We start from the raw sequence: 133,905 nt of genomic DNA, 5'->3' as shown, positions 1-133,905 counted from the left end.
AACCAAATGTTCTAATATAAAAATAACTAGGTCAAAGTGGAAAACCTCCTGGAAAACTCATAACGCACACCATAGGAAATTTATTCTAAAATCTTTTTACAAAAAAATTATAATTTATGAAGGTTTTTTCCTTGCCTTGCTAACAGCTAATAAAGACTTTAAGACCCCCAGTGAACCCGATCCAAACCCAAAGGATTTCTAGATTCATTTCATTTTAAATGCTTTTCGTTTATGTGAAGAATTTTTGTTCTGGCAATTTTAATGGCTCAAATTTTTATGGCAGCCAGCAACGGTTATTAAATCAAGTTTTATGTCTGGCCAGCAATATGGCTGGAAAAGACCTCACTGAAGGGCGAAGGGAGAGAGAGGAGAAAACTTTACTAAGTTCAGCTGGAATATTCAAGGTTCTTTGGGAATTAATTTATACACTACATATATTGTGAAGCTCAGTTTCTGGCACATCAAATATGTAGAGAGCCAGCCTCTCCCCCTAAACCGCTGCACTATCTGGTCTTGAAGCTTTGTTGATGTTTGGCTAAAAACTATTCCAATTAACTTACTAAAAAAAAGTAAGGAACTGCGGAAAATAGAAAATGAAAGCTAAAAATATAAAATACCCGCTGGTCATTTTGTAGCTCTTTTGTATACCGACTTTTCCGACCATTTTCCACCCAGGCTTGGCTTGTTTGTTTTTTGTTTGATGTGTGTGTTACTGGCAACATTATGCTGGCTGTCTTGCTATCTCTTTCTCTATTTTTCTCTCTCTCCCTCTCTTGCTCTTTTTCCCCCAAAAGCCAAAGTTTTAAGCGTAATTTTCATTATTTAAAATGTGTTATAAGGGTTTGTCAATGTGTGTGTGGAGAACGTGCAACATCTAAAAAGAACAGCGAACTTAATTATTTTAAATTTAAAACATTCTAGAAATTCGCGAATATCTTTGTGAAAAGTACATTTTTCACTGCGTTTTTTGTTTAATTTTTTTATTTTAGGAGTATTTCTCTGTTAAAGTTTTTTAAACTTAGAAGAATTAATTCAAATTATAATATACTCCTTTTATATAAAAATGAAATTAAATACACTGATAAAAAGGTAAGGGTTTTGGTCATAACATCGTGACCATCACGAATGTAGTGTAATCCTATTTTGGGCTTATTTTAAATTTTTATTCTATTATATATTACAGTTTTATTTTTCTGCGTTTAAATAAAAGCCAAAAACTCTTAGTTCTAAAGTTGTTGTTCTTATGTTATCAAGATTTTATTTTAAGAATTCATCATCATCCTAGAACTAGAGTTTCATTATTATTTTATAGTTACTAAATTTTTATGTTGGTTAAAAACTGATAAGTACACTTGGAGTAAAACTCTTAGAGCCAGTTTATATTTTTTCTTACTGTTAAACTTCCTGTTATCTATCTGTCCTAAAAAGCTAAAAACTAAGTACACTTGTGACAAAAGAAAATCAATTTTAATTTTTAGTTTTCCACTATCCTAAAGACATTTTATATTTATATATCACTGTTAAAATTCCTGTTTTATTGAGTCGCAAATGAATTAACAGTAAGTAGGATTTACTGGTGATTATATTATATAAACACATCAAAAGTTAATACAATTTTCATTATGAGCAAAGTTGTACTCTACATTTGATAAAGTCAGTACACAAATTTATTTCTTCTGTTTCAAACAAATATTTTAAAATATTTAGAAATTATATTTTAAGTCCTTAGCATCATCTCTTAATTACAAGTCTCCTGAAGTATACCTTTTATCTAAACTAAACCTCTCTAAACCATTAGCCACGATTCTACCACCTGAGGAAAAATCTCCTCCTGCAGTTCACCCTGTATTTTAGACCCCCCCCCTATTCTTTCTAACTAAAATTCCCTCCCTCTCAACCACAACTTTCCGTAATGTCGGTTTGGAAGTGAATATACGTTTTTAATGTTTGCTTTTTATTACAAACTAAATGGGAAAAATGTGTTGGCCAAGAGAGTTTGGGGTGCCAGGCGATGGTGGGGAGGGGGAGCTGGGGCTGTAATGAAGGGGTCAGGGGGGTCTTTGCTTGACACTTGCTACCTTTTTATTATAAATGTTTTATAGCTGAGAATTTTACAAATTACTTTTTGTGCAGCTTCAGTCAGTCACACACACACACACACGCGTGGTTATAAAAACTTGATGACAGGTGTAGCAAATTAGGATTATTATTTTAAATACCAAAAACCAACACCAACTCCTTTCCGCAGTTATATTTTTTTAATGCTTATTAATGCATAAAGCAAACGTTAAATTTTTATGACAAATTTCAACATGATTTTTATTAAAGTTTGGTTATATTATGATAATTAAAAAGTTAAGCCGAATGGTAATGTGAAAGCAGTAGAATTTTCATGATTTTTTTGAAAGTACTTTTCAAATAAAACTAAAAGATTTATAGCCACTTTTAAACAACTTAATCCATTATCTTGTTAAATTATATTATTTAATTATTTAAAAATGCGAGTTCAGATACACCAAAATACTTGGTTATATTTTTAGGTCTTGTATAAATTTGAATTGTGTATATAAAATATATAAATTATATTGTAAATTGTCTTAAGGGACTTATTTAAAACATGAACTAATGTTTATTTATTATTTTATATATTTTTTTAACAAAAAAGAAAGCTGAAACTACAGATTCTGCGGTCGTTTCGTTTGATTTCGGATTTGTTCAATAATTTTAAAATTTTTTTGAAAAAGAATAGGACTTGGAATTGGATTTGGTTTGTTAAAACCAAATATTTAATAATTATGTCTAATTTTTTTCAATGTTTATTATACATTTTAAAAATAAACTTTTCCTTTTAATTTGTTACTCTAAAATGATTTCTGTGTTGACATTAAAAATTACATAAAATATGTGTATGTTTTGCTTACTTCTTTTTTTATAATTTACCTTTTTTCATTTAATTGTTTTCTGTTTTATTTTTTAGCCTATATATCTTCTTCCTTCATATGAAATGGCAATCTACCAACCCAAGACTGAATCCCATCAGCCAAGTATTTTCCATTTATCCATTCTTGAAAAAAAAACATTTCACTTTTGCAAAATGTCTTGCAATAATTTACTCTTAAATCAGGGCTTGAACACAAGCACTGGAATTTTCCTTCCGAGTAACCGCATCAATTAATTAATTGAGTCTAATGTATTTCGGCCTTGGTACCGTCTCCCAGCATGCACTTTTCGGCTCATTAAACTTGAAGTGTTAAATTTTCGTTGGCTAATATCAAGGGGGGTGAGGGGAGAGAGGAGACGTCCTAGCTCAGACTTTTGACTGCTCATAAAAGTCTAAAGTTATGGCAATAATAGCTACAGCAGCAGAAGGTACAACAATTTGTTTTTGCGCTGTCGTGTGGGTGGCAACACATTTATATGTTTTCCCACGGTTAACACGGCGTATGCGTAATTTATGTCGCTCAGTGGCACAGGTGCTCGGGTCACATACGCGCGGTTTTCATATTTCTAAAGTTCCGGCATCAAATTTGATGAATGTTTGCACTTTTTACGTTAATTTCATTCGAGTGGGACACTATAGAATGTGGCTCTTCAAGAAAGTGCATTTAGTAATAATCTTACTCAGTGAGCGAGATTTATAGAAAACTGATTTTGAAACAATTTTGAATTTTGTACTAAATAGTTTTTACATTGTCGTTAACATCCAAACTGTATTCATAGCTGAGTGGCTTCATTTGCAACTTTCTCTACAAACATAACAAAATAATAAATAAATTAATTGAATTAAGGGAATTAAAGAAAGCATCCAGCATGTAGAGGCGAGCCTCAAAGCTCTTTAATTAACAAATATAATATAATATAATATATTTATTCAATAAACAAGAATATTTTCTAAATGCAAGAAGCGCTACTCTTCAAAATGTTATAATTTTTATATCAGTAGAATTAAACAAAAAAATTTAAGCCAAGCTACCCATGCGCAAGTTTATTTTCAAGCTATTAAGATAAAACTCAAAGAGTGATTATAAGAAGAATTCAGAAGAATGATAATTACTTTATTTATAGGGCTTTTTCAAGTTGAGGACTTTTTTACTTTAAATGATTCCAGTCACTTATATAATTTCAAAAACTCCTGCGTTAACGGAAAATAAATTCAACTGTAATCACTGGCGCACTGCTTTCTTGGGCGGGCACTACTTGTTGCACTGCTTAAGCAATATGAAAGCACAGACGCGAACCAAGGTTTAAGAACGCGGTTTTGCTGATCCTGGTTTTTCACCCAGTTCACAGCGGAAATGTAATAAGTTTATTTAAATTCATTGATTAAGTTAATTATTTACAATAATACAGTATTTCCATAGCACCGTAAAATGTCTTATTAAAATTTATATTCTGCAATGTATTGTATTGTATTGTGCCTCATTAACATCTGAGAACACAATTTAGCTCTGTAGTATTTTGTTCTATCGTCTCTGTACAAAACTTGAACACAGGGCTAAATATATTTTTTTCTTTTCTCCTCTTCCTCTTACTGATTTAAAGCGCTTTTAAATTTGTTTACTAACCATAATTTATTGATAATAAATGCAATCAAAATTTCTTGGAAATCGAAAATACCAAATTTCGGCCATATGAGTTATTCTTGCCTCGTTTCGAAATATCGATGGTTTCGACAATTACATCTCATTTCAATATCGCATAGACAGACATGGTATATTTTGGAAGTTAATGACCATAACTAAACCATGACTAAAATTAATCCACTGCAGACATACAAATTACTAATTTAAATAAAAAATATACATGTATTTTTTAAAATAGCCAAAATAATAGGCTGCTGCTAAATTGGCTAAATATAGCCATAAAACAGCTAAGTTGACAACACTGTTTGAGAGAGGAGAGCACAATTACTCTCCCGCTCTCAGCTTCGGCTGGGTTCGGTTCTGAAGAAACCTATAAATACAAGTGCAAGCGAGCCATTCGAGAAAAAATTTCGCTCTGCCGCCGGGAAAGGGAAAAAAGCGTAAAAACTGAACAGGGATTAAAAATTAAATAAACGGATATAAAAAAGCCAGATTTCCCGCTGTTTAAAATATCTTTCCGCCACTTGACTCTGAAAGTAGCCAGATTGACGGGAACTGGCAGCACTGCATACAAAACTTCGGCGGACGTGTCGCGGACGTGAAATAGTTCTTGTGTGTTCCCAGCAAAAGCATAATAATAATACATAACTGCGGCGGTTGTTCTCTATTAGTGAATAAAACGGTTGGTTTTCAAGTACTCAACGCCTGCAACGCTAAGCAACGGAATTCGGTTTTAATACAACGCACACACCCGCGCACGCACAAGTGTGCGTGCGTGTGAAAAAAACTAATAAAATAACTGTGTGATTAAGTTAATCTTACATTTTGGACAAATATTGAATCAATAAAATCCGAAATAATAACAACAACAATCGAAAATCGAAACGAAAATGCGCGTGTGACAAGAAGAGGGGCAGTGGGTGGCAGAGAGAGGGGAAAAAGAGAGCAGCACACACACTCGCACGGTGACGTCGACGCGCAGTCTGTTTTGCTGGGCTCTGGAGAAGTGTTGCCAACCCGCAAAAAGTGCCCGAAAAAATCCAATTAAGTAATTGATGTTATCAAATCAGAATTGGAATATCTAAAGTGACATTTGCAAACCTTTGCATTTGCATACATATTTTACCAATTCGGCTTATTGGCATTGGCGCCCTGCTGCTGAGTTGGCAACACTGTCCCAAGAGCGCAAGGCAGGCAGCCAAAAAGAGCGGAGCAGAACGCAAGCGAGCTAGAGAGAGAGAGAGAGGCACATTCAGAGGCGCTCATTTCAATTTTCCTCAATGAATGAACACTTTTCACGGTTTTCGGTTCGTCGGTTCGCGTTTTCCACAGTCGTGCGTTGTTTTGCTCGTGGAAAAGTTGTAAAGCCCAGCCAAATACCAATACATAATATACAAAAAACATTTATTTGCAGTGCATGTGTGCAGAGCAGCGCGGGAGAGCCAGAACGCGAGAGAGCTGTTAAATAATTTTTAAAGTGTTTGTGTTTTTAACGTGTACAACAAATATTCTATGCTTTTTGCATAACAAAAACAAAGTAAACGAAAGAAAAACGCTCACGCACACACACACACACCCATATACGGACGGACTACGTCAATAAGCAAAAAAAAGGTAAGCGCAAATTCTTTTACCCCCATGTTGTGTGCTTGCTCGCCAATTGGAAATTTTCTTATTTCACCTCTCCCTCCCTCTCGTTCCCCTCTCCCTAACTCGCTCTTACACTTGCTTTTACGTTGTTGGCAAGCAGCGCTTCATTCATTTCCACAAACAGCCACACATACCAGCACACCCCTGCTCTGCTCTCTGACTCTCTCTCTCTCGCTCTGTCTCTCCCATTGGTAACTAGTGTGACCATATGCATTTGTTGTAGCTGGTCAGGCCACAAAGTGTTTTTTGTTATTTTTGTTTTTTTTTCGCCTAAGAATTCTTTTCTGCTTTTGTCAAGCTCTCTTTAAAGTTAAAACACAACAAAAAAACCTCTAGCAACAATGCTCATCAACATTTGCACATCATATTGTTCATAAATAACACAACAAAAAGGGGCAAAACAATGGCTCATAGAATTTTCAAAGGTGTGCTAGCTAGTGTGTGTGTTTGTGTGCATTCTTTATCATTGATATGTTAAATGTGAAATGTTGAAATTCAAATTAAATTTTGTGTGTTTTTGTAAACAATAGAGTGCGAAGCGGCTACTGAAATTTTGTTTAAAAAGATATAAAAGTTACTGGTTTTCAGTGGCTTTCATTAGGGAAACCATGAAGATGGTTGACATGTGAATTGGTTAACAACAAATGAGTTAATAAAATTTCACTACACTGTGAAAAATATTTGAATATTTGTTAACTATCTGAATTCTTATGGAAAAAGGCAAAGAAAATTTATAAAAAAAATAAAATTTATATAAAAAGGTATTAAGAGTATAGTCTCTTAATTATAGTATTTGAAATGTAGACTAAATTACTATATTAACTAATAACTTTATAACTTTTACCAATATTTTTGCAAAATATGTTTCATAAAACAGTTGTTTCTCCCATTTGTATCTATGAATCTTTAAAATCTTATGGTATTTGGTTTACCCAATTCTTTTTTCCGAGTGTATGGTCTGTTACCAACTGAGGCTTACCGCCCCCACACTCTCCCCCTCTCCTAGCACGCACTCACACATCTGCTTTTGCACTCTGACTGGCTGGTCATCGATGTATTGGTGTAATTAGCAACCAAACTCTCGCTGGCAACTGCATCTCATATGAGATTTGAGTGCTTCGTAGCTTTTGTTATTGTTTTAGAGCTCTCTCTCTCTCTCTCTCTGTCTCTTCTGTATTCTCTATCTCTTGGTGCCACAAACTCTACCACCCCACCCCACCCTTTCATAGTTCGCCTGACCAATTTACATTTGAATGTGCGTGAGCGCGCATTTGTTGATAATTATCAGCAAATTACTAGACGCACTTAGCGCAGCAACAACATCAATGTGAAAAGTAATGCATACATACAATAAGCAAGTACAGTGGTCACTATGGGTCAGGTTTTAGGACAAATTGAAACAACTAAATTATAGAAAACCAGTCATAAATATTTAATTTTTAAGTAAAATCTAAGCTAAGAGCAAATGAAAATATTTAAGGCCAGGCAGAGAAAGTTACTGACTTGCAATTTAGAATTTTAGGTAGCACTGCATTATAACCCCTAGATTATATTGTATTATATGTTTATATATTCATAAAAAACCACTGTCTCACTATATACTAGAGCTTATATAGTACAAAGGCGTGTTCAATTGACATTTACAATGTAGATTTCACTCTGTTTTTGCTGGCCTCAACAATTGTTTATTTTTTAGCATATATTTTCTATAATTATATTATTGTCATTCGCTCATACGGGTTGGTTATATTTCAGTATAATTAATCAACGGCAAGAACTCTTTTGTTGCTAATTGGCAAACAGTTCTGTGAATTAATCCAAACCCCAGTATAGAAATAAACCCGTTGCTATGTCTACGACTTTGGGCTGCAGGAGTATACATACATATATTGAATACTATATATAATGGCAATCCAACTTTGGTGGCAAAAACTTAGTAATTCAATCGGACACACACACAAACGGATAAAAACGCGCACGCCGATTGTTTATTAATTTATTTTATTTGTACAAATTTGGTTTATCGTTAGCGGCAAATGTTTCTTTTTTCATTATTATTATTAACTTCATTATTCGAGGCATGGCACGTTTTTTCTTTGCCTAGTTTATTTTTTTTGTATCGTATTTTATTGCAATGTTGGTGTTGTTGGTAGTTGGTGTGCGTGTGTGCGCCTTTTATGGCCAGGACAATGAGCCAATTTTGGTATTGAAGCTAGTTTCTCAATTAGGCCAATGCACTGAAAGAAGTTGCGGTGACTACGGGTGATAATTGTACTTAATTTTCAAAGTTTTTAAGGAAGTTGTGTCACGTGGAGATGGAGATACATATAATGTTTTGCATCATTTATTTTCCACATCTGCTTTAATTTATTTGTCATTAGTCTTTAGCCTAAAGCCTAAATTCAACAAAATCTTAAAAAGAACCTTGAAGAAATCATCTTCAACTGTGACTAGGAAAAATCCATTTACATGATATACATATGTATCTCAAGATCTTTTGTTTACATGACAAAAACAACAACCAAGGGAAGAACCATTAAAAAACTGAATTAAGCCACAAAAGCTGCAAGCAACAAACATCAGAAACTTCAATAACAATCCATCAAAATGTTGAAATTACCCAAAAATCCAAGACAAAACGAGATCATGTTGAGCATTAAAAATTACCAGACAGCAGGGCAGGCAGATACATACATATGCACATATGTACATAGATCCACAGGCAGATCGAAATATAAACACAAAATAAAGAGAAAAGCATTTGTAATGGATGGTCTTTAAGTTTTCTGTCTGTTGCTGATGATGGCTCCTAAAGGGCCCCCAATGAATTGGAGTCTTTATTCAGGCAGATGGTTATAGAATAAGTTCTTTTTGGATATAGAAACGAAATATCACTAGTGATGGGAAACCAGAAGTTAGAAGAGTACAACCTATAATATATTTAATATAAAAAAGGGTCTTATTATTTCAATATGTCTAATATTATACTTCAACAATACATTTTTTTCAAGATCAGCATTATTTGATTGCATAATATTCTGAAAACGAAAACATTATAGTTCCAAGAACTATTTTAAACAACCAAATTCTTATCAAAAATTAAACTTTTTGATGGTTTAGAACTTTTATTTGCTTATGTTAGTTTAGATTGCTTATTTTTGTATTTTGTACTTTAAGGTTTAGTTACATACTTCATATTTATAAAGGATCCAAATTGCAGATATTTATCATCACTCCCTTATCCAAAGTTTTTGATATTCCAGAACTTTAATCTTTAGCGACTGAATTCTTTATTATAAAGCTACTGCTGGGCGTACTACAAACATACATTGCACATATAAATATATCTGTTGCACTGGGGGGCTTCATCTTTAGTCTGCAGGCTGCACAGATGATGACGATCGTCTGCAAAACGGCTATATATATATACATATATACTATATATGAATGTCTGTACATATATACAGTGAGCATTAGCTGCAAAGAGTGTGGGGCAAAATATACGAGGAAAGAACTAAAGAAGAAAAAAAAAATGAACGATAAGGCAAGGCAGAGAAGACGACGTTGTGTTGTCAGCCAGACATGGCGTATACGCAGCGTTGTACGCGCTGATATATAGTATTTGGCATTTGTATGGGTGGGTTGTACTACAATGCACATGTGTGTGTGTGTGTGTGTACTACGGTTTAACACCAGTAGCTGTCTGACGGCTTGATATTTTCGTTGCTTTTGTTGTTGTTGTTGTTGTTTGTTTCTTCTCTCTTTATTTGTTTTATGCTGGGGTTTTTGTTCGATTTTCATCGTTGTACTTTTTGAAGTTCAAGAATATGAAAGAGAAGCTGAAGAAGGAGGTAGAATTGCGTCAGTGTGTGTTAGTGTGCTAGAGAGAAAGAGAGAGAGTCTCGTTTGGCGTCTGCTTCTCACTCAGCCTGTGTTGCCTATCTCTTTCTAGCCCCTTTGGCGGTTTTCTTGTTGTTGTTGTTATAATGTCTTCGTCTTCAGAAATATACACAGACACACGTGCGCTTAGGTGGAATATCTGTGTGTGGCAACACACATTTATGTGTAAGTTGTTGTTGTACGAACCGGTTTCCATGTTGCGTTGACTGTTGGTGTTGCTGTTGTTGTTGGTGTGTTGTCGTTGGTGTCTAATTGTTGTTGTTGTTGTTGTGTATCTTGTAGTACGTCTTGCAGACTCGCCCCTCAGCATTCTACAAATACAAATACTATAAACATCGAGTTGTAGTACAACTTCTTATGGCATCCAGTTGTGGAGTCTGCAAGCATATTTCTCGCCCGTTGGAGTTTCTTGCCTTTTTACACTGTGAACCGCAGCAAAAGAGTTCAGTGCGTCTAGTATGCTATATATACATATGTACATATTTTTGTACATACTAACAGTATATGTCTTATATTGATAACAACAAAAATTCCCTCAGTTGCAAAACAAAAAATATCCCAAGTGATTCAGCAAGTTAATTTGAATTAGTTAAGAGCTTTCTCAAAGAATATAAATGATTCAATGAGTTTAATCTTTAATATATTAATATATAAATTCTTTAAACAAATTTAAAGTTTTGCATTATATATTGAAAACTGTTTATGCTTAATGCTTATCATAAATGGATTTGAAATAATTTCGGATACAAAAATACATTCTTAGCTTGGGAGGTTAATTCTTAAATGTATCTAAGATCCTTGTATTTACTAGAAAATCGGTTTTTCTGGTTTTAAATATAGATCTGTCTTAAAATATTTATTATTTTATAATAAAATATTATTAATCTCTTTAAATTTACAACAAAAAAACAATGTATTAAACATAATTCTCTCTTATAAATTGTATTGTTTTATATTACCTGAAAATCTTAAGCAAGTTCAGTTTTTATATTATATTTATTACCATATTTAGTACAAGTTCTTTATAATGGAAAAAAAACTTCATTATATAGCATACATTCTATTTTAAAAATTAACAATAAATACATATATTTTTTTGTTTGAAATACGATGACTAAATCGATGATAAATTTCCATTTCACTTCCCAACCTTAAATCCACTATTGATTTGCCTTTCGACTCACTCAATCTCGGGCTCCTCCGTCCGACCGTCTGACCTTAATCCGCACCTGTATTCCACTTTTGGTATTTCATCTGCCAACCGGGCAAAGAGGAAAAAAATAAAAATAAAAAATCGAGGAAAAAAGGTCCAAAAAAACATGCGTTTGTGCCCCTTCGTGGGTTTATGGCTGCTGTTGCTGGTGTGGTTTGCCGTCGTCAACGTTTTCGGGATCATTAATTACGTCTGCTGGGTCTCCGTCTCCGCCTCCTAGCCCCTTTTGTGGATTCTGTCGAAGAACCGGAATGTTCAAGAAGGAAACAAGAAGTTGTCTTTGAAACTCTCCGATTTGTATTTGCTTCGGTTCACTCGCACCGAATCGAGCTTTTAGCTTCAAACTTCTTTTTCTGATCCATCTAACGTTCATGTTTCATATTAGAATTTCGTATTGTGTGTGCGAGATAATAATGGGTTTAAATATGAATGGAGAGAGAGAGAGAGAGGGAGGAGGGGGGATGTCAGCTTGAACTGGTTTTTATTAACTATAAATATAATACCTTCCGTTGATATACTGCTCGGATTTGCATTTTCCTCCCCGCCTTCAGTTCGTAGAAATTATTAAAGCTCCACCTCCTTCGACATCTTGGATGAGTAAGCCACCGTTTTGGCCCCATTAGTGTTTCTGGTATTACTCATCACATAATCCTTATTCGAAAATTATGTTCCCAGAAAAGAAGAGGAAAAAAAACCTATGACAAATCCAATTCAAATTCAATGTGATACCGCTTATCCTGTATTATAAAACAAGTTCCATATAAGCCGGCAAATGTTTGTTTGTTGGCCCCAACAATGGCACAACATAAATTGTGGTATTTACTACCAAAAAAAAAAAATAATATTCCCAAAACCAGTTCCACAAATCTATGCTGTAATAAAAAAAACCACAAACAAACCGGAAAAAATTTTGTTGATTCTCTGTGCACCGCTCTAAATGCTGCCTGTCTCGGTGGCTACCGTTCCAGTCTCGATTTTCAGAACCGGCCTATGAAGCTGCTGAATCAAGATCAAACCAGATATTATATAGTTTGTAGCTTTTACTTTTCTGCAAACAAATATATTCATTATTTTTCATTATTATACCACAGAAGGGTTTTATAATCTAAGTTGGAAGTTTGCAATGCAGTGAAGGAGTCATTTAGGATCCTATAAAGTATATAGATACATATGTACATATATTCTTGACCAGTATCAACAGCCATATTAATCTAGCAATGTCCGTTTTTCAGTTTCTACGCAAACTACTCTGAAACATTTTTAAGAAAATTAACTAATGTTAGTGTAAATTTGTCAAATTAATGAAAGTAATGAAAGTACTTTGTTCTTTTCAACATTAACAAAATTATTAAAGCTTCAATTCGAAAGGGTATACACACTTTAACTTCTCAAAGTTAGCTTCCTTTCTTGTTCATTATTAAAAATGTTTGCGAATGAAAAGTATTTTTAATTGTGTTGAATGCAAACGAATAAATTATTATTATGTTTTTATGCTTAAATAAAAGCTTGAAAAATTAATTGACTCGCTAGATTTTTGTAAAATAAAGAATATTAATATAAATATATTGAAATGTATTTATAAAATGCAAAATCGTTGACGAGGTAAACATGGGCATGCTTATCAACCCATACAAACTCACCGAAACCCAGCCATAATCAAAATGAAGAGGTGAAAAGAAGCAGAGAGAAAAGCGAAAAAAAAGGAATCAGAGACATACACACACCACTCGCACAATGCTGATAAGTCAATATGTAATTTAAATTTTTGTATTTTAATAATGATAAGCCGGCAAAGTCCCAAAGAAACATATATATATATTCTACTATATACATATATACACGTGTATGGGGCATTTTATTGATACCCATCAGTCAGTCAGTTTGTCAGTTTGTCAGTTGGTCAAACAGTCGCCTTGCCAACGGAAAACGTTATCAGTTTTGTGAGGCATTAATACTTTTATATTGATACCGACTTTTTGGAGTATGTTTGTCACTACAAAAGTCTTATTTGCTTCGTGCTTCCCATTGAATATCCATCGGGAGAGCAGATGCAGATGTTAGGGGATACAGATACAATTGCGACCACACGGATACACGTAATATTTCCATGTCATTTTAATAATATAAATTATTTCATTTTGTTGAACACGTATCCACAGTTTTCCTCAGAATTTGTTTATTTTTTCTCTGCCTCTCTCTACGAATATCTAAAAGTAATGCATCATATATAGGTTAGACACATTTGTACATATATCTACATATATATAGACATTTCAGATAGACGGACATTCTCCAACTAAGCAAACAACAAAACAGGCAAGCGATGAATTCATTCTTAATGAAAAATACACACTCTAACACACACATGTGTGTATTTGTTAACAACAAAAGCAAAGAGAGGAAAAAATACAAATAAAACAAATTTTTATCTGCTTTTGTGGCGAAATGAATGAAAAGGCAATTTCGCTATAAAATTTATTACTTTCTGGATGTTTTTGGATAGTTTCTATTTGAATACATGTTTAAAGTGTTTCTGTTTGTTTGGCATCTGCTGATGATGATTGAAATGATCAAACAGCTGTAATAAATTATACTTTGGCAACTTTATTTCCCTAATTTTATGTGAATGAATGAAGGGATTTCAATGCTACATATATATAAATAAATGAATTAAATGTAATATGTTTTCAGGTGAAAATGAATGATTTTAGCTTTATTTTATTAGCAATATATCTCATTACCAAGCTCTTTTTCTCCCATTACTCTTTTTACTTGATTTTCGAGCGTCGTATTTCTGGTAATATTCTGACAAAATCTGGTTTAAATATATGCATCATTGGAATGTTCTTCGCCGCAAAAAAATGTAATCTTTACTGAATTATGAAATCTCTAGCAGACCCCCATTTCAGTGTGTGTTCTTCATTTTTGTTTAATTGTTATTGTTCCGGTGATCATCATCAGCTATGCGTTTTTTTCTGCACGTTAAAAGTTAATTCTTTTTAATCTCGTTTCCTTGACAGACTTGTGCGTGCTGCCCCCGTCTTTGGAAAATAAAAAAACAACAACCTTTTTTGCGTAAACTCTTTACGTTCACGTTTTCTAGACTGCGTGAAGTTAAGGGGGTCTAGATAATCTATATAGTTATAACTCACGGCACGTCACAACAAATACATATAAATAAAATGCCAACAAAAAAGTAACATATAGAAAAGCTCTCTTGAATGCGAAACTAAAACTAAATTTGATATTAAGATATATTAAAAAGCCAAAAGAAACCCTTGCTTGATTATAACAGATTACAGAAGTCCGTATAATATACATTTCTTTATATACATATATTATACTGTTTACTCGTAAACTTGTTGACAGTAACTTTTGTATGGCAGTGCTTGTAGTTCTTTTTTTTTGGTGCTTGCGATCGGCTGATATTCTATATATATATATAAATATATATATATATATAAATATATATATATATATATATTTATATATATATATGTATATTCCTATAGGTGTGTAGGCTGACGGAGGCTTGGTGTTGGGGTTGTAATTTGTATTCAGCGTTTTACTCTTTTTTTTTTGTTGTTCGCCGTTTGCTGATATGGCATTATAACCATTATATTGTGTCGACTCTTTACCCATATCACACACTATTAAAAACAAACTTATAAATACATATAAGCATATACGAGTACAGTGCGTTTCATAAGTGTTCTATAAAAAAAGCTATGACAGTGGGTTAAACTCATTTATTCATATATTTTTTTTTACAAACGAATAGGTTTTTGTATATTTTTTATGTCGTAAAATTATCAATAATAAATTAAGTTCCTAAACTTGAAAAATTGGGAGAAATTTTGATTAAACAACATTTTTAAAAGTATTTTAAATATGGTTTTATGGCAGACTTAAGCCACTTTTTATAGATCTTATAACTTTATAGATCTTACAATAATATATAAAAACGCAAATGTTTGTAATAATTTTTTGTTATTTGTAATATTGTAAGAGTATCAGTAATATACAACGTTTGTAAACTACTGATGTGTGTAGAAAAGTCTTATATAAAATATGAATATATAAACTTTTAAAAATGTATTTTATGTAATTCGGTTTTGTGAATCTTATAACTATTGGCTGAGACTCTTAATTCTTACTTTAATAGAAAAGGTTTAAGTACATCTGATTTAAGTGTAATCTTACCTGCTGCACTCATATTTACCTTGAGTGATTTAAACTTTTGGTAGGCACTGTTTCGCTATATAGTCTCGGGGTCTCTGATTAATCTTAACTCGTCTGGCGGTCGGTTGCTGCGACGCTCCGATCGTTCATTCGCTGCTTGATTGGTTGCTCTGTCCGTCAACTAGACAGTATGCCAGGCGGTCAGTCAGTCAGTTTGTCATTCATTCAGTCAGTCAGTCAGTCAGTTAGTCCAGTGAGTGCGGCAGTTAGTCAGTTTGCACGCAGTCATGTCATTCATTTGCCATTTCAAGTGCTATACACACTCATGATTGTGTTATACGAACTGCGAATATATCTTTGTATATATAAGAGAGCGCTCAGTGTAGTTGCCGGCTGTTTTTGTCTGTCTGTCTATGTGCACACTTATTTGTACGAGTGTATTCCGTAATAAGCTTAAAAGTGTAGCTATTGCTGGCTGGCGGGGAGCGTTTGCTATTCATTAATGAGTTGTTTAGCTGTCAACTGTCGGTTGTCATGCTCAATCCATTTTGTGTATTACCGATTGTATGGTTATCTGGTACGGATACATGTGGCACTATAATGGATATCATTATTAATTTTCATTATACAAATGACTTATAACATTATTAGAGCTACGGGTACCAAAGCAGCTGAATTTAAATAATTTTTTAAGTATTATTAGGTATTCATTTTGTTCAAATTAGTAAGGGGAACATTGTACGATATATGTCGATATAGATTTCATCATTCTTTTACATAATTTGTCTCCATTTTTAGCTCAGTTCGGATACGTTTTTAAATACCCAATCTAAATATACATGATCCATGATCCATTATACACATTTGTTTGGGTTTCTGGCCGCCTGCTGATTTCAATTAATCTTAAAATTCGTAATCACAAGTGGGAGCAGGTGTGTGATATAGCTTGGATCGATTTCTCACACACTGTGGGTCATAAAATTATCGTACCACCACACTCGTACAGAACTTCATCAATCAAGTGGCCAATAAATTAAGTTATAAATTGTTCAATATCAAGACAAAATCATGTCAACTTAAACTCTGAAATATAAACAAAAGGAAGAGAGAAGAGTTATGACATTTACAGTATATAAGTATAGTTTATTTTGTTGCAGTTTTCTATTAAATCAATATTGATCTGTAATAGGTTTCCCTATGCGAGCTTTAATGGTGTTTTCCCATTACATTGTTTAATATTTATCATTAAAGAGTACACTTTAAATTGGGTTTAAAGATTTTTTGTTGTTAGATCAATGTTTTCGCTTAATGCCCTGTGATTCTCTTTAGGTTTAACCCATTCCCTCGATACATATATACATATATCTTTGGGCTACCTGTTAAATTGTAAGGTAAATAATCCACATGAGGCACACTTTTGAGTAAACTACCAAATTACACACACACTCTCCCCTCCCTCACCTTGCCGTCGATTTCCTGGGGTTTTACTCAAAAAGCAAATAAACTTGAGTGCCCTCTCCCTTTACTTAATTCGATTTTAGTGGTATTTGTGGTTCGTGCTGCCAATGTACGGTAGCACCACAAAATCGTATCGCAGTTTGTTTTTTATAGTTTAGGCCCTGAACTTATCATGAGAGTCTGTTTTAGTACCTCCATTTATGGTTTATTATATTGGAGGTTCAAGCATAGATTTTAACCTGCTGCATTCATAGGATATTATTTAAACAATTTCTGAATCATTTCAGTATGTTTAAACCTAAATATACTTGCTTAATTCGTAAATATAACGTATTTAATTAATAATTCATCGAAATTATGCAAAGTATCTTGTCAGAAAATTGTAAATTTTCCATATCTTAATGGGTATTTCATATTCGTATACTGATAATTCGTGTTAATACTCACCTGTTTATGTAATGCTCACGAAATTCACTTAAGTAAAAGCGTCAGTAAATACTAAAACAACAAAAAAAAGACGAAGAAAATATGTGAAATGAAGAACAAGTGTAGCATTTGTTTGATACTTTTCTCAACATTTCTTTCCACTTCTTTTCAAACGCTTGAAAATAATATTACTTCTTTTGTTTATTTTTTTTCACTTGGGTATTATTCAAGCTTTAATGGCCAACAGAGATACAGATACAGTGGCCATATGCGTGTGAGTGTGTTCCGGCCCGTGCCCGTCCGGCTGTATTTGTATCTCAAAGTTTGTTGTGTATCTATAGTAAACAAATGCGCGTAAAAGAAAAACATGCACGTAAGAGCTGTGGGCCAGCGAAAAATTGGCTCGAAAGAATGGACTCTGGTAGTGAAAAGGAACGAGAATGAGAACGAGAACATAATGGAATCGATGCCACAAAAGGGGCATCGGATGGAGGATGAGGATGAGTATGAGGACCTGGCAGAGACATCGTTAGCGTTGTTCGACCAATCCATTCCCATACCAGAAACCCGTCCAATCCAATCCAAAACAAACTGAAATGAACCCCGCTGTCAGCTGCCTATAGAGATGTGTACATGATGATGCTCCATGTGGTTGTGCGGGAAAGTGGGTGGTGCTGTGGTGTGGTGTGTATTATAAGGACTTTTCCGCCACACAAACACACACACCCACGGGTTTGCGTAAAAATTCCTTTGGTCTCGCGCGTAAATAGTAAAAAAATGAAAATCGAGAATGAATGCTGAGGGAATATACATATATATTTTGTTCTCTTCGCACACAAAATACAGCTGTGGTCAAAAATGTAAGACTTGTTATGAAAAGAAGACGAATTTCTTATAGGACTGAAGACAAAACCAACCTTAGGTCCTGCTTAGATTATTTTTAGACCTATAAAGATAGTTTTTGGATATATTTAATCACATTTTGGGTTGCGCTTCTTATTATTATTAGTTATTTGATATATTCGCAAAATTAAAATGTGACCGTTTCATTTTTTGCGTAAGTTGAGTTCGCCAAAATAGGCCGGTTGAAAAATTATCCTGATTTAGAGAAAAGTATGATATTCAGAATATTTAAAGGATTTCAAACAAATAACTTGCAAATCATAGAATGAATATAAAATCTTAGTGACTTAATATTTGTACCTTAAATGTACTTGTGTGTTTTATAACTCTAGTACATATATCTGCACATATATACAATTTGTTGCTAGTTCGCCCCACAAGGCGTATCGAAGAAGGCGACCGAGGGTTACGATTCTTGTCTGAATTTTATATTCATTTATGTGCAACTTTGTATAAATTTCGATGTGGGTTTTCGTTTATTTATATTGTGATTTTTCTCTCACTAAATTGATTTGTTTTGTGTACAAGGAGTTTTCCAAACCGGTTGCAAATGGCTATTTTGTTTTTTCAATGATTTGTTTACTTTTTTATTTTCCGAAGACCAACAGGACTTGTGGTGGGTGGACCGAAAGTGAAGGGTTTTCTCAGTAAGAGTTTATCAATAATGATTGCAATAAATTCCAGAAATTATTATGAAAGTACATTCATGGTATTTTTTATGTGGTAACCAATAAGTCAACATTTACTTTGATATGAATGCATTCATTGCATATTTGCTTGCAAACTTATTAATAAACATTTGTTATCTTGAAGGAATTTTTATTTTGCATTTAATACAATTCTTTATTGAATTGGGGCTTTATGCTGTTTATTTTAAAAGGAATTGCGATTTGATTTCAAGGCCATTTTTTTCGATTGATGCCATTTGTGGGTTTGAAAATTGCTTCCGAATGTGAGTTTTTATTTGAATCCATCCTCCCCAGTGAGACCTTTGCGGCAGAAATATAAGGGAATTCGAAAAAAATGGTTGCCAGTTTGACTAAAATGCCAATTAGATCACAAAAGAAATAACTATATAAATAATTACGTACATGTATATTCGATCAGTGTACACACTGTATAGAGGACGAGTACGTACGTGTGCACATTGCCAATCTATAAGTAGAAGATGAATATATAACGCCAACATACAACACGTTTTGTTCATTTTTAATTAATGAAACTTATTTCGAGCTGTTGACCGACGAGACACAGACAAAAATAAGGCATCAAAATTGTTCAAAACAAAATGAACTTTAAAAAAAACTAAGAAAAGAAGAAGGAAAACTAATTTCGGGAAGCCGAAGATTATATACCCTTGCAGCTTGCAAATTAATTATAGGATCGATTCCGATATATCTATCATAACTAAAATATTATCATTGTTCGATATTTTCAAATGACAATTTTTTTATTTTCATTCGGAAATGTAAGTTTTGTACAAGCTTAACAAATCAGCTTACTGAATTTAAAATGTAAAAAAAAATTAAATTTGCTTCCCCTCAAAAAATGTTGAAAAAATTGGTAGATCGAACCAGCTGTTAATGCTGATTAGGAATACATATACATATATTATTTATAGGATTGGACAATGACTCCTTCACAACGTTATAAGCTTTTGTGTAAAACTATAATGCCCTGCAAAAAAAAAATAATAAACGAAAACGAAAACGGAGAATGGATAAGCTCTTTGATTGGAAAATAACCTAGCACAGAGTTTTCCAATTGATAATAGCTTTTATTGATAATGATGAAAACATATTTGCTTCCAAGAAAGCTTTAATATATTCTCAGCTGTGGAAATTTATTACAGTTAAGTCACAACTCTATATGTTACGCAATGTAACAAGTCACAAGTTATATCAGTAGCTGAAATTATTATATTGAATTTATATAAATCATAATAAACTTAAATATATTGTAATTAATTGAAATATATATGTCATTTAACGTTAAATTTATTATAAAACCTGTAAATCAAAAAATATTATTTGACGTTAAATTTATTGAAACGTTTAAAGAAAAATAACCTTCGATTTAAATTAAATTAATAATATTAAACTTACATAATTGGAATTTTTATAAAATATACAATTTATCATTCTATTTAATACAATCCTTGTAAAGAAATATATCCAAGTCCTTCCTATAGTTGAAATGCTCTTCTTGTATACCCTTTGTCTATATTCACATTAGGACAAGTTGGTCTGTGTTTTGTCTGTCGTCTATTTCTATAGCTTCCCCATATGTACATACAAATATATATATATGTATATATATATATATACTTTTATTCTTCCGCATAACCATGCATATATGCACACACTCGCACACCAAATCGGGCATATCGGCTGATGTGTCTCCCTATACCTATGCCAACAATCAACCATATTTTATCTCTGCTCCAGTAAAGCAGACCGAAAATCAATTTTGTGGGCTTCCATTCTAACACCAAATCGAATAATCAGGTGTGATGTTATATATATATAAATATATACGAAGAGAGGCCTCGATAAGGCCCGAACAGGCGAGGAAAAAAAATAAAAATATTTAGCTACTCAAAGCCCGGCCAAAAGGCGTACAATTTTTTTCATTCATGCGCTAATCGCTCGTTTCTTATAAAAAGCTTTGACTGTGTGTTGTACCCGAACGTACTACGGGTTTTATATGGCCGATAAAAATATATATGTATATATTTACACACTTTGGTACGCTCCACACGCGTCAGTGCGGCGGCCACCTTCCCGCTGTCCCCCCAAAAAAAATAAAAAAGAAAACACACACATCGCCCATGCACCTGCCAGGCCGAAGCTCTCGAAAGGAAACATATAAATACTTTTGTATACGAATTTCATACGATTTAAACACACATTTTAATGCTGCGTAAATAAAGCAAACAATCTGAACCATCCACGTGCTTTCTTTCAACGATCCCACCCCTCCCAACCTCGGAAAACTATATTTACGGGTAGGAAAATGAATATTTTCATTATAGATCTATGTGTGTATTTGCATTTATTTTGGGGATTATATACATACATATTTGCGAATATTTTGACCATGCCGGAAAATAAAAAGAAAAATGAGTGTGTGTGTTTGGTTCTTGATGAGTACACATTTTGTTGGTTGCTTTTTATGTGATTAAAATTAGTGTTATGGTGGTTTAAGAAAGAATCCTATCGATCAAAACATTGTGCCAAATGCCAATTTGACGTAAATGCAAGAGAGAGTGTATAGCATATTCTATATATTGTACATGTATATCGGAATTATCATGGCATATGCAGCTATAAATCTATGTTTAGTAGATCGTTATTAATATATTAAATACTACTAATTGGCTATAACTTTGTTATTTTTGTTTGCATATTTATTTTTACGAGCATTTGCATATATGTTTGTACCTTTGATGTCAATTAAGAAAAGTAGAATTTGTATAGAATTTAATGTATAAATTAAATGAAAATAAAGTATAATAATAAAGTATACTATCTAGCTTTTATTTTGTAAATTCCTTTAAGTATTTCATGGCTTTATTTCCACTTTAAACAAAAAAAAACATACTTAAAGCCCATAAACTTTTCATCGATTTCTTGTGCGTGTGTATTTTGTTTACTTTCAATTTGCGTAGCGATTTTTGAGTTTAATTTGCAGAGGTAATTCTCACTCGGGCGACAAGCTGCAAACAGGCTGCCTGGCTGGGGGGCAAAAAAAAAAAAAATAAATAAAAACCCCCAAAAATTTGCAAACATTATAAACGATAGTTTTGCTGCGTCTCTACAAAAGTTATTAATTTCCTGGCGCCACTCAATCAGCCAAACCCCAAATGGCAAGAACAACACCAAAAGGCGTCGTGGTGTCGCCATCAGTCAAAGTTCTTGTTTGATTTACATGTTTATCTTTATCGGCTTTGACTGTACTGTGTGTGTGTGGTGTGTGGTGTGTGTTGTGGAATAAATTATACAACAAATGTTCCAACATTCATGCAATATCTCCCTCTATCTATCTGAACTTGGTTGGTTACCAATGCCGCCTTTTATATTTTTGGTCAAATTAAATTGTGTTAAGTTTCACACATAAACGATATGAGCAACAGCTGCTTTATATGCAAAAAAATAAAGTGACAAAAAAATACACTTTTGACCAAATACAAAACTCTTTTGCCCTGTAATTAAAAGCCACAAAAGGCAAAAAAGAAATAATATTATTATGTGAATTTCTTGGAAATCCGAACAGTATACACAGCGACCTTTAAAAGTATTTTTTATTTATATATTTTATTTATCAGTATACAACTGGCGCCGCCTGATTGCAAGGGAAGAATAACGATATTACTAGTCCTATGTAGGGTCTGTTTGTCCATTAGATTACCTAGAAGCACAGCTGCATATTTATAAATTAAGTAAACAACATTCTTTCCAAATATCCAAATGATTAATCTATATTATTTCTTGTTTACATTTCAGGTAAGGTTCGAATTACGCTTAAATTGGAGTTAACTGGAGTTTCTTTTGCAACAGAAATTTAAGGATAAATAGTACAGAGATCAACAAGTATATATTTAATATATTCCGATTTTTTTTACGGTATGAAGCTTATAAATTCTTATAATTGAACCCAGTTTTTAATATTTTCAAACAACTATACTTACATAAGCAAATGTTTGCTGGTTATTTTTACATTTGATTATAGATTATAAATATATTTATATTCTACACTCCAGACCCTAAGTTCATCTATATGATTTAATATAGCTACTGATATGATATGCCAACTCTTGATGAACTTCGACCATATTACACGGGCACGTTTCTTATATGCACACAACCTTGATTTTCCAAGCTCACTTTTTTTTTGTGTCGTTGGTCTTTTTTTAAGGTCTTGTCATCATTTTTCTGTTTTTTCACATGCATCAACAAAATGCACTTTATGTGGCATTTTATTTTGTTTCTTTCTTCTCTTTATGGTGTGTATAGTATTAATATTATTATTATTTATTTATTTTTTGCTGCCTGCCCAACCTAATCAGTTACAAAAGCAAGCTGCTTGCGACGTGCCTGGGTTTGTCGTGATTGCACTTTTAATTTACGACGTTCGTAGTAGTAGTAAAAAAGCATTTGCCCCCTGATTGCAATATACTCATATTGCACACACAAATCTGTGTATAATATATATACATATATGATAATATAAACCGGCCGGCCCACGCATGCAACATGGGTCGGTTGGTTGCCAAGTCGAGACTGGGTCTTGAGAGTCCGATCCTACACAGAAAAACGCTTGTTCTCTACTTTGACACGATTCCCGGCTATCGTCGCCTGCGTGGGTTGATATTGGGGGGAATTGAGGGGAGTGGCAGTGGGGTTGGGCTTAAATTCAATGAAATTAATTAATGAGTGGCTTTACCACCAAAAGCGTGGGTCGTTTTTCTTCTCTGTTTGGTTATTATTATTATGTAAACAGTGAAATCCCCAATTATTCAACTTTATGTAGAAGAAACACTGTATAAGTTGCAAGAATTTGTTATTTGCTTGTATTTCATTTAATAAACATACTATTTGGATTCTATAAACTATTTTCTGTGTATATTTATATATTTTAATCTGGTAAATATATAATTGAGTCAGAGCAAGAAGCTCAGTAACTCTATAAAAACCATATAGTAATATAAAAAAACAAGATTTTAAATAATAATATAAATATTTCTCAGTAATTTGTGGAACTAAATACCTTTTGCTCACTTAAATCTTAAATAATTGACATTGAAAATTATTTATTAATCTATAAGTTAACACTATATAATTATATATATATATATATATATATATATAACACTATATATAGATATATACTCATTTAAATAGTGTCAATATCGAGTATTCACTGTATGGTTTCAATTTTTCTTGGTGCCTACTAACAGAAGTTCATTGAGTTGTCGTGTAGGCGTATTTTTTGGGCTCAAGTTTATTGTTTTCACTTATCGTCTTGCGAAAAGGGTCTTAAAAAACTTTGATTGTAAAATACAACTAATTTAAACATGTCAAAACGATCAGTCAAAGAGATCCGGCATGATTATAAAATTTGATTATGAAATGTGTGCTAACATTTTGTAACATGTTATCGATGTGTAAATATAATACACATATTATTTAATTAGAAAGTTTACTTAGATAAAAACAACATATTTTGTTAGGTAATAAATCCCAAGTTTATCCACTTTTATTGAGTTCTATTAGGCGGAATAGATAGGAAATTCCATTTCACTTCTTGCAAGCAATAAATCCTACAATTCATTGCTTTATTTACCTTTCTTATCCCAATTTTCAATGAACAACCCACTCTAATATAATCAGATTTCTCCTTAAAAGCCCTTTACCAATATCAAATTAATTTTATTATCATGATGCCGACCCACACGCCTAAATCGATTTCCAATCACTTGAGTTTCCACTAATTGTGAAATCCGAAATAAGACAAAAGAAAACTGACCAAACACCGAGACGAAGAGGAGATTTCTTGGATATTGACTAAGCTTGAGAGAGTGAGGTGACCAGGGGCGCAGCCAAAGGGGGTCTGTTGAAATCCCCGCCTCAGGCGGAAAGTTGAGTTACACGCACCTGAATGAATGACTGACTCAGACACCTGTCGAACAAGTTGGCAGCAGTTTATGAAAATCAAAGCGTGCCATGAGTCAAGTCAAGTCGCCATACGGAAAGCGATACATAATGTCAGGAGCATTAAATTGCACAGAAAGAAAATCTATAATACAAAATATAATAATTAACTTTTTACCTGAGCACTTGGAAATAACCTACGACCTTTTCATTAAATGTTTCCCTGACATTATCCTTTTTGTTCGCACTCTCCTGTTTGCACAAAGTGTAAATAAACAGAACCCAAAAAGGGAACTGTCGAAAAAAAAACCTCAAAAATGTAACAGCTTTAAGGCATTGGTTCTCATATTTATTTAGGCCTTTTGGTCAATCAACGAAAAGGGAGGAAAAAACTGTTTAAATAAATAATTTTCAAGGTATATTTTTAGATCTATCTTGGGGCTCACACAAAAGGGCAGTAAGCCAATTACCACTTTGAGTGGACCTCGTGGCCATTTTGGGATTTCAAATTGAATGGAAGTTGAGGTTGAAGTTCAAATGCTAATAGTGGCTTCAAAAGTGTTTAAATTGATAGATTCTTTAAGAACTTTAGTATATGTATAAGGAAAAAAGTATTAAGCATTCGATAACTTTTTTCAACAAACTATATGTTATTTAAAAGGCAAAGAATTGAATTTCTCTGACACAATATAATGTATACATCAATATTGCACTCATTCCGTAGCGTCCTTGTAGATATTTAATTTCAGTTCAAATATTTTGTGAATTCCGTACTTTTCCAGCTTGGAAATATTTATTTTCAGTTACATTATTTACTGAAATTCATATTTTTTCCAGTTTATGCGAAAATATTTCATTTCACTTAAAATAATTAGTGAATTCTAAACCTTTACCAGCTTATGGCTCATTTAAATTTTGTTGAATTATTTTGTAAATTCCAGCTTTTAACTAACTTCAGCCGACTTTAATGTTGTACATTTTCATGGATCACATTTATTCATTATATTCTTTCAATGCCGCGTGGCTCCGATCTGAAATTTGAGATAAGCCACAAGCAATTAGCGGCTATATAAACACACAGGCAGCATCGTCTCCAACATTGTGGTCAAGTAAATAGAGTGACAAGCCCGCGAGTACAACTACAAGCAATCCGAAATGCCTTCAATTTTGGTTTATTTATTTATTTATTCACGTGTACATATTTCCTTGTCGTGCCTAAGCAAAAGGGTCTAACTAGAGTCTTACCTTCTAGGTAGAGATAACATGGCATAGAAATATATAAAAGGGAGTGAGAAATGGGTTTTGGGTTTAGGGTTTTGAAATTGAAAAACGAAAAAGAGACGCGATGCGACATATATCATACACGCATTTCGCTAAGTGGTGTCAAATATTTACATGATATTATATTTCGATTTTCTATTTACGTTTAAACGAGCACTTTTTTGACAGACAATTGTGCAGAACGTGTTCTTAAAGCCCTCGTATCGTTTAAAACATTATTGTAAATTAAACAACAAAGTTAGAAGATTATAAACAATTAAATTAAACACAAAGAAATATTATGCACCCCGGTTTTAAGCAAATAGAATTGTAAATTAGCTTCAGAGCAAAAGATACTCTATCTCTAAAGGAGGTTTCCAGTCTTTCTAGATATTTTTAACATAATATTTGATATATTATATGTGATAATTATATGTATTTTAGCTTCCTAGTTTACAATAAATATTAAAAACTAGGTTACTAAATAAAACGAATGAAAAAATCATATAATTTCTATTAATATCGTGGCTCTTGTTCTGCTGACCCAAGTTGATTTATCCAGGATCCACTTTCAGTGAAGGACATTTGCTTATTTTCCCTCTCGCTGACGGTTCATTATTTATATACCGAACGCTCTGTATTTATAGTTAATTAAGGTGTTTTAGATGGCGCCTGTTGAAGCCAATTACTTTGAGCCAAACTTGGCCAGATTAGCTGCTGCCGTTGACCAGCACTTCTGGCCAACGGGTTGAAAAAGGTGAGGCACATGGCGCAAAAGGGAATCTGTTGGGGGAAAATCGAGGAAAAGCCACTTAGCCAGCAGCAGCAGCTGACGCACATAAAACTCTTGCTCATCCTTGAGATTGCCCATGCTCATCGCCTTGCCAGCGCACGTTCCACGTTATGGGGAAAATCTTCCCTCGGCCAGTAGGCAAATGAAATTTCCTTTTCCTTGGATTTTCAGTCGGTTTGAGTAAATCAATTTGAGGCAGTTGGGTCCCCCCCCCTGTGTTATGTTAAGAAACGACTACAAAAGTGTTGTTCACAGTTCATTCCTCCCTCTCTCCCTCTTAACCCCCCCTTACATCCAATAAGGATGATGAGGATGAAGTCCTGGCCTGCCTTTGACACTTTTAACCATAATAGTTTTGCTCTGAAAAGCCGTTCCCCTAATCATTGCTCCTTGCATCCGTTGCCGCCTTTGCCTTCTTCTGCTTTTAGTTAGTCAAAGAAAAAGCTGAATTCTAAAGATTTTCTCCCCTATGTTATATTTTCTTCCCTTGATGGTTTTTGATATATGTACATTTGCGCAGGCAGGCTTTTCTAGGGGAAAAAAAAGGGTTAATAACAAAGCGTAGGGTAGGGTTTAAAAATGTGAAAAATAGGGACAGATTCTAGAGCAAGGAACTATTTCCATTCAATTGCTGGAAAATAATATAAAAAATTTATAAATGAACATAAAAATACTCAAGTTCTTAGTGAATCTTAGCATTTTTATTCGAAGCGGAAGCGGATATGAAAGCCAATGTGAAATATAAAAATCTATTAGGTCTAATCTGATGCCAATAAGCAGACCAATTTTCCCCACTCAATGGCCAAGTTTCGGTTTGCCAACAGTTTTACCAACAAACTTTTATCACTTTACTGAACTCGCCGCAACTTCTCTGGCCCAGAGACAGAGTTATCGAGACAAACTTTTTGCTTTAGCCTCATTAGCGTTGTTAGTTGGCCAAAAAGTTGATAAAAAAAAATAAGTAAAGTTTAACGCAAGCGTTACCTCGTTTTGCTAGACTTTTTTCTGATTGATTATCTATTTATTATATTTATAGAGTGTAACCATATATCTTTTAATATAGAAGATTTGTAACAATAGAGGAAGAGAGATCTCTTATCATTGTTGAGTTGTGTGTTTTGCTGTTTAAACTTAAGAACATTCCAAAGCTATCTTTAATGTCATGAATCAGAGATGGAAGCTAGTATAATTTTTATCATTAGAGAGAGGAGTATTACTACAGATCTAATTATAAACTCTTGATTCCATTTCTATAAATAACAGTTATAAAATTGGGTGCAATTTGAGACATATATGTATTTGTTTATATATATATATCTATCTATATATAGTCATATTCCAAATATATTTGCAATCTCACGCATTTATAACAATGAAATCACAATACTGAAAGGCACTCCAAACAGCAAACCAGAATTTGCATTTCGAGCTCAATCAAATGCATTTTTCATAGAACAAAAACAAATACAATCACACAGACACATGGAGCCTATGTATATATTTAAATTTTTTTATGCATTTTATCAATGTATTCCCACTGTTTTCTGCTTTCATAAATATTTGATACTGAAAATTGCATAAGAGTAGCAAAAATGCAGCTCTCTAAAAATGAACAAAAAATAAAATCGGAACGACAAATACATAGGGTCGCCATCTTGATTGACGTTTCGACAAAATATTTCCACAATCGGAAGCGTGAGACTTGTGTTGGAAAAATCAAGAATCAAGAATTATTAAGCACACTTTCTGCCACCATCGATTTCGAATTATGGCAATTATTATTAAAGGTTTTCCGAGCCACCACGGGATACCTGGGAACATTCTCAACTGACGTTTACTGCTTGTTGCCGGCCTTATTGTGGTTTTTCGCTCTCATTTGAATTTTAAATTCAATTTGTAATCAAGTCATTAAGTTGGGTGTGTTTGAGAATAAGTATTGTATCGGCAAGAATGCTTATTCGAAGGTGTTTTCTTGCAAGTGTCGGTAATTAATTCGATTACGATTACGATGAATATGAACCATTTATTTGAATACTTGTCGGTGTAATGTAGGTCATTGGTTTCTCTTACATCAATCGGTACGGTTTTGAAAAAACGATTCATAAACATTGTCAGTATGGCCAATATCTGATTCTTTTATTTTGAATACACTTTTTGCAACACATTTCAATGATGGTTTTAAAGGGTGTTTACTAAATCCCTGCATTTGGATTGATTTATTCATTTGTTATGGTTTTTGTTTGCTTTATATTTATACGTTTTTCATCGAATTTTGATATGGGTTTATGATTTCAAAGGAAACTTTTAGCGATCCCAAAAATTAAGCTTGAGCGGCAAAAATCAGCGGGCAACAATGTTGAAAGCAACATTATTGTGTGCTTCGTCCTAAGCCAAGAATCTTTTATTTTTGTTTCTTATCCACTCCCTAGGCAAAACACAAATAAACAAAATCCATAAACAAAAAGTTGGAAAAACAAATTCGGTTTGAGGCAGGCGTTGACTTAGGCACAGTTCCAATTCTTTGTGGGCAACCGAGAGCTATTGACACGAACGAAAGAGATGCCGCCAACGCCCGTAGCTTTTTCCTCATCTTTTCATACCCTTACAGGGTATTATAAGTTTAGTGTGAAGCTTGTAACGCTGTGTCGAAGTCATTTGCGGTTTTTGATTAGCACCAACAGCCGAGTCAATCTAGAGATTCAAAGCAGACAAATAAATTTTACAATTTCATGTTCAAAATTGTATAAGGGGTTAAATCGTTAAAATTGTCAAACTCATTATTTAAATTTTAAATTGAGTATGCAGATTTGATTATTTATTCAAATCTAAAATAAAAATGCTTTTAGAATCAAAAGTAATGCTACTTTAAATTAGTTGAGAATTTGTATACTTTTAATTTTTGAAACAATTTTTATATCGAAAATATCGATAAATTTCGGAATGTGAATATTTTAAGCTTAGTTATGATTTTCGATTCCATCCTATAATTTAATTAATTCGGCATACCGAAGTTAGTTTCTTTCTGTTTTCCCCTATTTTGTATTTTTTTTTTCATCCGCAATCCATCCTTAAACAGTAGTCGAGCATAAAGCACAGAGCTTTGGCTGTTTATTCTTTTTGAACACACTTTTTAGGTTTGTGTTTATTTTCATACTCATTTTTTTTTTTTATTTTTTTGCTAAAACTCTTTGCTCATGCGCCTCATCACCCCTACTTCTTAGCTCTACTTATCATTATCACTCAGAGAAAAGTATAGGTTAATTGTAGAGTTTCTGATGTAGGACTTAATTTAACAAATTAAAATTTATGCTCGATTATAATAACTACATATGTATATATGTAGATGGATTCGCTTGTATAAACAAACATTTCTGTTCTTGGAAGATTTTATACTTAACTTATTATTTAAATATGTATGCTTTTTTTAAGTATTCAAATTACCAATTTACTTAGTACTTTCTTTTTACTGTGCACCTTCATCCTCTTCGGCAGCGTCAGCGATGTCGGCATATTGCATTGAAATTTGCAACACATTCCACTTTGTTGGCTCTTTGGCTACCGTTTGGCGTTTGAGTTGAGATGGGGCTGAGGATAAAGGCTGATGCAGAGGGGGAGGAAGAATCAAGAGCCCCGCAAAAAAAAACCAAAATGATTTAATGCAAATTTTATGCGCCATACTTTTACTCCAAGAGACCTCTGCTGCTCACTGTCTCCGTTCCGCCGCGTCATATATAATCATGATCGTGATCATGATCATCATCAACGGTTGTCATTGTTTGTCAACCCAAAACGATGGCAACATTATAATACATTTTGCAATGGGGTTTCGAATTTCCCCCCTCTTTACTGATTATTTATATTGCAGTTGAGACCTCTTTTCTGTAATTGGAGTTGACTTCTGTTTACATTGAAAATATTTTTTTATTTAGTTAAATGTTTGAAACAATGTTGCAGCCCCTTGACTTGACTTTAATTGGATAAAAAGATTGTTGAGTTTGGGGATATGTGAAATTTGACAATAATTTATAGATAGAGTTTATACTCATTATCTTTATGACAACCTTTTTAATTTCTTGATTAAACTTATCTTATATAGGAAGTAAGTTTGTTCAAAAAGGTTACCACTTTGTAAGTGGCCCACACTTCATAAGCCAACATACTTCACTTAATGATAAGTTCACTGATCTTTCACACAGTACACACACACAACTACATAGCTGGCTTTCATATGAAGTGCAATGTATTTTAAGTACTAAATTGTTTCTTAACTGCAATTAGCTGGAAACACCAGACGACACAACGACCAACAGCAACTGCAGCTACAACAACAATTACAATTACAACATTACACACAACTACACCAACAACTTCAACAACAAATACAACTACAACTACTGCACTGCTGTTGATGTTGATGGCCAGGAAGAATTCTTGGGCTCAGTTCTCTGGCGCTTCTAGACTCAGCAACAATTTTAATTAGTCTGCAAGCCTACGGAAAACTTTACGCTACATTGGCAAAATTAATCGAAGAGCATTAAAGCCAATTAAAAGACAGCTTCTTAATGAGCAGGAAAAACGCTTTGCCATTCAGAAGGCGCAAAGATGTAGTTCTCATTGTTTGCTGGATACCATTAAAGTCGTAGCCCCAATCTTAGTTAATTATTTTTTAGTTTTTTATTGGACGTAAACTGAAAATGAAGAAATAGAGTTGTCGAGATTATTGCATTTATTTTGTAATAAAACTTTCGTAATTAAATGGTTTTATCACATGATATTACGAGACTATAAGGAAACAATTTAAATTATAAAATTAAATTTATTCATTGAACAATTGATTACATAGGGGGAAAATAAAAACATGTACCGACATTTCGACTTATTGAAAGTTGGACTGTCTGGTTTTCTGGCTCCTTGACTTTTTTTTTACAGAATTCGCCTCGTCATCTTATCGCGGGGCCTCCACTGCAATCAGTCGTCGCCGCCCGCATTGCTCCACATTTATTTCGAATCCAAAAAGGAAGAAAAAATAAAAGGGGGAAAAGTAAAAAATGGAAAATAGAAATACAAAAAAGAATTTTACTGCCTTGGCTGGCGTTCTTCTTCTGCTGTCGACATTTTCGCGCGTTTCGCGTTGCCAGGCGGCCGACTGCTTGGTATTGGTATTAGCATTGGTATTGGTAACGGGACAGGGCCTTCGTTGGGCAGGGAATCACTCATACAACTGCAGCAAACTCGTCGGTTGCACGTCGTCGCATTTACAACTCAACGAGCGAGGCAGCCAGCCAACGAAGCGAAGGAAGTCGACCCCCATCGCTTGGCCCTCGACAGCATCCATCCCAGTATTTAGCATTCAGCAGCATCCAACCTCCAGAGTCCCCAGCATCCCGCTTCAGCCTTTTCATTCTTCTTCACGGCATTCTTATTATTATTATTTTTTTTTTTTACATAGTGCATTGCAACAGCAACAACCGCATAAGCTCAAGCACAGCGCATACAAATAATTTACGCCATGCTAAGGCGAAAAGCTAAAAATGAGTAAACCCTGCAAATACTCTACACACACACAGTCTTGGACTGACAATGAGTAGAGGTCACAGGCGAGACCACAATTTTAGGACAATCATAATAAGAATGTAATTTAATTTATGTATTTTAAATTCCCCATTCGGAATTCTTATTATACTGAAAATAAATAGTGATATTTATTAGCTAGTTAATGTTTTGAAAGACAAACTTATTCATGATAAAGTAGACCAGTTGTATAATTACATTAGTAGAACGAACTATTGGACGGGTTGTTTTACATTTATTTTTATTGCTGCATACTTTTCAGGGTTAAAATCGTTTATTATTTGTTTGCCATTAGAATATTGGTTCGTTTTATTACCAACATAATGAAGTTCTAAATGGTACAGTTAAAATGAAATTATAAAATAATTCCAATTATGAATAGTATAGCTTAAATATATTTCTTAATTTAAAGGTAATAATTATATTATGCTAGCTCATCTGCCTTATATAAATGAACTTTGACTATTTTTGTGGCCTCTAGTGTTCCAGCACTGTTACACGCTCCAATCTAAAATCATCCTCCGCCGTTTTTGCTCTTGTAATTTTTTGTTTTTTTTTTTTTGCAGCGCATTGCATTGATGCGTGCCTGTGTGTGGGTACGCAAGCCCATGTGTGTGCCTGAGTGAGTGCTAAAGAGTGTGGTTCATGTGAGAGGAAGGGAAAAGGCAGGCGAAGAGTGCACGAGTTGTTTGCATTTACTACGCAAATGAGCGGCATTCGGCGTTTCTCGTTCTCAGATTTTCCTACCGAGAGGCCGAGAGAGTGGGCGGTGGGTGGCTGCGGGAGAAGAGGAGCATATCCCTGCGCACAACTCACTCTCACTTGATGCTGCTGCTGCAGCATTATTTTGTTGCTGCCAGCTTTGAATGACTAAGAGCGCTTGCTGTTCTTATTTTCTTCTCCACATTTTTTTTTTTTTTGTGTTGATTTGGAGAATGGGCGAAGGACTGTTGACGAGTTGGCAACAGCATAAAAATTCACAGAAAATCACAGCAAACAAATTCACAACGCTAACTGCACTCCCCCGTCCCCACCCTCACTCTCTCGCTCTTTTACTCGAGTGGGGTTACTGACATTGCAGCAGCCGAGTACCGACGTTGGCAGAGCAGCCGCTGCGTGTGTACCGTTGCTAAGTGCAATGAGTGAGCGAGAGATGGAGCGGGGGCGAGGGAGCCCCAATATCACATGGAGTGAGTAAAGGAAAGAGTGAGTGCGACATTAACTTTCTGCATGGCTTTTTCGTTTTTCTCTCTCTTCCTCTCCGGTTTGTTCTACACTTTTCGTTTCGTTTTCGATTTGGCGCCAAAACAAATGACCGTTAGGGTTCAAGGAACTCTCTTCTAATTACGATGCACTCTTCATACACATATATGTATGCATATCCATAACAAATGCACTATACTATAGCTCACTGGCTGTCCCGTTCGCACGCAGTTTTTGCATTCAATTTAGCACGACTGCATTGAGATCGATCGCGTTAGTGTGCGTATGTGTACACATGCAAAAAAAAGGAGTAAATAAGGTGAAGGGTTATTAAAACAAAGTGAAAAACAGAAGTGTGTTGCTTTAAAAATCTATTATTATTATCTCTTTTTCAATATTCAAAAAGCATTAATTAAAGGGAATATATGGACATTTCTCTGTGATTTCATTTAAGGAAAGAAAATAAAACGGAATATTATTTGTTCTTTGACTGATACCATAAATACAAAAGAGATTAGATGGAGCTAGGATTATACTCTCAACTCTTTACGGATTATCTGTCCCTTATTAACTTCTTTTTCGGTGTATCATAAAACTGAATATGCCAATTAACAACAGCAGTCTACGATAACTAACAACAATAACAATGCCAGGCTACAAAAGCAACAACCATAGCAACAGAGTGCAATGAGAGCACAAGAAATTGACATGCATGCCAAATGCAGTTGCTGAACCACATCATAAAAAGCAGCAACCATAGCAATAATAAAGACAATGCAGATGAAAATGATGGCAATTGAAACAGACACACACACACACACGAACACACCAACAAGCGCACACATGTGCCTAACCAAAAATTGTTGAAATTTTGGCAATGGAGTCTAAAATAAACAAAATAACTGTACTAATGCTTACATTGCACTACTATAAGATTTAAATAATTATTATGCCCATGTTTGCTCATTTGACAAAAGTTAATCATCAATGAAGGATTAAGAAGGTTTATTTTCCAAGTTTTAATCTGATTTAAATTTAAATGTGCAACATTGCGAAGGAATATTGCACACGTATCTCCAAAATTGATTAAATTTAGAATTATAAGAATTATTTTTGTAATTAAGTTAATATCTTTCATTTTTACGACAGTTCCATCTAATTTTACTGGCTTTTACAGAGCCCCGACAACTGTCAGAAGCTGTGAATAGGAAACACAAGTCGGCTTCCCGGCAATCCCAGATAAAGCTGGAACCGTTTGGATATGGCTAGATTTACTTAGGCACGCATCGGTGGCAACTTGCTCCCAGCACCTTGCCCCTCATGTGCTTTTTCCCTCTAGAACGCACGCTGCTCATGCTGCAACGCATGAACAAATATAAAAGATATGCAGTTATTTACATAAAAGCTTTATAAATATGTGCATAAGCTTGCCACTGTTGCCGCTGTGCTCTGTGTGTGTGTGCTGCGGGGGTGTAAATGGTGTGCGGTAATTGCTACACGAGCATGTGTCCAACTAATCGCAAAGCCTAATCCAGAGATTCCGCTTCATCTTCAGCTTACTGCCATTCTGTCGACGCACTTTCTTCATTCCGGAAAAAGCCGTCAATTACACTGAGAATAATTTTAATTACGACTTAATAATGTTTTTATATATCTTAATAAGATAATAATATAATAATAATCAGATAATCGAGTGTTTTTCTCCAATATAAAATAAAATTAACCACGATCATATTCTCAAGTCAGTTATTCTTGCTTATTGGATAACCGATGAATAAGTACCGATAAATATCTGTTAAATTTCTATCAATATTTTTAAAGATATTATCGGTATTTAAAAAATATTTTCCAACAGAATATAAAAAAAAGCAAGAAATTTCTGTATTATATTATATTATAACCCCTTGTTCATGATTAAATTCTTAAGATCTGAAAAATGTTTTTATAATTTCAAGCCGATATCATTACATTTTTTTAGATTACATATTTTGTACTGTGCATTCCGTAGCATTTTCCACGCTCGCCCCGAACAACTAACTAACTGTACCAGACGCCGTGTCTGCCACCTTTCAGCGTCGGCCCCCCTACCGCCTCTTGCCCCGCCCACGCCGCTTTTCAGCGCGGCCCTTGTGGACTTTTCCTAACAATTGCGACTTGCTGCTAGCATGCGGCAGCCTAGCAACCGAATCTGAAAACCCGACTGCAAAGTCCCGGCGGCCACAGTAATGAAAAGCAAAGTTGTAAAAAAAAAGAACCGAGCTAAAAGAAAATAGAAAAAAATTGTTAGCGGGAAAGGGGTGGAAGATAAAGCAATCATTGCACTTGTCCCTTGCACAGCGGCAGCAGTAGCAGTAGCAGTATGGCCAAGGCTGTAGCTTTTTTTTATTCGTTCCTTCGTGTGGGTGTATGTTTCTGTGTGCCTGTGTGGGTGTTGCTCGCCCACAAAGGGCGTGGCATTCATTTCCCGCAATTACGCCTACACACAGGGATAACGGAATAGGGATATAGAGATGTACACAGATGCAGTTGCAGAAGCAGATGATGGAAAGATGTTTGTCCCTTGTCTGATAAGCCGTACCAAGCGATGTGGCAACTCTGGCTACCAACAACCACTGTCACCCTTGACGTATACGTAACATGCCCAGAAGTATGCAACACCTTTGTATGCAATTCTGATGAAATGAAATGGAAGAGGATGATTTGGATGGATTTGATTGGGTTTGGAATAATGTTTGAACTTTTTTTATACCTTTTAGATCTTAATTTAAGTATACTTAACTTATTTCGGAAATTCTTTATATAAAGTATTTGAAAAATCATTATTTAATATGTTGTAATCGAAGCAACATCGTCTACATGGAAATGAATATGTAATAATATAATTAAGGTCTACTTGCTTTTGATTTCTAATTAAGATAAATGCATTTTCTTTAGAAATTAGTGCAGAGTGGTTAGCTAATTAGTGAGTAATAAGCTAACAAAGTGAAGAAAATTCTATGTTGCTCCAATGGCTCAATGAAATGCCGTAATGAGCTTAATACGTTTCTTTACAAATCCTCGTTGCCATGTGAATGGTTGAGCTTAGTCCCAACTTAAGCGTACGTTTCCTTGGTCCAACACGTTCATCCTTTATATTTCAGTGTGGTTGCCATGTGATTTTGACTTTTTGTTAAACTGTACGTCCGCCTGTCTGGGCTTGGCCCTGCCATAAAATGTATTTCGAGTGTCACTTGTATTGCATTTGTACTCTATTTTTTTTTTTTACCCTATCCCAGCTTTAAGCCAACCCAGACCACTGGACGTCTGTGCAAATTAAAATGTTTCCGTTGTCGTCATCTGGCCAACACATTCTCCCGAACCGAGCCTCCACTCTCTCCTGCTATCCTTGCAGTTGCCACAACGCAGACGGCGCTATAGTTGGGTGAGATTGAATTTTATTGCCGGCTAACGGCTGCCGCCGGCGCCTGCGGATCGGGGCAGGATGTCAGGGTTGTCAGGATGCGGATTACACTAATTATGAAATGACATCGACAACGGCGTCGTTGATTTTAATGGTTTTCTTTTGTCAACTTAATTAACGGATGTTTTCGCTACTCTCGGTTGCAGGAAGGATGCTGCTGATGTCACCGCCGTTGAGGCGCTGAAGGATACCCAGTTCCAGTCCCAATCCCAGCCCCAATCCTATCCAGGACAAGCCACACACATGTTGCTGCCACAACAAAGATGCTCAGTGCTGCGAATGCGACTGCAACACCGACCCATGCAGCAGCAGCAGCCGCGATTGCCGCAGCCGAGACTTATGTCATAACAAACAAACATCAGCAACACCCGCAACAACAGCAGCAGCAACAACAACAACAACAAGTCTTAGTTGTTGCCGCCAACAAAATGGTGATACCAGCAACGGGAGCAACAATCGCCGGTATACCAACAGCAACAACCACAGCAGCCGCCGAAACAACAGCTTCACAGCAGCAGCAGCAGCACCAGCAACAACAACAGAATCAGCAACAGCAGCAGCAGCATGTGTTGTTCCAGCCGCACCTACAAACAACAGCAACAGCAGCAACCAGCACACCTCAGCAACAGCAACCACCTCAGCCGCGTCAGCATCCCAAGAAGCGAAAATTCGATCCAGCCGAGCTGGACAAACCAGAGCAGCATCCCCAACAGCAGCAGCATCAGCAGCAGCAACTGAGTGTGCAGAAGCAGCAGAAACCCGCCGATACCAATGGCAATAGCGATGGCCTGGCCAACGGCAATGTTGCTGCTGTGCAGCAACATCAGCTGCATCGCATGATCGTGAGTTGCGGTGCAGGCGCCAGCAACAGCAATAGCAACAGCAGCGATAACAAGCAGCAGCAGCAGCAACAGCAACGTATTATCATTGCCTCCCCGCTGCAACATGCCAGCAGTAGTACTTACAAGCAACATGTTGCAGGCAGTAGTAGCAGCAGCAACAATAGTCACGCAGCCACAATCAATCATCAGCAACGCACACACACGCCCACAACTGCCGTCTACTACCAACAACAACAACAACAGCAGCAGCAGCATCAACAGCAATCACGTTTTAGCTTTAACTCACACAATCAGCAACATGCACAGGAACAACACCAGCAGCAACAGCAGCAGCAGCAGCAATCCCTGCTCGATCTCAGCGAGTGGAATAACACACGTGTCCTAGCCAAAATCCATAACCACTATGCCCCAGGGATTATCCGGCAAGTGCAGGAGGCCAGTCCCGATTCAATACTCGTGGAATTCGATTCCGCCGATTTGGGGCTGCTGCTATATCCGGATGTGCTGCACCAGGGCCGCAACCATGTGATACTCGATGCCAGCCCGCCCATGGCGGATGTAAGTAGAGCGACAAAAAAAAATAGCTTCTAGCGACATACTAATGGAGTTTCCCCTTCCTTTCCGCCAATTAGATTACTGTGGACGCCCGTGTCTGTGTGCGGCAACGGATGGAGGGGCGTGGCTCCGGCAGCTTCGTCTATGTAGAGGGCGTCATAACGGACATCAATCAGGCCACGAAGCAATACAGCGTGCAGTTGATCGGCGACGAATTGGTAAGGGGTTAACTTAGTTAATATTCTGGTATTTTTAGTTCTTCAAGATTCTATTGTTTAAAAACCTAGTTAAAATTAAAAGTATTTATGTATAAAATGTACATATTGGATTTTTATGACACAAATTGATAGCTCAAAAATTATCATCTTTCATTTTTATCCTATTAAGGCCACCACCAAGGTTGTGCGTCGTGCTGATCTGCGTCTCCTTCAGCCGCCCTGGTGGGATGAGCTCAACGAACTGACACCTTCGGGTGGAGCAACTGCCCCGTCATCTGGGGTTGGCAAACGGAAAGTGTCCGCAGGAGGAGCAGCTGTTGGCGAAGCGATGACCGTGCCCAGTGGCAACATTGTGTACCCCAAGGCGGCAACCGGAGCGCCTCTGACCTTCGTGGCTACGCGCTACGACGGTAAGCTGCCTACGGCACCACCCACGCCCACCCACCAGCAACCGCACCAGCAGAGCCTTGTGAAACAAGAAGAGTATTATCGGACCACGGCCACGTCGCCGTTCCAGACGCGTCCCCCAATGGCCGGCCAGGCGCATGGAGCTGAGCAGGCATCACAGTCGCAGTCGCAGTTGCTACCCCATCCTCAGCAGACCAATGGCCTGCCGGACATCGTGATCTCCCCGGGCAGCAATGGGCAGCATCTTAAGATGCAGCAGCAACAACAGCAGCAGCAGCAACAGCAGTCGTCGCGGGGCTACGACGACTACGACTCGGATGATGAGCTGAAGCGGGTCGGCATTGGCTACTCGCCAGCGACTGGCGACCTGGACACGGAGAAGATGAGCACCTGCAGCAAGCGGAGCAGCATGCAAAGCCGCGGCAGCACGTCCAGTCTACTCGACCAGAGGCTCACACCACGATCTCATCCAGCAACCCCAAGGTAAGTTGCCCTTACGGGATGTTCTAATGGAATAAGAAAAATTTGCCATATAGAAATCATACATATAGTTACTATATTTAACCAGCACTGTCATCCTTCACAGATCTCAGGCCACCACGCCGCATCGCTTCAAGAAGGGCGACATTGTGGAGTCGGAGTCCGGCGTGCGCAAAAAGTACAATGGGAAGCAGTGGCGCCGCCTGTGCATGCTCTGCTCCAAGGAATCTCAGCGGCGGGGCTTCTGCTCGCGACACCTTAACCAGAAGGGTAACAACAGTACCCTGCCCTCGTCCACGGGTCCGGGTCGTTTGCATAGGTAAGTTAATCATGTGATATTAATTATAAATAAATTAAATAAAAGCTCTGCATTCTAAGACAACTTTATATAAATATACTTGGTTAATTTTTATACAATAACTTATTTTTAGACCCTTGCAGAGAGTATTGTAATTTAATTCAGAAGTTTGCAACGCAGCGAAAAGAGTGCAGTGCATTAACAGCCGAGTGTATCTAGACATGTCCGTTTTTCCGATTATATGGAAACTAGTCTCAATTTTGAAGCTATCAATGAAACTTTGCATTTAGTCTTCTATATACTCTTACTAGTATAAGTCGGAGCAGGCCGAATGGAATGACTATTATATCATATAGCTGTTATAAAAAGTATCCTAATATTTGTAGAAAAAAATTATTACTTATCCAGTTTTCAATATATTTTTTTTTCAATATATGTAGTTGTTGTGTTTTCTTCTAGAAATTTAGTTTTAATTTTAGAAAATTAGAATACTATATAGGGCCTTCGAGAAATATTGTTAACAATAACTTATAATTTCTAACTTGATTTGTAAAGCTGTAAATATAATTCGCATAGGTAAATGTAATTAAAAAGGGCCTGACTACTTCTTTGATTTAAAACATAAATATATATAATTTATATTACATTAATTATTAATGTTCGAATTGCAATCTGTAAAGGTACACACACTTCGGCGTGCCGAATTTAGCTTCTTTTCTTGTTAAAGCTTTGACTTACCCACTAACCTGTGATTTTTTCCACCTGTATTGCATCTTTTAGTGACAGCCGATCGAGCAGTAAGACGCAGATAGACGAGGACACATCGCGTGACTCGGAGACGTCGCCCAACTACCGGGTCAAGGGTCGCTACGATCAGGAGGAGACCGATGCGGCCGTCATGCTGGGTAAGTAACCTTTCTATCACCTTCCAGCTCTCACACCTCTTGACTCTTTACGATCCCGTGGAGAGAGAGCATCATAAATGCATCTTCAGAAATTTATTCATAGTTTGCGGCAATTCATTTCAAGGCTGTTGTCCCTCTGACCGTCTCTTTCTGTCGTGTCCAGCGCCAGCTTAACTGTTAATCCCTCTTGGTTCGCACAATTAGAGGGACAAGGGCAAGCAGAGAGAGAGAGTATAGTGATCCGTTTTTCCATCGCTTCTCGGTGGCTTCTTTCACGGCGCTTCTGGAAATATTTCTTTGATTTTGGTTCGGTGCAGAAGAACCTTCTGGGCACCCTACCTCGCGTCGCCTCGCCCTTGCTCGTCATTCCCTTTGCTCAGTTCTTCCCCATAAAAGTATTCCTTTGGAATGCAGAAGAAACGAACTTCTTTCATTCAGAGTAGAACCGGATTTCTGGCGTACTGGAAAAACTGTTGTTAAAAGTCCAATAAAAGCCAGGCCTTAAATAAAGGGCCGCCTGATTGGCCTCCTGCTTTTCGACATTAAATTCGCATTAATTAAGGGCTTAGTTTCATGGTTTAAAAATTATATATAATTAACAATTCAAATTCAATTACAATTACAATTACAATTCAATTACATTTTAAAAGTTTTTTTTTTATATAATTAACAATTAAACTTAGCAAGTTTAAATTTTAAAAGTTTTTTTATTGCTTTCTGATAGAAAGATTTATGATCATTTTTAAATCATTAGGTACTCTTTATTTAATAATAATTGTAGGGTATGGATAGCTTGTAATGCCTAAGAAATCTTGTATAGAGGAATTTTTCCCAAATTCAAGTACCGCAGTCGGCTTAGTCGTGGCAACTCGAACCTTTCTATCGGCCCTTGTTTTCTGGTTCGATGCATTTCCAATTCACCATAAAATGCATATCATAAAGTTTTATTGTGGCTGCGCCGCGTCGTTCTTTCTATTTTTCTTCTCTGCCCGCTGCCCGATCCCTCTGTCCACCGTCGCCCGTCCATTTTTTACACACCTCAACAAAGGTCGTTTGTCCGTCTGTCCATCCGTCAGCCGCTTTTCTTGAAAGGTGTCGCTGCAGCGATCCCGAAAACGAATCAAGGGTTCCATTGTCTGCCTCTCTGCTTCTCCCACTAGCATCTCTCCCCCTCTCCCACTCACACTGTCGGCCACTTGAGAGTGTGACCGCAGCGTGATTTACACGCCAGACGCAGCGACGTCGACTGAGGCAGAGATAGCAACGGCATAGCAGCAGAGGCAGAAGGAGAGATGCTTGAGCAGAGACGTATTCTGCATTTTTTATGGGGGATTTTAAAAGTGGAGAAGGGTGAGAAAAATAGTTTGCTTTTCGTAATTCTTTGTATTACATAAATATGTTATAACCAGTTACCACTCTACAGTAAGATAAGAAAATATTAATTCGCAACAATATATTTCATTACTAAGTTCAAAAAGTTACTATGTAGCTGAAGGAACTTATCCGAATTCAATTAAAAATAATTTTGCAAATGAAATTAGGCATTTCCTAGTCTTAAAATTTACAAAGATCTAGTTTTAATAGGTAAGGATATGAGGGATTCTAGATTGTAGGAAATTATTGTTTAACGAAATCTGAAAAGGGGTATACCTTTAAGAGAAAATAATTAAAAAGAATTATACAGTTCTCAAAGAAAATTACAATAAATATTTTTCTGTATTTCCTTGAATACTTTTTTTTCATAAAAATAAAAAAAATGTATTTATTTTAAGGTTTTAACTGTAGGCAAGCTAAGAACAAGTGATCTTAGCCTTAAGGCTTTTAACGAGAAATTTAGTATATATGTAGCCTCAGTAAAAAATACTTGCTTTATAACTTAAAATATTAATTACATGGGAGGAGGTAATAGATGCAGTATGTGCAGCTGCTGATTTATTTCGTAAACAATAAATATCAAGTGCATTAATAGTTTATTGATGTGCAATTAATCCCCTTGCACCGTCACTGTGCTGTACGCATTCCTAAGCACCTGCAAAAGGTAAGAGACGCAATGATCGCTGTGACAGAGGCGTCGGCAGAGCCACTTGAAACGAAACAAAGCGAGAGCAGCGGCACCGGCAGAGGGCGAGGGCAGCGGCAGCGTGCGAAGCGCAACAGATTCTTTTCTTTTATTCTGCTCTTTTCTTGTTATTTGCCTTGCCCTGCCTTTGATTCGTTTTTACCTAAACAAAAATGCACTTGAGAGCGGCCACGCACGCACACTCGCACGCGCTCCCTGGCTCACCGACACGGCAGGTAAACAAACATGGCGAGCGGCCCAGAGAGCGAGGAGAGCGCCCGAGAGTGGGCGAGAGAGCGGCGGCGCTCGCTCGATTTATGCTGCTGACGTCGCTGCCCTTGGTCGAACGTCGTCGCTGGCTCATCGACGATTGCCGCATTTATGCTGAGAAGTGGGAATCAAGAGCACCGAGCGAAAGAACCAAAGAAACCGCACCAGAATCGAATAATCTGAAGAAAAGACCAAGCAAAGCAAAGCAAGGCAAAGCGAATGTGACAACGACGGCAGAAAAAGGCAGAGCAGAGCAGTGTGAGGGAGCGAGCGAGCGAGAGATTTCCGTGGAAATGCTCTAGAGGAGCCACGGACGTCATGAATGCGTTCCAGGACTTTGAGCTGGGTGCCAAACTTTACCTGCAGTGCTTATGTAATGCCAACGATCGAGAGAGCCCGAGAGGGAGAGCGAACGCTAGAGCTTTTAACCAGAGCAGGACAGGATTTAATGATTACCCTTTGTTTCTTCCCCTTTGCAGTGTCACTGAGCAGCTCCCGATCCGCCACGCCGTCGTACGCATCACCGGTGAACCACGCCGGAGCCTCTCCGTTGAACGCCATCGCCCATTCGCCGGTCAATGTGTCCGCCACTCATAGGCAGAACTTTTTCACGCCCATCGCCAACCAGTCGCAGCAATCCCAACAGCAGCAGCAGCAGCAGCAACCGGTGGGCACTGTTTCCCTGGAGGGCAAGTGGAAGGCGACACCCAGTCCGGTGCTCTATAATGCCAACAACAACGGCAGTGCCAGTAATAACAACAACAATGGCTGGGAGACGAGCAGCAGCAATACAGGAGGAGCAGGCGCAGGTGGTCCACCTGGACCGCAGCAGCCATTGCCGCCGCAAACGACGCCGGTGTCGCTGGTTATGCACGCTCCGCCGCCGCACCACCAAGTGCAGCAGCAGCACCAACACCAGCTCCACCAACCGCCGCCGCCGCCACCTGCCGCTCACCTCAACGCCAGCCTGCCAGCGCCATCAGCTCCGCATATCGGTAGCAGCAGCAGCATGGGTCATGCCACCAGCGTCATACGCATCTCCAGCAGTCAGCACCAGCATCAGCCACAGCAGCAGCAGCAACAGCCACAGCAGCAGCATCCCCATGTGGTAGTGTCCGGCGCACAGACGTTCCATCCCGTGATCGTGGATGCCTCGCAGCTGACGGTACAGCCCATGCCGCCCACCACGGTTTCATTTCATCAGCCCAACACGCCCACCACATCAGTAGCCGCGACAGTTGCACCCTTGGGTCAGGAGAAGGTGTTGCCAAAAAACGGTAAGCCACGTATATATGTATCTATAACTAAGCTGCGATCTGAACAATCGATCATACTTTAGCTATAGTTATAGTTTTCAAGTTTAAGTTACACTTACTTAATTAACCTCCGACTTTCAGGCTACAATGCGCCTAGCCATCCCTGGTACAAGCTGCTTCCCCAGATGCCGCCCATGACCAAGCCGCCGGCAGTGTCGGTTGCCCAAGCCTCGACCACTGCGGCCAGCAGCTACAGCGTTGTGATGATGCAGCAGCAACACCAACAGCAGCAGCAACAGCAGCAATCATCACCGCAGATGCCTCTGACCCACAATAATAACCATCTGACTGTGCCCGCTCCAATATGCTCACCGGGCAAGCCGCTCAACTGTTCCATGAACGATGCCAAGGCAGCGGCAGCAGCTGCCGCAGCAGCAGCAGCCAGTCATCATCATCTGCAGCAACAACAGCAGCAACAGGAGGAGCAGTTGGACGAACAGCTCGACGACGATGTGTTCGAGGCGACACCCACCAGCAGCAGCAACAAGAAGCCAACTGCAGCCATGCGACTGCCAACGTATAATAGCAACATTCGTAAGCTGGAGGAGTGCCATGACGCGAGCGATGGAGCAGCCGGTGCGCCAGTTACCTCGGCTGCCAAGCGCAGAAGCCAATCGCTGAGCGCCTTGCAGCAACAACAACAACAGCAGCAGCAGCAGCAGCAACAGCAGGCAGGAGCAGCGGCTGGACAACCGGCGAACAAGAAGATCCGTCGTCCAATGAACGCCTTCATGATATTCTCGAAGAAGCATCGCAAGATGGTGCACAAGAAGCACCCAAATCAGGATAACCGAACAGTTAGTAAGATTCTGGGTGAGTGGTGGTATGCCCTAAAGCCAGAGCAGAAGGCACAGTACCACGAATTGGCCAGCTCCGTGAAGGATGCACATTTTAAGCAGCACCCAGAGTGGAAATGGTGCTCCAAGGACCGTCGCAAATCATCAACTTCGACGGCTGCGACAGGAGGCAAGGCTGGTGGGGCAGCTGGATCGGGAGATGCCAAGCAGCGCCTGGTCTCGGTGGATGGTTCTGATTCCCTGGAGCACGACATGTGCCCCACGACACCCGGTGGCAGCGGTAGCTGCGGTGGCCAAGGCATTTCCTCTGATCTCCAAGGCGACATTATACCGCTAACAATCGATAACTATAACAGCACTTGTGATGAAGCGCCAACCACCATTTCGCTAAAGGGCAACGGAAAACTCCTGAAGAACGAGTTGCCCTCGGACGAGGATGAGCAGATGCTGGTGGTTGAGGAGGAGCCAGCACAGCATCAGCCCGCTAAGAAGATGGACCTGCATTGCCGGGAGCGAGTCAACGATTCGGACATGGACGAGGCGCCGTTCGACTACCGCAAGCAGCAGACAGACGCAGATCAGGTGGGAATGCATACATTTATATAAATTCATATATATTCATTCAAATATTCGTTTTAATTTCATTAAATAGCGTTCGGCTGAGGAGCCCAATACGTCCGGTGCCAACGGCCAGGCCATGAGTGCACCACTATCCAGCGGAAGTGGTGGAGAGCGTGAGATTACACTCAAACCGAAGGCCATCAAGGCCCATCCGGTGCTGGAGAGCACCATTCTGCCATACCCACAGATGTCCATTTACACGCAGTACACTAGTCCCAAGAATCCAATCGGTGTAACACCATTCCAACCCACAGGCGAGCACAACCACCGCTAATCATCATTCGAGACATCCCATACTAATCAATGAATTTGTTTCTTTAATTGTATGATCTTATAGGCGGCGCCTTTAAGTCAATGCCAATTAGCCCCAAGGGCAGCGGCAGCAAGCCAGAGGATGCTGCAGGCCTGCAGTCACATATCAAGCAGGAGGACATCAAGCAGGAGCCACCGTCGCCCTACAAGCTAAATGGCAGTGGATCTGCATCTGGCGGAGGAGGTGTGCTCAGCGCTCATCCGCCAAGTAGCGGCAGTGTCTTTAACTTTAATGTGCCAACAGCGACGGCTTTGAGTCAGAAGCAGTTCCACTACCATATGCATCATCCCCATCGCAGTCCCACTGACTTGAGGGGTGAGTGAATGCGAAGCCAGAAAAGAAAAGCAAAAAATTCGAAAAGGGAACGTTGTTGAACATTGAGATTGTTGTAAATAAATAAATAAAGGTTAAGATTACCTTTCACAAGAATGGAAACATAATTCAGTAAGCCTAAGGCTTGCAGTTGAATTATACGATTGAATCAGAAATTATTTGCTAACTATGTAACATATAACTTACAATATCCTGCAACGGTATAAAAAGAATAGAATAATTTTTACAACAGTCTTAATGTTCCAAAACAACTGAATTTTATTGAGTAATATCCCTATTCCTTTAAAAAGAATACTTCTTATTTTGGTATTAATTTATTTCACACGTAATAAGTATACAATTTTATTTCTTTACTTTAAGTTTATTTAGTATTGGCATTATTTCTACTATGATTTGTTGCTGTCGCAGTTTGGTTTTGTTTAGTTAGCGCCAGCCGCGAGCTCATAATTTGTTTGTTTTAATTTGAGTTGAAGCTAATCAACAAAATTGGGGAGAATCGGAAATTGGAACGTTTCTAGTACTTGCACCGCCCATCGCCCATCAACCCCAAGGTCCACACTTTATGCTTTTTTTTAGTCGCAACTTCATCAGCAAAGTTTTTCCCACGAAAGCTTTTTGCATATCATAACCATCTTTCTCTCTGTTTCTCTCACTCTCTCTTCTCACACTATTAACACCCACCACCACCTCACATGATCTTGATCTTCCTTTTTCGCGCTGTCATTTTCGTCACCTTACCATATTAACCCAACACACGAAAAACCAGAGTCACAAACGAATAAAGCAGGCAACGTAAAGACTATGCAGCATTCAGGGGAGGATACCAACGGAGGGGACACCGTTGGCCCGGAAGATGGAGCAGAAGTGGTCGATGAGGCTGGCAACGAGGAAGAAGACGAAGAGGAGGAAGATGAAGATGATGAGGACGAAGACGAGGACGATGAGCAGTTCATGCAAGAGCTGGCCAGTGTCAATGCCAGTGCCGGTTTCGATGACTTCTCCCCCTACGCCCCAGTGCCCAAGGTCGTGGTTACACCAACAGCTACGCCCACACCGCCACCCACAATGACGGCCACCATTGTGACGCCCATCAAGAGGAAGCAGTTCACCATTGTGCGATCTTTGACCCCACTGCAGCCGGCCAATTCCCCGCATCAGCAGCTAAAGCATCTGCACCAGCGACGCGTTGAGACCCCCCCGACAGTCATCACCCGCGTACCCACACCCACAATCAATCACTTCACCATCATACGAACGCAGCAGCAGCATCCACACTCACATCAACATCAACATCAACATCAACATCAACACAACACAACACTCCGCCACCATTGTTTTTTAAGCAGAAGAAGGTTCAGAGTGCACCAGTGATTGCCACGGTCGCATCCTCCACCACATCCACAGCATCAGTCCAAGCCAGTAACGATGTCCCTAATAAGTTTTCCAATTTTTCAATACACCAACACCAAAATCAACCGACAACAACATCAACAACAACCACAACGTCAATAACATGCAATACTAACAATAATGCCACGCCAATAATACGCAAATTACTTACGCTGCAAGATGGAGGCAAGAACAACAAGGGCACAGGACGAGCAGCTATTCTGTACGATGCCTTGGTGCTGGACACGTTGCATGGCCAGGACGAAGAGGGGAATGACGAAAACGATGAAGGGGATGGCGACCGGGATGATGAGCTCAAGATGACAACCAAAGATGATAGGCAGGTGGCAACCAGCCAACCGGCCACTATGCTCCTCATCACTGATGTTAACTCGTACAACCAGCAACATATCGCCGGCACCACAGCCACGACCGTGACATCGGGAGCTGCTACCCTTCGACCCGTGTCCTTTATTAGTATCAATGCCTGTAATAAGATCACATTGCCAGCCAATGCTCGCATCCTGACGGCAGCCACAGCGACGTCTACATCGGCGACAGCAGTCACAAGTCAGGCGGGAGCTACGCTCACGGTGCTAACCAAGGCGACCACAAATCATAGTAGTAGTAATGCCAACGAACTAACCATAACCGCCGCCAAAGCAGCTGCCCCTGTGGCCACCAGTGGTGGCAATAGCAGCGGCGGCGGCAGCAGCAACAGTGGCGATGCAACAATTGTCATGATCAACTCAGCAACAACACCCTCCTTATCATCCAATTCCAACTCTTGCTCCGCAGCTGCACATCAGGCGTGTGTGCCATCGTCGCCGGCTGGGATGGGACTGGGACATGCGGCTAACATTGCCACGCCCCCAGCATCAGCGCCGGCCCAGATCATGGCAGGGGGACCAGCGGCAGGCCAAAAGATGTTCTTCGCCATGAGCAGTCCGGTAAGTAAAAGAATTAGTAGCGAAAATAAACTTTAAAACTAACATTTTCATTTCAAGTATTCAATGATGCAGCGCCATACGCCTGGCACCCCCAGTCTGGAGCAACTCCAACTGGACGCCTTTCCGCCGGGCAGTTACATCTTCAAGAACCACAACGGCCTGGCCTCCCTGCCTCCGCCCGTTAGCGCTCAGCCCACGATGCTGTTGCATGGCTACACGCCCAGTCACAGCGCTGAGCCGCCGGCCAGCTCACCCTCGTACAAGTCGATGCCCTCCACACCCAAATCGGCCACGTATTTGATGAGTGCGCCGCCCCTGGAAAGAGGAGGCATGGAAGGAGGCGCAGGCATGGGAAATGCAGCAGCAACAAGTGGAGGCGATGAGAGCGATATGGATGCCGATGGTCAGCAGTTTATTTTAGCACCTACACCTGCTCAACTGGGACGAGCACCCTTACAGCGGCGCAAGAATCTATGTAAGTACCATCAAAACATATGGACTTTTTTATTTCTAACTGTCTTGTAAACTATTATTGTAGCCCAAAGCAAGTCGGAGAACAATGTGTCCTTTGGCTCTAATCTGGGGGCCAGCAATGGTCAGCACATCAGTCGTAAACTGCACTCGCCCACAATGATGGATGCGTCGTCGCCGATCATTGGGCATGTGAATAGCAGCAGTCTCAGCTCGGCACTGCCCACGCCCACCTCATCGACCACGACGCCGAATAGCGATGAGCAACTGCCTCTAACACCAACCACTAGCAACAGTAACAGCACGAACAACAATCACCAGCCCAAATCCCCGATGAAGGGTGCAGCAGGATCAGCAGCAGCGGCCGCCCTCAAAAAGAAAAACGATGAAATGAACGAGTAAGCAATTAAAATCAAATATTTTGTATGTTTCCATTTAATTGTAATGTATATACATCTCTTCAATAGCAGCGTGCTCAAGCAGGTGGACTTTGAGAAGAAATACAAGGCCCTGCCGCAATTCCAGCCGGAGGATTGTCAGTCACCCAGTGCCATTGCTGTGCCCTCTTCGCCGCGCGTTTATGGCACAAATTATCGCAAAAAGAACTCTGCAGCGCCGCCAGTACAGAAGCTATGTGAGTTTAGGATTTGAAATGCTTTCATATTGCCCAAACTAAAGCTTTCGATTTAAATTCAAATTGCAGTGAGTGAAGACGACTCTATTGACGAACCAGCTTCGGCACCGCCAACCACCACACAACGTTTCTTTGGCCCAGACTTTTCCAACGAGCTAAAAGGTAAGCCTACTCTTCGGAAATCAAACTTCTGTCTTACACAAACATGCATATTTGAGCTAAACTTGGTCGCCTTTTGAGCTATAAACAATATATTCGAGAAGAGATGTAAACTATAAAGGGTTTAAGTTTAATTCGTGTGTTCATGACAGAGAAGTTTGACTTGAAACATGTGCCTTAACTTTTACACATTCTTAATGAAGATGAACGCCTTGCAGAACTGGACAGTTCCGATCAAACAGGCCGCTCGCCCAGAACGCCAAAAACGCCACTACAGAGCGCTCGGTCGGATGCCAGCGAGAAGGGACATCGCAAAGTATTGGAGACGCGCCGTCATCTGGTTATGCAACTATTTGCGGTACATGGTAACTTCCCCAGTGCCCAGGCCACCATAGCCTTTCAGGTGAGTGTTCTTTAAATGTTTATAAAGCTTCAGAGGTTCAATTCCATTTCATTTTTACACAGACCAAGCACATTGCTGTCTTTCCTCGCAAGCAAGATCTGCAGCTAAAGATACGCGAGGTGCGCCAGAGGCTTCTGGGCACTCCACATTCGGCGGGGCCCAACACGCCGGCGGACTCCAACTCGTCGTCGACCACACTGAGTGCCAGTAGCACTGGACTGAATAATGTGCAGTCAGCCAATGCTCCTCCCAATGCGACAGGTAAACAAACAAAGAGGAGGCTTGACTAATTGAAAAGGCTTTAGTTTTCTTTCACATTTTAAGTTACCTTCTTAAATTAGCAATTTTAATTTAGTTTCGATTTCCCAATGAAAACATTTTTGTAGATGTTTTTCAATATTACTAAACGGCAGGTGGACACCAGCAACAACACCACTCGGAGCAGCTGCATTCTGATGCCAAGTACAAGTAAGGGATCATTGAGGAGGAGGAGCAAGCATGGGACAAGACAACAGATACAAATGATTAGCTGCAAGTGACCAAATTACTTAAGAATAGTAAGCGAATCGACAGGAACAACAATTGCAGCAACTCAACATCAACACACACACCACAAGCAACATGAAATGAGATACAAGCAAGAGCTCACACTTGGCTTCAGCTCATCATGCATCCGATGCATGGTTAACTAGTTTTTATTATTAATTGCAACATTAAATTAAAGTAGCGAGCAGCGAGAAAAGGGAGAAAGAAGATTACAAATTTTAAATTACAATAGGCATATACAATATATATATATACATGTAATTTGTGAGTATATAATGAGAAACTGATTACGAATGAATTTATTAAGCAGCTTAATAAATCAGGAGCAAACAACAAATGCAGAGCTGACAGGTAGAAACTTTGAAGAGAATTGGAACTTTTGAAGCACACATATGAAGTACAGTAAACAAAATAACAGAAACAGAAACAAAACTAAAAAAAGAAAACAAAACATGCATACATAATGGAAACATTGTATAATCCTCCGCGTAACGGCTTAGGTTTTAATTTACAGGCAAAAACTACAACTTACAAAATTGAAGAAAGCGCGACGGAAATAGAGGTTAAGCTTTAACTTAAATTGCACATTAATTTTGAAGTGTATTAAGCACAAGCAAAGAATTGTATAAAAAAAAAAAAAAAAACAGAAACAAAACAGTAAGAAACTTGAAATGAATACTGTGTAGTTGTATTGTATATTTAGTCATAACATTTTAAAAGTGAACAAATCCCTCAAAACACGCCCTACACCCCCCTTCCCCAACACACACCTTAATGCTTTTAAACTGTTTGCTTTTGTTCTCAAACTAACAAGTGAGAGAGAGAACGAAACCTTTTTAAATTGTATGTACATTTCCTTTAATTGGCTTTTTACACTGTTGTCTAATTGAATTATAATTTATATATATATATATTTTTATTATTGATATATCTTAGAATAGCCTGTTTTTAAATTGTACACACAAACACACACACACACACCGAAAAATAAACTTCGAATGAGAAATTAATTGGAAAACAATTTATTACAGATGAAGAAAAAATGATACAACTGTCTTCCACTGTTGCTGCAATGTACTATTTAATAATTTTTACTATTTCGGTTGAATTAAATTTAGTTACAAATGGTTTTAATATGTATGTGACTTTTATGCAAAATTGTTAATTATTTAGTGTTGTCTTTTAAGTATATATTTTTAAAATTTGTCTCTTTTTCTTTGTGTCCCATCCCGAAGAAGCAACAGTTGCAAACCGATACTTAGATGGATAATACGTAAACCGACATGCTCACATACAAGAATACACTCGTCACGAAAATAACCTAGTAAATCAACAAATAATAGATAAACAATATTCATATTCTAGTTATTACAATTATTTCAAAATACGCAATATTTACCATCATCATCATCATCGAAGGGGACATGTGAATTAAGTTGAATGCCGCTTCCATTCAGTTAAATTCATGCTGGACGCGCTGCAATCATAGAAATTAAATGGAACAATAAAGTAAAAAACAAAAAATAAATTTGTAAAATTTAAACTCAACTCACCTAGCCGTTTATAATTTGTTTTTTACATTTTGTGTTTAATATTAAATTTAATCATAGTTTCTGTACCATGTTTAGTTCTTAATTACCTACTAGTTATTTGTATTAATTAGTGAACAAACGAAATTTGATATGATAAAAGCAAAAGATCGTAATCTGTAGTGTGTTAATGTTAAAAAAAGGAAACGCTAATAAAAGCAGAAAAATAAAACCAAGTTTATAAGCAAAAATTTTAACCAATGTGTGAACTTAATTATAGTGGTTACAATCTCCCCCTCAATTTTTATTTCTGACACTCCCCCCAACTATTCCTACCCCCCTCTACCTAACAAGCTGACTTGTGCCAATAAAAAAGCTAATAGTATAATATTTAAATAGAGATCGAACTCAAGTAGAAATGCCCCGAGCAAAAATAATGCTAAGTAAAACACATACATATTTGTCAATTAGGTATTAATGTGCAGAAATAAAACATTCAACTTTTTGGCATGTACTATGTTTATCTGCAAGAACACAATGGCAACATTTTTGGCAAATCACATTTCGGACAATGAAAATTAAACACTAAAAATGGAAAAGAAACAGGAAACAGGAAACACTGAAACCAACAACTTTTGGCAATTACAAGAACGAGAAACAAAAAAAAGATAAAGGGAAACAAACTCAGAAAGAATACAAAAAAATACACAACCAAAATGGCGTTTCGGATACAAAATTCTAAAATTCAGGTAATACAAAAAGAAAACAAAATTACAGATAGTGTTGTATAATGTTAAAGACAATTTTTGAACAAAGTAAAAGTAAAAGATGAACAACTATTTAGCTATTTATACAAAAAAAAAACGACGAGGCCAGTGAGTAAAATTTGGGAGAACATGTAAAATTTATAAGGTGCTTTTATAAACAAAATATTTGATAGACGACAGACGGGAGAAGTGAAGATCAGCGAAAAGGGCCTACTCCTCCCACATTAATAAATATACACATATATACATATATCTATTTTTGTCAGAAGAAGGCATCAAACTGTATTTTAAAATGCTTTTAAAATGGAAGAGAATTTAGAAACGAAAACCCCACAGTGGGTACAAAACTCTCGAGATTTAGTTGTGAGCGATTCGCACATTTTGACGATAAAAGTAGAAGGCGGAAGGAGCAAGGAGCGTGTGTTTTCTATAGTTTTTAATCGAGGAGGGACATTTTTAAATCGTAGCTGAACCCTCCTCACAACATAGAGCTAAATATATATAAATGTATGTATATCGACATCTCTAGTGGCAATCCAAGTTACACAATGTTGTTTGCGGTTTGTTTAGTTAATTGTTAAAAGATAAACGGAAACCGAAGAACTACTCTTAAGTCCAATAATTGATTGCACAATTTGAAAAGTTATGGCGCGATACTTGAGTTTGTAGTGAAATTACCAAACTTATCGTTTGCGATTGACTTTTAAAGGCTTTGTAAAATAACAGAAAAACATACAAAACTTATGATATATATATATATATATAAGATATATATATATATACAAACTTATTTCTGAAGTTAACTAATAAGCCAGTTATTGTGAAACGTATTTTGTAAGCCACGGAACACTTAAGACAAATTACGAATATTACCATACAATATACAAAAATGCAAACATATACAGGATAGTGTAACAAATACAAATACAAATACAAGAACAAGATATCTTATTATTGAAATGTGCAAATCTCATCTGATCGTCAAAGGAAATGTCGGAGACAACAATGGCTTTCACTTAATTAACTATTTGCTTAATTAGTTGCTCCCCTCAGCGGACAAGGAAAGCCCTTGTCTCCGACCAAGACGACAAACGGTCCTCACCATCAATCCACAGAAAAACACAAACAAGAACACTTTAAAGACACCCATATAAATGTATAAATAAATATATACGATGATAAAAATTATTGAATAAAAGAAAAATATACATTCATAATCTTTGAAGTTAAGATCATTTATTTATTATGGGTCTAACATTACCGTTGAGATCGGGGTGGAACTTAATGCTTGGGTTTACAGAAGTATATATTTCGATCCGTCAAACCATTTAACTTTCTCTTCAAATGATAAAATTGTATATCTTTGTTTTAATGAAATATTTGGACCTCTAATAGTATTTCTTTCTTCCTGCAATCATATTACTCTTATTATAATTATAATTATTATAATTATGATCTATTCCTTCGTTGTTTTTAACATAAATATATATAATTATATATTGTATTGTTTACTAGAGATCGTCGTGCCGAGTTTAGCTTTTGTTTTTGTGATAATGTATGAAATCTAATGTTAGTTAATAAATTTCTCTTTTAGTATTTGCCGAATTTTAGTTTTTTTTTTAATCGAAATACTGCTATTTAAAGATTATTTAATTGATAAAAATAATTTTAATATATTATGTTCTTTGTATAATAAATGAATATTTAAATATTATAAAACTATAAATATTTTCGTTATATATGTATACATGTATGAATACGTATACGTAATATTAGCAGAGTTTTGAATTTAGTGCTTCAGGCTAATGCCTGTTTTAGTTCATTTCAAGTTGTAAAACTTCAAGAATTAACTTTATAATTTAAAAATAATATTATAAAACTAAAAACATTTTCTTTAGTATAGATAGATCTTTTTCGGACTTCGTACTTCTTACGTATACTTAATATTTGCCGAATCTTAGTTTTTAAAATCAAAATAATGCTATTTAAAGTTCATTTTAATGAAAACATTAATATTAATAAATTACCTTTATTGTTTAATAAATTAATATTTTTGTGTATAGATAAATCTTTAACGAACTTTGCACCACTACGTATACGCAATATTTTCCAAATTTGATTAATTTTGAGCTTATTTTGAGTCTCTCTCTCTTGCTCTCTCTCTTTCACTCTACGTCTACGTGTATCTCTAGAGATATCTCTTTTTCTCACGCTCTCTCTCATCTCTGCTCTTCTCTTTACTCGGAGACTATAAATACATGCACGGCTGCCTCACAGACCTCAGTCAGTCCGCGGCGGTGATAGTGGAAGTATTGGTGATATTGATTGCCCTTCGAGCCCAAAAATATTACCTGATCAATGTAATACCAAGATGGAGCTTAGTGCAATTATACCATGAAAAGTCTAATTGATATCACCAAGAATATAACTATAGATACTATAGGATATACCCAACACTATAGGTAACTACAAGGCTTCTCGAAGTTAGTTTCTTATCTTTGTTTTTTTTAATTAAATATATAAACATAAATAATTTATTGAGATTAAATACAGTTGTTCGTTTGGCCACCATAGATAGGAATCGTAGTGATATTCAAACTGTTCCCACCACCTCCACTGGCACCTCCTGGATAATACTCCTCGCCGAGGAGAGTACACTGATATCGGCACAGTTAACAAAGGTCTCCTGGGCACCGCAACCCATGGCCCCCGTGCCGTCCTCACAGACGCCCCAATTGTTGCCCGCCGTATATGTCCAACGGAGAACGCAGTGGATGCAATTGAGATCAGTGGGCAGTTGTACTGTCATCACAATGTCACCAGTGGCTGTGTTGATGTAATACTCCTGGCTGCCATCAGCAAAGTTCAAAAGATGCTGTTCGAAGCACTCCTCCGACTCACTTCCGTTTTCATCCAGATTGCATATGTGGAATCGGAAATAGCCCAAGTGATTGGCAGTGATCTTGACGGTTATTTCAGCTTCTTTAACGCCATTAAAGGACTTGACAATCACTCCACTGCCATATTTGCCGCCCAGCTCGTTGGGACGCGGTTGAGCCAAGCTCCAATCATCGCCACACAGACCGCAGCGACCACCGTTTTGGGTTTGTTTCTAGGAAGAGAAAAGAACTGTATGAAATGAAAATCTCAAAAGTATCTGCAGGATGTCTTACCCAGAAGCCACCGCAATACAATCCATTGTCATCGTAATTTGTGGGTGCCGAAGAATCGTAACGCCAGCGTGAAGATCTTCCCACAGGACTCAACATCATGCCATGGGCCTCCAGTTCTTGCATCAGACAGAAAATGCCCAAACTAATAATCAGAATCACCTCGAAGGATCTCATTTTGCTTTCACTTTCACTTTCACTTTGATCCATAGTGCCATGATGGAAGCCTTATATAGTTCCATATTCCCATTCCTTATCAGTTGCCAGGGGGTGGCTTTATGTTTCTTTTTGATTTTTCGTCAAATAACTGTGAATTGTTCTTATCATAAATATAATCTTGACTCTGTTTATGGTTATTAGTAGTTGAAATTTTGGGGAATTGGTAGTATCTGACCAGGGAATTGGGCAAAACACCTTAGTATGACACATATAAACAATTGCTCTAATTGTTGGTAATTGAATCATTCTAAGCCCATAGACTTGTTTATGTTTAACCCATCAATGCCATTTTGATAAGAGTTCATTCCTTAGGAATAATTTCAATTTCAAGTGAATATTGTTAACCAAGGTTGCAATGTTTCAAGGGCATAGTAAAAAAAGGTAAAGGTTATCCTTAACTTTTTGAAACCCAACTTATTGCATTACAGTGAGGAAATAAAGGTAAATGGAAAATCTTTATGGTTTTTATATATTTACAAAAATATTTGGCCAGATGGGATTAAATAATAAAATAAATTAAAAAAGAAATAAAAGGTTATAAAATGATAAAAGATTAAACTAGATAAAGTATATATATACAAGAAAACATTCAAACAAATAATTCAAAACGCGCGCGCTAAAGACACAAGACACCAAACTGATCGGTCATTCTGAACTTTATCTTATCTGCCAAATTTTCGAGGCTCTAAAACTGTCCAAAGATCAAGCCTTTTTAAACGTAGCCTAACCCCAGGCGACATCATTTTTCATGGGAAGAAAGGCAACTTTCTCCAGAAGGCTTTTGTCTTTCCACAGTATTTTTTAATTATTATTATTATTATAAAGAAATTATTATAAATTATAAATTAAATTATAAACTATAATTATAATTTTATAAAAATACAGATCACATTCACAGAGCTCCACGCTATTGGAATAAGTAAACAATGTTGTTGTTGTCCTTCATAATTGAATTATTATTTAAGAATAAATACAATTTTTGGTGATCAAAGAACAGGGTTTAATTATAAAAAAATATATAAATATTCCGTTTAGTTACTGATAAAAATAATTAGACTGGTTAAGGAAATTTGTAAAAGATTTACAACTTTTTTCCTCTAACTTGCATGAAAAGTGCAAACCACCTACAGTACACAAAGTAGTCACAGAGATTAAATTCTCCTCTGGTCTTGATGACTCATTAATAATCATAATTAAAACCAAAACAGTTTGTTATTATTTTTAATGTTCTGAGTTTTATTTAACTTTGGTTGACGACTGACTATAATTTGGCTTTAAGTACATTTCAGTCTTAAAAGGCAGTTTTTTTTTAATTACAGTCTGGTTTCTTAGACCACCTCGATGGGAGCCACGGGCTCACCGCCAGCGACCAACTCCTTGACCAGGTTGCGACCCCACTGGATCCTCACATCGGCGCAGTTCTTGAAGGTTTCCTGTGGGCCACAGCCCAAAGCTCCGTTGCCGGAGTTGTCGCAGATACCCCAGTTGTTGGCTGCGAAATTGCGAAAACAACTCAATTAATTTCCGACAAACCACAACCATGTTCAATACTTACCACCCACATAGGTCCAGCGGAGGACGCAGTGCTCGCAGGTGACTCCATCAGGCAGAATGACGGTCACATCAAACTCATCCCTCTGGGTGCCAATGTTCAGGGACTCGCTGCCATCGGCGAAACGAAGACGATGCTGGTTGAAGCATTCCTCCGACTCTCCGCCAAAGGCGTCCAGGTTGCACAGATGGAACTCAAAGTGTCCCAAGTGATTGGTGGTGATCTTAACGCCAACGGTAATGGCATTGCCAGCCGAGTAGCTCCTGGTCACAACGCCGGCACCACCGATGCTGCCTCCAATCTCGTTGGCACGGGGCTGGCCATCCGAAAAGTTGTCGCCGCACAGACCACAACGTCCTCCGTTGTTAGATTGGGTCTGGGGATGTACGTTTTTAAGAATTAAGATGGATTTCAAGAAAAACTTTGAATAGAATCTGGTTACAAAGTTGATTTCCGATTTAGATTTTCTTTTTGTCTTTAAATTTCCTCCCTATTTTCTATGTGAGGTAATAAAACCCTTCGAAGATACATTTCCTTCACTCACATACAATCCACCGCAGAAGAGTTCATTGTCGTTCCAATTCTGGGGAGCAGAGCCATCGTAACGCCAGCGGGAGGACCGACTGGGTGGGGACAGCATCATTCCATGGGCATCGATCTGCTGGAGGCCAATGGCCAACAGGAGAGTCACGCTGAGCAGGTACTTCATGGCGGAGGTATCGGTTTCGCTTTCACTTTCACAATGCCTCTTGTACGGTCGCCATTGGATTTATATTTGCTCCTGTACGACTTATCATCGCGTTTCGAATTGGATTCGTTTCAAGTGTTTTACAACAGCTCTCAGTGTGATAACGCACTGTGATAATGCTCTATATAAATAATATGAATTGCACTCCCGGTCCTGGTCGAAATCCGCACAATCAACACTCTAGATAACCCCCCCGGATAAGCATCTTCGATTAGCCTAATGAAATATTCATAAAAGTGTCGAGCTTGAAGAATGCCACATACAAGAACCTTAAATAGATATGTATTGTTAACTTTCTAATCATACTCGAATAATCTTAAGTCCGTTTATTAAATTAACTGATCTCAAGTATTTCCCATCGAGTATTTGTTTTGGGTTGTCGGCTTATCAAAATCCGATTCCATTTACGGCTTTATACATTTTCAGTAAATTGTTTCAGTTCATTGAAGAATTCATGAAAAGTATAAGTAGAAGAATTTAATCAGAGAAATAATAAAAGTATTTATTGGATAGTATTCTTATATCATGATAACTATACGTCATATAGTTTTATTTATATATAATATTTAGAGTATATGTAATGTATTACTATTATGTTTAATCGTCTAATTATTAATTTAATTTACTTTTTCATTAATTGGTTTCGATCTTCAGAACTTTGCCTTTTCTTCTACATTTATAAATTTATTTATATGGCAACGATATGGTACAGTTAAATAAATAAATAAAATGGCCACATCTCAGAGTAGACGAAAATCGTTTAAAACACATGGAAGTTATGAATTTTGTCTATTAATTTCTCAGATTTTTTCAATAGAAAATATATATTATATAGTTTTCCTATTTTATAGTTCCAACCTAAATACCAATGAGAACACAAAGAAACTTCGTTTTTTTTAAAGGCCAAATGCGCTGATTCTGATCAAGAATGTATATACTTTATAGTAGCAAAACAAAAAAAAAAAACAATACAACATTAATTCATATACAGTGACAAAATTACTACATATTTGGGCAGAGCAGTGAACATGAAGCGCTCCCATTAAGACGAAATTATCTCACAATAAAATGGTGGATATTTTGGTCTGACTTAATAGGAAACATTTAAAAAAGAGCCGAAACATTGTATACTTTTAGGCCATAGGAACGAACTGATAATGTATAAGAATATCTAAAGGTGTAAATATAAAATATAAAGTCTAATTTCCAGTACTTATATTTCAAAAAGTGTTTAGAATTTTATCAAAAGTAACTTTTTATTTCTTAGATGTCATAGAAGCGCTAGATAATCATAATACATATATATGTATTTAAAAAAATCAGAAAAAATTTGGCATTTTTACGAACTTGCAAAATGAATTTATATTTTTAATTAATTAATTTTTTTATAATACATATTTAATATTAAATATAATACATATTAATATTTCCATTGGAAAATTAAAGTTTTTTCTGAGTACCCTATTATTTATTAATTTCCTAATCAACTGATTTCGATCTTCCGAAGCATGACCATAAATATTTCAGTAGAAAAACAACAAAATAAATAATTCCAATCACTATAAAATAAAAGCCGTAAACAGTAAACTGTTGAAAAATATCCAGATTCAAATTGGCATTTTCCGAAACAACCACAAACGTCATGATGACCTGCAGGATGAGTCCCACAAATGTGTTGAATCCGAAAACCAAGGCGAAGCTGTCCTCCAGCAAACTGCTGGCCAATTCAGAACTGCAATTTCAAAAAGTTACAGATACTTTCCGCATCGATTAAAATGCATTTAAAGACCAACCTGGCCACTGTTATGGTAAAGGCAAACAAGGCACCATAGAGCACATAGCCCAAGTAGGAAAGGTATATGCTGGAGGTCCAGCAGGCCAAAAGAACACAACCTCCTTCCAGGATGGTCAGCAGAGCCATTGAGAGCATGCTGGTACTGGTGCTCAGACGACCGGCATGGAAATATCCAGCTAGAAGGGCAAAGACAGCACTCAAAAGGGTCAGAGCAGCGTCTACAGCCCCGTTCCAAAGAATCTGTAAAAGAGACCTCCAGGGTAAACAATCTTTCTTAAGAATAAAAAATCATTTTTAACTTACTGTTGGCTCGTTCTCAAAAGATTTCCAAACCACCTGCATGTAGGTGGAGATTTGGAGAAAGCCCGCCAAACTCATGGCATACCACAGGCTCCACTGCACCACCAATGCATTTGTGTAGGCGTTTTGGAAATGTGACCAGAGGAGCTGCAATGCTTGGACACTCTTATTCGGAGTGGGTGTCACCTTAGCTTCCGTGACCTCTGCATTAGCCTGCTCAGGACCCTTCTCAAGGCCACCAGAATCGGGTTTAATCTCATCTTTATTAGCTTCGGATCGATTGTGGAAGTACACGCTTTTGTCCACCTTGGGCAGGAAAAAAGCCCACACTAGTGCCACGACCTGTGCTGCGGATCGGTCAAAGGGTATAAGTGAACCAACTATAAGATAAATATTCTATAAGCAACCTACAGCTGACGGTGATGTAGAATAGTTCCTTGTAGTTCATCCAATCCAAGCCAATTATCAATTGCGACAAGATTCCGGCCACCAGTTTTCCCACGAACATGGCCGCTCTGGTGTGTGAGGTGACCCTGGGGTAGTATTGCTTGTCCACCTGGGCATAGATGTACGAGTAGTAGGCAACTTCGGCCGCTTGATAGAAGCCATATAAAACTTCCACTGCTTGTAATCCTGGCAGAGTGGTAGTCCAGATCAGTGTGCCCCAAATAAAGACCCCAGTCAGGGCATTGGCAATAATCACAGGCTTGTATCTGTTCAAAAATTATAATTAAATTATGATTACGATGCAGCTGATTACGAATAATGCGCCTACCTTAGCAAATCGGTTATCAGAAAAACGAATATGAGGAGCGCAAGGTAGGAGTAGGTTCCCACGGGGTACACGGAGCGATTTACCTCATCCTGGGTAACGTGATACCACTCGCCCATCAGGATCTCCGCATGATACGGCTCCGAGGGTCGTATTTCCCGAAGGAATCCAAAAAGGCAAAGCAGACACGATACCTTCAACCAAGACTCCATCCCGCTTCGACTGCCGTTTAAAATCTAATCGCGATTTTTACAATAACCGAGCGATAGTGTCTGGACTAGCTATGTCTGGCGGCATGTGGAGAGCTTCGTTCGGTCAGCTATTAAAATAATTGTGCATTCTTCCGAGGGCTTACCAGGGTTAGCCCCCGAGTATAGAGATTTAGCTCCGACGCTTGTAATCAGCGCAACGCTATACGCTATATCACTATTTACGAGCTCAGAGAGATCTTTAATGGGTGTGCTTGGAAGGCGGGAGAAGCGGGAAGTTTCCGCTTACTTGGATTGGGCATGGTCACGATCTTGATTGAATTGCTCTCGACTGACGCGGTTCCCACTCCATCAAGTTGGCCATACAATTTATACCCTAATTAGACTATTATCTTAGTAATTAAGTGGATATGTAGGAAAATTCTCAGCGGGTCTTAAGAAGCTGACTGGTTTATACCAGACCTATTAATGGAACATAAATATCTTCTCAAATTAGGTAAGAATATGTTAGTAGTAAAGGAATACAGGGTATCCAATCGCAGGAGTTCGATTTTCCTGAGCACGCCAATGGGATCAAGTACGATAATTATTCTCCCCGAAAAACCATAAAAAAGCTTCATTTTTATAAGCTCGATTAGCAAATCTAAACGGAATAGTTCGCGATTGTCAGCAAAACAAACAGCATTGTATTATCTTAACATATGTGTGGTTGTCAGCGTCCTTATCCGTCTCAGCCATAGCATTTATTAAGTAATGAAGTGTTGTGATTTAGAAGATTTGATAATTAAACACAATGAGTACTAAAAATAATTGGTATCTTTATTCCGAGCACTTGAGACTGATTGTGCGTTTTATAAATGGAAATCAGCACGGTTTACTTAGAAGTCTGAATCAGATTGCAGATAATAAGGTGAGATAACTCTTCTGGGAATATAATCAACCATCGCATGAATACTATATCAGAGTATTCCAACGCAGGAACATGTGTTCTCTTAAGTCACAAACCGGCAACTTTAAGTACTGTCTAAATGCATCTAAAATTACTCCAAAGAGTTTTCCAGCGTTTCGCTCTCGGGGGCAGGGCACCAAAGCCACTCCACCAGCACGGATGTCAAATACAGAACGCCAACACCAATGAAATAGAAAGCGTATGCCGCATACTGACCCACAGGATCAAGTTGAAAGCCTGTGATGAAGATCAAGGTCAAGAGCGACTGAAAGATAAGGGCAACAAACGTATTAAAGCCAAAGACAAGCCCGAAGATATCGTCCTCTAAATGCCTGGCCACCTCAGCACTGTAAAGACATCAAAGGAATAAGTAATGGAAAAGTAATTGGTTTGAAATACCAATCTGCTTACCTGGCCAAGGTGATAGTGAAACCGTAAAGACCACCGAATACAATGAATCCTGCATACGACCAATAAATGTCATTCGTCCAACAGCAGATAAGTACACAGCCGCCTTCCAAGGCGGACAAGAAAACCATGATCAGGAGGGATGTGCGCGGTTTGAGGCGCCCGGTGTGCAGATATCCTGCGGCCAAGGCGCTGAGAGCCGCCAGAGCAGTTAAGATGGCATCAACGGCTCCATTCCAGGCGATTTCCGGCTCCGGCTCGATTACTTTCCACAAAACCTGCATGTAATAGGTGACCTGGAGGTAACCAGCCAGCCCAATTGCATACCAAAGACTCCACTGTACAACGCGGGGATTGGTGTAGGCAGTGCGGGTATGCTCCCATATTAAAAGCAGAGCTCGTGGCTTCTTGGGAGTAGCTTTCGGATGGGGTACCGCTACATCCAGGTTGTCCTCTCCCGGCAGCTGCGTTTGCTGGTCTATATCAGTGTTAATCTTCTCCCGATGGAAATACAAGCTTTTGTGCACTTTGGGTAGACCAAAAGCCCACAGCATGGCAATTATTTGAGCTAAAATAGTGCTAGTTTTAGTAAAGATATTGTTGCAGATTGTATAATCCATACTTACTGCCTAGAGTTATGTAGTTTAACTGCTTGTAGTTCATTAAGTCTAGATAAAGCATCAACTGGGATGTGATCCCGGAAACCAGTTTGCCAGCAAACATGGCTGCACGAGTATGCGATGTGACCCTGGGATAGTACTTCTTGTCCACTTTGGCATAGATATAGGTAAAGTAGGCCACCTCGGCGGCCATGTAGGTACCGTAGAAAAACTCTAGAATTTGTAGCGACAGCAAACTAGTGGTCCAGATGAGCATGCTCCAGATTATCACTCCTGTGGCTCCAATGGTAATGATCAGGGGTTTGTATCTGTTAATTAGATAATTGATATTGTAATTAATCATTATATTTCATATATCGAAAAAGGGAAGGATATTCTAAAATATTCTTTAAAAAGAAATCCCATACTCAGTTTACATTAACAAATCTTCAGATTTCTTTTTACTTAGCAGTACAGAACACCTGGTGAACCAGAAAACATACTTTTATATTAGGTTACCTTAGGAAATCAGTTATCAGGAATACAAAAACCAACTGCACCATGTACGAATAAGTGCCCACCGGATAGACATATTGCACGAGCTGCATTTAACGAAATTGAACATTATTTTAAATAAATAAATAAAGGCAATTGTTAACACTCACCTGTTCGTCTGTGATGTTACGCCAAGGACCTAGGAGGTACTCTGTGACGTACGGCTCCGATGGCCGGATCTCGCGAACGAATCCGAAGATGCATAGCAGACACGAGATCTTTAGCCATTCCTTCATCTTGCGGATTGTGTAACGGTCAAGCGGTCCCTAACGTAATGCTATCACGTAACGATGGAACCAAAAGCTAGCTCTAGCTTAGCGTAAGGGGGATTGCCAATATCGGTTGCCGGTAGCTGGTGTTCTGCATCCACATTTGGACGGGGGTAACCTGAATATATCGCTGGCGGGGTAGCCTGGATTCACGGACAATCTGGTGTATCAGGCCATGGTCGTCGGGTGCTCAATCTAATCTTTGCACTCCGCGGATTCAAAATTATCACTTCGGAGCGAGCGCGTCGTTATATTTACACAGAAATCGCTGTTCCAATGATTGTTAGATAATTGTGAATTTATAATACGGCTATTGCAGACACAACCGGCCTGCGACGCTCGCAATTGCCTTTTGAATGTCACTCAACTCATGGAACATAAACGCAAGTGTGCGGAATTACTCTCCCACAGGTGGATCGGGGCTCTTGGTTCTCCAAACACCCTACACGTGCTCTAGCGCGTACACAAATGACTTTGTAATTCCACTGCCAATGGCTATGTTATCGATTTGTCGCGAGCACAGAACACTTTTCGCGACTAATAAAAAATTGTTTACCTAATGCGGCAGCCGCAATTAAAATCAATTGATTTCCGAGCCATAAATAAATTTGATTTCGTGTATTGCCGGCTGTTACGTCACAACAACAACAACTGCGACGCAGCATCTGTTCGTACGAAAACAATCGAGATGGTTGGCAACGCGGCTCAGCTGTTCTCACCTGACTGTCACTTGCGCACATTTCGAAACGACAAATTTAACAGAGTTTCCACGCTGAATAAGAAACGCCTAGAAACACCTTGGCAGAAACAGGCACTTTGTTATTGTAAAAATACACGTTTATTTAGCGCGCTCAGTTTAAAATTAGTAATGTTTTGAATGTGGTATACAGAGTATTGTTTTGTATGCATATAACAAATAGATTTAGAGGCGAAACGTTGGCTATTTACACAAACAGAAGGCACGCGGAAAAACTTTCGCTTTTCCCTTACGTAGAATTTGACGGAGACTGACTGACTGACTGACTATGAGCTAAAATTGGCCACATTTGCGGAAAGTTAGAAAGTACATGTAAAAACTCTTAACAGCAACATTGAGGTTAGACTCTCTCCGCTCTCTCCCCGTGTCATATGGGTGTCCTTCGGCTCTCTCACTGCTGGGCAATGGGTGTGGCCACGGGCGGGGCTGCGGAGGCGTTGTTCGTGGGATCATCCGCTACCGTTACAAATTCAATAGAGGCGGAATTGATGCAGTAGCGCTTGCGCGTGGGCTTCGGTCCATCCTCGAAGACGTGACCCATGTGGGCGGAGCAGCGGGCGCAACGGACCTCGGTGCGTATACGTTCTGGATGTGCGATTAGTAGTAGAATATTACCCCCTTTTTATTTGCATTTTGCGATTTTGTGGGATTAGATTTGCATACGTTTCGGTTTTTTGTTGTTTGTTTGTTGTAGCGCAGTTTTGTTTCACATTTTTTACAATATTTTTGTATTTTTTTTTTCGTTTTGCAAGGGTTAATTCAACGTTTTTGTTGTAAACAAATTACAAGAAAATATATTGCAAAATGGATGAAAATGAAAAGCGTAGGAGATTGTAAAGAGTGTAAAGACAGGGGGCAGAGCGAAGAAATAACGGCAAATAAATGTGAGTGCAGCGAAAGGGGGGAGAACGAGGCGACGAATGGCGGAAGAAAGAAAGAGAAAGTGCAGAGAGTGCAACGGAGAGCGAGCGAAAGAATAAAGAATGGACGGCGGCGGTTGACAAATGAAATGAAATCACGTAAATCGAGCGAAAACACATGACGAATCAGAATTCAAAATGGATTCAGTGATTTTGAGTTGCATTTCCACATAAGGTTGTAGTACATAATATTTTGGTTAATTAAGCATTTTATGCATATAGTGTTGTGTTTCATGTTACAATTTAAATTTGATGAGTTCGTGTGAGTGTATATATTGATGTGTTTTTTGTTGTTAGCAAAACAAACCCCCAAAGAACGTTTACAGGCGTACATTTAGTGTTTTTTTTTTTTGGAAGCGAGTTAAAAAAAGAGAAATAGAAAATATACGAAAATACACATTATTCAGTTTGCTTAAGACACTCTAAATAGTATATGGACATAATGGATTCGGTAGTAATCGGGTTATGTTATTGGCAAAATCATTGAGCATGAGTAGGAAGCAACGAAAGCAAAAGTGTAAGCGAAATAATAAAAATAACCAAATTACAACACCAGCAAATAAAAATGAAATGTATAAATAAATAATCGAACAAGCTACACACAACATACAAACATATGAACACACACGCACACACACACACGTAATAATGGCCCTGGCCCCAAAAATAAATCCAAAAGACCTTGGATCGATAGTGATCGAAATGGGAAATATGAAATAAGCTCATATGGGTGCCGAAAATGGATTCAAAACCAAAAAAAGAGAGAAGATTGATGACAGTATGACAGTTAACCGAAAATCATAGGAAAACCAAATAAAGGAAACTCTTACGCAGATCACTTTGTCCTCTTAAATTATTTCTTTCCTTGCGTAAGCTTAATTTATCTATATTCAACCAGGTAAACTCCTACTAATTGTGTAAATCGTTGTTAAGATACATTACTTTCTAATACATTTCGATGGGAATGCCAAGTGAGCAGTTCAAAAGAAAAGAATAACCAAAAAATCAAATCAAGAAGTAGTTATTTTCTTTCCATAAAGTCTTACAAAATGCCTAAACAGGTAACAACAGTATAATAAGAATTTCAAAGGTCCCACAGAAATCATAATGGATTTTAAAGCCTTAACTTAAATTGTCTTTTGGTAATTTAATATAAAATTTTACATTGAATTTAAAATATTCCAGCTTAGCTACTGTTTTTAAAAGACTTAAAAATCCAAGGCGATTTCTGTGACACCCCTAATTATGAAGGTTTGAAACCGAAAGAGTAGATTGGGGTGAAAGTTGCTAACATAAAGTAGATACATATATAAATATCATTTGATCTTAGACCGATCTACAACAATAATCTCTCACTCCTCGTTCCGTAATACATTTTCAAGCATCGTTCTTGTGCAAGCTTAGTTTTTTGTTTTCGCATAATAAACTCCTATAAAATATCTAATATATTTTTCTCGCGTCATGACAAAAGTAAACGTGTCTTTGTATAGAAATCTAACTGCTCTGAGAATATCTCTGTCTAATGTGGTACTTCCTCCAGGTATCTTTATAGGGCTCATTGTGGGCACAATTCCCATCCAGCTGCAATGTCCTCCCTGGGGGCTAGCAGGCAGATCGGTTATTATTTTTTTGATGACACCGCCGGCGGATCCGCCTTCGATGGCGCCGGAGCACTCTTCACAAAGTCGATCGACGCAGAGTTGATGCAGAAGCGGCGGTGCTTGGGCGGCGGTCCGTCGTCGAAGACGTGGCCCATGTGGGCGGAGCACCGGGAGCAGCGCACCTCAGTGCGCACCATGCCTAGCGTTTTCGAAATGACTACTGTTGATTTAATCGGGTTAACAGTGTGATATTTGTGTGCGGATGGATATTGGTTTTTGGGGCAACAGTCGGAATGAGATTCGTATTTCGTATTTTTAGATTATATTTTTTTTTTTGGAAAAAGAGAAAAGTTTCGAGAAAGTCAGGCGGGATAGAAGAGGTGGATAAGAGAACACAATACTCGGTTAGGAATTAATTTTAGTCGCTTCTTTTCGCTTAGTTGCACATTCAGGTGCTGCCACAGCAGCGGGAAACACTCACAAGACTAGACGGTAATGGCACAAAACGGCAACAACAGCAAGGCCAACGGCACAACTACAGTGAACTCTGGGCAACGCGCACCACATATACCATGGAACAAGTTTGGGCTCAAGTTCACGTTCAATTCATTAAAGTTCAAGACAAACAAAGCAAAAAACAAAACGAAATAACATAACAAGGCAACACAATTAGCACAAAACATATATGAGATATTACTGCAATATAAAGATTTTTCTACATAATGTCTACTACGTTGAAATATGCCTTAATTGCTAAACTATTTAATCATTTACAGCGTTTAAGCCCTGACTGATAAATTTATCTGACTGACCTTTTAGTCTATACATATCAAGACAGCAAAACTTAACCAATTCTTTGCATATCTAATCATACAAATGCATATTGAATTTGCCCTCATTGACTATCTATTTTGTATTAAAAATTCGTAAGTATTTACTGCTAATACTAATTAAATTATGAATTGCATTAAGGCTTTATAAACGTAGTAGATATCAGCTCCTTAAAGTCTACTGCTATTATTTTATTACTGCACATATGTACATATGAAACAACTACGCATGATTTCCTTTCGTCTTAACATGATTTTAGTCTCTCCTCAGATTGAGTTACAACTTTATCCCTAACTTTTAAATACGGTGCGGCAACGAAACAGCAACTCAAATAAAACAGAACTTAAAACGTTTTGCAACTAACAACAACTACGAGTGCCGAACGAACTCTAGACTCTAGAGCCTAGGACCATCTGGGATATGTGCCGCGTGGGCGTTACGCACCTGGAATGCTGGCGTCACGGTGCAGCGTAACCTTGCCCTTGTCGAGGACATCATTGAAGGCCGGCCAACCGCAGCCGGAGTCGTATTTGGTATCCGAGCTGAACAGGTCCTGGTGGCACACGATGCACTGGTACACGCCCTTCTCGTAGTGCTTGTTGTAACAGCCTGTGGTGGTTGGAAAACATAATACGTTATTCGCCTTTCACCTAAATAAGTATGTTTAAGGTATTTTCGTGTGAGGGGGAGGCATACCTGTGAATGGCCGCTCGGTGCCAGCCTCCTGTGTAACCTGATACTGCAGCGGTGTCAGGCGCTTGCGCAGCTCCTCCTTGTTCACCGTAACCTTTTCGCTTTTATTCTCCATGCTTGCTTTTCCGGTGAAATCCCTTTTAGCCGGGTTGTCGTTGATGTGACGTGAATCTGAAATGTAATACTTTAGTGTTTAGTTTGTGGTTTGGTTATGTGGATTTTTCTGTAACCACCACAGCGTACCACTAGTTAGGTAATGGAATTTGAGTAATTATGGCAGTGAAGAGGTATTGTCGCCAAGCTTCTGTAAGATTCGGCTTCCCTAATCTTAAACTTATCAGTGGGACTATCAACTAAACCTTGGGCAATCATAATTTGTTAATTTAAATGCCATCTCTTAGCCTACGAATAAGATAAGAAATAGGTGCTACAGGCTATCAGCAATGAGTTGCAAAAAATATATTTTCAAAACCACAAAATCATCTTATTTTGGTAAATATGCGATTAAAGTCGTAAACTCAGATGAAAATAACTGTTCTTAATCACTTTAAACAATAAAACAGTAGCAATTGGTATTTGATGGATTATAGAAAAACCAAATTCAATTTCAGCATATAAATTTCCAATTTCAGAATATAAACAAACATATATACATACATAGATGCACCATTTCGTCTTAGATTCTTTGTCCCATTTTCCAAGGTATACCCCTCGGAAAACAACCGAATTGCCAAAGTTATGCTTATACAAAACACTGGAGCTAATTGGCCAAGGTGTAAACAGATTGGTTAAGTGCAGGCAAAGAAGCACAAGCAACAAATCGAGTGGAGAAACGCATCGGGCTAAAAATAAATTAACTATGCCCGCTGCCAGCAATAAAACAAAGTGGCGCTTAAAGTAAACACACAAAATTTGGGGGGATTGCGTCTGAAAGGGGGCCTCCGAGCAGATGGGGGGAGGAATAGTGATCAGGGGAGGGGAAGCACCTTTTATTTTCGGTGCAATAATAGAAAACCACCGAAGTGTGTCGCGGACAATTAATTAAAGACAAATGAATTAATTTCGAGCAAAAGGCGAAAATAAAATCGAATTGATGAAAATAGAGGTGGAAAATTGCGTTCATAAGGAATGCAAACGAGGCAGCAATTTGAACTAGAAATTGTGGCTAAAATTAGAAGATTGCCAATCGATTGGATGGGAAACTCAACAAATGGGATCAAAAGGCAAGTCCATTGTTTAGAATGAATGCGGGGCCACACCCGCAGGTAGAGCGTTGCCCCTTTGGCTAAATCAACAAATGAATTATTCTCTATAAAGGGGTATGGTCAGTTCTATATTACTTTGATTTGAAATGTAAGGGAACTGACTCTGAAAATAACCGGGGGACATCTATAGCTTTAGCAGTCGTTGTGAATAATATTTTTGTTAAATTGTAAGTTTTATTTTTATATTTTTTCGTTTGTTTTAATGAAATTATAGTTCGATGAGCAAGAGTCAAAGTTGTCTATCGATTTTGCATAACTTTGTTTGTTTATTTGTTGGTAATAACTGAACTAAAGGAAATGAAATTGTAGGGACTGCAGTATGACCTATACCTTAGTTAGTTTGAAAAGGGTATACCAATGTCGGCTATCTGTCTTCTGTCGATTTCACCTGTCACTCACCTGCATAGCAGCGGCTAGATGGAAAAGCGGCGGCGGCAAGTGCGAAATTTCGAGTACGCCGCAGTGCGTGGCGAGAAAGTGAAAACATTTTTCAAGTCCCCCTTGGTTTTCGGCTAATGCAAGGTGACAACTGCACTTGGCACTGCCAATTCGCCACTAGCTTGTTATTCAATCAAACGGCGGGAGCGTGGAAACCGAGGAAAGCGCTGAGAAGCACGGGGCAAGCGGCGGAAAGTCAACCCACGCGAACTAATATTTATGCAATGCCCGTCCTGTTGTCACTTCCGTCTTTATTTCTATTATTTCGTTCTATTTTCGTTTAGCTTGTTGTGCTTATGCGCTTGGCTTGCCCGACTGTGTGAGTGAGTGTGTGTGTGGTTGGGTTGCAGGGAGAAAGCGCATTAGAGAGAAAGCCGTGGATGCTCAATTGCACGCTCATTAAAAGAAAATTGTCTGGCGCTCGCTCAGTTTCCCAAGTTCTTGGCTCCAATGTCAGCCGAACAACACACACACACACAAAATACACAAACTAAAGCACACACAAAACACACATTTTCCCACACTAAGCGCGGTGGCGTGTCCTTGGGTTTCCCTGGAAGCCTCTCACCTGCTGAAAACTGCCCGAAATGGTGCTGCGCCTGTTTTGCTTCTATTTTTGGCCTTTTGTTTATGAATTGAAGCGTGCTCTCAGTCTAATAACAAGCGCGCGTCGCAATGTTACGCAGCGGGTGGAAAATCACAAACTAATACAATACAAAAAACCTGACAAACAGCTGACCATGAAAAGTATTCTTCTCCCCAGCTGTAGAGCTGAAAAACTATCGATAGTGAAACTATCGAGTTGGAAATAGTTGTTTCCACTGGGACAACTGAAAACTATTCTATGAAATGAACAAACCATACCTGATCTTTTGAACAATTTTTAAATATATCAAGTTATTTATTTGGTTCCTATATTTATCATGCCAGCGGGTCAACATCTTGGGCTTTTCGGAAACGATAGTCCTCTATGACTCTAATTTATCGATTACAAACAGCTGATGGCCCGCGTTGCCAACTACTGGCGAAGTAGGCGACTGAAGTCTGGCAACGCGGTGTGACTTTGTTGTTCTCACAAATTTCGAGCTCTGTGAAATTGTTTATCAGTATTAAAAAGCGAACTAGACACAGGAAAGAACTGAGTCACCTGTGTCGCACAACAGGATTCAAAGGCCAATTGCACTGCCCAAATACGCATAATGCGCTGAAACGCCCAGGAAGCGCCAATTAAGAGCACAACCGACCACACACAGAGAGGGCGTCAACTATAAGTAGTGGGGGTGGAACCTAGCAAAGAAAACAACGGAAAAAGGCCAGAAAAGCAACCTATATCCAAATAATTCGCAAATTGACGGCCTCAAGCAGCATGAGCAACCACAGATACCATCACGGGGGTAATTACATGCACCCACGCATGTCCTACCCCCCACATCACTTCACCTACGTCTCCTCCTGCGTCAAATACATGATCTTCCTGCTGAATTTCATCTTCTGGCTCTTCGGGGGCCTGCTCCTGGCCATCGGCGTGTACGCCTTCATGGACAAGCTGAAGGATGGCAACGGCTGGGTGCGCCTGGACACGGTTTACGACGTGATATTTAACATTTCGCTGGTGATGATTATAGCAGGCATCGTGGTGTTTGTGGTTAGCTTTGCCGGCTGCTTGGGCGCCCTGCGCGAGAATACCTGCCTGCTGAAGTTTTACTCGATGTGCCTGCTCATGTTCTTCATCATGGAGATGACGCTGGCCATTATCTGCTTCGTGTTCCCACAGTACATGAATTCTTTCCTGGAGTACCAATTCACGGACAAGATTATCCACTCTTACCGTGACGACTCTGACCTTCAGAACTTCATCGACTTTGCCCAGCAGGAGTTTAAGTGCTGTGGCCTGAGCAACGCCGGCTACCAGGACTGGAGTGAGTATCAGTGGTATTCGGTTTAAGCCAGAATATGATTATTTAAATTCATCCTTTGAGCAGGCAAGAACGAGTACTTTAACTGCTCCTCACCGTCGGTGGAGAGGTGCGGCGTACCCTACAGCTGCTGCATCAACGCCACCGACATCAGCTCCGGCCTGGTGAACATAATGTGCGGCTATGGCGTACAGGAGCATTCAGTGGCCGCCGCCAGCAAGCGCATCTGGACCAGCGGCTGTATCGAGATCGTTCGCGTTTGGGTGGAGCGCAACCTCTATGTGATTGCGGGCGTGGCTCTTGGCATCGCCCTGCTTCAGCTTTTCGTCATATATCTGGCCAAGACCCTGGAGGGCCAGATCGACTTGCAGAAGTCGCGCTGGTCGTGAGTGCCATGCCACCATCCGTACTTGTACGGATACCCACCCTGCGAAGACGACCCCTACTACAACTCGCGGATGTGAGGCGGGCGAGCTGTGCTGGTCCTGGCCGTGCTCAAATAGTTCCCAATCGAATTCCCATACTCCTAGATCAATCCATAGCTCTCCAGTACCCTATTGTTCTCTCTTGTTTTCCGGAACGTCTTCAGTTCCCTTGCCCCAAAAAAGTCTTACAATCGTATAGATACTCTCTAGGCTAAGTAACAATATTTATACTCGTACATATGTGTAACCGCATGTCGCAACAGCTCTGTATGTTTTTAACGTCAGCGTGTGATGCTTAGTCACAAGTAAAATCGAACAAATTTAAAGTTTTACCCAAGTAAATGTATGCAATATCGTACTATTTAAAAGACAATTGTATATAAGCTAGCGAGTTCCATAAGAAATATGCATTTAAAATGAGATTTATATTTAAACGCGAAACCAAAACTGCATGCACGTTTGTTAAACACAACAAAATAACTAGACTTATTAGCAATTTTAAGTATCTGTGTACGAATCTTGTTGTATTGCGTATTCAAATACAGACATTCTATACGTGTACGCATTAATTTCCATTCATTGATAAGTGAGATTAAGGGATACACATCGAGAGGTATAATTTGATGTATGGCCCTAAATATTTAGTTTTTACTATTATAACTTTTAGACCTAAACGATAGAGCTCGTCTCTCTAAACCTGACGTACATATCTTGGTCTAATTAGTTAAAGTAAAAAACGTGTTCTGTTCTCCTAACGAATACATCACGATTGCATAGTATTCGGAACATGTATGCAAATGTCGATGCTGTGAAGGATGTCCGGTTCATTTTTGCCCTTGGCCTTTGGATAACCTGCTTATACAATTATTTATATTGCGAAATAGTATATTAAACGTCACAATCTAGAACAATTCATTGAACTTTGAGTCTGATAACCTAAATATGCCAGGGTAGATAAGCAAGTCTAAGAAATAATGAACACGAGTAGCTAAACACATACTTATATGTGTCTTGAGCGGATTTGGACCCCCTAAAGAGATAGTATTACATATACAAACATTGTTTATTATTCTACGCAATCGTACGAAATACAATCTTCTTCTTTAGTACTTGATAATGGAGCGAATGCTCTCGCCCTTGTGCATCAAGTCAAAGGCCTCGTTGATCTTGGACAAAGGCAATTCGTGGGTAATGAACTCATCAACCAGCAAATCCTTGTTCAGATAGTCTTCCACCAGTTTGGGCACATCCGAAACGGAACGCCAACCGCCGAAGGCAGATCCCTTCCAAACACGACCAACGACCAGCTGGAAGGGACGCGTAGAGATCTCCTGACCAGCGCCGGCCACACCAATAACAACAGAGGTGCCCCAACCCTTGTGGGTAGCCTCCAAAGCTGCACGCATGGTGTTTACATTGCCAATGCACTCGAAGGTGTAATCGAATCCTCCGTCGGTCAAGTCAATCAAGTAATTCTGAATAGCTCCCTTGTCGGCCACATCCTTGGGGTTAACAAAATCGGTGAAGCCGAATTTCTTGGCCAACTCGAACTTATCGGGATTGATGTCGATACCGTAGACCTTTGCGGCGCCGGCCTTTTTGCAGCCCAAGCCAACGGCCAGGCCCACAGCTCCCAGTCCCCAAACAGCGCAGGTACTGCCAGGTGTGACCTTAAAAAAACATAAATTAAATAATTTCTAGGTTTCTGAGAATTACGTAAAAGAATATTAACTACACAAATTGTGCAAAATATATTATAAGTTTAAAGGTAATTTATGGACTCTCCAAGAGAATCCTTATCAAGCTTACCTTGGCTGTGTTCAGTGCAGCTCCATAGCCCGTAGAGATGCCGCAACCCAGCAGGCAAACCTTCTCCAGGGGCGCCTTCTCGTTGACCTTGGTTAGAGAAATATCCGCCACTACAGTGTACTCCGCGAAAGTGGAGGTTCCCATGAAGTGGAAAAGCTGCTGGCCCTTGCAGGAGAGACGGGAAGTGCCCTCGGGCATGACACCCGCCCCCTGGGTTAGTCGGATCTTCTGACAGAGATTCGTCTTGCCGCTCTTGCAGAACTTACACTCATCGCACTGCGGAATGTACAAGGCAATAACGTGGTCGCCGGCCTTGAACTTGGTCACTCCCTCCCCGACGCTTTCCACAATGCCGGCTCCCTCATGGCCCAGGACCACGGGGAACAAGCCCTCGGGATCGGCACCGCTCAAGGTGAAAGCATCCGTGTGGCAGACGCCCGTGGCTGTGATCTTGATGCGCACCTGTGGAACATTTTTATAATTAATAACCTAATCGTAACCCAGTACCCAGGGTGAACCACTCTACTAACCTCATGTGCCTTGGGCGGCGCCACCTCAATGTCTTCGATGACCAGTGGCTTCTTGGCCTCCCAAGCGACAGCCGCCTTGCATGTGATAACCTGCAATTAAGGTGTGTTTTGTTGTATTTTAGTGCATTAGTGTGCCTTCTAATTAGTATTCCTCCAGGTGAACTTACCTTGCCTTCTGTAGCCGACATCTTGCAATATAATTGTAGTGGAAAAGTTTCGTGACAAGATCAAGTGGCAAATAAAGAATGGAGAGCGATAACGAAGAGGAGGCGGGAAAAGGCCGGGTAGCAGTGTGGCCAGAACGCGATCGGTAATGTATGCCAAAAAGCTTAGCCAGATTTTAAATTTAGCTTGAGCCCTACATTTTAAAAGAATGTAAATCAATTGAAAATTGCAAGGCTTCCCAAAGTTATCCACCTTCCATGTTTATTATCCTTTATCATTTTATTTTTTTTTCAGCTTGAGGAATTGGATATTTTGTTCTTGGTTCAAGCGGTAATACTTTATTCAATTTAAAATGTAGCTTGTTTTATAACTACTTCACCAAACTTGAATAAATAAAATGGAACTCTAACATAAAAACTCAAATTTAAAATAATTGATAGTATGTAGATAATTTTCAAAAATTTTTACATAAATGCAAGTTTTTACACTACGTAAACAAGAAGCGCAGACAACTTCACTCTATCGAAGTCAGCTGTTTTTCTACTGGAAATACAGTTATTCCTTAAAGTTTAAAAAGTGCTTAATCTAGGAGAAACAATACCAATTTAACTAACAAGAAAACGCTTTCTATTAAACAAAATAATGTTATACAAAACGTAAATGTACCTGCACATCAACTGTTGTTGTGACCACAATTACTGCATTTAAAAAGCTAAACATGGCCAAGGCGCAGGCGTCAAATTTCTTGTAAACATTGCCCGCCCAACCCAAAATGCAACAAAAAGCGCCAATGAACGCAAAATCGGCACAAGGACATGCCAACACAAGCTAGGAAAAATCAATAACAACACAGCCGCAAAGCGACAGAGGCCGGAAGTGCACTTTTTTTTTGCATTACTGCGCGTTAAGTAACTCCGGGAAGGCAGTAAAAAATTGAATTTCAGCAGGAAAGTGATGTAGGTTTCTCGGCTAAAGCCCTTTGAAAAAAAGAAAAAACCTTAAAATGGTGGGTAAAGGATCCAGCGGTCTGGGCGTGGACACAAACACGGGTAGCAAGGAACGCCCAGTTTTTATTCCGCCCCGGAAACGTCAACAAACCAAATCAGAAGCCAAGAAGCAGAATTATGTGGACCATATTGTCAGTGTGCAGGTTGGTAAAAACATTGTAATATAAATATAAACAGTTTTCACCTTTCTACTTACTGTTGTGCAGCAAAACCGACCCAAGTTGTCGCCCTCGAATCCGGGCCTCGAGGAGGAGCTCCGCAAGTCAAAGCTCATTATTAAGAACAAACAGCCGCTGCCGCAACTTCCGGGGGAATTGGGCGTTCCCAGCACCCAGGACACCTTGGCCAGCACTCACTCGGCCAGCTCCACACAGCACAGCCAGAAGTCGGCCCGGTCGGCCGGTAATCTCAACGAGCTCCAGAACTTTGAGTCTATCTCACAAGGCACCAAGTCCACATCGCAGAGGCATGAGAGTAGCACCGTAACGCCGAGCAGCTGCTGCTACTCGGAGAGCAGCCTGGACGCCAAGTTGAGCAAGTCACAGGATTGCCTGAGCAACCGCTCTTCCTCCAAGAAGCGGGTGAACATTCGAACTTCGGATCTGCCTGGGCAGGGACGCAATCAGCGCTCATCGCCGGAGATCGCCAACTACGAGGACCTAGAGTCCGGGGAAACGAGTGTGCTAAACACCTACGACCAGAGCCTGGAGCGAGGCTACCAAGCGCGAAAGGATGGCGGCGGCAACTACCTGACCATGACGGGCACCATTAAGCGGGGCCGCAAGAAGGGTCAGTCCGTGGATCTGCAGATCAACATAAGCCGCGAGGAGCTGGAACAGCTGAATGCCCATGCAATGGCCAGTGATTCACAGAAGGGCGGCAGCTTGTGCTGCACCTGCAGCTGTGGCACCGGACTCCACATCCTGCTCATTTCGCTGCTGTGCCTGCCCTTCGTGACGGTCATCTCGGCGGTGTATTCCTTTTACATCGGCACCCTCACCTGGTACAACATGTTTAACTACTACTGCGAGGAACGGACCTATCTCCACAAGATCCTGGTAACGCCGCTCCTGTTCGTGGCCTATCCACTGGCCATTGTGCTGTGCACCTTCGGGCTGGGCATCTACTCGGGAGTGCGCCAATTGAGCCTGCAGTACAGCAGCTGGGTGAACGACATTACGGACATCGAGAAGGGCTTCTACGGCTGGCTGTGTGGCTTCCTGCACATGCCCGACTGTAGTCCCTATGAGGTGGTGATCCTTACTGACATATGTGTGGCGCCACAGGATCCGCAGCGGTTGCACATTAACAAGCCACGTCAGGAGCTTTCAATGTAGGATGTGTATGGCCTCAATTTCGTTAGCGGCCCCGGATTTTCGACCATAAGTGTGATATAAAAACGTAATTGCATTTGCAATATGCAATGCTGGCAGGAGTAAGATCAACACAATAAGTTTCCTTTGGCCAAATTTGTTCCTTTTACATTGACATAATCGTATGTCTGCAATTGCAGCTTTAGAGAACGGAAATATACTATATATATCGAAGCCACAAACATAATCCAAACCCTAGAGAGACTAGCATTTAAGTTGACAGAAATCTAACACTCGCACAGCGCCTAAAATAGAGAATATAGAATTCGGCTAACCGAATCCTAATATAACCTTGCAAATGTCATGGAATTATCTGTCAATAAGCAGCAAAAAATTAATTGCTCAAAAGTCACAGATTTGATAGAAAAGTGTAATTAAATTTTTTGTCTGAAAGCCACATTACTACATCCTCATAATAATCTGATAGGAATTAATTTTCCAAATCACTAAATAATTTATTCAGTAATCCCATAAATTGTTGTTGACATTGCTATCTTTGATTTAACAAAGATATTTCGATCCATTTGCCAGGTTTATATATAAAAACAGTTAACTGTTGTAGTTGGGCATTAGCCTGCCATTTGAAACTCTGCTTTCCTTTCGATCTTAAAGCCAAATTTAATAAATAAGAAACGTAAATATCGAACTCAAATCGCATTTACAGATTTTGCATTTATCTTCAGAGTGAAACCAAAAGAGCAGCCAACATAAATGCGTAGTTGTCGTGATGGAAAATTTTTCTTAGTTTTAAGCAAACAATTTTTATTTCTACGTCAATAATAAATAAATGAAGAAAAAACAGCAGCAAAGCCACACATCTATATACAAACATACTTATATAAGCAAACGTTTTTAAAATAGAAATTCTATATGTTAAGAAAATTAAGAACCCGAATATCAAACTCTTATTGAAATGAATATATTAGCCGGAGAAATAAAGCCAATAAAACTATATAGCAAACACAAACAAACCTGTTATTCTTATTGCGTTCTTATAATCAATCTATTACTTGTTCTTTTATTTGCATAAATATTTGTTTATATTTTTCAATTAACCCCAAGCGGCGTCAAACTCGTAAATCAAGCGATAACGTAATGGATGGACACATGAATACACTGCAGTTCAGTTAAAGTATGGAAAGGAATTTAAATAATTTTTTAATAATGAAATTTCATTGTCAATCACCTTTAAACTACAGAAGAAACCCCTAATATTAAACCACAATTTTTATAATAATTTGTATTTATAATAATAACATTTAAAAGTCTGAGTTCCCGCAATATATGGGATTCCCAGGAAAAAGCTTAGTATTTTACGTAAATTTTTTAATTAATTTAGATAATAAATTTAGTAAATATTGCAGAAAAGTCATATTTTTGGTGATTTTGAAGTACATTTTTTATCACTATTTCTTAAAAAGATGTTTCTAAAAGTACACAACTTTAATTTATTAGGGAAACTTTCCAGTGTATGTAAATAGAAAGAGAAAAAGACTTTCAAAGAGCGAGAGGCAAAGAGCTCTTTTACCTCACTCTTGTTTTTGCCGGCATAAACGCCTACTACAAATCTATAAGTAAACAAGCATTTAGCAGTAAATAAAAACCAGCTGTTTGGGGGTTCTTTTAACACACAAGAGAGAGCAGCAACAAATTACAGGAGAGAGTGAATATAAAGAACAGGAAGGGGCTCGCCTCTCGCGATGAATACCATCATTAGGCACCCAAAACCCAAATCTCTAGGTAATAATTTTCTGTAAAATTAAAATAACAAGTACGCATAATTTTGGCACTCTTCAGGAGTCTCGATTAACCAATTATAACTGTACTCAAAACACGAACATAGATTCGTATAGAAAAAATTTAAATATATACATACGGACACTACTATAATTACCAACTTGCCAGCGCAGCAATCAAACGATTCGGATACTGAACTCAGTTCAAAATCAGCTTTTATAGTGAACAGACGTGTGCTACTGCAAGGAATATTTAATTTATATTTAATACCGGGTAAACATGGCAACGGACAACCTAACAGCTGTGCTCCATGGCATCGAGGACCTGCGTCTGGTGAGTCCCCCAGAACCGGAAATACATTAGGAAACTGTTTGACTATCATAAATTAACTTCCTGCAGGAGCAACGTCCGATTCCGGAAATCGCCGACGATGGTAAGCTAATGTCTTTACGGATAGAAATTTTTTATCGTCTCTTGTGCTATAATAAATATAAATATAATAAATAAATAAACCCTTAAAATAATATAAAAAACAAAGACTAATAATAACTTATTTTATCAGGCACTTTAAGTTACTAAGCTTTCGCCATTAATATTATTTGAATACATTAATTTAACTAGTTATTTTGCTCTGATAGAGCCTGACAACTGATTAAATTTGATTTTTTGAGTTAAATGGCAAAGCTTTGAAAGAAAAAATGTACGGATTAAAGCCTTTATCGTATTAATAATTAAATATATCATATATTATATATTACATATATTTCTTCTACTAATAAAATAAAAGAAACCTTCAGTTAGAACCAAAATTATCCAATAAAGTTTAGGGAACTACTGAACCATACAAATATATTGATTTGAATCTTCAGAATAGTTTTTTTTTATGAAATGTAGAAAGTATCATTTTAAATTTTAAAAATCGTTGCCGTTTTTTGAAATCCTAATTTGATTTTTTTTATAATTTCACAAAGAAACCTTCAAATGTAAACTAAACCAATGTTATTAAAATGCTTAAATGCGTCGAATAATATTGCATTTGTTTTTTATATTACACAAATTATACTTAAATTGTAGGAAGTATTACAATGGAATTTTGTAATAATTTATTCAGGTTTTGTTCTGAGTGTATTTCAGATAACGCTCAATGAATATACATATCATAATCTATTGAATTAAGCTGTTAGATAGTAATACTTGCAGGTACATATTGCACATTTGTTTCAGAAATTCCATACGTTTCAATTTACATATATCCAATTTTCCAAAAAACATGCAAGAAAATATAACACACTTAACGATTTTCTATTCAAGAAATTTTCTAATTATAAATTGTTGTCCGATTTTTCTAGAGGTGCTGCTGGCCATGGACAGCGTGGGCATCTGTGGATCTGATGTGCACTACCTCGCCCATGGTCGCATTGGAGACTTTGTGCTGACCAAGCCAATGATCATTGGCCACGAGGCAGCTGGTGTTGTGGCCAAACTGGGCAAGAAGGTGACCCACCTGAAGGTGGGTGACCGTGTGGCCATCGAGCCGGGAGTGCCATGCCGCTACTGCGATCACTGCAAGGGTGGTCAGTACAACCTCTGCGCCGACATGGTCTTCTGTGCCACTCCACCTTATGATGGAAATCTGACAAGGTACTACAAGCATGCGGCGGACTTCTGCTTCAAGCTCCCCGATCACGTGTCCATGGAGGAGGGTGCTCTCTTGGAGCCACTTTCAGTGGGAGTGCACGCCTGCCGCCGCGCCGGAGTCGGCTTGGGCTCCAAGGTGCTCATTCTGGGTGCCGGACCTATTGGCCTGGTCACCCTACTGGTAAGAGAAGAGCCGTATTCTGTTAGCTGGGTTTTTATTGACCGAGTTTCTCCATTTAGGCCGCTCAGTCCATGGGAGCTTCGGAGATTCTGATCACTGACCTGGTGCAGCAGCGTCTGGATGTGGCCAAGGAGCTAGGAGCCACGCACACGTTGCTTTTACAGCGGGATCAGCCTGCCGAGGAGACCGTTAAAGTAGTTCATCAGACGATGAGCGGAGTTCCGGACAAAGCCATCGATTGCTGTGGAGCTGAGAGCAGCGCCAGACTGGCCATCTTTGTAAGAAACCTGAAGAAACCCGAGATCTAGCGACTTACTCATATTTTTTGCAGGCCACACGCTCCGGCGGAGTGGTGGTGGTGGTGGGCATGGGAGCTCCAGAGGTGAAGCTGCCACTGATCAATGCCTTGGCCCGTGAGATTGACATCCGAGGAGTTTTCCGTTACTGCAATGAGTGAGTGTTTAAACTGGACTCGAGACTCAAATGCTGATTATTTTATGTTCCCAGCTATTCCGCCGCCTTGGCCTTGGTGGCCTCCGGCAAGGTGAACGTGAAGCGTCTGGTGACGCACCACTTCGACATCACAGAGACGGCCGAGGCGTTCGAGACTTCGCGCCTCGGCAAAGGAGGGGCCATCAAGGTCATGATCCATGTCCAGCCACGGGATGCCAACAATCCAATAAAATTCTAAATATATAAAATCTTATCTTTAAACCTAGCTGTGCGTAATTCGATTTTGATATTTTTCGGACAAACATGGCTTGACATTGGGGACAGTTCACCCATCGAAGTCATTAAACATATTATAAATAAGTCTCAACAATTATCAACTTAGTCTAATACAAATACTTAATGAAGTCCAAAGCCTCCACTGGTCCCCTTAGCTCGCCCTTGGCATCATAGTTCTTTAACTCTGGTTTTCTGTTACCAGCTATGTGGCGCAGGTATTGCCGGGTAGTCTCCATCAAAATATTCAGTCTGATGTCCCAGCCATCTCGACTTGGTGACGAGAAAATGGTGGAACTGTGGCAGTAGATGAGCTGTTGCCAATTGGCATTGAAGCCCACGCCGAGGTAATTGTTTGCCTTGTCCACAACCACAATGGGCAGATCCTCGCCGGCCAGCAGGCGGACCAGTTTTCGTAGCTTTCGTTCCTGAAAGGTCCAGTAGTAGCTGGCGGGATCGTACAGCATAACCAGCATGTCACCACTCCTCTGCTCACACAGCTCAAAGTAGTTCCTTGGCGATGAGTCCTGTTTGGTAGAAGGGCCCAAGATCACTGCCCGGAAGAGCTGATCATGCAGGAGTTGCTCGCAAAACTCCTTCAAGTACTTGTGGCTGACCAACTTGTGCATTTCGTAGACACGGCCCTGGGAGTCCTTGCCATAGATCCGCGGTGGCAATCCTTTCCGATAGCTGCCAAAGTCCTCGGCATTTAGGTTCTCGTTGAATTCCCCTATGGTGGACATTTCTTGCAGACTGAATCGAATCCTTCCGGCGTACTCCTGAGCAAGCTGATCGAGCACCTTCAACCATGTGGGATTTGAATTGAGAAGATCTTGGCCGTGTTTGGTGAGGAAATGGAAGGCTACCACTTGTGGTCCATCGAAGGTGAGCTTGTTATCCGGTAAGTCTTCGCCTTCAGCCTTATCCTTTTTCGGAGGTCGCCACAGCAGCCAGGGAACTGAGTTCTTATCCATAATATAGGTCTTTTCCAGAGCCATTTCTCTTAGGAAACTAAAAAATTGCTCAACTATTTTTATTAACCGGTCAATTTCACAACACAAAATAAAAGCTTAAATGTTAAAGCTTTCGTTAACATTGTTTACGTTTGGGTTTCACCTGTTAGTTTAACAGCATTCGCCGCAATCTTTAAATACCTGGGAAGATAAATATGAATGAATGAGTAATGTAATTTGAATTTCAATTAACAAAGACAATAGTTTATAGTAACTAATCAAACTATGTGTGATGTAGTCAAGTTTTATTAAAGTCCCTGAATGCTTAAATTTAATAAAAATAATTAAACAACAAAACCATCCTTGTTCTGCAGAATCAACAGAAGGTAAATAATTATTAAAATATTGATTTCATGTATTATTGAAGCCATGTTCGGCTTTTTTCGGCTAAATTTCTACAAACTAAACATATATTTAAACTTAACTGATGAGCTAAGTGTGTTTTGTGCTGTGATAAGGCGCTGGCCAAGTCAATTGGTCTAAGATAAACAGAACCCCGTTTGCATAACCGAAAACTAATCAACAGTTAGCCTATGCCTTAATATTATTCATTTATATATAAATAGATATATATAAAAATAGAAAATACAGTGTAGATTCTGTCTGGTAGCACCCACTGGGCTGGGATGTAGGCGCACATAATGGCCCGGCTTCGAGTGCGACCTAGAAGCGCACCTGCTTGAGCTTGTCGTAAATGCTGAAGTACAGGGCCGTCGTCATGCTTGACTTGAGGAGTGTGGGGGCCACGCCCTTGTACAAGCCCCTCACGCCCTCCTGCCGCACGGTGAGTTGCATGCAATCCCAGACTCCGCGGCATTGCAGCGTCTGGCCGAAGGTCTGACGGTTCGACTCGAAGCCCTGTATCTGCAGCCTTTTCTTGATCAAATCGAAGGGGTACACTATCGTCTTGGACAGCATGCCCGAGGAGGCACCCAGTCCCAGCAGCGTCCATGTGGGCAGTTGACTGCGGTCACCCACCTCCATGAAAGCGCACGCCCAGTCGCTGAACAGGCGGTAGGCCATAAAATTGGTTCCCATCAGCGGCGTGATCTGCAGCAGGGCGGAGGACAGGCCGCGGTACATGCCCCGCGGTCCCTCCTGTCGCACAATCGCTGACACAGCCCGCGTTGCGTTCCGGTATCCTTTACTCTTGTCTTGGGCAATCAGTCGGGTGCGAATCACGTCCAGGGGAGTGGAAATGATCACCGCCGCTCCACCGGCAGCAGCGCCGCATAAAAAGTTGGACAAATGTTGATGATCGGCCAGGTGCTTCGTCTGCTTAGCCAACAAGCTTAACTGTTCGTAAGTCCAAAACTGGCAGATACCGTACATGATGCTCAGCACCTGGGCGGGATTGTGACCTTTCCAGAAGGCCAGCAGTCCCTCCTCACGGTAGATTGTCTTCACCGCCTGTCCGATTGATGTGTATTTAGAGGTTAGGGCTCCTGCTGCTCCGGCTGCCTCCTTGCCACGGAACTTGCCCAGGGGCTCCACTTGCAACTGAAAGCGGATCTTGAGCACGTCCAGCGGCTGGCAGGTGGAACGTGTGATGGCAGCCGATAGACCGCCGGCCAACATTTGGTGAAGCTGCTCCCGGGTGCTGTGCTTGCGTCGCGGAACGGGAGTAGTGGCGGTGGTACTGCTGCTGGTAGCAGTGGCTTTGCTGCTAGAGCCTGTGGTTGCCGCCATGTCTGTGTCGGAACTGCTTTGGTTTCGCTTTCGGTGTGCGTATATTTGCTCGTGCGGATTTCACTTTTATTGCTGCGACTGCCAACTCTTTAATGGCATTTCTGTAAAAATTAAGAAAACCAAACAGGCCGGGGAGGCAACGTTATTACAGTCGAAATTCAATAATTGAAACCACTAACTGACATTTTGTAAGCTTCAATTTACTTATTGAATGTAAGTAAAAGAGGTACTCGGTATTTGAATTTGTTTATCAACAAAATTAACATCTATTTTAAATTTTCATAAATAATGTAGGGCCATTATTTAGGATTTCTTTCAATTTAAGGAAGTTCTTGTAAATCACTAACTTAAATTTGATTTACAATAAGGCTAGAAACTGTATTCAAACAAAGTAAGTCTAATAAATACAATAATCTTGACTTATGTGGATTTTCTTATGAAATTCATTGACGAAATTGTGAAACTAAAAATTAGGTACTATGTGTAAGTCGAAAAATATTAATTTCTGTATTAAATTCAAGGTAAAATTGGGAAAGAAATTAAAATGTTAGTATATCGTTAAAGGAAAAATAGTTAACTAATAGTTGAAAGCAAATGTCAAGCGATTTCCAATTACTTTCAATATCTTTTAGTTTGAAATATTTTCGAAACGTTTGGCTTCTATGCAAATTTTGTGGGAGCTGTCAAAAAGTTTAGCATTTAGAGGCTTGACTGTAGCTTTCATTCAAGGTGTTTTAGAGGTGCGGCCGGGCGCAAACTCCGAATTGTTTACGCATTCATCATCTTGATGGCCAAATTGATGTGTAAAAAAATGCGTAGACAACGGGCAAAGGAGAAGATGGTGGAGCTAGTGGTAGAGTGCAATGAGGAGACGAGACTTACGAGTGTCATGCTCGACGGAGCGTGAGGATGTCGCCGCGATTACTTCACTATTATCTCTGCTTCGCCCAAGTGAGCGCAAATTCGCCAAGATTCCGAAATAGATTCCAGGTTCAGAGCCAGGCCATTCATTGATTGACTTACTGACAAAAAAGTCTGGGGGGTATTCGGGTTTATCAGCGATTTCACTTTTTTCCCGCTGCCAATGGCCGCTTTTGTTGTCCGATGCTCCGTTGTTCGCCGACCGTTGTCCACTTCCAGTTCGAATTCCACTTCCAATTCCAATTTCGATGCTGTGGGGCAGATAAAAGAGACAAAGCCGTCCATGACATATACTTGAGATAATGATCGGAGCAATCCCTACGGCGGGAACGTGCTGGAGCGGGAACTTACCTGGAGCAAATGCGTCCGTACGCGGGCAGAGTGCAGCAGTTACTGCGGCGGCGACGCTTCTTCATTACAGGCAGAGGCCGCGGATTGCGTCAAAACTTTCTTTTCGCCAGGCATCCGCTGTCTCTGTTCCGCCAACCGTGTCTGCGTATTTGGCTTGTAATAGTAGTTGGTGAGATGCCGTTGCAGTTATGTTGGCCACTTCCACTTCCACAAACTGGTTTTCCCGCAGCGATCGTTCCACAGCAGCAACAGCAACAACAACAAAACAAACAAAAATTACGTCGCCAAGTGCACGCGGCCAGCTGTTCGAGCCGCTGGAGGTGAGCTTTCAAACAAGCGATGCCCGCTATCGACTATCGGTATCAGTTATCGATAATAGCTATAAAAAAGCTATATGTCGATTGAGCCATACATAGGAGCTAAAAGTAAATTTAAATTAAATAAATTAAAATTTAATAATTCTACATTTGTTAAATTGCGCTATATTTCTCAAGATTTACAAGGTAGTTAAATAACGGAAATGGTGGGATTTCATATAGATATATATCAAAATTCTCTTAAAAAATGATTAAGAGTTGTAGTCGTTCCTTTTAGTGCATGAATATTTTAGTTTGGTACAATGCTTGGATTGAAACACTATTATACAAAATGTCTTTAATATTTTATTTAAAAATAATACTCTAAATATATAATAATAATAATAATAATAGAAATAATGGATATTTGAAAGCCCAGGATCCACATCACTCAAGTATGTCTAGGATATATTTAAATAATATGTAAATATTTTAAAATACAAATTTAGAAAAATATTCAGTTGTGACTGACCTTTTACATTGATTTTAGCTTTTAAATATGCAGGCAGCTGTCACGAGCACAGCGTTGCCACTAGGGCGCGCGTTTAATATTATTTAAACTGCGGCTTGAAGTGTGGAACATAAAATGCTATATTAGTGGGTTCTATTTCCAGCCAATACCGACCGTGGGACCTCCAGCTGGAGCACTGGGAGTAGGCTTATAATCAGGTGGAATGCTAAAGCCAAGAACCTCGAAATTGCCGCTTGGTGCACCAGCAGCTGCAGGTGCGGCAGGTGGGTTTGTCGGATATGGTGGAGATTTGTGTACCGCCTGCGGCACTGGATTCGGCGAAAAGTGGACAGGGGGAGCAGGTGGTGTGTCCTGGGCCTTGGGATACAGATTGGGCACTGTGGCTCCTCCATTGGCTCCATTAGTATCAGATCCAGGTTTATTGTCAAATGGATATACGGGATACCGAGGCTTAAATGTATTGGACTCGAATGGTTCGTCACTAATATCTTCTTGAAAGAGGGGAGAACCTGGAGATTGGATACAGGTTTATAAATATTGATCTTTCATTACATCGTCACATGAAACTACTCTCACCTGGGTAAGAGTTGCCATTGGATTGGGATTTGTCCGTCTGGCCGGGTCCCTTGTCTCCGGCGCTACCCAACAGTGGTACGGTGCCAATGGTTAGCGGAAAATCCACCACCAGATCTCCACCGCCGTGCAGCTTGAAGGTCTTGGCAATAAAGCGGAGCGTGTAGCTAACCCTGATGGGGTCCTTTTCACTTTGAGTAGTGGGTGTTGTCGGTGGCACCACTAGGAATTCATTAAACTGCGCCTTATTGTGTTTCAGCACCTCACCACAGTGTTTGTCTGCCACCCTTGTCTCTGTGACCTTGAGCTGCTCTTTTACTCCCGAGGAGTTGGCACGATATGAAACATTTTTGAGCAGGCGCACCTTCACATCCATACATTGCACATCCGACTGGTTGTCCAGCACCAAATGGAAGTGGATCTTCTGACCGGGTACATAACCTGAATACGTGGTACTCACATCCATGACCATTGGTTTGTTGGCACCAAAGATCGAGCCCCACCAAAAGCTCTTGGACTCCAGACGTTTCAAAGGTTCCTGTTTGAGAGATAATCCAATTTAAAATCGTTTTTAATTTAATGCATTTATTTATTTACATACCGCGTACTCATGGCGCCTGTTCAGATCATGGGGCAGGATCACAGAGAAGCACTGTTTGAAGGTGTTGTTGTAGCGGACGGAACGATCTATGGTCATGGTGACCTCATGCTTAATCTGTCCATGGGCACCGTTGAAGGAGGTGGGTGCATCGGGCGGAATGGTGGCCCGAAAGGGAAATACATACTTGCCCGTGGGCAGCTCCAGCTGAGATCCACCATTCTGGCCGTAAACATACTGATCTGTGCTGTAGTAGACTTTCGTGGTGGTGTGGGTCACCAGGGTCTTAGTGGTCTTCCCATCCTCACCTACCCGCTCTTCGCTCTCCTGCCAGCGTGTCTCTGCATACCCGTTTATGGTTATAAAGATCGCTGCAATTGAGTTAATTTCTCTGTACTGAGGGTATGTAATTCAATTATGCATTTAGTTTAATTGTATTTGACCTTAGACTTATTGTACGGTTCTCAGTGGTATTGTATTAGAAAATTGATTCGCTATAGCGACACAAAAAGTATTCGTTAATCCACAAACAATAATACATAGAATTAAATAAGATTTAAACCAAACGAACAAAAGCTCATAATAATTTTAGTATTCGAATGGTTGATACACTTGAAAAGATGAAAGGTACTTAATATATTATGTTGTTTTTAAACGAAATTTTAAACATATTAATTGGTTATCTAACTTTTATTAATTCTACTATATTATTAAGGGACCAATGTAATCTAAATCCTAGAAGATTTCTTAAACTTCCGGATTTAAAAGATAATTGTAGTATGTTAAAAAACTAATCTGGCAAACATAAATCAAATTTGATTACAATTTCTAAAAACCAAAGTCAACTACAATTACCTTCTTTCGTCTAAATGAAACCTTAGATGTGAGTGACTGACCAATAAACAGAACCAAATGTCTAATAATATAAACAGCAGCCGCAATTTCAAAATAAAACTAGTTTTTTAGACGCTATCTGATATCCGAAGCCAGCCAAGCGGGCACATGTGTGTTGTATATAAAGCAGACATATAAACATATATAAAACATATATATATATATATATCTGACAGACAAACAGATCGACCGGCAACTATAACAAAAGCTAGGCACAACAATACACCGACAATATTAATGACGACGCGCAGCTACGCAACGAAAGTGGATGGGAACTTTGTGGTTCGAGAGGGAAGGGAGACCATGACGTCATGGTCATGGAATCATTAGAATACTGCGTCTTCCGCATGGCCACTTACATCGAATGGTTTTCGGACGCTCTGTAACCAGTTCCGCGGTACCGGAGATGACCTGACCCGACTGGTACACCCCCAGGGGGTTGTTGTCAAAGACGAAGTTCACTTTGCTGCTCATTTTAAGGATATGTTTCTCCTTTGTTTATTTGTTTTATTGATAGTGGCAGGCCGTGCCGGTTGCTTCGGTTCGGATGGGATGGGTTGGGTAAGTCTCCAGTCGGTGGCGGCTCCAGCTCGCGAGCACCGAACACGAGCAGCTTCGACTTAATACTGAATTCTTGAATGCCAGCTGCGAACTTGAATAGCGATTTGGCGTGCGTGAGAATATTTGAAGTGATTGAAGTGGTGACAGAAAGGGGAAGCACACGGAACATGAAATGGAGTTTGTATACCGGAAAGGTGTCAGGAATCTCTGCGGATTGGAAAAACTCTTTCAGAGTACAGCTAGTACAATTCAATCAAGGAATTAAAAAACTTATTTTTAAAAAAATGAAAGTTTATTAAATTTTAAATATATTTAATAGGTGTATTAATAACTCAATAGGAAAATAGCGAGGGATGTCGAAGGTTACGAGAAATGCATCTTAATAATTGAAAGAAGACAAAGTATAATAAAAATGATATTTGATATATTAACAGCTTTCAAGATTTAATCTAATTTAAGAACGTATATGTTAAAGTTTACAATTTGTGGGAAGTTTATAATTGCAATCGAATAATGTCTGCATTGAAGCATAAAATTTAAAAATAACCGCTTTTCTCCACTCGCCAGGTGGCAACGCCGTGCAACAGCTGACTATGCTATCGGTCCACAGTTCTCTTGGTTATCGAAAGCGAGCAAAAATGGGAGAGCGCGAGCTCCAACTACAACAAAAGCATAACGCGCTTGGATCTCGTAAACTTATAAGAAATTTAATTATTCAACCCGACAGTGCCGCCCGCAGTAATCGAATTAAATTAATCAAGGCGTGAGACAAATCAGTTGGAGGCCACAGGCCATTGCAGTTAATAAATAGACCTATTGAAGAAGAAGTGGCAAAAGCAAAGCAAAAGGCACGGCAAAAAGCTCCCACTCCTCGCCGCGCTGTGTGTGTGTAGTAAATTGCCGTGGTATGGTTATGTGTGTGTGTGTTTCCGTGTGATGGTTCTACTATTCTGCATATAGTCCAAGGTGGAACGCGGGCGGCGAGCGGGAACTGGTGCAGTGCATCGTTTCTATGTTGCGGCATTTTGATGACGGAATTATTTTTGGATAATTGTTTGATGCGAGCGCCATTAGTGTTAAAAGCAGAAGCAGAATGGAGAGCGAGCGGTTGCGAATCACTCTGGACAGCCCCGAGCGTGTCTATTTCGCCGGCGACATAATTCGCGGCGAGATATGGATGAACGTAAACAAGCGCACGAAGATACGCGGTAAGTTTCAGCTTTAAAGCGTATACATCTAGGTACATGATTTCCCCGAAGCCCGGCTTGCATCATCCGTGACTCAGGCCTCTGCTTGGTTAGCATTTTGTCCATTGTTCGCTCGACGGCCAGCTGGACTTTCGTTGCGTTCCCATTCGCATAAACAAAGAGCTGTGTTAGTTCACCAAGAGCACAGCGGCCATTTTATGGGACCACAATGCCGAGATTCTTTCTCGCAAATTCCTTCAGTTGCCTTTTGCACTCGCCTTTCATTCATCGATAAGCATTCAATTGCCGCACTCGAAACAATTGTAATTACAACTGCATTTGCCTTCGTTTCTCTCTTTCTCTTTCTCGAGCGCTGGCATTTGTTTCAGGAAATGCCAAACGCACTTTCTGGTGCGAGCGAGTGAGAGAAAGGGGCTGTTCTACTCCCCCGTTGCCCGATGGAGTGCCGAAAATGGCGTAATATTGGCCCAAGTCAAAAGTCAGGTCTGAGAGAGGTGAGAAAGCGCTCTCAGCACAGTGGGGGCCACGAAAGAGGCGTGCACATCTTGTCACTCAACCGAAACTTAAAAGTAGGTGAAACGGAAATTTTTAGAGGCCTACTAAAGTTGACTTCCTGTCGGTTTTAATGAATTTAAACACATAAATATGAAATCACTACACATCGGCAGCAATTTGATTTTTCTAAACCATAATAATATCCCAAGTTAAATAATAAAATACAAATCATTACCTGTAATGAGTAATTTGATTTTTCTAAACTTATGGTATCAGTCATAATATCTTGAAGTTAAATAATCAAGTACAAGTCTTAACCTGTCCCAATTATTAGACATCTACTGTATTCCAAACGCCTCTCTGTTGTGATTTCGTAGTGTACAGGTGTGCGTGAGAGCTGGCCAGCAGCTGTTCGTGTGTATGTTTAAAAGAGAGTGAGAGAGAGCGCCCCACTATTCCGCATCTTTCGGGTTCTTATGCGCTACGCGACAAAGTAAAGGGTATTTTAGAACACATCATTAGGTGAAGCCTTAAATGTTCGCTCCACTCCACGCATCGAGCCAAGTGTTTGCTGCCTAAAAATAGTCCGTAAACTGCCCCAAAGTCAAAGTCGGCCGTTACGTTATCAGCGCACAATAAACGCGATTTATTATCAGAGCACAGACTACGAGTACAAAAATTGTTTATACAAAATGGGGAGCAGCACAGTTATTCGATGAGGGGGAATGCTTTGTGAAAACAAGGAATACATGACATGACGACAGCTGTCCCATCGTATGGCTTCGCAATTACATTAATTATACGCACCCTCTCCTTCGATTTTCCAACCGCCCCACAAACATACATATAGCATACGTACAAGTTAATATATCTAAATATGTTATGCACTTAATTGAACACAGCAATTGATCATTATTTTGTGCACATAGGGTGAAATTCCAGGCGGTCCCGCCCATTTACTTGTTAACTTTGTCCCTGAGGAAGCGCTCCACACGGGGCCAGATTTCCTTGGTCTTGCGCCCCGAAAAGGTCGTAACCAGACCGTGCTGCTCGTACCAGGCTATTACTGGACTCATCAGTTCATCGTAGAGTTTAAGCCGCTTGGCTACTACCTCCGGTTTGTCGTCCTCTCGTTGGGTCAGCGGCTCGCCCGTAACATCGTCTTTTCCCGGCACCTTGGGGTCGTGGAAGCCTATATTGTATACCCTTCCGGAGGGGGCGTGAATCCAGCGGTCCTTCACTCGGTCGATGATCACATCATGGGGAACGTTGAGCGTGATCACGGCATCGATCTGCTCGCGGGCAGCCAGCGCCTCCGCCTGGGCGGTATTGCGAGGGAATCCATCCAGGATGTATGACTTGTTGCCCACCTCTGTGATACGTCCCAGCATCGTCTTTGTCACAATATCATCTGGAACCAGCTGGCCGGCAGCAATGTACTGTTGAGCTCGTTTGCCCACATCGGTGTTCTTTAGGATATTCTGGCGCAGAATGTCACCCGTAGAGATGTGGAGGAAGCCAAATGTCTTGACAATTAGCTCCGAAATGGTTCCCTTCCCTGAGCCAGGGGCGCCGATTATCACAGTTCGGAAGATTTTCGTATACATGTTTAAGCTGTACTCCTTCTATTGTATTTGATCTGCAAAATAGAAATGAGAGAAAATTGGTGGTCAAAAAATGCTAAAGTTACGAAGAGGTTAATAACTGATATAGTGCCGGTAAAACCAAATATAGGGCCAAATTAATATTATGTTGTTGACCATTTGCGACAATCTTTACGGGCTAAGATAAGATTATCAAGAATATTAAAATGTTTGGTATAGAATTGTAACCTTCAGTTTTCCCTGTGTTTCTCTTGATAAAGCAAATACATTTAATCAGCAGCACTCTCCTTTTGATTAAACTCCACTAAAATAAGAATAACTGTATTGTTGAACTGTTGATAATTTATTTTCCTTTAATCAAGTATCATACGTAAAAAGAGTTTTAGTAACTGTTAATTCAATGTACTTTATGCATTTTATGACCTGATTAGAAAGCTGAAACCATTCAATAGAATATATCTGACCATATACTATCGGTATCTGTAATAAAAGCTATAACAGAAAAGCACTTGTTCAACTTGTTGTCTCACTTATTTGCGATAATTGCGCGAGGTACCGTAAATCAGACAAAAGCCATTCGCCTTATGCGTGTCCATATGCCGCATGGCAACAAGTGTACCGCACTCGCCTGAGAGCGAAAACTACAACAACAAAAACGAAAACAAAAGCAAGCGTGGCTTTTCGGTTTTTATGTTCTTTGTCTTCTTATGACCAGATTGTTGTTGTCGCGCTTATCGTTCAAAGTCCACACGGAAAATTATGGAATATGTACATAGGTTCAATGTCGCGCGTGTGCTTTTCTTCCCGTTTATTCTGCACATTATGCACTTTCATTTCACTTGGCCAATGCACTTTTTAATGCTTGTTTTGTTATGTAAATTAGCAGCTCGTAAAATCACACTCTCACACTTACACGGGGTGTTGCGGTAATTTCGGGTGTTTGCCAGACTTGTTCTTGTCCTCAGTATCGCGGTATCAATTCTCGCCCGCGTACTAATTGTGCGATAACTGGTCGTCGACGTTAATATTCTAATTCCGTGCCAGCGCCACTTCCCCGCAGCTGATACTTTTTCTTGTTTGTGGCTCCACTGCTGCCGGTTGGCGAATTTCGAATGAAACAAGCATCGTATCAGCGTGTGTGTTTGCCCTGCCTCTGGTTGTTTAGCTTCCAGGCGGCTTCTCCCTCTCACTCTCTCCCACGAGTTCCAATCTGACAGCCGGTTGCTCGTGTAGTTCGGCTTGGCTCTCTCGCTCTTCAGCCCCCAACTGCATTGTCGTGTTTCGGGGTTTGGGGGATAGACCTGCTATCTCTATCCCACACTCTCACTTGCAGGTCTCTCCGCTCTTCGGTGCGCTCTCTTCTCTCTTACCGGGAGCATTTCATATGAATGAATGCAGTTTGGACTTAGATTTTAAATATTTTTCCAATGTCAAAAAAGCAGAAAATCTAAAAAGTATAATTAATGTAGTTTAAATAGATGTAGTAGGTCTTGCATACTTACCTATTTATCAATAATTAACGACAAAAAATTGCAGTGCGTTCATCAGAAATTTAATTGTTCAGAAATCGCTAAAAATTTAAAACATAACTCTAAAAAGTATTGCAGTATTGATCGGGCTTTGACTAAAATTATTTTGTAGACAAGAAAATAAACTCGGGAAGTCGAAGTTTATATAAGCCCTTGTCGTTTGCAATTGAATAACAAATAAGTAAAATACTAATAATTAATAACTATGTAATATTATCGTTTGCAATTGAATTAATAACAACTAAGTAAAATACTAATAATTAATAACTATGCAATATTATCTTTCTTTGAATCTATATTTATTGACAGTTGTTGTTTAAAAATGTTTAAAAAATGCATAAGTAAGCCGAAAAAAGAATTTAATTTAAATCGAAAGTTTTACTAAGCAATTTATAAGTTTGTTTTGAGTGGTTTTTCCTGAATCTATAAAACTAAACTTTTTCGTTAATAATTAGTGATTTGTTTTCAACTTACCCATTATGTAAACTGAAAATATATTCACAAGAACCGAAACAGCACATAACGAAATAGTTAACTCCTGAAAACAACTATAAAATACACACTATTTGACTGGACTTTAAAGTGGGCAGGTCATGCCAAAGTCTCGCTTCGAAAGCTTCTTTATTGAGGAGTTATTAGCATTACATTACTTATGCGGTGCGTCTTACAAATTTGAGTTTGAAAATCAAATTTTAGTTATTAAACTAAAAGGAATCTTAGCACTTGTAGTTCATGTGGGAGCTGAAGAGCCTACTCCTTGACCTCTTTGAAGGCTTCTATAATACCCTGCTTGCGCTCCTTTTGATGATCCCTGATCATCTCGTCCACCTGCTCAATTGTGGGTTCACCATCTGCTTCCGATTTCCTAACGTTCCTTTCACTGCCTTCGAACTTATCCGGTCTGATTTCCTCCTCCATGCCATTTGAATCTTTGGTCCTGGAAGCACTGCGTTTATCATGATTATACCAAGAGTACTTGCCGCGAATCCAGCCGCGTCCGCGTCCCCTACCACGCGGCGTATGACGTGGTGGAAAGCGACGGGGACTGTAACTGCGGGATCGAGAACGGCTCCTAGAACGAGTGCGACGATAGCGAGAGGCTGGTGATGGTGTGCGACGGGGCACAAATGGAGACGGTGTGCGACGGTGTGGAGGTGTTCGCCTACGCTGGAAGGATCGCGAACGGGAGCGTCGATTGCGGCGGTTAATAAAGCGACCAGAACCTCTTACAAAACGATTGCCGTAGCGAGGCGAGCGGGAGCGACTGAGCGAACGCGAAAAGCTGCGGCGCCTGCGCGATCGCGATCTGGTTCTTGAACGTGATCTGGAGATAGACCGCGAGTCACGGCGGTTGCTTCTGCGCCGCACACTCCTTCCGGGGCGACGAGGACTTCGACGCGGACTTCGTGAGCGGCTCCGACTCTGTGAGCTGCTGTTTCTTCCCCTTAATGGTTCCGCTGGCGTCGCCAGGCGCAGTAGTCCAAATTTATCCATTTGCAGCGGTCGCTTTTTGATCTGAAAGGAGAGTTTAGGAGCCGGCTCTGGGGGCTTCTTTTGATCCTGATATTTCAAACTCGGCGGTGCTCTACCGCCTGAGGAGGCGGCAGCCGCGTGTCGTGAAGTGCTAGGTCCTATGGAGTCGTAGTGAGAACGCTTTTCCTGAGTTGATAACTTTTTCATTGGTGGTGGAGCAGGTGGCGGTGAGTCATCGCCGCTATTCCGTTGATTTAAATATTCCTTGATCTTGGCTTTGAGTTCGGCCTCGCTGCTGGCGCTGTTCATTAGCCTAAAAGCAAAACAAATCAGGGATAGTAAATCCATATCGCATGGGGTTCATCCATATTTACGCCTCAAATGAAATGGGGACTTCTATGCTTTTGGTATTATAGTATTTCCATTTCATGGGAGGTCTAAATACAGCTAAGGAGTAATTCTTAATTCCCGGTACATACTTGTCTTGTCTTTCAATGTGTGGGTTAGAAAAGAGATTGCAAAATATTTAAATTCTTGTGCTATATGCATCTTTTGCTGCAAAAACTCACCTGAAGGCCTCTTGAAAGTCAAGTTTCTTTAAAATCTCCATGGGATCGTCCGCAGACTTTGTCCTGGACCTTCTCTCCTTCTTATCCTTTTTCTTCTTGCCCTTTTTTTTTGCCTTCTTATGCTTGCTGGCCTCGCGCAACAGCTTTCTCACACTGGTCATGGTTTCATCCTCATCCAGTCGGAACTCATTGGCCTTCTGGGCGGGTATCACTGCCAACTTCTCCCCTGGAGGCTGATTTGTGCTTTGGGCATAAAAAGGCTGACTTATGTTGGCCTTGACCTTACCAGCTAAAATAAGGAATAGGTTAGCAAAACAAAACACGACTGTGGATTGTGGATCAGTGCAGACAATTTGATCCAATTCTACAGCATTGATCCGACATATACTCACCCTGATCCTCGCTATCACTTTCACTGGCACTCGAGGAGCTGGACTCATCGGAGGAATGGCCGCCTGTCAGGTTGATCACCTCGGCGTTTAGTCTATGCTTACCGTCATCACTTTCACTGGGGACCAAAGCATTTGGCGGCCGCTGCAGGGCGTCCAAGGATTGACGTGCCTCTTCGTGTTGGGGCAAAAGGTTCAGGCAATCGCTATAGGCTTTAATCGCCTCAGGGATGCGGTTCTCTTCCTCGTAGCTGCGACCCAGAGCCACCAGTGTCTCTCCCATGTACTTGCGCGCATTCACGTGATACTTGTTTAAATTCAGCGCCTTCTCGAAGTCCTGCAGTCCCTTGAGGAAGCTGCCGCGGTTCGCGTAGAGAGCACCGCGGGCCACTAGACCCTCAACATTGCGCGGATCAATGTTCAGAGCCTTGTTTAGGCACTGAAAGGCCTCGACTTGCTGGCCATTTTTAAAGTGCTCAATGCCATCAGCCACGGAGCTGATCAACGGTCAATCAACGGAGGATTTTGATGTAAAGGGTGTGCAAATGATGGAATGGTATACACAGTTTCTACTGGCCACAATTTCAAGTGTGAAGATTTGACTTACCGGAAAGCCCATTGGGAGGCCTGCTTCTGACGAAGTTCCGCTGCGCTCTCTGCATCCGGGAAGCCAGATTTTAAATGGCTCATCAGAGATAAATTCTCATTTGGCTGAAGGCCATTCAGCTGGAAAAGCAAATCGTAGTTTGGATTGTGGAACTGCATCGCTTCGGTCAGTTTATCCTCGTAATGCACCGTCGATGGATGCTCCTTGTTGTGGATATTTCTGTATAAGAAAAATATTTTTGGATTAGGAGGGAGAGAATATAAATTTATATCTACAGATTTCGGCGCTATCATTACCGGTAGTATTTCGGCAGGTCGGCAATGTCGCAAAGACCCAACTTCAAATCAACCGACTTGTTGTACATGCCAATCATGTTCAGTGTGAGTCGCTCCGTATCCGCGGATATGCCACAGATCTCACATCGCAGTATATCATTCACAGCAAAGTTTCGCTGGTTACCTTGCTTGTCTAGGGGCAAGGGACCCCAATAGTCCTGCATTATGATGGCCTACAAAATTGCAAGAGTTCGTTATAGTATTTACAATTATTAACGATAGAGATTTACTTTGATGGGTATATCAGCTAGGTAAGCGTGCATAGGCTCAGCAGTGCACAATGGCTTCACCATCAATCTGTTGCCGGGGGCCAGCTTCGTCACCATGGTATAGATGATGCCGCCCTGCTTCAAGGCACGCAAGCGATGCGCCCACGCCTTTCTTTTGTCCTTTGCCGAGTGGAAAAACTCAAATGGTGGCTGCTGCACCAGACTGAGGTTGGCTAAAGGGGAATTGTGCATAAAATTTTATTATTTGGTAATTTTTTCGTGACGCCTTGATATGCCGGCCCACCTTGCGTTAGAAACGAATCCTCCATAACGTTCGCCACCAGCAGACGATCGTACAGATCGGTGGCCTTGCGCGCCAGAAACTGATGCATCTTGAGGCGTTTGGCCCGCTCCTGGAAGGTGAAGTACTTCTGACGCTCCTGGTAGACGCTGAAGTTCACCTGGGTCAGTCCCATCGTTCGCAGGTCGTCCACGCCCCGCTCGTCATCCCAGATTTTTTGCAGAGGCTGTCCATGGTAGCCAAGCGCATGGCTAATGTAGTCGAAATTCATCTCGGCAACTCCACGTGCTCCTCCTCTCTACACCATTGAAAATTCCCTGTCAATGGGCGTCCTCCTTAAAGTACAAAGTGGCGACAAGGGCAAAAATTTCTGCGAGGCAATTGCGACGCCGGTCTTTGCCAAATCGATATGCCGAAACGCGGTCGTTGAACACGATAAATGTGTTATACCTACAGAACTTTTTATTACTTTGTGCCGGTGGGCGTATTAATATATTTTCTTTAAATTCCGAAAAATTATTTTAGTTTTTGGCAACTAAAAAAAACTTCAGGGGTGGAGTGTGACCAAATATATATTGCTAAAATTCGTCAGAGGACTTTAACGATGTTTACATTTACGCCATCTGGTCGCACTTAGCTTACCAGACGTAAGCAAACTACGTAAGTGAGCGTAACAAAAGGGATGCCACATGCGTAAATTACGGCAGTATGGCAGCCCTGCCATATTTGAATTTGAATTTCGCTGAAATTGCATACTATTTATTCTCGATCCAAATAGGCGTCCATGGAAGGGTAGATGAATATATTTTAAAAATTTACGTGAAGAATATTGATAAATTACTCATTTTTCTTCTTTATTTTTACTGTTTTACAGCTATCAAAGTGCAGGTGACCGGCAAGGGGAAATGCAAGTGGATGGAGATCTTGCGAAAGAATTCCAACAACAACGAGTACTCCCGCAGCCTCTTCTACACCAGCAAGGAAGTGTACGAGCATAGCGAGACAGCGCTACCGGACTTTGAGCCACGTGGCCTGGAACTGTCGCCCGGCGAGCATACCTTCATCTTCGAGGTAGCCCTGGGCCGTCAGCTCCCCTCGAGTTTCAAGGGTAGCTACGGTGGGATAAAGTACAAGATGCGCGTGCTTATCCAGCGACCATGGACATTTGACGAGCGGCACACCATACCCTTCACCGTGGTGAAGCATATGCCGTTGCAGCCGTCACACCGCAGCATTCCCAGTCCGCTGGAGAAGCAGGTAACTAAGACGATCAGCCTGTTCGGCACGCGACCGATTACTTTGCTGGCTCTTTTGCCTGAGGATTTCGCTGTGCGAGGAGAGCCGTTAAGGATATGCGCCACTGTGATTAACAACAGTACCACCGCCGTGGAAAAGCTGCGGTTTAGTGTCCTCCAGTACGTCACCTATTACAGCCATGTCCCCCTGCGGATCCAAAAGGTGGAGAGCATAGCAGTTGCGACTAAGGAAACTGGCTCGGTGCAGAAGAAGAGCGAGCGTAGCTTCGCCCACGAGCTGCTTATGCCGGAGGGAGCTCAGCCCACGGACGAGCAGATGAGTGGAGTCATTACCATTGTTTACGAGTTGCGTGTGGAGGCAGTACTGCGAGGTTTCTTCAAGAACTTGGTACTGAATCTTCCATTTAAGGTGTACTCGCAGGACTCCTCCAATCGACAGGGATCTCTGCGCCCGCCGCCGCCACCGCGACCAAACGATGGGCCACCTGGTCCGGATGTCAGCTCCGGCAATCCATTCGAGCCTCCTTTGCCTGTGTATCCATCGCTGGACTCTTCCATTGGCTCGCCATCGCATTCTTCGCAATTCAGTGAGTGCAGTTCCATTAACTCCATAACGTCGGATTCCTCGGCGGCCACTCTAAGCCCCGCTGTGGGCGGTGGTGTTGGTGCCGGGGGCGTCGAACTGTCCTACACTTCGGGCTCGCAATCCTCACAGTTCGGCAGCCCCTCGGCCAGGGCCAGTTTGCATAGCTCCAATGTGCCCTACATGCCCTACTCGTCCAGCCCACTGATGGTGCAGTCGTATCCGCCGCCCCACCTGCCCGCATATCCGCTGCCGGAGTCGCCGCAGTACTCACTTCTCGCGATGACACCACCACCGAATGGACCCCCAGTCGCACCATCCGCGGGTGCTGGAGGCGGAATGGCGCCGGGTTATAGCCAGCTGCCATCCACCTCGGCATCGTCTTCATTTTTGCAAGCTCGTCAGCCGCCCGGAGCCCATGAGTTGCGTAAGTTACGAGGAATTTTTGAGATAATTCCTGGAACTCTATTTCATATTTATTTGCTTATCTTCCTTTTAGCGCCATCCTATGAAGAGCTCTTTGGCCTGGCAAATGCCCCGGCAGGAACTCCAAAGTAGAAATAATTGAATGTCCTGAGCCGCAGTCACCCAGTTACGTCCAAGCTTTACCTAGACATAGAGCTTCAGGTTTACTTTATAGTGTTATAGAGTATCAACAAATATCGAATATTTATATCTAAGGCCAATGCCGAAAACGCTTCGATGCACAAACCATATGCAATGTGTGCACAAATCAATTTGTTTATTACCGACCTAGGCAGTATGTATTATTTTTTTTGATCCGGCTATAGTCCCAAATCGAATTGATTTAAGAATAGGCTTGAAATTCTTTTTATTTCTTAAATCGAATGCAAATACGATTCTAAAACAAAGGTAAAATGTTGATTTTTAGACATGGCAAATGTTTAATACACTTTCATATCATATCTGTATGAATAATTTGATCAGAATCTCCATTTAGCGAGGCATATGTGTCTAAATATTGCCAATTAATAATGCAAAATAATGCATTTCACCTATATATACTCAAAAATAATGTCTGTACGGAATGCAATTTAATGCAACTGAAATAACTTTACTGAAAACTTTATAAATTTGACAATAATTTAATTATTCTTCAATTTGAGCTTGAATAAATTGACCTTATAGCCGGAATCTCTAAAGGTCTGTTAGTTAGTTAGCTTGTTGGAGTCAAGTAGATAGAATCCCAGGCATAAACTATTGTCAAAACAGAGACAATATAATAATAAGATAAGTATCGTCCACACATTTACATATGTATGATTTTGCCAGTGTTGTTGAACAAACTATATCCCAAAAAGTCGAGTGCTTGAAAATCGGATAGTGTTACGCATCTTATTATTATATTCTCTGTATTAAAACCAACTAAGAAAGAAACATCTTATGAACTCACTATAACTATGTATACCTTAAATATCCACACCAATTCTAAATTAGTTTAAAGTTAATGTTCATGACAACACTTTTCTTATTAACTTATTTAATGCAAGGAAAGCCCTTTAAGGCAAACTTGCATAGTCCGTCTTCGGTTCAACTTTATTTATGGAATATATTTTAAATGCCGCCCCGTCACCAGACAGCCAAAAATATTCTGCATTTCTAAGAATCAAATCTTGCGAATTACTCAAAGACTCTCGAGTATTTATCGTCTAGGTCTCACTCACACCAAAACTCGAAACATACATACTTCAAACCCGCCTATTTATAAAACATTTATTTATTTTTTTGTGAATTTATACGTCCATGTCCAAAGGCTCTGATGAAGCTGATTTACTGACCTAGTCTATCTCAATGAAATTCTTTACCAAAACAGGTCAAAAATTACTATTTATTTCTCTCGCTTGATTTTACTTTTAGTATTTAAGTACTTAAGCACGAATCGAATGTCGAATGTGGTCCATCCTAGCAGGATGAATCATTGAATCTATAAGCTTTAGTGCCTCTGTATGATGAATGAACAACTCGAATGGTTATCGTTATTGAGATCAAATGTATCGATAAACAATTTTTATACACATATTACTGACATAAGTCATCGTTCGGAAGCAATGCATACTTTTAGTTTTAAGTGCACAAAATGCAAATTATGTACGATCAAAGGATTTCGTTTAAGGTGCTTTACAAATCACTATTTTTGGATACCAATTTTTTGTGTTTTCTTTGAATTTAGTGCTTGTAACTAAATGTCAAAATATAATTTATATAAAATGAAAAATCGAATAAAATGTTAATGAAAAAAATATTTATTTAATATTTGATGATGATGAAATAAGGATAAGGAGGATCTTAAAAAGTTTAAAATAACAATATTCACAGCAAGCACACTCTGAAAAGGGTAAGTTTAGTAGTTCCTAAAACATATAATTTATAAAACCAACATCTTGAAGCTAAGTTTGATTAAAAAACTATAAACTAGTATTAAATCCTACCAATTAGGGAAGAATTTTAATTGTTTTGTCAATTGATTTTGAAAATTATGTCTCAAAAGATGCAGATTTCAAGAAGATTAATTAATTTCGAGTCTGTATATAAGTACTCCTGTACCTCCTCCATAATATATTGTTCTTGGCCATCCAAAAATCATTAAAGCAGGTCATGCTGGAACCCCCCATAGCCAGGCAAAAAATCCCCAATTCCTAAGAAACACTCACAAAAAAAAGTGTACACAAGCGCACTTCTTGTACGTGTTAAATTACAATTTCAAGTGCTTGAAGGAAAGTGCGTTGTTTGTCGCCCACGCAGCACCTACCTGTGTGTCTGCTGGACGGGGCTTCCCGCTGGCCAGGCACCGGACCAGGTGGGCACGGTGAACGTGTGCGGCTTTTCTAACAAGTAACGGAAGTGTTAAGTCAGCTGTAATTGTTTTCTTTCATATTTTTTTCCAGTTGCCGCCGCTGAGGGCGACAATTTAGTTTGGTGTGCTGGCCCTGTGGCCTGGGGGGAATCAGAGTCACCATAAATTATACTCCGCATAGCGATGGGGCTGCCGCCGGCCGCATGAAAGGCATACATAAACGAAATTGTTAAATAATAGCGACATTTAGCGGAAGTGTAGTGCCAGCCGCATTCTGCAAACTTCAGCACGCGCGACAAACGATCGCAGTTCCCCTGCTCTAAGCCTCCCTCCAATTCCCGAGTCTAGGTCCAAGTCCCTTGGCCCTATTATTTCCGCGACTCATTCTCTCCCCAAAATCCATTTCGTCAAATTATAGAGGTGCTAGAAGCCAACTCAGCTCACCCCAGTTTCAGTGTACTTAAATGTCTTAATCGCTGTTGGGTTTAACTTCTATTTGACTTTCCAGTGGGGGATGGCAGGTTAATGATTTGTTGACCACGCTGAGTACGATGGGGGATGGCGGTGCAATTTGGGTCTTTGCTTTTCGGCATTGAACGTGCCACTAACTGATATTAAGTATGCGCCATGTGTGCCAGTGTCGTAGCCATGAAACGGATACATGGATTGATAAACACGTATGTAGATGGAAGTAATTTAAGCTCGTGTTCATATATATATATTTGTATATATGTTCAAGGAGAGAGAGTCACATGCTATGGGAGTGGTTAGAGAAAGGACTCTGTTGGGATAGTGCAAAGGTTTCACAGCTAACGAGGATTTAGTAAGGACTCTAGAAAAATTAAGATAAAAATAAGTTTTGATATATAAGTAAATATATCATTTTATTATAAGATCCTAATCTCTTACTATAATTACTATAATTTTTATTTTGCCTTAATTATATGTTCTCTTTTTATCCACTTAATCAAAAATCGTACCCAAGAAATGATAATCGGTGCAGTTCTATAGTGATATCTACAGGAAAGTTTTGAGATGGTATAACGAGCAATATCATATCGAAACTATCGTATAAATTTATACATTGAAATCCCAAATATACAAAAATAACTCAATTAGTGGTAAAACTTCGATATTACCGAATAAATATACGATAAAGGTTACCTCTTTTCCCGATTAACGATTATAGAGAGGTAAAGTGGAATATGATATACATATGTATCAACAAACATATCGAGGTTAATATAATAAAAATTAATTTATGGAAAAGAAAAATATCGAAAATTGTACAATTTAATGTTAAAATATTAATATAAGTTAATTAATATTCGAAAATGTATTGTTTTATCGTTAACTTTCAAACTTCACTAAAACTTTTTTAAACCACTTATAGTATAAACATATATCACAACTTTACAAAGTCTCTTAAATATCGGATTTAACGTCAAATTATCTTTCTGTATCGATATATAGCAATTTTTTTCGGACATCCCTAGATTGACCCGAAATAACCGAAATAGATTGACTTACCAAAAACTTGAGACACACATATGGCAAAAGGCACACACTGATCGAGTTTATATTAAAACCCAAGCACATGTGCCGGGAAATCTCAACTCTACCCCAAAACCCACACCTCAACCTATTCAGGAGCCCCAAAAAGAACCCAAAGACAGCTGCTTCCAACGAATGACTGGGAATTAGTTTATTCCTCTGCCCGAGCAGAGACAGAAGCAAAAAATAATGAAAACACGAGAAATCGAAGAAAGCCCCCCTCAAAAAAAAGCGGATGTTAAAAAGGGTGGGCATATGGCCTAATGCCAAATAACCAAATCAAAACTAATCAAGCAGAAGTTACTGCAACTGCCGCACACAGCTAGCAGGTGGCATCCGACTTGGATGTGGATGGCGGGATGTCCTGGCCACAGTGAAAATGGTTTTAAATTGCTGCCTGATTGTCTTTCAAGTTGGCCCACACTTGTGGCACAAGCAGCAACCTTCTCGACTGTGACTGAAATTTAATCAAGCGTTGAAATTTTTGCACGTACGTATTCCTATTCCTATTCCTGTTTCTATTTCTATTTCTATCATATTCAATGGCCGCTCCAATTTCTGGCTTTTGCCGCTGTCCGCAGGAAACTCTTGGTCACATGTGCGACTCTGTCCGTTGTGGTCACAGTGGGTTCCCGGCTCCTTCCACCTCCGCCTCCACGTCCTTCCCTCGGATGGATTCTCTCCACTTGTGTGAATGGTCCCGAAACGAGCTCTGCGTTCGTTCGTTCTGGGGCAACAGTTGCCAAAGACTGTGACCTTCTTCTGCTCCAGGACTCCATCCCATCCGCCACCCAACTCGCTTGTATTTTTGCTTTATTTTTTGTGTTTTTTTTTTTTTTTTTTTGGTGGTAGTTGGCTTGGCCGCTTCATTAAGCTTTTTTGTTGCCTGGCAGCAAGCTGTGACGGATTCGAGGAGGAACTGGAGTTTGTTTTTGTAGGGATTCCCTTGGAGGGCGAGACGGTGGTTGGTCATGCGATAATTAACGCGAAAGTTTGATTCACAGAAACTTAACCTAATTTTAGCATTTACACAAAGTTTTCAAAAATTGTATATATATATATATGTTCTATGAAGAAGAGTATTGAGCTTCTTTTTGAACTTTATATTGTCTCTTTTAGACATGATTAGATAACATTATATTATATAAACATTATATTTTAATATATTAGTAAAATATGTAAAGTGTTTAGAGCAGATGCTGATAAATTAGGGCTTAAAAAATAGTATGTTAATGTTAATGTTGTTAATATCTGAAGTAAAAAAATACTAATTGATTAGTTTTAGTTTTAAACATTACTTTTTTTTTACAAAAGAAGAATATTGATATGATACATCAATTTTTTTAGTTCTTTAAGAAGTAAACAAGTATCGATATCGGAGTTATATTAGACGAAAGTACCAATAGTAAATCATTTGCTTTAATTTTCGATATAAAAATGTACAATAAATCGATATTTTTTATGATTAATCGGATCTATTTTCTACCATAAATAATCCTTAAAAAATAGAAACATTTTAAATATACTTGATTTCAATAATTTCGATAATATCGGTATTTAAATGTTAAATGCTAATTTTTGTTTGGCAAGTTAAAGACAATTTATTTTTGATAACTCAAATCTTGGTATATTAAAGTTAATGATATTATCGATATAAAAAATTAATGATGTTTATATTGATATATAAAATTTACGATATATGAAAGTTTCTGATATTTTAAAATTTATGATATTTCGATATATTAAAATTCCTGGTATTTCGATACATTACAATCTATTTCATTTTCGATATAATATCGATCGTAATAATTTTGTAAATATTACATATTGGACTTTACGCCTCAATATATATATCCCCAATATGCACCACCCCTTTTTGAATTTAGAACAAAAAACCTCTATTATAATATTTGGAAATTACTTAAACTCTGTCTATATGTTTATGGTTTTCATAAATATTTATTAGAATGGCTTTCGATTGCCAGAATTCCATTTGTCAACCATCGAAGTAGCAACATCTTGACTTTGTTTTAATATCAATTTGCCACAGTTGTTGGCCTCCACGTGATGTTCATTTTTCTGTGCAATTTGATTGCAGGTCGCCACCACCTCCCAGTCCATCTAACAACCACGCCACGAATCTAACCACCCACAAATACCCCTTGTGGCACGCACACACACACACACACACACAACACACACACACAAAAACAATATGTTGCAATTTCTGTTAATTTCGTTATTGAGACACGTTCGCACGAACTGCGGGCGGGCACAGCTTGCGAAAGAATTCCCTCTGCGGTGTGGGAGATGAACTGCAGCTGTCCTGGATACTGGACACTGGACACTGGACACTGGACTCTGGACGGAGTGATAGAGAGGAATGTGCAGTGGAGTCAAGTTTAGTTGGACCATAGTTTGGTTCGGCTGATTGATGCCAGCAGGATTAGGGGGAAGCTGCTCGATTGGCAAAAGAAGCCACAGCAAAAGCTTGCGGTGTGTGCATATAATTTGATATGCCGGCACAGGAAAGAAATCCTTTTTGGAGTCCTCCATTGGACAGCCAGCCTGCAGCCTCTGCCAATTTTCAGTGGCCAGAGGCCACAACAAAGCGACCAACTCCATAGCAATTTATGAGCGTTTAAGCAGCCGTCGTGTTATTCAAGCAAATCAACTGGCTCTCTTTGGCAATTAATATTGCATTTCATAAACTATGTCCATTTGAGTGTAAAATAGTTGAGAAGCATTGGATAAACCTGTGGCTGGAATATTTTTAGTCATTTAATAAAGAGAAGTTTAGGAATTTAAACTGGCAGAGTGTTTAGGTTAAATTTGAGAATGTTTGAAACAGGAAACCTACGTAAGTTCTTTTTTTTTTAATTTAGCCTCTATCTTGGCTTTTTCAGATTATATTATTTATATAATTATATAAAATAAATAATCGGGATTATCGTCTTTTCTAGACATTAAAATTATAATCTAAATGTATACATATGTAACTCTATAAATTGCGATCGATTGTTTTAATCAAATCAAATATTAAGTTAATAAAACAGTACCTTAAAGCTTATATAAAAACAAAAACATATAAGGATATTTAAAAAATATTACAGAAATCCAATATTTATTAAATATGTCCGATAGTATGAATATAAAATAATATATATATGTTAATAATATATATAATATATATATATGTTAATGCGATGGTGATAAGACTAAATTATAGAATGTTTGAAATTGAAAATAAAGTTAGTTGGCATTTAACTGTTTTATTATTATTCTGATAATAGTATTTTCTAGATATTAGAATTAAGTTCTTTTTAATAGCCCAATATCTTGACGTTTTTAGTTTAAACTTTAAATTGTTGAATTATATTATTAAGTGAATTGAAAGTAACTATAAACTTCTATAACAAGTTTCTTTGTTATATCCTTAAGGATATTTTTAACATGTTACAGAAATTCGATATTTGTATTTATTATATCTATTAAATATACCAGAGAGATTAAATATAGAATACAATATAATGTAGGCATTAGAAAAGTTTAAAATATAATAATATTTACAACATTTTGATTTATAAATGTGTGCTTTATTTGCAGTACTTTTAGGTTGCTTAAAAAGTTTTTTATTTTACTGTCATACTTAATATTTCATAAATTCTAATCACTTAACACAATCAAGGATTTTCAAAGTATTTTTAGCAAATATATATAATCCACACAAACTACAGTTGATTTCCCCCACTGACTCTTAATTGACAATTAAAACACTTTTGGCTGTGTGACTAGCATAGCATAACATTTTCTTTGATGATGCAACATTTCAAATAAACAAAAACTGCACTGTTTTTTTTTTTTTTTTTTTGCAAAATTCAACCGAGCATGTGTGCATGTGCGCTCAGTCAATAAATATACAATTAATGTGCAAAAATCAACATAATCAAATTACGACGGTTTGATTGGTTAAATTGAATTTATAATGATGGCCGAACCGTTTGCGCTGTTGGATAATCAGTTTAGCATTGTAATGCCAGAAAGTATCTGTGGCTCAATTCAAATTGTTCGCTAAACCAGAAACCAGAAACACGGGCAAAAAACATGCCGAACGAAATGAAATGTATGCAAATAAGTAAAACATTTATATGCATTAACACTTTAATCTGTGACAGGGCTGATTTTACACGCTCAATTGAATTAAAGATATTTGCTGAAAACAATTTCGAGCAAAAAAGCAATTGCAATATTTATGTAATGATCGCCCGGACCCAGCAATAATTTCGTATTTATCGCAGTTAACTTGTGGAAAATGTTAACATTTAATCAAATCAAAACAAGCTAACAAACCCAAACCCATATTGCAGCGGGTCGGGAAAAAAGTGCAATAAATATTTGATTGCTTTTTCATGGCAGCGGAAAAAAATAAATAAATATACGCAAAATGCAAATAAAAGTAAATAAAAACATATGCATATAATTAGTAGCAAGCTAAAAATTTGATTTAACCAGAAAAACTTAACGAGGAAATGGAAACGAAATGGAATTAAAATCAATTTTTCAATTTCAACGAAAAATTTAACTGGAAATAATATATTGAGTCATTTTTTTTTTTTATAAGTCTGAAGAGTCTTTTTAAAAATATTCGAAATATTTATAGCGCCACCTTAAACCTTATTTCTGTGTAAAAAAAGGGAATATATCGATAAATATTTCTGTATAATTTTATTTAATTCGTTGAAAAGAATTTGTAGAAAATAAATCGGTTATCTAGGAATTCCTTACCGGCCGCAGAACAACAAACGAAGGTGAATTTGAAGCACTCTGGCAGAGACAAGTAAATCAAATTAAACTGGAATGTTCCGGTATGCAAGTCTATGACAAAATACTTTCCACCCGGCGAGGACGACAAGGACACCCACAGAATGTCCAAGGGACTGTGCCAGCACAAATTCCTGTGGTTACAACCGCCTGCCGGCGAGTCCTGTCGTCACCTTGTTCCCTGGGCAAATATCCAAATTAATAAAATACAAATATTCACAGTGCCGGGCGTAAGTTAACCAACGGGAGGACCCGTTGATTAGTCTGCCATGACAATGCCAAGGATTTTTCACATTCCATGTGCAAATTGATTCAATTATTGGCATTTAATTAAATGCAAATAGCATTGGACCCGCTACCTGTTCCCACGCGCGATCTCCCCTCCGGGCTTAAGGGGGATCCCCTTCTAGTGGCAGCCAGTTTTAAGAACTTCATTAAAATGCCAGCCGCCGACATGGACACAGAGCTGGGGCAACCAAAACCAAATATTTCGTTCATTTCATTTTGTCAAATTTAAATGCCCCTTGACAAAAGCGCTCTGAGCTCACCCACACTCATCGAGACATTTTCAGAGGAGCTGGTATATACACTGAAAATAAATTAATATAAATTACTTAATAGTAAATTCATAAAAAATCAGGAGCTTCTTCTACAGTTTATGCTTATTACTACTTATTATTAGAACTCATTATATTAAATCATCATGCTTGATTTGTTAAAATCGCTGTGTTGCTAAACTTGTACTTGAGAATTGTAGTAGCAATCTCTTTAAGATCTTGTACAAACGGTTATAGATAATATATTCACTCACAAATACAAAATATGTATTTAATAAATATATATAAAAAAAGGAAGTTTACTTTGGGATGTCGAAGTTGGTATATCCTTTCAGTTTGCAATTGTATTTGGTACTAAAAACTGAGCCTAAAAATCATTCATTTTGATTCTGAAACTTTCCTATGTTACTTTTTATTAAGTTAATAAATCACATACTTATTTTATTTTTTACAAATTATTTGACAATTTTAACAAAGTAACTCCTTTCTTTTTTCTCGATTAGCTTGTTGATTTGATCAAAGATATATTTAATTAATAGGGTCAGAAAAGACTCCTTCACTGACTTCCATTATTAAACCCTTTTAAAAAGCATACAAATAATATGACTTATCAAATAAAATATTATTCATAATTATCTTGATAAAGAAGTACAAATCATTGTACATTTTTCCCACTGTGTAAAGTTTATCCCATCGACTCCTCCCTCTGCATTGAAGCCATGTAATTGTTGTCCGTCTATAGCAGCCCTGCAGTTATTTGCATTCAAATCGCAATTTTTGTCTCATTAGAGTGTAGAGCAAAAAGAGCTTGGCCATCACATTCTTGCCCTTCGAACATTCAGACATTGTCAACGTGGCCAACGACGCTTAAGTGTCCCAAAGTTGTGCCGGCCGCAAAGCTAAATGAATGCCAACAAGTCGAGTTTTCAGTCGAAGAGGGATGAGTTCGAGGGGATTCCCCTCGGCTGGGTAGGAGCAGGAGGAGGAGGAGGTGACAAGCCAGTCGTTATCGCCCCAGGGCTTTAGTTTAATTTCACTTCAATTTTCATTGTACAATTTTCGCATTTTTCGATATGTCTCCAAGATTTTTCGGAGGAGGGGATTTTACTGGGGCGAGTCGGTTTGGTTGGTTTGGTCTTGACGGTCTAAGGGTTGCTTTGCTGCTTTGCAAACTGATATTGCCTTTTAAGTAAATCAATATCAAATGCCTGGGATTTAAGTTTGCCAAGTCACAGTCTAAGGGAAGCAACTGAATTCGTCGGTCACAAGGGGCACATTTTTATACTCTTTAATAAGGATTTAATATGGCTTGGAAATATTTAATTATAATCTCAAAATAGATCGACAAAACATGTATTTAAAATTAAAGTAAAGCTTTCAGTCAAGGTGGAATTCTTTACCAATGATTTTGTAAGAAATTGGATGAACTTTTGAAGGATTACCAATACACAAGTCTGAAGCTTAAGGTTGCTGTTATTAAATAATAATTAATACATTTGGTTAGTGTTATTTATAGAAATTGAATTACCTTTGTCTAAGTGATTTAAACAAATGCATTAAAATCAAAATGTTTTCAATGTTGACTATTTTTGATGTATAAGATATATGTATGCCAAAACTCAAGTCGAAATCTTACGGTTGCTAATATTAAATAATAATTAATACATTTGGTTAGTGTTAGTTAATAAATACCCATACAGATTGACCAAAATGATCATTATAAATAATCAAAAAATGTAAGAATTTCAATTCGCAAAATCTTTTCAACGACAGTTTTTATTAGGTTAACAAATCTGTGTCATATATGAATATATTTTAATATAATATGAACTTCAAAAAATTCGAACTAAGCGTATAATATTCGCATTCTATGAATCAATATCTACCGATATTTTTACATGAGAATGTTTTCGCTAAATCAAAGTTTAATAAACTCTTAACTAAGCCAAAAACATTAATTTTAATTCTGAGGCTGATCAGTGTAAGTATTAAGAAGCTTAATAGATCTGCATAACCAATTTAAAAATAGGAAAAATAAATGATAAACTATTATTCACGGTGTTACAAGCTTCTGATTTAAATTATAATACCCAAAAAAGGGTATAAAAATAAAGCACCTAAAGCGAATGTTGCCAGTGGCTTCATCAAGCAAATTTTGCGATGATGAATGAAAAAATATTCTTTCAATTCCCAGCTTTTTCCTGTTTTTTTTTTTTTTTTGTTTTCACTTCACTTTATTTTCGCCGTCGTAGTATATTTTATGTGAGCGTTTTTAATTTTGCAAAGTGAAAAGCAAATTTGTCACATTTTCTCTCTTTTCATTCTGTGTTATTGGATTGAGCCGCATTTTGTTGAAGCTGCGGTGGCCAGAATGAGAGAGATAGAGATTGGTATCAAGTCGCGGCGGGGTTAATGTTAATGCTAATAAATTATACGACAGCCTTCAAATTGAAATCCAGCGACGACAACTCAAACGAATTTAATTGAAAAACTGTTTCCCGCCGCTCGTCGCGTTTTGCATATAAATCAGTGCCTCAAAGTGGGCGTCACCCGCTGCACCAAGTGTGTGTGTGTGTGTGTAGAGAGAGGAGGCTGGCAGCTTGTCAAGGCTGTTTGCCAGCCATCCCAAACCAATCCCCTACACCATACCATACCAGTCCATCCAAACCAATTCCAATGTCCAGGGCAGAGTCGCGGCGAGTTAGGCGATTGCAGCTCACAAGCTCACAAGCTCACATGTTCTGCATTTGGGCAAACAAACGCGCCTCGCACAGGTCACTGCGTATTCAGAGCAAAATCTGGCCACATACACTGCAAGAAGTTACTAGAGAGCTTACTTATAGGTTAACTTATAATTAAGCTACTAAAAGTAGCACCTAAATTAACAAAATGACTGTTAAATTGAGTTGTATGTGATATATAAAGGTGCCCAAAGGTGTGTCGTGGAATTTCTCTAAACAGCCTCAGGTGGCATACTCAGAATATTTTAATTACAATAAACAATTATTTAAACTATATAACTATATAACTATATATATATAGAATATATATATAACTATATAAATATATAACTATATAACTATATATATATAGAATTATTGCTAGGTTAACTCTTATATCTAGAGTCAGTTTGTTGTATTTATTTCTCTTAAACAAATAATCTTGAAGTTCCAGAGACGAGGTCCTTAAAGGACTGGGTTTCGATACTAAGCTTTTATATCTGTTTCTAAAGGTATATTCTACAAGTTACTAACATAACAACTATATTACATAGAATTATTGATATTCTAATACTTATATCTAGAGTCAGTTTGTTGTATTTATTTCTTTTAACAAATAATCCTAAAGGTCCAGAGACGAGGTCCTTAAAGGACTGAGTTTCGATACTAAGCTTTTATATTTGGTATCTGTTTCTAAAAGGTATATTCTACAAGTTACTAACATATCAATTATATTACATAGAATTATTGATATGTTAATTCTTATATCTAGAGCAACTTTGTTGAATTTTTTTTTCTTAAACAAATAATCTTAAAGATGCAAAGATTAGGTCTTTGTTTTGATACTAATCTCTTACATTTGGTCCCTGTTTCTAAAAGGTTTATTCTACAAGTTACTAACATATCAAATCTTAAATTAAGATCCCTCATTAAATATATATATACAAAAAACACCACCCTTTTTTCCCAGTGTTTTAGTGTACATTGGCACTTTAGTGTGTGTGCGGGGGCGTGTGTGTGTGTGCCTCTGTGTATGAAACTGCTGCCACGCCTCGTTCGTGTAAAGTTGCCGGGGCTCTTTCAATTAGCAATTTGTCAGCTGAATCCAGCGCTCAGGCCATGCAAATTATTCTCTAAAAATATAGAGTACCCAGCATACACATATGCAAAAATCCGGACTATAACATGCGCTTCCATACAAATCGGTTGTAATTCAATTATAAACTAGAAAAGCGGAAATAAAAATATATATACACATATGTATATAGGCGTATGTATAAACATTTCAATAAACGAAATGTCCTAGCTTCTGCAACTGGAATTTATTTTAATTTGTTTGTTTTCATTTTTTAGTTGTTGTGTTTTAGTTGAGTTATAGCTGTAGGTAGTGAGATGCATGAACAAGTCAAATATGCAGGGATTTAATTAAAAAATCTGCACAAAGCAGCGATTTTTATACTCTTGCAGGGTATTTTAATTGTAGTTAGAACTTTGTAACGCAGTGAAGGAGTTATTTCGGACTCTATAGAGCATATATACCCTTGATCCGAGTCGATTTAGCCATGTCCGTCTGTCCGTTCCTACGTAAAATACTTTCTAACCTTTTAAAAATTTTAGAATATTTTTATTTTATAAAGGACCATTTTGCATTATTTTAGAATTTTAAAATAAATTTAATGGCCTTCCAATTAGAAGGGGGAAACATTTTAATTTGTGATCTGGTTCAATCAGAACTGAGGGGTGAGTGTAATCTGTATCATAAAAATAGATCTTGATTTCCAGGTGAGCAATCGGAAATTGGGAGAACAAAGCAAACGCTGACATTGTTTTCCAATATCAGTAAGAGAGTGGAAGGGAGAGTGTCCCTCTCTGGAACGTGCCTCTCCCAGCTTAAGCTCTTCCCCCTTATCTCGACGATCTCGCTTATCTCCGATATTCCCATAAAGTCTTCCAGTTTCTTTGCATTTTGGATTTGAATTCGCCTAGTTCGGTCGGAAACTGCGCAGCGGGTACGAAAAAAGTGAGAAAATCGGGAAAACGTTCGGGAAAATCCTCGTCGGTGGTGATATTCGCGGATTCTATGCGTCTTTGTGAAAAACCAGCCCTCCGGAGGGTTTGGAATCGGTTTAAAGTTCGAAAATCCGAATTAAAAGCCTAAAAATCTATGCCTATGTAAAGTACACTTAAAATTTAGTTTGTACTTTTGTCCAGAAGAGAACAAATGTAAGAATGTAAAACAATTACAAAAGTGCCAGTATTTAAAAAACCGTTCCCCTAGATTTCGTCTCGGTTCTTTTTATGGTTGAACGCGTAATATATCTCTGGCCTGACTTTTTTCAGTGTATAGCTTTATGAATTAAATCAAAGAAGACTCAAAGAAAAATCTTTCGCCGCTTAGAACCGCAACGAACAACAGAGTGAGTTAGATATCATTCATTTTTCTTGTCCTCTATGGCCTAGAATTCCTCGTAAGCTCCTCTTTCCTCTTTCTGATAAGTGCCCTTGAAAATTAAATGATAAAAACGTAATAACGTAACTTAGCTGCTCTCTCAAGGAAACTAACTATGTAGATCCTAAAATGTGATCCACATTGGTGAACTGAAAGCTTAATGCTTGGTTTTTTTTTATTGCTGGGCTATATACGAAATTTTAAATGATGTGTACTTAGAAAAAAGCTATTTTGAGGTTTATACATTATTTTCAGAATTTCTTTTTTGCTTTTTATTTGGCTAAAAATTAATCAATTTTTATTGATCCAATTGCAAAATGCTAGAGTATACAAAATTTGGGGTGTCGAAGTTAGCTTTCATTCTTGTTTAATTTAATACAAGAATAGTGACAAAATGTAGGATAGAGTAGTGTCCTGCCAAATGGACTGAATGCTTAACTAAGTCAATTTCTGTTTATAAAGATTTTGTGTCCTAGAATATATATATTTTCTGTTCAACTTGGATCATCACGACTCTAAAGGATTTTGATATAAAAATCGTATATAAATTAAAAGAAAAACTTACAGAACTTCTTTTTATTGGAGTTGATGAAAGCGGATTATTCTGAAATGAAAATACGGCTACAAAGTAAGAGAAAGAAAATAACAAAAAATAAATTTACAACTGCATGTGTAATACCATTCAGCAAAGTTATTCATATAAAAAAATACCATAGATTAAATATTATTTAACACATGCATCTCTACTGCATAAAGAAGAGAGCACTCAATGGAATTTAATTTCCCGCTGCTATAGTGTGTACTTGAAACTATTAGGAAGATGTATATTGAAAATATGTATAGCTAAAATCAGATTGTGGCAGTATAATCAAGCTAAATTTCAATTAAAATAACAGGAACTATTTCATTTTGTAATACATTTTATAAATTGAGAGGAATTTGTTAGAGTTTTACTTAATTGCATTAATTTGCTGATTAAAATAACGCAAAATATTTTGGAAATTTAAATTTTGATACAGGATTCTGTTGGGATTTTTGTTACAAACAAATTGTAAGCATATCTTTTTTGGTTATTATAATATTTAATATTATTATTAATAAAGATCTTTAAGAAATTTGATAGAAATTACCTTTATCACCTTTATTATATTATTATGAATATATAATATAGTTTCATACTAATTTAAAAATTAAAAAGTTTTAATATATATACTAATTAGGTAAAATTATAAATAATACCTTAATACCTTAGAAAAATACCAAAAACGATGAGTTCATCAACTTGTTAGTTCGACTTAATTTCTCATCGTTTTAGCCTTATTTTGTGCCAATTCACAGCGAATTAGCTGGCTGTCTTACTTATAACTTTTAGTTGGCTATATACCCTGAAAAATAATGCATATGCAACTTCATTGTCGTTTGATAAATCAGGTGGAAGGAGGTAGTAACCGCCCACCTGCCAGAAGTCAAACAATATAGCGACGGAAGTAGCAAATAAAATTCAAATTTGTGCCAAAGAGTTACGTGGCAAGAGAATTTCTGAATTTCCCCCCTTATTTCCCATGAGTTGATTTCAAAACGCTAATGTTGTTGCATGAGTGTGTAGATTCATATATAAATATATACATATATATATATATATGTATAAAGGTGAATGAGTCTGTGGGAAAAGCTTTATGAGAGTTCGCCGTGTGTTGCCGGTAATAAATTTCACCCCATTCCCCTATTCTCTTGGCGCCATTTATGCCTTCCATTTTGCATTTATTTCAGCTTCCATTGTATGCTCTCCATATCTGTGGGTGTATTTATGAGTGTGGGCGTGTGTGCCTGTGTGTGTGTGTGTGTGTGTGTGTGTATGTGTGCCATGTTGGAGTGCAATATTATTATGCTAATTATCTTTTCGGTATTTCAATTGAGGCTACAATGCATCTGCTGAGACTTGCTGCGCCTGTCAGTTGGGAAAGCATTTATTAGCTGTTAAAGTCATAATTCTGAATAAACGGAAAAATATGAAAAAGTATAAGGAAAAGATTTAAATGGCATGAGCTGGATTAAATATATAAACTCAGAAGAGATAATTAAGAAATTCGCATATTAAATATAGATTTACGGCAGAGGTTTGTTTAACTTAAGTCGACACTCTTTTCGTGATTAATTGTTCATTAAAACGACTAAAATAATTCATACTTATACGGATATGTTTCCCAATAAAATTTTTATTAAATGTCAATATTTTGGATATCTAGTTAACGTGTTTTAATTATGAAAGAAAGTGATAAATATGTACAAGATTTTAGGAAAAATACCTAATTATTCTTAGAGTGAGCAGAAAATATACATTTATTGATTATGGATGTATGTGCATACCGATATATTAATCGTTGTTTTTAAATTTCGATAAAAGGGTGTTTGATGCTCTTTCGTTTTTTATGTGTTTACCAATATATTTATCGAATTTCAGTTAATGAAAACTTTATCTGTTGTTTCGTTTTATATTTTTCAAATATTATTTGTGCAAACGTTGTTGATAGTACTTTTTAATATTTAATGTGATATTTATTATTAAATTATTATATATATATATATATATATATAAATTTACCCCATTTTTTTATGACGATTTTAATATAACTAGGTGTTTTTTTTCTAGATAATTATTATATTTAGAAACAATAGACTAAAATTGCAACTATTATGACGTTTAATTTTCTGCTCAACAACAAAATTATTTACAAATACAACATAATAGTCATGAATATATACAATACTTTATATGTATATCAATATATTCATACATAATACAATATATGTATATTGATTCTGAAGGAAAGCATCACTGTTTTGCTTGATAACTTTAAACTTTATTGGAATTTTGTTTGACCAACAGACATTATCGATGGTGAGTTCAACGATTGAAAAGGGATTCCAATTCGATTCAGTGGGGATTTTTGTGGCCAAAAGAGGGACTGGCTTTAATGGGAAAAACGCAGCTGCTTATTAACAATAATTTCCCCAAATGTGCGGTTACGTTTAAGCCAACAAACGCCAAAAACGCCGGGCATTCCGTATCTGTGTGCGTATTTACAATTATTAACGTGTTACACCCACATACCCACACACATACAAATGCAAACAGGAATGTGTGGTGAGGCAGGAAGAACAACACGAAGTGGCGGCCCAATACAACATGGCTTACACATATTCCCTCGGATGCGAATGTGGCAACAAACAGTGGCGACAAATGTGCGGGGGATGGGGGCGGTAATAAGGCCATGTTTGTGGGGGTGAATAATGATAAATGGCTTGGGGGGAGGTGGGGGAGTGAGAGGTGGTTGCTTTGGGCCACATTGTTGCTCCTTTCGGCCTTTGCTGGGCAATTAAATTAAACTTAACACTGCCCGTGGTCCAAACGGTGGCCAGAAGATACCAATGGCAGCTGGTTGGTAGTGGGCGTGGCATTGGCAATCATCAGTTACAGCGGCTAATTATAAGTATAGACTGGTTTAACGACGCTCCAGAGACACGAACGGCTCAATTACATTTCAATAATATATATTCGGACCAACACTATACATTTTTTTTGTTGCCAGCCCTGCATCTTGTTAATTACTCTGCGGTTTTGCAAGGCATCAAGAGATATTGGTGCCAGAAGTTGTTTTTATGGGATGAGGACAGTTAATAATTGGTTTAATAGTAAGGTAAAGTAAGGATAAATAGTAATTTCGTATATCTCCAGCGCTTAAGAACTCTGTATTTAAGAATTCTTGAATAATATTGCATATAATTTGTTAGTTAGTAGATTATAAACGTTTAAGGTATGTTGCATTTAAAGTAACGGCTATAATATTAAACTCTTCATACAGTTTGGTAGGGAAACAAAGATCTTAAAATCATTTAAAAGGGTTTAATAAAGAATATTAAAAACTGTTTCATAGGAAAGTAAAAAATATAACAAATTTTCACTGCATTTATTATAGTTTATTCTATATTCTAGACAATTTTTCAATTTATTTCCAAGCAGAAGTGATTCCTTAAATACTCCTTTTTTTAAAAATGGAAAATGTGTTAATTTTGATTATATTAAATCACTTGAATCATCATTAACTAACTATTTTTATTCAGAAATCGTTCATTATTATTATTGCCATTGTTCATTTCATTTCTATTTTTATTATAATCACTAGCAAGATCTTCAATGCAAAAACTACTCAAAATGAAATAAACTTAAGCTTAGGTACCTATGGCTAGCATTAAACATATTTGCGGAATGAGAACGTTCGCTTTATGTGGGCAATAAAAGAGCACTCGACGGTTGTTTAACGATCCGAACATAGTGCCTGTAAGAACCCAAAAAAACAGGACCCAAAAAGGAATGCAGTGGAACTGAGGTATGCTAAGCAACAGCAGATCGTTAGGGAGTCATTGGGAAGTGCACTTTGTTGGAATAGTTCATGGCACATGCACGACGGACAAGGAAAGGAAAACTTTACGGCTTTGGCACGAAACTCGGGCCTCGTAATAATCATAAGTAATCTAAATTCACAGTTATGTATTGTCTGGCTCCCACAATTCTGGCAATAGCAAAAGGCAAAAAAAACCACCCACATTTTGCGACCGGTCTCTGAGTGCAATTGTAAAGTGCACGGTTTTATAGCATACTTTTTCGGGCCCATCTTCGTGCCTTGTGCTTGCTTTGGGCTATTCCCCATTTTTACTTCTGGCCACAAATAAACACAAAAGCGTAATTTACATTTATGCTGATGATAATGATAATTGCTATCGTTGATTCTTTGTAATCCGTTCCATGCCAAAGACTTTTCCTTGTTGTTTTTCATATTGTTGTTATTGGAGGTCGACATGCGTTCTTGTTTTTAATTAATTAATTTCCATTTTATTATGTAGCTATTTTTGGCCATTATTATTGCATTGCATTTCAGGCCGCAGCTTTTTTTCAGCCTCCGGTTATTGTGTGTGTGGGTGCGTGTGCGTGTGTGTTTATTTTTTTGCCCGGCCAGCATATGTGTTTATTTTTCCGGTTTCCGTTGTTGACCTTATTTTATTTCTATCAAATTGATATGAGTGAAATTTTCTGCATCAACGGATTCAAGATTGATTTAATTGGAGATTTCTGATTTCGTAAATACTGAAACTATAGCCTTTATACTTTGTTATGCATTTTGCCATTTGAATGAGTAAAAGCGTATTTGTAATTCGCAGTAATCGAATGCCCATGAGAAAGTATTTTAAATTTTTCACGATTTCATGATTGCAGTAGATTTTCTCTTTACGCAATGGTTTTAATTATAATACATGCAAGAACAATAACAAAAAAAAACAAAACGGCGTTATCTGAAACATTCTGGCTGAAAAATGTAATGAATTATAAAGTCTGTTTCGATAACTTTAATATGATTTAAGCAAGTAGAAATTTAGAAATCTCTTTCCGCCTGGCGCACCTTTAAGTGACATTTATTATTAAGCAAAGTGCTGCAGCTGGAAAAGAAGTTTGCTGGCAAAATGAATTGGCGCACATTAAATTAAGTCGTTCAAAAGCAAGTCCCAAATAAATAGTATGCAATTTATTAGCCAAAGAAATAAATAATGCACTTAGCCTAGAATCAAACCGGTGGCTCAAAGGAGACCAACATGAAATTTCACCGATTCACTTGCAAATGCAGCGGCCAAACCGAAGTTAAACAAGCAAATTAACATTTTAAACACACTGCCAACACGAATCCATGAAGCTCACAATTCCATGTTCATTTACAGCGACCGCCGCCTTTGCTCTCTCCAGCTTTTGTGCTTTGTTTGAGTTTGTTTTGCCATTGTATCTGAATCTGTATCTGTATCTGCGCATGTATATGTATCTGCTGCCACTGCCACTGCATTTGTATCTGCATCTAAGCCTTGTCTGCATCTATTTACCCTTGCCAGTCAAAGGGCTGCTTTCCACCGGTCTCACTAAAGGCAGGCGGCTAAAATATTTGCTTAGTTTTAACGTTAATGGAAATTTAATGCAGCTGTATAAATCTCTGACTGCCAGATAGTGCAGGCCTATAAATTCGCAGGTGGAACACAAATCTGGCTAGAAGTAATAGCTAACTTTGCTTAAATTTATCTGAAATCGTTTTTAAAAATAAGTTACATTTTGCTGGTGATTAACTTATTAATTTATATTCTCAAAAAGCGGTTGAATTTGAATGCTGTTGAATGCATCGATGTTTTTCGAACCAAGTGTTGTCCTTTAATTTAATTTTCTTTTATAAATTTTATATTAAATTCTGCATGTGTAAGCCTTAAACAAATACGTGCAAAATATATATGTTTATTTAGTGTAACTTCAACCAACATTGGTTCACCTCTTAAAGATTAAGTATACGCAGTGTGGAACGTTGGAAACCTTTTATATTCTCGGCTTGGCTGCTTCGCCAGTTGCTGTAGGTGTTGCCTCCGCTGTAGCTGCTTGTTTTTACCAACATAATTAAAATTGCGGTTGAATTATATATTGCACCTGTGGCGGGCCACCGCAGCTATGTCCTCGCAGCCCAACCAAACGATGCGCACATTGCCTGTGTGAAGTCCTGCGGTTTGTCCACGGCACTTTAAGCCCGACCCCCCTTTTACAACTCCCCCTTTTCTTTCCGGGGGAAAAAAGGTAGCAAAGAAGAACAAGTTAAAGTTGTCTGCCCGCTCCTTTTTTGGACATATAAATTTTAAGTGCAACACATTAACGGCCTGCTAGCTGCAACACGCGACGCAATGGGTAGGAGGTAAATGCATCTAGCACAGGTGCCACAGCTCTTAGTGCCACTTGCAACATATGGATGTCGTGTTATAATTGCCCCAGCCTCACCGTAGGACTGCGGGGCTGTGAGGAGTACCCCCTTCAGGCCGAGCAAAACTCCTCCGAAAATGACTTTCCATAAGGCAACTGAGCCTTGTCTACAACGCTTTTTTCTTTTTCATTTTCTTTTCTTTTGCTATTTTTGGGTTAACTTTTCTGCTTTTCGCTTGCTTGTACCTGTGCAAGTTCAGGCCACGCCCACCGGTGACTTGCATTGTGTTCACCAAGGTAGTTGCCCCACAATTGTCGCGTTAGCTAATACCCATTCCAAGGAGTCCTTTAAAATATAAGTGTAGTTGGACCAGAACAAAATCCTTTAGATATACAAAATACCATAAGTGACCGCGTGGCACACTCTTATTTATTTATTAAAAGATCATTTATTTAATGAAGGCCTAAAGTAAAACATATTAATTCATTCTTAAGCCTGTAGAAAAATTTAATCTATTAAAAAAACTATCTCAAAATCAAGGTCTTTATGTAAAAACAATATTTTACAATTTAATTTACCTCCGAAAACGTGTTATATATTTTGTTATATAATGTAAATATTTATCAATTCAACCTTGACATAATTTAAACGACATTTCATTTAGTTATTAATGTTATTTTGCCATATTTGTTATTTAATGGAACAACCGTATTTTGGTTACTGGAATATATTGATAACGGGTTTTAATCTTTAATTATTCTTCTTTGTATTCAAAAAATTATATAAGCTAATTTATAACATTGTAACTTAAGTAGCCTTATTAAAAGTATTATATATTTAATATTTAAGCTACTAGCTTAGTCTGTCTTGTATTTTTACAATTTATAAATATCTTGAAATAGTTAATATTATTCACTAATCAATTTAAGTGTTCCTTCAAATGTCAATATACATATTTTACTTATTTTCCTTAAAGGGTATTCCCACTGTGAATTCCCCTTTAAATGGCCTTCCTTCACTTGGACTTTTGGCTTGGTTCGTTCTTTCTTTTTTTCCCAGTTGTAATAATGGCAAGCCAGTCTGGACAACATAATCACGGGTTTAATGCATATAATTTTCTGCATGAACAGGCCTCAAGACCCTCGGATTCCACCCACCTAAATATCCATGACCAAAGCTGTTCATAGTCATTAGTTGCTCGCTCCGCTCCGCTCCATGCCGGTCTGCGCCCTCCTGATCCTTCCTCCTGCTCCCGTTCTGCTTCGTTCTGTGCTCTTTGCCATGAATAATGACTTGCCACTTGATATTGTTAGCAAATAGCGAAAATTATTAATGTGCCCACCGGGGGGGAGTCGAAGGCGTGACCAGCAGGCCTATGCTAAAGGTCAGCCAAAGCCTTTGTCGCATCCTTTTCTTGATACAAATGCAACTGATAATTAAGCAAAATTCCGTAATGAGGGAAATCCAATAGGATTGAATTCGAATGACCGCGATGCGTTCCAATGAACGGCGGTGGCAGGATATGCCAGGACCTCGAACATAAATCAACTGCAGTGATACTGGGCCATAACTTTTTTGACTGATTTTTTGTCACTTTCCAAGTTAAAAGAGCGGGAAAGAAAATAAGAGTTTATTACACGGCTCAATGGGGCCAACTGATTGTTTATAAATAAATACCATAAACAAAGAGATGGCGAATAAAAAGGCTGGCCGAAATTGAAATGAATTTTAAAAGCGATGAAAGAGAAAATCGGAATCAGAGTCATACCCGGCTATCTATATTAAAAATGCATTATGAAAAACACGTCTGTTTGTTTCTCCAACTGATGGAATAAAATGCCGTAAAAAATGAAGGATTATATGACCCGCATGAAAGTTTTTCTCCGATACGTACACGGAACGAAAGGCATTATCCCAAGATAAGTTTTAGTTTTGAGGGGTTTTTGTAAATAAATTTCATAAAATTCGGACTGTTTAAATGAAAGTTAAAGCTACCTAAAACGCAAAACTTGATTTTAAAAATATACCTAAAAATGTATCTTTCTTTTAGTGTATCAAATATATATGTCGATAACCTTCCACATATATATGTATACATATATATTATATACGTTCGATGCTGGATTCAATTGCAGGAGGAAATAAACATGCAGCATGCTTGCTGCACGCACCGCCGTAAACATGTCGCCCATGCAATGGTTACTACGAATTCCGGGCAGCGGGTTACGGCAACGCTAGAGCTCTTCGCCGGGGCATGCCACCCGAAACCAGGACGACATGCCACTCATTTCAAGTGGCCTGAAAAAACGAGCCAAAATCAGTCCCAGTGCCAGCCACACACACACACACCCGCGTCAGTGCATTCAACAAGCAATTGAATAACAACATTTCCATTTGGTGCGTCTTTCGAATGACGATTAAATTAAAGCTACACCCAGTCTGCGCGGGGGGAAAGGTGGAAACTGAATGGCATTAAGGACCGCGGGGGCAGGACCAGCAGCAGTTACCGTAAATTGAGCTAAATGCAATAATCTGTCAGTAACCATTAAACTCTTGTATGGATAAACTATTTCAAGGATTTGTGAATGGGAATTTGGGAGATGGGCTTAGCGAAATTTTGGTACCATAAAATATAGGATTTATAGTGGGTTTATAAAATTATATATTATTGAAATTTAAATATGTTACAGTATTTTTTTTTATATTTGTTTAATTCAATATACATTAAGTTATAGATACAGAGTCTTTAGAGTCTTTTAGAGAATTTCCCTAATCTGCATCCTGTCGTTTAATCACAGCACAAAAGCACATCCTCATAATAATAAATAAATAAAATGCAAGCAATTAATTAACATGAATGTAAATGATTAAATTATGACAAATGAAATAAAAGTAAACTCGTGACATTATGACAAGATAGGTCTAAAAAATTCTGTTAATCACCAGAAAACCAGGGATCAAATCCAAAGTTAAATCTTCTTTTGTTGTTCCTAGTAATACGAAATCAATAATTACCCTTGACACTTTCCCCACATATTTTTTCCTGATCTCCAAATATTCAATGCCTGTGCATAAAATCCCTAACATGCAGAGCCAAAGAAACAAAAAATGTATAAAGAAAAAGGGCAAATAAATCGCTTTTTGTTTGTTAGCGTCAAATAAATACATAAATATGCAGCTTACGAGTGCAACAAGCATCGGCTATCGAACAGCGATATGCTATATATTTTTTTGCTGGCTGAATGGATATAGAAATGTCCATACAATTTATGCATAAATGTGTGTTATGCCCTGCTGTAGTCACACTTTTTCTGTAAAAGGAACTCGTATTTGCTGGGGCTTTAGTTTTTTTTCCCGACTTTGTAGTTTTCAAAGTCATTTTGGACCGTGAAAAATATGTAGAAATATTTGCTATTTGCAGCTTATAAAAGTGTGTTCGTTGTTTATTTACATTAGCCTTTGATTGGTCGGGATTTAAAGAGAATTTCCTCTTTTCATTTATCAGAAAACTCAGCTGATCTTGCTTGTTTCAATTACTAAATTGGCTTCTAATTAGTTAAACTTAAACTTGTTCAATGAATGCAATTTATAATTGTATTAATTTGGCTTATCAATTACAAAAACCTTCTAAAATGGCTTGTAACGGCATTAAACGCACTCAAACTAAAATTATGCCTACACATGTAATTCAATATCAAATCAAATTAATTATCTGCCACAATGTAAAGCGCTCGGCAAACAGACAAATCAAATGCCTATAGTTTTTGCATTATGCATGCGCATAAAACTGTTGTAAAATGGAATTAAAATGGCAAAACCTTTGGAATTGGGTTCGGGCCATATCATAATAACAACCACTTGAGCTGGACCCATTGTTCATTTATATAATTAAATTCAACAAGCGGTCGGACCCAAGTATCGAATAAAATTGCATTCAGCCTGGATATAACACTGCCTATGCATATATATATATAATTTTCCCCCACATTATTTACAGTTCACATTAGCCAGAGATTTTTATGGACCACAAATGATCGGCAAAGTAATTTCACACATAAATATTTACGTGAGAAGCAGTCGAAAAACATCCATAAAATTAACATTATTTGGCAGGCAATGTATAAACATCATAAAATGACCAGTTACAATTTCCTACTATTTTTGGATTGGATTGTGTTATCTAGATTCTCTCCCAAAGTGAGTGAAAGGGTAAAGTTGGTTGATTTTACAGAAATAGTTTCCTGAATTAGGTCAGTATTGAATTTTTATCATTGTTAGCAAAATATACAAAGTAATTTAGGGTTAGGAATGTTATTGATTTTGGTGGAAGCTGATAGGTGTTACTAAAATAAGTATATGCGATTATCATAGTATTAAATGTTTATTTGTATCTCTTTAATTGAATAATATTTCATACTTTTAATTGATTCTAGCTAACATAAATATTAAACACTTGAACTTGTTTATTAAAAGACTTATTTGTATTATTTATTTAAGTACAAATAATGATCTGAATATATTAAATACATTAATTTTAAACACTCTGACGAATTTTCACGCAATCGTTTCCAATTGAATATACATAATCCCTTAATCGTTTCTGGCTTTTGCTTCGGGGTCTCGATATTAAGCTTATTAGCCAAATCTGTATATTTTCTGTTGATTTCTATTATTTTTATTCACATTCCCAGACTGCCGCACCCTGATGTTAGTTTGCAATTGGTATTTGCACTTGCCACGCATAATTTATGCATAATTATTGAGTGCAAACAATGCAACTGGGGGCTTCAGATGGGCCAATTTGACCCGCACTCCTACTTGGCCAAAACACACACACACACACACACACACATATGCAAATCGGTGTTTAGGCCATGGTACGTGCTTTTGGTATATGTGCTCCGGTGGCCGCAACAAATTGACTTGCCATTAAATATTATTATCAATTTGCCGCAGATTTTTGCTAATTTTATTTAATTGCATATTAATTTTGTGTGCTGGCTCTTGGCCCAGATGCTCCACACACTTAGTGGCATGCTTTTAGCCTACCGCCATTCGCTATGCGCTATTTTTCCTCTTGCCACTCGAGAGAGTCCAGTAAAACACTTTTGCTTTCAGTGCCAGGCAGGCAGAAGTTTCCGGTGCCGGTGCCGGTGATTAATGTGCTGCAATAACGTTAGGGCCAGCTTTAAGCCATGGCTAAGAGATATAAGGGCAGGCAGGCAGGCAGCCAGCAGCCACACATGCCATTCCTGCCACTTCCATGGAACTGGTCGCCGCTTGGACCTTCGAGATTCGAGCAGCACCTCGCCGGTCTTTCTTGGGTCTGGCAAATATTTTTGTCTGCTCGCAAAATATTTAACACAATGGCTGTTAATGGCTGTGGTCAGCCAGGGATTTTTCTCTATTTTTCCAGCCCTTCAATTTCGCTGCCGCGAATATATATATATATTTTTTTTTTAGTTTAAACATAACAAGCGATAAATTAACTGAGGCCTGACAGCAAGAAGCTCTTTGCCGGTCTCACTAATTGCAAGTGTGCCGGCCACATAAATATAAAATCCCCTGACCGCGGACTTTAAAGTGTTCGTCTTAAAGTAGGCTTCGCCCCATTCCCCTTTATTTTGTTTTGTATTTTTTTTCCAGTGTATGCTCCCCTTGCAGCACATTAATTAATTATGTTATTATGCACGCAAAAGTTCGTAAAGGTAAAAGTTTGCAGTATGCAACAAAATATTGAAAATTAAGACCAAGCCAAAGTCTGGCACGCCCCCTTGCGAGCCATACGTAAGGGTGTCTATTAGTCTACAGAAATACACACACACACACACACACACAGCTAACTTGGCAAGACAAGGATTTTTATATGCTAAAGTTTTGCCTCATGAGTTTGAAGCTTTTGTGTTCACACATTTTAAGCGTTTTTATAGACACTTTATGCTGGTTGCAGCAACGCGTCGTATGCGTAATGTGGCAAGTTTTAATGATTTATGAGGCGGCGTATTATGAGCTCATAAAAAAGAAGGTGCAAAATGGATAATATAATGCGCTTAAAAGATGTTGTCCTTTGAGGGCTGAGCTGATGCTTAGTTTAGTACATATTTCATTGTTTACCAATATTTCAAGATGTTTCAATTGCTAAAGTTTGTCTCTTAGCTAGATTTCTTTAAAATAAGAACAATAACTCTTTAAATACATACATTAAATCCATTTGAGTTTAATATATTCTTACAATCTTCTTACAAATAATACTTAATCTGCTTGATTTGTTATTAACACTGTAAAAGTTATTTATTATATTTATTTTTAAAGTACAAATAATCTCTGTTGCTTTGGAACTGAAGTTTGGTGTCCTTAAGGCAAGTCTTTGAGTGTGTGGGTGTGAGGTTTACTAATGGTTAGCGCTGACTTGAGCGTTTACCTATGGCGACACGATTGGAGGACTAACAATTGTCGATAAATCATTACAATGGCAAATGCTTGTTTGTTTGTATGCGTAAATAGGTAGTGTTTGCCCTAGTCCTTCCTCACACCAATACAGAAACCAAAACCAATACCAACAACCCTTGGAACCAAATGCAGACACAATGACTAACACTTACTACAGGACCTGGCTCTTGAATAAACATAAATGCATGGCGTTTATGTTAAAAGCACCCAAACGGGGGCACTTATCAGGCGAACTGGCTTCAGATTCTGATTCACCTCTAGATTTGGTTCTAGCTTTGGATCCTGCCTTGGCTGTTGCTCCTGCTCCTGCTGCCTTTCTCACTCAGCAGTCAGCAGTCGGCACTTTTGCCCGGCGGCTGTCTGGATGAGTGATTGCCGCTGCACATGTGTGAGTGAGTGCGTGAGTGGCGGGCGTGCTACTAGTTGTCATCCGATACTTTGACAGCTTCCTTTTTTTTCCGGTTTCCACATAAAGAAAAAATTTGGGTTTTTAGCTGGAAATCTTTATCTTTATCTTTATCTTTAGATTTAAGCCCCACAGTTCAAACTTTCAAATCTGATGTTTTCTTTAAAACCAAAATTAATACTTAAGTCCAATGTATGTCATAATATTTCTTTTAATTTTATTAGTTTTTTTTTGTGTATAAAATCAAAGTTCTTGGGAAAACACAACGTGACAGTTTCAGGGTTCCAGTTCACACCGAAGCTTTGCTCGAGGCCCTATGTAAATTTGCCAAACTTACTGCGTGTGCGTCTCTCTCTCTATTTAGACCCTCCCCCACTTTTTTTTTTTGACCAAACATCCAAAAGATTTGGCTTCAAACAGGTGGCAGGTAGCAAAATTGACCAAAACTTGCTGCAGCCACACAGCATGATGATATTAAATGAAATGAATATTTATTAAAGCATTGCATCTCTGGCCCAAAGCGACGTTAAAATCGTAAAAGACGTGGGTACTGTGGCTCAACGCGTTTATGCCTCAATAAGCTCATGATTAATAGCCCGTCTCGTTGGCTTTGTAATGAGCAAAAGGAGAAGGAACCCAGCGAGCTCGTTGCGAACGAATCAACCAAAGGGCAACTGGAAAATATGCGAAGGCAGGATATCCACGTCCTTGTGGTTGTTCCTGCTAGGGGAACTTTATAAAAACAAAAAAAAATGGAAAAAACCACAGCTCTGAGTAAAAGATGAAATGTATGGGGGATAAAAATTCACAGGGGATAAGATGAAACACACCCACAAGAGAATGGAAATCTGGGAAAGCAGCATTCACTTGCAATTAAATGGTTTTTAATTAGAATATTATATTTAAAAAATTCTGTCGGAAATTATACTAATAAGCTAGAAGGTGGAAAACGATTATTAATAGGTTTGGTTTTAAATAACAAATCTCCCATTAACACAGCACTATAGCCTACCAAGAAGTACCCACTGATTTTCGCACTCTGAATCCCACAAAATTATTTCCCAACCAAAAATTCCGGGAAACACTTTTCTCGAGAGCTCCCAAAGCGAAAGAGAGTCTGCAAATGAGGCGCAAGGCATTAGGGCGACGGATATTTCGCCAAAGTGAAGTGAAGTGAAGTGCGACGGTGTTTTGGTGCTTTGGTGCTTCGGTGCTTTGGTGCTTCGAGGGACTTATGCAAATATTGGATCAGTCATCGTGAGCGGCAATGTGAACGTCAACTCCGACGTTATAGCCATCTCATTGGCATCGTCACCGCAAATCGTCGCTTCACATACGAGTAGTGTTGCGTACACCTTAATGCTTTTACCATTACCATATGGAATATGGCATCCGGCGGCCCATCTTCAGCTCGGTTTGTTTTTGTTTGCTGCTCGTTGATTTTGCGTTTTTGGTTTTCTGGTTTTTGTTTGCTTTGGTGTGAGTGTGGTTTGCCGTTTTCCGTTTTCCAAGTATTTTCGAGTCCCTCAGCTCCCTCTTCCCAGTGCTGCGGCCAACTTGCTAACGGCGTTTAATGTTACGTGTAAATGCGCATTTCCGTTTCCTGTCGCTGGCGTACACTAGCACCGTCAAACCTTGATATTCACTCACTCATCAAATGGAGTCGTCTTCGAATAGCATTTGACTTCGGGATGTCATCATATCGTAAAAATATTTATAGATTAATTTCGAATATTATAGTCAATTTATACTGATATTATGGGAGTTTTTCAATTTTCCGTTTTTACTGTCATGAAATTTGTTTATAATTGATATTGGGTTTTAATTATCCATTCTTTTATATAGAAAAAAACTCACTCGTTTTTAGGCATTCCGACATTTTCACCCCAAAATCCACGCATATATATTACATATGACTGTTGGCGGTTTTTCAGAAGGCAGGAAGTTGAGCAAGGAAATTTTTCAGCCTGTTTGCAATTCACTTGAAGAAATTAAAACGTAAATATTGATGGGCGGGCACTTGGGAGGTGTGCATAATAAGAGCTGTTAACGGGGGCATGTCATATATAAGATTTATTCTTTAGGATATTTAATAAATATTTTATCAGAAATAAACTTATAATAACAGTAACTCAATATAAATAAGACAAACGGCAAATATTAAGTATACGTTAAAAAAGCAAAGTCCGACGCAAATATATATATATATATATAATATTTTTTTCTTTTATATTTTCTTAACCATTATTAATATTTTATTAATTTCCAAGAAAATGAGCTGACTTCGAAAATCCAAATTTATTTAGGGGCAATCAGTATCACTATCACTATAGATGTAAACAGGAGGGAGGCCGCGGACTGAATGAGGGCAGTGCAACGTCGGTGTTTGTATTTATAAAGAAAGAAGAAGAATGGAGGAAGTGAGAGCAAGAGAGAGAGAGAGAGAGAGAGAGAGAGAGAGAGAGAGAGAGAGAGAGAGAGAGAGAGAGAGAGAGAGAAAGAGAGAGAGAGAGAGAGCGCGATATCTTGGAGTTAGGCAGTGAGAGACAGAAAGAAAGAAAAATCTGTAGAGATTTAGAGGGAGACATACACACATGAAAAATATAAAGAAAACAGAGGGAGAGAGAGAGAGAGAGAGAGAAAGAGGGAAAAAGAGAATAAGTAAAAGGGGAAGAGAGAGGTAAAAACAGACAGAAATAATCAAAATAAACAGGAAATTAATAAAATTTGGCAAATATTAAGTATACGCAGCGGTGAGAACTTCCATTGGAGAAGTATATGTACTCAATAAAGTGTTTAAAGTGTTATAATGTATTAATATTAATTTATGTATTATTAAAATAAACGTCAATTAGCATTAATTCGATTTAAACAACTAAAACCCTCCAAATATTACGTATACGTTAGCAGTAAGATTTATCTAAAACAGGTTTATAGTATTATAATAATAAGTTATTAATTAAAAAGTTAATGTTTAAATTAAATATGTTTTTATTCAATATTACGTATACGTTAGCCGTAAGATTAATCTAAAACAGGTTTATAGTATTATAATAATAAGTTATTAATTAAAAAGTTAATGTTTAAATTAAATATGTTTTTATTCAATTTAAATTTAAAAAAATATATATAATGCCTTAGTTTGAAACAATTACTTCAAACTCTGCAAATATTACGTAGACGTCCCCTTGTCACATATATTTTTGAATATTTTCTCTTTATTATTTTGATTTAAAATATGTAAGTATAATTGTTAATTTTCTAATAACTGACACTGCATTTTTATTTCCATTTTCATCCAGTGCAAGGTTTAATCCAAGGCAATCCCAAGTCTGAGTATCTCTTCAGTCTTCCTGACTCCATCTTTTGATTTCCTTCTTTTATTTCTTCGTCGATTTTCTGTTGGTTTGCCAGGCCGTTTTATAATGAATTTAAATTTTCTGTAAATGTCCCTCGAAGCGATTGCTTCCCTCTGTTTGTGGCCATACACTGCATTGCCTTGCTCCTTTTTTACCCGCTCCATTCTGTTCGCCATCGACACAGTCTCTCTTCCGTTTCCGCTTTTTTTTCGCCCCACACTCTGTTTTTACCTCCCCCGCCCCTCGTCACGGACATCGTTACTTTCATTAGCAGCTCCTACTTTTTTAGTGGCCATCCCTTTGGCCTTTGTTGTTGTTGCCTTTGTGCACTTCCTGTGCCAGAAATTGAATTACAATGTTGTCGCTGCAGTTGCCCTGCAGTCCCCCCGGCCCACGTTTCGTTGTCACTGCAAATTTTTTTGTGTGTAATCAAATTGCAGACGAATTTTCTTCTATTTTTTTCTGGCATTCTCTTTTGCAGCGTTTTTCGTGGGCTTGGTAAGTCATTTAATTTGGTTTTTATAAAAAGTTCGCTGGGCTAAATGACGGGCGCCTACGACCTCTTTTTTTATGTAGTATTTTTAACTTTTTGAAAGGATGTGAACAGTGATTTTTTTTTGAGTTGTTTTTGTTTTTGTTGCCAAAGTGCATTGGTGTTGCTCAGCTGAAGTTGCTAAAGTTTCATTGGGGGCTCAAATGAGTTATTAATTGAGTTATTAGTTCAAAATAGCCATATAGCCAGTTTTTTATCTGGTGAGCTTGGGTTTTGTTGTAAAAATAACGGAAGGGATAACATTGGTCGTATGTAAAGTGAGGAGATAAAATACAAAATGTTATATGTTAGTGGAGAAATTTTATTATTTGTATATGTCATATGAGGTGATGCATGTAATATCATATTTTTATACAATTGCAGGGTATTATAATTTCAGTCAGA

General features: G+C 38.4%; 16 protein-coding genes across 21 annotated transcripts; 5 read left to right on the top strand and 11 right to left on the bottom strand.

The window, feature by feature from the left end:
• Nucleotides 1-37,435: 37,435 nt before the first annotated feature.
• Nucleotides 37,436-53,002, top strand: cic (Putative transcription factor capicua). The gene is given in 18 exon segments (XM_086831683.1): nt 37,436-38,655; nt 38,730-38,870; nt 39,040-39,761; nt 39,865-40,077; nt 40,837-40,961; nt 43,770-44,567; nt 44,688-45,985; nt 46,056-46,278; nt 46,362-46,706; nt 47,536-47,975; nt 47,978-49,009; nt 49,067-49,484; nt 49,548-49,878; nt 49,948-50,114; nt 50,184-50,276; nt 50,492-50,676; nt 50,739-50,937; nt 51,090-53,002. Coding segments are annotated over 18 exon segments (7,926 nt in total). The 5' UTR covers nt 37,436-37,518; the 3' UTR covers nt 51,149-53,002.
• Nucleotides 53,003-56,111: 3,109 nt separating this feature from the next.
• On the bottom strand, nt 56,112-56,865 carry LOC110188006 (uncharacterized). Its single transcript, XM_020957529.2, has 2 exons — nt 56,692-56,865; nt 56,112-56,630 (listed from the first exon to the last, which is right to left on the bottom strand). The coding sequence occupies exons 1-2, from the start codon at nt 56,863-56,865 to the stop codon at nt 56,112-56,114; spliced, it is 693 nt and encodes a 230-aa protein (XP_020813188.2).
• A 1,250-nt stretch (nt 56,866-58,115) lies between these two features.
• Nucleotides 58,116-59,277, bottom strand: LOC110188005 (uncharacterized). The gene is made up of 3 exons (XM_020957527.2): nt 59,004-59,277; nt 58,463-58,835; nt 58,116-58,399 (listed from the first exon to the last, which is right to left on the bottom strand). Exons 1-3 carry the CDS (start codon nt 59,166-59,168, stop codon nt 58,236-58,238), a joined length of 702 nt encoding a protein of 233 aa, XP_020813186.2. The 5' UTR covers nt 59,169-59,277; the 3' UTR covers nt 58,116-58,235.
• Nucleotides 59,278-60,671: 1,394 nt separating this feature from the next.
• LOC110187872 (thiamine transporter 1) lies at nt 60,672-63,345 on the bottom strand. Its single transcript, XM_020957356.2, is given in 5 exon segments — nt 60,672-60,939; nt 61,001-61,242; nt 61,306-61,649; nt 61,714-62,015; nt 62,078-63,345. Coding segments are annotated over 5 exon segments (1,365 nt in total). The 5' UTR covers nt 62,287-63,345.
• Nucleotides 63,082-65,791, bottom strand: LOC110188083 (thiamine transporter 1). The gene is made up of 5 exons (XM_020957636.2): nt 64,905-65,791; nt 64,759-64,841; nt 64,267-64,568; nt 63,644-64,208; nt 63,082-63,579 (listed from the first exon to the last, which is right to left on the bottom strand). Exons 1-5 carry the CDS (start codon nt 65,028-65,030, stop codon nt 63,324-63,326), a joined length of 1,332 nt encoding a protein of 443 aa, XP_020813295.1. The 5' UTR covers nt 65,031-65,791; the 3' UTR covers nt 63,082-63,323.
• An 87-nt stretch (nt 65,792-65,878) lies between these two features.
• Nucleotides 65,879-72,367, bottom strand: SelR (methionine sulfoxide reductase SelR). 6 transcript variants are annotated; one of them, XM_020957640.2, is made up of 5 exons: nt 72,137-72,352; nt 71,530-71,735; nt 69,869-70,036; nt 69,617-69,781; nt 65,879-68,540 (listed from the first exon to the last, which is right to left on the bottom strand). In XM_020957640.2, exons 2-5 carry the CDS (start codon nt 71,615-71,617, stop codon nt 68,362-68,364), a joined length of 600 nt encoding a protein of 199 aa, XP_020813299.2. In that variant the 5' UTR covers nt 71,618-71,735; nt 72,137-72,352; the 3' UTR covers nt 65,879-68,361. The 6 variants fall into 6 exon arrangements, with proteins under 6 accessions (XP_020813299.2, XP_086687806.1, XP_020813300.2 ...); XM_086831680.1 differs by having other exon boundaries at nt 65,879-66,438; XM_020957641.2 differs by having other exon boundaries at nt 65,879-66,405.
• A 214-nt stretch (nt 72,368-72,581) lies between these two features.
• Tsp86D (Tetraspanin 86D) lies at nt 72,582-74,470 on the top strand. The gene is made up of 2 exons (XM_020957638.2): nt 72,582-73,487; nt 73,551-74,470. The coding sequence occupies exons 1-2, from the start codon at nt 72,935-72,937 to the stop codon at nt 73,871-73,873; spliced, it is 876 nt and encodes a 291-aa protein (XP_020813297.2). The 5' UTR covers nt 72,582-72,934; the 3' UTR covers nt 73,874-74,470.
• A 483-nt stretch (nt 74,471-74,953) lies between these two features.
• On the bottom strand, nt 74,954-77,092 carry Fdh (alcohol dehydrogenase class-3 Fdh). The gene is made up of 4 exons (XM_020957637.2): nt 76,416-77,092; nt 76,249-76,338; nt 75,719-76,180; nt 74,954-75,579 (listed from the first exon to the last, which is right to left on the bottom strand). The coding sequence occupies exons 1-4, from the start codon at nt 76,434-76,436 to the stop codon at nt 75,013-75,015; spliced, it is 1,140 nt and encodes a 379-aa protein (XP_020813296.1). The 5' UTR covers nt 76,437-77,092; the 3' UTR covers nt 74,954-75,012.
• On the top strand, nt 76,900-79,764 carry LOC110187818 (uncharacterized). Its single transcript, XM_020957296.2, has 2 exons — nt 76,900-77,563; nt 77,627-79,764. Exons 1-2 carry the CDS (start codon nt 77,417-77,419, stop codon nt 78,755-78,757), a joined length of 1,278 nt encoding a protein of 425 aa, XP_020812955.1. The 5' UTR covers nt 76,900-77,416; the 3' UTR covers nt 78,758-79,764.
• Nucleotides 79,765-80,590: 826 nt separating this feature from the next.
• On the top strand, nt 80,591-83,067 carry Sodh2 (Sorbitol dehydrogenase 2). The gene is made up of 6 exons (XM_020957123.2): nt 80,591-80,863; nt 80,930-80,963; nt 81,880-82,349; nt 82,409-82,627; nt 82,681-82,802; nt 82,857-83,067. The coding sequence occupies exons 1-6, from the start codon at nt 80,810-80,812 to the stop codon at nt 83,038-83,040; spliced, it is 1,083 nt and encodes a 360-aa protein (XP_020812782.2). The 5' UTR covers nt 80,591-80,809; the 3' UTR covers nt 83,041-83,067.
• Nucleotides 83,053-84,073, bottom strand: LOC110187690 (uncharacterized). Its single transcript, XM_020957124.2, has one exon. The coding sequence runs from the start codon at nt 84,071-84,073 to the stop codon at nt 83,186-83,188; it is 888 nt and encodes a 295-aa protein (XP_020812783.2). The 3' UTR covers nt 83,053-83,185.
• Nucleotides 84,074-84,292: 219 nt separating this feature from the next.
• On the bottom strand, nt 84,293-87,404 carry Tpc1 (Thiamine pyrophosphate carrier protein 1). The gene is made up of 3 exons (XM_020957503.2): nt 87,050-87,404; nt 86,660-86,949; nt 84,293-85,878 (listed from the first exon to the last, which is right to left on the bottom strand). Exon 3 carries the CDS (start codon nt 85,775-85,777, stop codon nt 84,752-84,754), a length of 1,026 nt encoding a protein of 341 aa, XP_020813162.2. The 5' UTR covers nt 85,778-85,878; nt 86,660-86,949; nt 87,050-87,404; the 3' UTR covers nt 84,293-84,751.
• A 287-nt stretch (nt 87,405-87,691) lies between these two features.
• On the bottom strand, nt 87,692-90,726 carry LOC110187981 (arrestin domain-containing protein 17). The gene is made up of 4 exons (XM_020957502.2): nt 90,302-90,726; nt 89,052-89,419; nt 88,454-88,988; nt 87,692-88,386 (listed from the first exon to the last, which is right to left on the bottom strand). Exons 1-4 carry the CDS (start codon nt 90,414-90,416, stop codon nt 88,010-88,012), a joined length of 1,395 nt encoding a protein of 464 aa, XP_020813161.2. The 5' UTR covers nt 90,417-90,726; the 3' UTR covers nt 87,692-88,009.
• Nucleotides 90,727-90,782: 56 nt separating this feature from the next.
• Nucleotides 90,783-109,960, top strand: Leash (leash). The gene is made up of 3 exons (XM_020957008.2): nt 90,783-91,711; nt 100,097-101,488; nt 101,561-109,960. The coding sequence occupies exons 1-3, from the start codon at nt 91,597-91,599 to the stop codon at nt 101,617-101,619; spliced, it is 1,566 nt and encodes a 521-aa protein (XP_020812667.2). The 5' UTR covers nt 90,783-91,596; the 3' UTR covers nt 101,620-109,960.
• Nucleotides 92,824-95,455, bottom strand: Ak3 (Adenylate kinase 3). The gene is made up of 2 exons (XM_086831679.1): nt 95,313-95,455; nt 92,824-95,257 (listed from the first exon to the last, which is right to left on the bottom strand). Exon 2 carries the CDS (start codon nt 93,811-93,813, stop codon nt 93,163-93,165), a length of 651 nt encoding a protein of 216 aa, XP_086687805.1. The 5' UTR covers nt 93,814-95,257; nt 95,313-95,455; the 3' UTR covers nt 92,824-93,162.
• Nucleotides 95,905-99,811, bottom strand: LOC110187617 (tetratricopeptide repeat protein 14 homolog). The gene is made up of 7 exons (XM_020957007.2): nt 99,226-99,811; nt 98,943-99,154; nt 98,674-98,885; nt 98,378-98,596; nt 97,774-98,267; nt 97,382-97,670; nt 95,905-97,125 (listed from the first exon to the last, which is right to left on the bottom strand). Exons 1-7 carry the CDS (start codon nt 99,491-99,493, stop codon nt 96,090-96,092), a joined length of 2,730 nt encoding a protein of 909 aa, XP_020812666.1. The 5' UTR covers nt 99,494-99,811; the 3' UTR covers nt 95,905-96,089.
• Nucleotides 109,961-133,905: the final 23,945 nt, after the last annotated feature.

This window comes from Drosophila serrata, unplaced genomic scaffold, assembly GCF_035046125.1.
Source record: "Drosophila serrata isolate PLE 108 unplaced genomic scaffold, ASM3504612v1 contig_241, whole genome shotgun sequence".
Classification (NCBI taxonomy): Eukaryota; Metazoa; Arthropoda; class Insecta; order Diptera; family Drosophilidae; genus Drosophila; species Drosophila serrata.
Note: the sequence above shows the minus strand (reverse complement) of the source record. Positions and strands in the feature narration are given on the sequence as shown.

Excerpts from the sequence above, each read along its gene's own strand:
- LOC110188006 (XM_020957529.2), bottom strand. The coding sequence starts at position 56,865 with ATGAGATCCTTCGAGGTGATTCTGATTATTAGTTTGGGCATTTTCTGT. Across the intron at positions 56,631-56,691 it reads TGTATTGCGGTGGCTTCTGG|AAACAAACCCAAAACGGTGG; the intron begins GTAAGACATCCT and ends TTCTCTTCCTAG.
- LOC110188005 (XM_020957527.2), bottom strand. The coding sequence starts at position 59,168 with ATGAAGTACCTGCTCAGCGTGACTCTCCTGTTGGCCATTGGCCTCCAG. Across the intron at positions 58,836-59,003 it reads TCTTCTGCGGTGGATTGTAT|ACCCAATCTAACAACGGAGG; the intron begins GTGAGTGAAGGA and ends GTACATCCCCAG. Across the intron at positions 58,400-58,462 it reads CCGCTGGACCTATGTGGGTG|CCAACAACTGGGGTATCTGC; the intron begins GTAAGTATTGAA and ends GCAATTTCGCAG.
- LOC110188083 (XM_020957636.2), bottom strand. The coding sequence starts at position 65,030 with ATGAAGGAATGGCTAAAGATCTCGTGTCTGCTATGCATCTTCGGATTC. Across the intron at positions 64,569-64,758 it reads CTGATAACTGATTTCCTAAG|ATACAAACCCCTGATCATTA; the intron begins GTAACCTAATAT and ends TCTAATTAACAG. Across the intron at positions 63,580-63,643 it reads TTCACTATCACCTTGGCCAG|TGCTGAGGTGGCCAGGCATT; the intron begins GTAAGCAGATTG and ends ATGTCTTTACAG.
- SelR (XM_086831680.1), bottom strand. The coding sequence starts at position 71,617 with ATGTTTTCACTTTCTCGCCACGCACTGCGGCGTACTCGAAATTTCGCA. Across the intron at positions 69,782-69,868 it reads CACCGAGCGGCCATTCACAG|GCTGTTACAACAAGCACTAC; the intron begins GTATGCCTCCCC and ends CAACCACCACAG. Across the intron at positions 66,439-69,616 it reads CCGTGACGCCAGCATTCCAG|GGGGTAATATTCTACTACTA; the intron begins GTGCGTAACGCC and ends GCAAATAAAAAG.
- Tsp86D (XM_020957638.2), top strand. The coding sequence starts at position 72,935 with ATGAGCAACCACAGATACCATCACGGGGGTAATTACATGCACCCACGC. Across the intron at positions 73,488-73,550 it reads CGCCGGCTACCAGGACTGGA|GCAAGAACGAGTACTTTAAC; the intron begins GTGAGTATCAGT and ends TCCTTTGAGCAG.
- Fdh (XM_020957637.2), bottom strand. The coding sequence starts at position 76,436 with ATGTCGGCTACAGAAGGCAAG. Across the intron at positions 76,339-76,415 it reads TGTCGGCTACAGAAGGCAAG|GTTATCACATGCAAGGCGGC; the intron begins GTAAGTTCACCT and ends CCTTAATTGCAG. Across the intron at positions 76,181-76,248 it reads CGCCGCCCAAGGCACATGAG|GTGCGCATCAAGATCACAGC; the intron begins GTTAGTAGAGTG and ends AATGTTCCACAG.
- LOC110187818 (XM_020957296.2), top strand. The coding sequence starts at position 77,417 with ATGGTGGGTAAAGGATCCAGCGGTCTGGGCGTGGACACAAACACGGGT. Across the intron at positions 77,564-77,626 it reads ACCATATTGTCAGTGTGCAG|CAAAACCGACCCAAGTTGTC; the intron begins GTTGGTAAAAAC and ends ACTGTTGTGCAG.
- Sodh2 (XM_020957123.2), top strand. The coding sequence starts at position 80,810 with ATGGCAACGGACAACCTAACAGCTGTGCTCCATGGCATCGAGGACCTG. Across the intron at positions 80,864-80,929 it reads GCATCGAGGACCTGCGTCTG|GAGCAACGTCCGATTCCGGA; the intron begins GTGAGTCCCCCA and ends AACTTCCTGCAG. Across the intron at positions 82,628-82,680 it reads GCGCCAGACTGGCCATCTTT|GCCACACGCTCCGGCGGAGT; the intron begins GTAAGAAACCTG and ends TATTTTTTGCAG.
- LOC110187690 (XM_020957124.2), bottom strand. The coding sequence starts at position 84,073 with ATGGCTCTGGAAAAGACCTATATTATGGATAAGAACTCAGTTCCCTGG.
- Tpc1 (XM_020957503.2), bottom strand. The coding sequence starts at position 85,777 with ATGGCGGCAACCACAGGCTCTAGCAGCAAAGCCACTGCTACCAGCAGC.
- LOC110187981 (XM_020957502.2), bottom strand. The coding sequence starts at position 90,416 with ATGAGCAGCAAAGTGAACTTCGTCTTTGACAACAACCCCCTGGGGGTG. Across the intron at positions 89,420-90,301 it reads GCGTCCGAAAACCATTCGAT|CGATCTTTATAACCATAAAC; the intron begins GTAAGTGGCCAT and ends ACTCAATTGCAG. Across the intron at positions 88,387-88,453 it reads CAATGGCAACTCTTACCCAG|GTTCTCCCCTCTTTCAAGAA; the intron begins GTGAGAGTAGTT and ends TCCAATCTCCAG.
- Leash (XM_020957008.2), top strand. The coding sequence starts at position 91,597 with ATGGAGAGCGAGCGGTTGCGAATCACTCTGGACAGCCCCGAGCGTGTC. Across the intron at positions 91,712-100,096 it reads CAAGCGCACGAAGATACGCG|CTATCAAAGTGCAGGTGACC; the intron begins GTAAGTTTCAGC and ends ACTGTTTTACAG. Across the intron at positions 101,489-101,560 it reads GCCCGGAGCCCATGAGTTGC|CGCCATCCTATGAAGAGCTC; the intron begins GTAAGTTACGAG and ends TCTTCCTTTTAG.
- Ak3 (XM_086831679.1), bottom strand. The coding sequence starts at position 93,813 with ATGTATACGAAAATCTTCCGAACTGTGATAATCGGCGCCCCTGGCTCA.
- LOC110187617 (XM_020957007.2), bottom strand. The coding sequence starts at position 99,493 with ATGAATTTCGACTACATTAGCCATGCGCTTGGCTACCATGGACAGCCT. Across the intron at positions 99,155-99,225 it reads GGATTCGTTTCTAACGCAAG|CCAACCTCAGTCTGGTGCAG; the intron begins GTGGGCCGGCAT and ends ATTCCCCTTTAG. Across the intron at positions 97,671-97,773 it reads AAGTGATAGCGAGGATCAGG|CTGGTAAGGTCAAGGCCAAC; the intron begins GTGAGTATATGT and ends TCCTTATTTTAG.